Source organism: Caretta caretta, chromosome 24 (assembly GCF_965140235.1).
Source record: "Caretta caretta isolate rCarCar2 chromosome 24, rCarCar1.hap1, whole genome shotgun sequence".
Classification (NCBI taxonomy): Eukaryota; Metazoa; Chordata; order Testudines; family Cheloniidae; genus Caretta; species Caretta caretta.
In genome coordinates this window covers 10826127-10965825 of record NC_134229.1, presented here as the reverse complement: position 1 = coordinate 10965825, position 139699 = coordinate 10826127, and the positions used below count along the sequence as shown (strand labels likewise).

The following is a 139699-nucleotide window of genomic DNA, read 5'->3' as shown; positions in this document are numbered from 1 at the left end:
AGGTGTGGGGGTGGGAATGGAGATGAAGCAGCTGAGCCTGGCCATGCTGGACTCTGATTCTGTGCCTGGCAGGGCTCTGGGCTCTCACTGCCTCGTGATGCCCTGCCCCCGTGGCTGGCAGCACTTACCAAGTTCATGGGCTGCGGTGAAGGCCGACTGCAGCCCGTCATCCTCCACGATGGAGCAGCTGCGGGTGGGGTCGCAGACGGTGCCCACGTCCGCCATGCCCAGTGTGTCGCACGTGGAGAGGCCACACAGGTTCTGCGGGAGAGAGAAGACGCTGGGGCATGCGGGGCGCTGGGACGGGGGGCCTGCCATGCCGTCCCAGCCCCTGGGCCTGAGGCACGCTGTGGGGCCAGCCCCATCTCCCCCAGCTGTGAGCTAATTCAGGGTACCCAGGGCTAGTGCTGGATTGGCCAGGCAGCCCCTCCATGGGTTCCCTGCCCCAACAGGGGCCTGTCCCCCATCTGAGCTTCTCACCCCCTGATGGCCACTGGCCATTGCTGATGTGGCGAGGAGAGTCTCGGAGAGGTGCTGCATTGTGGGGGGCTGCCCTGGAGAGAGGCGTCCCGGGGGGGCTGCACTGGGAGGCTGAACTGGGGGGGGGTTGTACCGAGGGGCAGCGTACCTGCCGGGTAAAGAAGATGGCCGTGTCGAAATGCTCCGAATCCGTGTCATCCGGCTTGTTGAGCCCTTTCTGCCACTGGCAGAAGTTGCGCAGCATCTGGGCGGCGTTGGCCGTGACCTGCAGCCCGTCCTCGCCGGCCCCCAGCACCACCAGCCGCGTCACCACCAGCGTCACCGGGTTCCGCAGGCTCGGGTGGCGGAAGAACTTGGCGGCGGCGGCCATGACGGTCAGCAGGTAGCGCTTGAGCCCGCTGCCATGGAACTGGGCCATGCGCTCGTCCGCCACCACCAGCGTCTCCACGTAGCGCGGCACCGAGGCGAACCGCTGTGGGGAGGGAGATGGTCAGAGATGGGGTGGGGGCACCTAGGCAGCCTGCCTCGTGGCGGGTTTTTCATATGCAGGGCCCGGCCTTTGCCCAAGGGCTGTTCCCAGGATCCAGGCTCTGCCCGAGGGCTGGACCTGGTTCATTCTATGGCAGCTGCAGTCAGAGGTGGGGTTTGGGGGGCTAGGACCAGTCACTGTCTCAGCCTAGGGGGCAGGGTGGGCTCAGACAGACTCTGAGGTGTGAGTGTGCTCAGCCCCATTTTATAAAGGGAGAAACCGAGGCACGGAACAGAAAAGGGACTTGCCTGGGGTCATAATGTCTGTGCAGAGCTGGGAATAGCACCCAATCCCCCCACCTTCCCCCTGCTCTGACTACTAGACCCCACTTCTCTCCCAGAGATGGGAACAGAGCCCAGGCATCCTGACTCCAGCCCCTGCTCTACCCAGGCTCCTCTACCAGAGACTAAAGGTGAACTCTGAGCTCTGGCCCAGGGGGCCTCTGCAGGGACAGGAAAAGCTGGAGTTTTCAGCTCTTCTAGCACCAAGTGATGGGCCAGGGGCAGCTGGGAGCCTGTGCCAACCTTCCTGCCCGCGGGGGCAGCTCCAGCGGTGGGCGGGGGGAGGAGGGGAGCAGCTGTTTCCATGGCAGTGAGCCACCCCCCCAGCTGGGTTCGGAGGCAAATGGCCAAGGTAGAAATAAACAAGTGACCCAAAGAGCATTGGAGGGGAGGTAGCTGGCTTAGGGAGGGGACAGGGCTTCCCACAACAGCCTGGCCCTGCTACAGGGGTGGCAAATAGCCAGAATCCCCCCACCGCCTCAGGACAGGAAACTAACCAGGATCACCCCACGCCCTGCGGAGACAGGAAACTAGCCAGGAATCTTATCGTTGCCAACCCTCCAGAATTGTCCTGGAATCTCCAGGAATTAAAGATTAATCATTAATTAGAGATTGTGCCATGTGATGAAAGCTCCAGGAATATGTCCAACCAAAGCTGGCAACCCTAGCCAGGATCCCCCCCCAGGCAAGGACGAGAAGCTCGCCGGGATCCCTCCCCCCCCCAGGCCAGGACGAGAAGCTCGCCGGGATCTCCCCCCCCCCCAGGCCAGGACGAGAAGCTCGCCGGGATCCCCCCCCCCAGGCCAGGACGAGAAGCTCGCCGGGATCCCCCCCCCCCCCAGGCCAGGACGAGAAGCTCGCCGGGATCCCCCCCCCCCAGGCCAGGACGAGAAGCTCGCCGGGATCCCCCCCCCCCCAGGCCAGGACGAGAAGCTCGCCGGGATCCCCCCCCCCCCCAGGCCAGGACGAGAAGCTCGCCGGGATCCCCCCCCCCCAGGCCAGGACGAGAAGCTCGCCGGGATCCCCCCCCCCCAGGCCAGGACGAGAAGCTCGCCGGGATCCCCCCCCAGGCCAGGACGAGAAGCTCGCCGGGACTGCCACATTCCAGGATTCCCCCAGCAGCAGGAGCGGGGCTAGGTCACCAGGCCAAAAGGACCAGGCACGGGGGGAACCCCCGCCCGGGGCGCACGGCCGGGGAGGCGGCCCGCTCTGCCCGCCGGTGAGGACCCCGCCCCGCCCCTTGCGGATGGTGCCCGCAGCCGCCCCTACCTTTGCTCTCCTGGAGGACGCTGCGGCGGCGCGGGGCTCCCCTCCGCCGGCGGCAGCTGCGCCCGGAGCCTGGGCGCCCACGGTGCACATGGTGCCATTGGCTTTCTCGGGTATCTTCTTCCTGAGCACGTGGGCACCGGCTCCAGCCACGGCGTTGGGCCCCCCGCCATCCAGGGGCTGCACGTGGTACTCCGTGCCGTGGCACTGCAGCACCCCCAGCAGCGACACCCCGTCGTAGTTCACTGCCGCGACCGAGTCCGGGTCCGAGTTCACCGTGCCGGTGTAGTAGCTCCCCGGCTCGGTCGACCCGTCGACTGCGGCTGGCTGCCCGCTCCTGCCCAGGTACTGCACGGTCAGCCCCTCCGCCAGGAAGCTGGGGTCCCTCTCCAGGTCCAGGACCAGGTCTTCCTCCAAGGTGCGGATGCGGTAGAGAAGCCGCCGGCTGGGACTGCCGCCCAGCCCCTCCCCAGACACGCCCGCCAGGCGCTCCGGAAACACGATTTCCTCCCTGTAGTCACCAGCACCGGCTTGCTCCCCCGATGCCAGCACGAGGTGGCAGCAGGCAGCGACGAGAAGGGGCAGCGTCGCACAGAGCGGGCTTCCCATGGGGGCACAAGGGTAGACGGGGGAGAAAATACGATCACAAAAGCTCTGTGATGTTACACTGCCCTGGGGAGGCCCTGGGCTTTCCCCTTAACTAGCAAGAGCAGCTGTAATTAACGACAAGGACCCAGGGCTCGTGCTCTGCAGAGCCACTCGGTCAACTGCTCTCAGCAGCACCTGGCACAGGGCGGCTCCTAACAGCAGCTCCGAGGCGAGCCCGTCATTGGGAGCGGGCTCTGCGCTCGGCGAGGTTGGCGGCAGATGCTGACCCAGAGCCAGAGGAGGCGCAGGCTGGCTGGCGCTTCAATCGTTTATAAAGCGTCTTCTCAGCTCTTTTGTTTCAAGTCCCAGCCCTTCCACGGACTATTCCTTCGGCAAACTGCAGGGCGGGTCGGATCCTGGTTGGCTTTGCAGAGTGCCGGCAGGATGGGGCTGGCTCTAGTTTTCAAACCTTGGTTTTTCTTCTCCTTTTTGCAAGAAACAGAAGGAAAAGTGCCCACCGGGAAGATGTCAAGTTATTCCCTCTAGAAGCTGTCTCCCAGTTCGCAGCCCTGTTTGCAAACCCCTGCAAGCTTGAGATGAGACTTTTCTTTCTTTCTTTCTTTCTTTCTTTCTTTCTTTCTTTCTTTCTTTCTTTCTTTCTTTCTTTCTTTCTTTCTCGCTCTCTCGCTCTCTCGCTCTCTGCTGAGTTTCTCTGGTTGCTCATCCCCGCGCTAGCCCCTTTTAACAGCTGTCTCCCCAGAGCGGCTCAGCCCCCATTGGCTGAGGACACGTTTTTGCAATCTCTTCTGTTGCTTGACGCAATTGCCCCTGTCAGAGCTAGTCCTTGTATTGTTGTTGTTGTTTTTTTTTTTTTAAATTAAAACTAAAGGCTATTGGGAGGGGGGTTGGAGGTGGGAACAGAAACGGCTGGCGCCGGGCCCGGCCTTCCGGCATGAAGTTGGCACTTTGCCCCGTTTGCCGAGCTTTTTCTACAATTTGTAGCTTCGTTTGAGGAGTATTTCTCCTCTCTCTCGCCCCCTCCATAGAAGAGTGGCTGGATACTGCGGTGATGGGTGCCCTGCCCAGGACACGCAGCCAGTTGGCTCCAGATTCTGAGGGTTCGGATCCTCCTAGAGACAAATCCAGGTGGTCCCGCCAGCTCCAGACGTTCAGAAATCATGAGTCAGGCTGCAGAAAGTCATGACACCGCAAAAAATAATATCCTAACCGTTGGGTCCTTTCTTCTGCCTCCTGCTTCATGCCCGTGGGCCTCTCTGCAGTCAGAAGAGCTGGAAAGTGACTCTTACGTTAATCCCAAACCACGTGACTCCTGGAGCTGGGGCTTTAAGAAAAACACCAAGTATTGCTAGAGTTGAGGTTGGCGGCCCTGATTTCTTGCACTCCCAGCACTCCTGTTGACTCCACTGCGTCAGGACAGGGAGGAGCCTCTGGGAGAGCCAAACTCCCTGTCTGACCAGGGGCAGTCCCTGCCCCGTTCTGCCACAGCTTCTTCCTCTGTACAGGCCAGCACCTGGCACGGAGCAGGGCTTTTCATCCACAGACCTCAAAGCTCTTCCTGAAGGTGGGGCAGTGTCACTACCCTCATTGGAGTGGTGGGGAAACTGAGGCCTGGAGAGGGGCTGTGACCTACACAAGAGCACAGATGAACTCAGTGCCAGGGTTTGGAATATAACCCAGGAGCCCTGGCTCCCAGGCTGAGCCTCCATCCCAGCAGCTGGGGGCTGAGTTCAGCAGCGTGTGCAGAGTAAGTGGGAGTCTGGCTGTGCTAGGAATACAGGAAGGGGCCAGCAGAGCTGGCTTGGGCAGGGGCAGACCCGGTGCCTGGGACTGTGCTGTAGGCCCCCTTGCCACCTGCTTTTTGCCATCGCTGCCTACATGAATAGAGGGCATTTGGGGCAAAGCCCCATGGAATCGGGCTGGGTGAGGACAGGCCCTCCGAGGGCAGTGAGAATAGGGATGGCAAGGGGGCCAGCTCCACAGCACCCTGCCAGGACCCTGAGGGAGATGGCCTGGCAGCCTGGGCTCCCCCAAGAGCAGGGGCTCCCCCTGTTCCATCCCCCCAGGCCTGTTCCAGACACTCCACATGTGCTCGGGTCCTTGGGACTGAAGCTGGCATGTCTGTCACCTCCTCTGTCCTAGGGGGCTGCAGTGTGGCCGGACACCCCTCTGCCAAAGCCTGGCAGGTCAAAGAGGGGCCGTCCCCTGGGGCACTGTGCCTAGGGGAGTCTGGGCCAGGCGAGCTCAGCCTGGGCTGGGGGCGAATCCCCTCAGTGACAGAGATTTGGGCTGGTGCAGGCCTGGCAGCTGGATCCTGCAATTACAGCCCAGCAGCCTCTCCCTGCTGGCCTCCCTTCCCTGCCCCCTCTCTCGCCCCCTTTATCCCCGTCCCGCGCCGAGGCTCTGGGACCGTGCGGTTGTGGCCAAGGGCGGGGGCTGCTGGCACCGAGCTGCAAACACAGGCCGAGCCATGCGGTGTCTTGCTTGGCCTTTCGCAGCCTTTACTTTCCCATTGAAACCCCCCCCCCGCCCCGCCCCACAACTTCTCCCTCCTTCCTCCCTCCTGCTCTTGGCTTTCAATTTCCCCTTTGATCTTCCCCTGCAGCCCCACCATCGAGGGCCTTCGTTCTCCCTTCGTTCCCTTGCCCCCCTTCCCCTCCCCCTCACATCTGCTTTCCCTGCACCGCGGCGCGACACAGTCTGAAGCTCGCCTCCTGCAGCCCTCTCCTCCCCCAGCCCGGCGGCGCACTCAGCCCAGAAGACGAAAGGCAGACACAGCTCCAGCCCGTGTCCCTCCCAGCTGCTCTGGCTAGCGCATTAGCCGCATGCCCTACCCTTGCATTTCTAGGAAAGGCGGGTCATGCCCTCTGGGATCCTCTGCCCCACCATGCCTGCCCCTCCCTGCCCTTCGTGAGGTGCCTCAGTTTCCCACTGCAGGTTGAAATTCCAGTGGACAAATGTCCCTTTAACTCACCTCTCCCTTCCACTGCACCCCCCAGTTTGTTGTCTGAGCTCAGAGGCACCCCAGCGTCCAGGGGTGCATTCAGGTGGGTTGAACACCTCCAATGACTGCTCTGCAACCACCGCTGCTTTTCCCCACTCCCTCCCCCACTGCCACGTCTCTCGTCTGGGTCTCCCAGTCTCATGGCCACCGCCACCTCACCCAGCTATCAGCAGCCACAGCTCTTGGGTTGGCTGGGTGGAGGCCGCCCCTCGCGCTGCCCTGGGCCAGGCTGCCCTGTCCTGAGGCTCCACTGCCTGCCTGGTGCTTAGTGATTGCTCTGGGTCATGCCGGGGAACCTCACTGCCGGCCGGTGTCTTCTCTGCTTCGTCTTCTCTGTCTCCACACAGCTTCCCCATACCCAGGCTCCGTCTACACTGAAACCACTGGTTTCAGAGTAGCAGCCGTGTTAGTCTGTATCCGCAAAAAGAACAGGAGGACTTGTGGCACCTTAGAGACTAACCAATTTATTAGAGCATAAGCTTTCGTGAGCTACAGCTCACTCCATCGGATGCATTCAGTGGAAAATACAGTGGGGAGATTTATATACACAGAGAACATGAAACAATGGGTGTTACCATACACACTGTAACGAGAGCGATCAGGTAAGGTGAGCTATTACCAGCAGGAGAGTGGAGGGGGCCACACCATCGACCTAGCTTCCCTTGACCAAGCTACTGCCTCTCAGAACCCCTCCCAAGTGTTTTAGGTGTAGACATGCCCTGCGACTCAGCCCCCCAGACCAGTTTATCAGAGCATGTCTACACCTAAAACACTACAGTGCTGCAGTGTGGATGCTACCTATGCCAATGGGAAGGGCTCTCCCAGTGGTGTGGGTAACCCACCTTTCTGAGAGACAGTAGCTAGGTTGATGGAAGAATTCTTCCGTGGACCTACGCTGTCTACCCGGGGCCTAGGTCAGTACAGTTATGGGAGTGTGGATTTTTCACAACCCTAGATATACTGACGTAAATTTCTAGCATAGACCAGACCTCGGTGATTTTGTTTTTAGGGGGCACAGACTACTCAGCTTTGCTTTTAAACACATAACCCCCCCACCCAACCCCACATCCAGTTCTTAGACATAAGCCACCCCGTCACAGACTACTCAGCTTTGCTTTTAAACACATAACCCCCCCACCCAACCCCACATCCAGTTCTTAGACATAAGCCACCCCGTCACAGACTACTCAGCTTTGCTTTTAAACACATAACCCCCCCCCCCCGCCCAACCCCTAATCCAGTTCTTAGACACAAAACAGCCTGTCTCCCTCACTTGGCTCACTAGCCCACACTTAGCAGGAAGGCACGGTCATGGTGACCCCTCAGTCAGGGCATAGTAAGAACCATTCTGCTACCCTTTAGTTGTATGATAGGGAAAACAACATTTCATTACCCCGTATCCACCGCTTAAGTGAATTTGAACCCAAAACAGCCATCACTGAGCACCTACCATGAAAAAGGAGATGTGTCTATGCAAATAAGGTCAGTTCATGAAGCCTTTTCATAGAATATCAGGGTTGGAAGGGACCTCAGGAGGTCATCTAGTCCAACCCCCTGCTCAAAGCAGGACCGATCCCCAATTAAATCATCTCAGCCAGGACTTTGTCAAGCCTGACCTTAAAAACTTCGAAGGAAGGAGATTCCACCACCTCCCTAGGTAACACATTCCAGTGTTTCACCACCCTCCTAGTGAAAAAGTTTTTCCTAATATCCAACCTAAATCTCCCCCACTGCAACTTGAGACCATTACTCCTTGTTCTGTCATCTGCTACCACTGAGAACAGTCTAGAGCCATCCTCTTTGGAACCCGCTTTCAGGTAGTTGAAAGCAGCTATCAAATCCCCCCTCATTCTTCTCTTCTGTAGACTAAAACATCCCCAGTTCCCTCAGCCTCTCCTCATAACTCATGTGTTCCAGTCCCCTAATAATTTTTGTTGCCCTCCGCTGGACTCTTTCCAATTTTTCCACATCCTTCTTGTAGTGTGGGGCCCAAAACTGGACTCAGTACTCCAGATGAGGCCTCACCAGTGTCGAATAGAGGGGAACGATCACGTCCCTTGATCTGCTGGCAATGCCCCGACTTATACAGCCCAAAATGCCATTGGCCTTCTTGGCAACAAGGGCACACTGCTGACTCATATCCAGCTTCTCGTCCACTGTAACCCTTAGGTCCTTTTCTGCAGAACTGCTGCCGAGCCATTCGGTCCCTAGTCTGTAGCGGTGCATTGGATTCTTCCGTCCTAAGTGCAGGACTCTGCACTTGTCCTTGTTGAACCTCATCAGATTTCTTTTGGCCCAATCCTCTAATATGTCTAGGTCCCTCTGTATCCTATCCCTACCCTCCAGCATATCTACTGCTCCTCCCAGTTTAGTGTTATCTGCAAACTTGCAGAGGGTGCAATCCACACCATCCTCCAGATCATTTATGAAGATATTGAACAAAACCTACCCCAGGACCGACCCTTGGGGCACTCCACTTGATACTGGCTGCCAACTAGACATGGAGCCATTGATCACTACCCGTTGAGCCTGACAATCTAGCCAGCTTTCCATCCACCTTATAGTCCATTCATCCAGCCCATACTTCTTTAACTTGCTGGCAAGAATACTGTGGGAGACAGTGTCAAAAGCTTTGCTAAAGTCAAGGAACAACACGTCCACTGCTTTCCCTTCATCCACAGAGCCAGTTATCTCGTCATAGAAGGCAATTAGATTAGTCTGGCATGACTTGCCCTTGCTGAATCCATGCTGACTGTTCCTGATCACTTTCCTCTCCTCTAAGTGCTTCAGAATTGATTCCTTGAGGACCTGCTCCATGATTTTTCCAGCGACTGAGGTGAGGCTGACTGGCCTGTAGTTCCCAGGATCCCCCATCTTCCCTTTTTGAAAGATGGGCACTACATTAGCCTTTTTCTAGTCATCCGGGACTTCCCCTGATCGCTATGAGGTTTCAAAGATAATGGCCAATGGCTCTGCAATCACGTCCGCCAACTCCTTTGGCACTCTCGGATGCAGCGCATCCGGCCCCATGGACTTGTGCACGTCCAGCTTTTCTAAATAGTCCCGAACCACTTCTTTCTTCACAGAGGGCTGGTCACCTCCTCCCCATGCTGTGCTGCCCAGTGCAGCAGTCTGGGAGCTGACCTTGTTCGTGAAGACAGAGGCAAAAAAAGCATTGAGTACATTAGCTTTTCCTCCAGTTCATCAATAGATGGCATGAGAGAGCTCATTCAGGCCACTGGCTTACAGGTGTCCGAAGCATGGTGCTCTGTGGGTTTGTCTACAGTGCAATGGAAAACCCAAGGCTGGCCGGTGCCAGCTGACTTGGGCTCAGGGGGCTTGGGCTAAGGGATTATTTCATTGCAGATATTTGTAGTGTCCCAGAGCCTGCGCTTCACACTGAGCCAGAACATCTACACTGCAATTAAACAGCCCCTGGCACGGGCCAGTTGCAGGTGTCTAACTGCAGCGTAGACATACCTTGAGAGCTCCCCCTCTGGATCAGCTCACACCTTCACTTGGCAGGGGTGGGATCCTTGATTCACCTACTCTCAGCCCTGGCCCTGTGTTCCATTCCCCCATGGTTACCCAGCAGGCCTGATGGGGTCCGGCCCCTGTCAGGAACTCTGCCCAGAGTAACCCCACCCAGACTTGTTGCCTCAAAGTAGTGCAGGATCTGAACCATGGGAACCTGTCCTAGTATGAGAGACAGGATTGAAACAACGGTCCGTCTGCATATACCTCACCTAAAGGCTCAGGCTTACCACCAGCTGAGCCGCTCCCCAACACCTCTGCCTCAGTGTCCCCGGTAACTGTCCAACTGGTCGAGAGAGCGTCTGTGTCTTCAGACCCCTCTGAAGTGTCTGACTCCCCAGCCCCGAGGAAACGTGTCTGGCAGATCCAGGAGGGGCGAGTGGGGAATCAAATGAACGTCTTTCTCTCCAGTTTCCCCACGTGTTGGCCAGGAGATGTGCCAGCCCCTGCCCAGGTACTCACGGAACATGCAGCAAGGAGCCCAGTGAACCAGCGATGGCAGAGCATTACAGGCAGCTCCAAAGCCGTCACAGCTGCCCAGGGAGTGAACTGTGTGTGGTGTCGCTGTTTGTATGGAGTTGTGTGTGTGTGGGGGGGGAGGTTGTGTATATAGGGAAGGGTTGTGTGTGTGAGTGCAGGGGGTAGCCATTGTGTGCGGGGAAGGGTTTGTGTGTCTGTGACAGCTGGAGTTGTGAGTGGTGCTTGTGTGTGGAGGGAAGTGTATGTGTGGGCGGAGTATGAGTCATGGGGGGTTTTGTGTGTGTGCGCTTGCAGGGAAGGTTTTTGTGTGTGCGTGGGGCGTAGGAGTTGTGTGTGAGGAAGGGTTTGTGTGTCTGTGTGGGGGTTGGAATTGTGTGTGGTGATTGTGGGTGGAGGGAAGTGTGTGTGCGCATGGGTGGGTAGGAGTCATGGGGGTTGTGTGTGTGTGTGCAGGGAAGGATTTTTTGTGTGTGCACAGGGGGTAGGAGGTGTGTGCGGGGAAGGGTTTGTGTGTGTGTGTGTGTGGGGAAGGGTTTGTGTGTCGGGGGTGTGTGATGCCCCTTGGGGTTCCTCACAGAGAGGATCCTGGCCCTTCTCCTAGTTCTCGCCCTGAGCAGGTCTCCTCTCTGCAAGTGGCCGAAGGTTGGTCCCTGAAGTTCGGGGTTCTAGTCCCAGGGGCTGGGGGGTGTTTTGTGACAATAGCTGCCTGTCCCCTGGCCCCATGGCAGGGCTGGCAGCACGGACCGTAGCTCTGCTCTGGTGCTGGGGGGACCCCTTTGAGTATGTCTACATGGCAATCAGACACCTGCATCGGCCCATGCCAGCTGACTCGGGCTCAGGGGCTGTTTAATTCTGGTGTAGCCATTTGGGCTGGGTTCTAGGACCCCACGAGGGGGGGCGGGTCCCAAACGTCTGCACTTGTAATTAAACAGCCCTGTAGCCCGAGTCAGCTGGCACGGGCTGGCGTGGGTGTCTGACAGCGGGGCAGACGGACCCTAGAGGCCAGAGTCAGGTGGTGTGGCAGGAAGGCCCGGTTCCGCTCCCAGCTAGGCTGGCTGATTGCTGATGGCCTGCTGCCAGGCTTCGCTTCCGTCCCTCCCCACATTGTTGCCTCTTGCTCCATGGAAGGGAGGACGGGAAAGCGTGACTCAGTCGTGGGAGTGGACGAGTCCAGCACCTGAGCCCCGACCCACACCAATGAGTCCAGCCCTGTGGGAGGGGGTCAGGACCAGCAGCTCCATTTAGTCATGGGAAAAATACCCCGCCCAGCTGTCATCAAATCCTTGGCTAGATCGCCCATGTCCCAGGGAGCAGGTCAGTCCTTCCCACACTGGTAGTGGTGCAGAGGGACAGTCCAGTCACACACCAAGCGCATCAAATACTCCAGCCAGTTCCCCTATTCACCACACTGCAAGGCCATGGGACTAGAACCCAGGAGTACTGACACCCAGCCCCCCCTGCTCTAACCATTAGATCACACTACCCTCCCAGAGCCCAGAATAGGACCCTGGATCCTGCCTCCAAGCACTAACAGCTGTCCAGCTTCCCCTCTCTTGGCAGCAGGAGGTGTGAGCTGGACAGACCCGCTGACCTCGTCCCTCCATGTGTAGAAGGAAGCGTTTTTCCTTCCAGTAGTTCCAGAGAACTCAGCATAAGAGCTGCCTGTGGGCCAGGCTGTGTCCTCGGTGCTGACCGCCCAGCACTGCCACGCTACAGACTAGACACAGCCCTAAGCCCACTGCTGCCTTGCAGGAGCTGGGCCTGCCGATGGGCCTATCTATCTATCTATCTATCTATCTATCTATCTATCTATCTATCTATCTATCTATCTATCTATCCCCATAACCCGTATCTAGCCATGCATCCCTGGCACCACACCCCCTTTACTGTAGAGTCAGGCATGACACCCCTGCCCCGCCCAGCACCTACCGCAGTGGATCTGGAGGCTTTGCAATCTGGGCCTGCCCTGGGAACTGCATTTTGCTGATGGCCCCTGTCTCTCTAGGGCAGGTTGAACAGAGTCCTTGCTCTGACCTCAGGACAGGCTGGTGAGGTGCCATCGATAGGCTGAACGGTGGGAGGGAAACGTGTGTGGCCAGTTCCAGGCCCTGTCAGCATGCTGGAGTCCCAGCGAGGCAGAGCAGAGCAGGCTGCATGGGTCCAGGGCAGGCCAGCTCCAGGCCCAGCTGCTGGTCATCCAGCCCATGGTGCATTGGGCCTGGCTGGTGCAGAGACCCCTCCACAGACCATGGGCCATGAGGATGCTGCTGTGATGGCGCCCAGAGCCTGCTGGGCCGGGGCACTGGTGTCAGGTGCTTTCAGTGACCAGGCCCCTGGCTGGGGATCAAGCCTAACCCTAAGTCTAGACAAATTAGAGGATTGGGCCAAAAGAAATCTGATGAGCTTCAACAAGGACAAGTGCAGAGTCCTGCACTTAGAACAGAAGAATCCCATGCATCGCTACAGACTAGGGACCGAATGGCTCGGCAGCAGTTCTGCAGAAAAGGACTGAGGGATTACAGTGGACGAGAAGCTGGATATGAGTCAACAGTGTGCCCTTGTTGCCAAGAAGGCCAATGGCATTTTGGGGTGTATAAGTAGGGGCATTGCCAGCAGATCGAGGGATGTGATCGTTCCCCTCTATTCGACATTGGTGAGGCCTCATCTGGAGTACTGTGTCCAGTTTTGGGCTCCACACTACAAGAAGGATGTGGAAAAATTGGAAAGCGTCCAGCGGAGGGCAACAAAAATTATTAGGGGCCTGGAGCACATGACTTATGAGGAGAGGCTGAGGGAACTGGGATTGTTTAGTCTGCGGAAGAGAAGAATGAGGGGGGATTTGATAGCTGCTTTCAACTACCTGAAAGGGGGTTCCAAAGAGGATGGCTCTAGACTGTTCTCAGTGGTAGCAGATGACAGAACAAGGAGTAATGGTCTCAAGTTGCAGTGGGGGAGGTCTAGGTTGGATATTAGGAAACACAATTTCACGAGGAGGGTGGTGAAACACTGGAATGTGTTACCTAGGGAGGTGGTGGAATCTCCATCTTTAGAGGTTTTTGAGGTCAGGCTTGACAAAGCCCTGGCTGGGATGATATAGTTGGGGATTGGTCCTGCTTTGAGCAGGGGGTTGGACTAGATGACCTCCTGTGGTCCCTTCCAACCCTGGTATTCTATGGTTCTATGCGCCGGTTGGGCTCTCCCCTCTCCCAGGGCTCAGTGCACGAGGCATCACATTGGGCAGGCTCCCAAATGGCTACCAGGGAAGATCGAGGGCAGCACAGGTGAGGGGGAGATGGTCAGGAGATGAAGGTGGGGCTGATGTCACCCTGGTCAGCACTAATTCGATCTGCTTCCAGGGTGTGTGATCGGCCCCCCGAAGGTGAACCCAAACTGGCTCCCTCCTGATCTAGCTGGGACCGGAATTCAGCTTCAGGCATTTCAACCTCCATCTCAGTTTGCCAGCTGGCTCCTCTGCCTGCCTGCTTCTGGCCTGGCCTGGCCTGCAGGGCGGCACCTCCCTGCAGGGGCAGCTGGAGGGAAGGGCTCCTTGCTGTGGGAGGTGCTGGGTACAGGGCGGCTGCGTGTCCACAGGCCTCGCTCCATCCAGCTACCACATGCTTATTTAATTACCGCCAGCAATGCCTCGTGCTGGCCAAGAACAATAGAGCCGGCCTCAGCGGCGCTGCAGCCCGTCATATATTAGCCAGGGCAGCCAAGCATGCACCGGGCCACGGAAATCCCGGCACGGGGGCCGTAAATCCTTCTTCCGTCCCGGGGAGGGGACAGTGCAGAATGAAGACTGATGCTGCTGGGGGTCCTGGGTGCTGTTGGCATGGGACGGCGCCCAAGGGAAACACAGACCACTGCAGGCTGCGGGGGAGGGGACTTACCTTTCTACTGCTGGGGAATGCTCCTTGTTCCAGAGTCCTGGCTGGGACCCGCCTGGGACAAAGGGAAGTTCATCTCCCAGACCCAGATTTGGGCCCCTGAAGAGCCAGCTGGTTCCCAGGGCTCTGAGCGCCCACAGCTCCCCTTGGGTGCCTGGAAACTGAGGTTCCAGCACCCCTGGAAACCAGCCGTTTACTGAGGTGTTTAAATGCAAGTGGAGGAGCCACCGAGGCCCCCACCCTGACGCTGTGTGCTCCGCCCAGAATCGTAGTGCCAGGACTAACGATCAGCGCTGACGGGTTAGAACAGGGGCTGGGTTTAACACCACATCCCAGTGCGTCTGTCCTGACTAGAAGGGCCTGGGAAGAGCCAACAGGTGCAACATTGTTGCTACTAATGTTCTAGTCTGCAGCTGATTGATGACTGTATTTCAGTTCAGCGCTTGCCTTGCCAGGAGATCTAGGCTCTATTCCTGGCTCTGCCCTGAGATGCTGAGTGACTGAGGGCAGGTCCCTTCCCCTCTCTGCCTCCATTTCCCCTCCGGCCCTGGGTCTATTAGACTGAGAGCTCTTTGGGGCAGGGACGTCTCTCACTTTGTGTCTGGATATCACCTGGCACCCCAGAGCTGGGTCGGCGCCTGCGCAGTGCCCGGCACGGTGGGGCTCTGATCTCGGTTGGGGTCTGCACAGCAATGGGGCCCTGAGCTGAGTACAGTCCCCCATCTTGTAAACGTGACTCATGTGCTTGAGTCCCAGATGCGTGACCTTGCCTTTGGCTGAGTTAATAAGCACGTTGTTCTGGTGTTCACCCAGCTTGCCAAGCGCTCCAGATCCCCAGGTCTAGTGCCCGGCGTTCTTCACCACTCCACCAATCTGGGTCATCTGCACAAGCTACCAGCAACGCTTTTAATTCCTTCCAGATCAGCGCTCAGGCTACTGAGTAGCATTGGGCTGGAACGAAGCCCTGTGGAACCCAACTGGAAACCGCCCTCCACAGGGCCAGGATCCCCTGTTCACAGTTACCGTTTGAGAAGATCTAGCACTTAGCCAGTTTTCAGTGCATTTAACAGGGGCTAAGCTGATTTTGTACAGTGTTAACTTTTTAATGATAATGTTACATGGAACTGTGTCAAACACCTTACAGAGCTTGGTGACTTTCTGCCAGCCCAGTTACCTGTCACCCAAACTTGTCATCCCAGCAAACAAAGCTCTCCCTTTTATTTGAAGAGACCTATCTCCCATAAACCCAAGCTGTGGAGCTCAGAGCCCTGCCCTGTTTCACGGGTGCTGTAAGGAGAAATGACACCAACGACTGTGAAACACTTCAAGCATTACCGATGACAAGAGCCATATCATAGCTGGGGACCCTATTATCCAAACTGCGGGTACATGGCAGCACCAGCCACTGACAGTCTCCCAGGGTTGTACCGAAATGGGCAACCACATTATACCACTATACCATTATACCACTTGTGAAGCAATCTCACAGCGGAACTTGCTGGCTACACTGGGACTAGAACCAGCCCGGCTCTAACCTTTGGCCCACACACCTTGCTGAAGCCAGGGCTAGAACCTGGCTGGCCTGACTCCCACTCTCCTAGTCACTAGCTACGCAGCTGGACTGGGCAGGACACTGGACACCAGATCTAGGGAATTGTTACAAGGCAACTGGATTATTATTATTGCCCTAAAATGTGACCTACAAGCCAGGCTGGGGACCCCATGCAGCACAGCTGATGCCCCTCAATGCCCACTCGCAGCCCCCCACCCTGCTGGTCCAGACAGGGGCCATGCACAGCTCTGGTCCTAGCACATAGCGGAGGTCTCTCTGGAGCAGAGCAGCATTGGGCAATTGGGACCGGGCTGGGCGCTGGGCTCCAGGTCGCCGAGTGGCCAGGCGGGACTTTGCAGAGTCACTCCCAACTCATTGCACCGGTGAGCAGAGCTGGGCTTGAAGGCTGGTCCGCAGGGGACACCCAGTCCTGTGCTCCCTCCTCAGGATGCATGAGCAGGTTCCGTTCCTCCTGCTCCCTTCCCGTCACTCACTGTGTCACAGCCCAGGCGAATCACTGCCAGTCCCAGGCTGGGGGGCATCCTCTCCCAGCCCTGCCCCAGGGGCCATGAGCAGCTCCCCTTCCTGGCCCCGGCCCCACCCCACCGGCCCAGTGACAAGCTGAGCACTGGAGGGAGGAAGCCCCAGAGTGGAGCTGGAAGCTGGGAATTTCCTGCTGGTGAGTTGGTTTCCTCATCCTCTCCCGTAACCGGGCCTGAGCCGCCTCTGACCCCGGGGAGTTGTCAGCAGGGCGGAAGCCCGGTGGAAACTGATGGATAACACCCCCATCCCCTCCTTGCCTCCCTCCCCCAGCTCTCCTGCTCCCCCCTCCCTGCTTCCCACCCTTCCTGGCCCCACCCCTCCACCCCTCCTACTCCCCACCACTCTGCTCCCCACCCCACCCCTTCCCTGCCCCCCGCTCCCTGCTCTCCCTCTCTCCTGCTCCCCACCACTAGCCCTCCTGCTCCTCACTCTCCTCCACCCCTCCCTGCCCCTACTCCTCAGCTCTCCTACTTCACACCCTTCTGCCCCCCACCCCTCCTGGCTGCCCCACCTCCTCCACCCACTGCCCCACCCCTCCTGCTCTCTTGCCCTCTTGCTCCTTCACCCCCTCCATCTCACCCCCCGCTGTAAGTGCAGAGCATGGCTGAGGACTCCAGGTCCAGCACCCCAAACTGTGATTACCCCACGCCCAGGGTCTCCAGGACAGCCCAGCCCTCCCCTCCAGACTCTCCAGGGTCAGAGCCATGCTGGGCACGGGTCCCTCTGGCTGTCCCCCTCCCCCGCGCAGCGTGGGGGGCTCAGAGGGCATTGATAGTATTGCTGGGGGAGGGGGGCCCCTACAGGCCCAGGCAGTACCAGGGCCGTGGCCACCCCGGCAGCAAGGAGAGGCAGCAGAGGGCTTGGCTGTGTCTGGCCCGTGGGCCTGGTTGCACCGTAGGGGGGCAGTGGTTGGGGGCTCTCACAGGTTGGCAGTCCCAAGGAGCAGGCTCTCAGCAGCGCGCGGGGGGAGGGGGAATGAGGCCGTGTTGGGAGGAGATGTCTCTGCACCCAGGGCCAGGAAAGGACAAACAAACCCGTGTCACAGAATGAGAACAAAGGAGGGTGACGAGCACCCACAACAAAGGGCCTCAGTGCCCCTGACACCGTGGGGTCACTGAGCCAATGGTGCCACCCCCTGGGCAGGGCCAGCATATACCAGCCCGCTGCCAGCTGGCTTGCCAAAGACGCTGGGACTCTGACTACCACTGTGCCCCCCCAGCTGCAACAGACCAGAGCAAGGCCCCTCACCCCATATCTCCTCGCTGTCCCAGAGCAGTGCCCCCCACCCCATATCTCCCTGCTGCACCAAACCAGAGCAATATGCCCACCCATATCCCCCCGCTGCCCCAGAGCAGAGCCCCCCACCCCATATCCCCCTGCTGCACCAGACCAGAGCAATACCCCACCCATATCCCCCTGCTGCACCAGACCAGACCCTGGTGGGCCCCCATTGTGTCCCAGCTGTCTCTCCCCTCAGGGTCCTGCCTGAGTCTGTGTCTCAGGCTTCTCCTCTGCCCAGGGCTGTTTGGGCCTCTCCTTATCAGGGGGCTGCAGGACTCTCGCCCTGGGACCCCAACCCGGCCCCCTACTCCTGACGCTCAGCTCAGGAGCCAGGGGCTGGCACCTGGTCAGGCTGGTCTCTGGCTGCCAGGGCTGGGAGGAGCTACCAGGGGACAGGCCTTATGAGTCTGTGCCCAGTGCCACTACCCCTTCACCTCACTGCCTAGCGCCCCATCCTGACAGCTCCTGGGGCCCAGCCCCACGGAATCCAGGCCTCTCGCCAGGGGGCTCTGTGTCTTACCACCCATGGGAGTGGAGTCAGAGGGTCCCTGGTCCCTGTTGTTGCTAGGGCACTGGGTGACCAGGGACTGCAGGGAGCGCTCAGCACCTCACAGGGCTCAGCAAAGTCCCACTAATGCCCCGTGGTGTGGCAGGTTCTCCCGGTGTGACGCCCCCCACCCAGCCTCCTGTCAGCAGGGTTATTGTCCAAACATCAGCAAATCACCAAACAAAGCCCAGTCCCTCAGCCCCTGCTTTGTCCTAGGGGTTCACGGCCTCCCTGCCAGGGGTCTCTGGTCATCCTGCTTCGGGCAGCTTCCCAGGCCTGGCCTCTCCCTTCTTGGCCAGTCCTCGCTCAGCAGCTGCGTTGCTCTTCTGGAACAGCAGCTCCAGGGCAACCTTCCTGGGCACCTGGCCTATTGCTCCATTGCCCACCTTAGAGTAGCTCCATCGAGGTTGTATTTCCCTAGTTTGTTTATGAGCAGGTCACGTGAGACAGTATCAAAAGCCTCACTAAAATCACGATATACCACCTCTACCGCTTCCCCCCTATCCACAAGGCTTGTTACCCTGTCAAAGAAAGCTATTAGGTTGGTTTGACACAATTTGTTCTTGACAAATCCATGCTGTTACTTATCACCTTATTATCTTCTAGGTGTTTGCAGATTAATTATTTGCTCCATTATCTTGTCGGGTACAGAAGTTAAGCTGACCGGTCTGTAATTCCCCAGGTTGTCTTCATTCCCCTTTTTATAGATTGGCACTATATTTGCCCTTTTCCAGTCCTCTGGAATCTCTCCCGTCTTCCATGACTTTTCGAAGATAATGGCTCCGATATCTCCTCAGTCAGCTCCTTGAGTATTCTAGGGTGGTTTTCATCATCATAAATGGTCCCATCCCAATGGGGGATGTGGGGAAACAACAGCACGAGGAACATTAAAGACTCACTCACTGATGCATCTGAAGAAGTGGGTTTTTTACCCACGAAAGCTTATGCCCAAATAAATCTGTTAGTCTTTAAGGTGCCACTGGACTCCTCTTTGTTTTTGTGGATACAGACTAACACGTCTACCCCTCTGATACTTCACTGATGGGGAACATCACACATGGAATTGCACAAAACTTTACTTCCCCCCAAAAGTCAATGAATGCTCCATACCTTTTGTGGCCCTAGTATTGCCTCATATCCTGCTGCTCTCCTGCAGAAAGCCCTCTCTCAGGGCTGGGGGATGCAAAGGGAGATGATGGGATCTGAACTCTGCTTTGCTCCTGGTTGGAAGCAGCAGCACAGGAAGGAAAACCCTGGGGAAATGAGAAGGAGGTGCCGGTGGAAGCTGAGTGACCTGGCCAGCACAGCTCCAAGCAGCTGCCGAGGGAGGCAATGTACAGCCACGGCAGAAGGGGGTGTATTGAAGTGGCTTCCCAAAACAAGGTGCACCCCAGGGTGGCAGGAAGAGGTGGGGGATGGAGGGCTGAGCCAGGGCAGTGGGGTGAGGTGGGAAGGGGTAGAGAAGCTTACCTGTCAGGGGAGACCCTACTGCCCGGGGTGGGCTGACATCTGGACCCTCACCCGCCATGGCTGACAGCCATTTCTAAGGGCTTGTCTACACTGGCAATTAACAATGCTGCAACTTTCTTGCTTGGGGGTGTGAAAAAACACCCCCCTGAGTTGCAGCACTGTAAAGTGCCGGTGTAAACAGTGCCCCGAGCTCCCGAGCCAGGCTTCATTTTACTTCATTTTGCTTAATGAATTCGCCAGAGTTGGCATGTCTGAACTAGTGAGCCAGGAAACTGCCTGCCGCAGTTGGTTCCTGCTGTGTTCAGGGAAGCAGGACTTTGTACATTCTTTGTAAATAAACAGGACTTTGCACCCAAGCAATACCTGACTCGTCGCATCAATGTCTACCAGAAAAGGCTTGGCAAGGGCCTGGAGACTGGCTAACACTTGGCCTAAAGGACACCGCATTGTTCTGCTTCTCCCATACAGCTCCTCATTCAGCATGAGCACAAAGGGACTCTGTGATTTGCTTGCATGGCCACAGGCCAGCACCAGCCAGGTGCCTGGGGAAAGTCTCCCAAGGCTTGGTAGGGTCAAGCCCTGTCTGCACTAGCGAGTGCTGGTGAATCCAGCCCCAAAGAGCTGCCAGTAGCCACAAGAATTCCCAGCACTGTTCCGATGGCCCCAGCTCCGAGCGAATAGCCCAGCCCCTTGTCCCACAGTTCTGTCCAAACCACCACAGCACGAGAGAGGGCGGGACCCACATGCTTCACAGCTGCACTGGGGTAGTTGGTCCTTCCAGTGCAGCCCACAATGCACCTGCTTGCTGGCTGTTTGGCCTGTGGGACAGACATAAGTTTGTAGTCAGAGTCCCAGATTTCCATTCTGCCCCTGCCGGCTGACCTGCTGCACCACCCAGGCTGGAGACCCGGCCCCAGGGATTCCAGCATCTTGCCCAGCTCTGATGGCTGGGCTAGGATGCACGTGATGGCACTGCACAGCTGCCTCCTGCTGGGCCATTGGTACATGACATTGCATCACCCCTCGTCGCACGTGTCCCTCAATTGGGGGCATCTCTTGTTTTCAACCCAAAGCTCCCTGCGGTTCCCACCGATCTCACCTTCACCCCCTTTAATGACTGAGAGTTGTTTGCATTGGAAAGGCCAAATCGCGGAGCCGAGGCCCGAGCCCCATTTGCTACAGTGGTCTCAGCTTCCTGCTTGAGCAGCGCTTGTTCCTCATTTAGCAGATGCTGTGTCCCACGCCTGGTCCGGGTGTCCAGGATGTGCCTGTGTCCTTGAGTAACATCCCATTGCAGGGCCATGCCTCTGCACAGCGTCCGGCATTGCCACATGCCACTGTGCTGCTGTGCGACCGCATTGCCTCACCAGGTGATGTCACTGCACTGCAGGGTGATGCCAGCATGTGCCGTGTGTCCCCTGCGGAGCCCACATCGCACAGGAATGACTGGTACAATTCACAGGTGACTCTTTAGCTCAAGCTGAAAAGACGTCTGCTTTTAGCTCTCAAGGTGGCCGGTTCAGACCCTGCTGGGTCAGCCAAGGGGGTGGCCAGTGCAACAGCATGGCTGGGTGATGTCGCTGCAGCTTTGAGTGATGTCGTTGTGCTGCTGAGTGATCTCATTACATGGCTTGGTGAGGTCACAGCAGCATTGAGTGATGTCATTGCATGGCTTGGTGGGGGCATTGCAGCACTGAGCGATGTCATTACATGGCTTGGTGGGGGCATTGCAGCACTGAGTGATGTCATTACATGGCTTGGTGGGGGCACTGCAGCACTGAGTGATGTCATTGCATGGCTTGGTGAGGTCATAACAGCACTGAGTGATGTCATTTCATGGCTTGGTGGGGGCATTGCAGCACTGAGTGATGTCATTGCATGGCTTGGTGGGGGCATTGCAGGACTGAGTGATGTCATTGCAAGGCTTGGTGGGGTCACTGCAGCACTGAGTGATGTCATTGCATGGCTTGGTGAGGTCATAACAGCACTGAGTGATGTCATTTCATGGCTTGGTGAGGTCACAGCAGCACTGAGTGATGTCATTACATGGCTTGGGGGCACTGCGGCACTGAGTGATGTCATTGCATGGCTTGGTGGGGGCACTGAATGGTGTCATGCCCTGCTGAGTGAGTCATTGTGTGATGTTGTCACTCCATAAAGACCCATTTTTCTCCAGGAAGTACCTGTGGAAGGTGAGCCCTGCCCTTCCCCCTGGCTGCTGCCCAGCAAGGTGTCGCTCTGGGGTTTCTCAAAGGTCCCCGTCACTGTCTGATAGGTTGATGTCATGGTTCTTTGGCTTTCTCTCTACTTCTGAGTGTCTTTACATCAATGTGAGATCATCAGAGAGCAACCCCCAGCATAGCTCACCAAACCCCTACCAGCCCTGCCTGGGGGCTCTCAGCTGGGACCGGCTCAGCCCCTACCAGCCCTGCCAGGGAGCTCTCAACTGGGACCGGCTCAGCGTGACCTCCACTAGCCCTGCTGGGGGGCTCTCAGCTGAGACCAGCTCAGCCCCTACCAGCCCTGCCGGGGGGCTCTCAGCTGGGTCTGACTCAATGTGGCCCCTACCAGTCTGGCCAGGAGGCAGCTCCCATCCCAGACTGGCTCAGCTTGTTTTCTTTCCCTCTGTCCCGCTCTCCAGCTTTCCCAGTGGCTCTGTTATGAAGCTGGGTGAAACCTGGTTTTGGGGTGAGATTAACTCCTCATTGAGCCTCGTGGGTGTGAATGCACCTGTCACTTGGATCACTGTAAAGAGGAGTTAATCCCCAAACCCCCTAATCCCAAAAGGAGGGTGTAAACCACCCTGGAGGTTTGGACTGGGTGGGTGGAGAGGGCTTTGGCTGAGGCTTGTTTTGTGTGCGTGTGTGTGCGGGGAGGCAGACCATAGGCACTGACTTCTGTTTTTGCTGGTGGGTGCTTTTGAAGAGGTGTGTGTGTTTAGGGGGGGTGCTCTGCCAGTTTCTTTGCAGGGAAGCTATTTTCAGCATATTTTCACACTTCTTTCATATTCTTGTTACTGAATATTCTCGTTACTGAAAGTGTAGTTCTCTGATACGGTCTTGATGCACGTTAAGGACAGGTACATTATTCAGTTGCATCTGTCCCATTGATGACTGGAGATAGTTTTTAAGTCTTAAGCTGGAGAATGAGTTCAGGATGATACAGGCACAGTAAGAAGGATTCTTACACATTTGCAGTACTTTGGAAACATAGTGATTCCAAAAAGAAAAGGAGTACTTGTGGCACCTTAGAGACTAACAAATTTATTCCAGAGTACTGAAAATGCATCCAAGATCTCTTTCTTGATGGGTAACAGCTAATTTAGGCACCATCATTTTGTATGTGTAGTTGGGAATGGATTATATTTTGCCATGTGCATTTCTTTGCATTTAACATTGAATTTCATCTGCCATTTTGTTGCCTAGTCACCCAGTTTTGTGAGATCCCTTTGTAACGCTTCCCAGTCTGTTTTGGACTTAACTATCTTGAGTAATTTTGTATCATCTGCCACCTCCCTGTTTACCCCTTTTTGCAGATCATTTATGAATATGTTGAACAGCCCTGATCCCAGACCAGCACAGACCCTAGGGGACACCTCTATTTACTTCTCTCCATGCTGAAAATGGGCCATTTATTCCTACGCTTTGTTTCCTCTTTTCACTAGAGTGCCTGGCAATGCTTTCAGGATCATCTAATGATCCTTAATTTAATTTAACTGAAAAGCCTTTTGTTAGCTTAATCACCCTGCCTCTGTTTGTCCTCACCCACAACTAGTTCACATTTGGGGACAATGTCAAGTCAGCGGCACTGCTATGGGTACCCACATGGCCCCACAGTATGCCAACATTTTTATGGCTGACTTAGAACAACTCTTCCTCAGCTCTCGTCCCCTAATGCCCCTACTCTTCTTGCGCTACATTGATGACATCTTCATCATCTGGACCCATGGAAAAGAAGCCCTTGAGGAATTCCACCATGATTTCAACAATTTCCATCCCACCATCAACCTCAGCCTAGACCAATCCACACAAGCGGTCCATTTCTTGGACACTACTGTGCTAATAAGCGATGGTCACATAAACACCACCCTATACCAGAAACCTACTGACCGCTATACTTACCTACATGCCTCCAGCTTTCATCCAGACCACACCACACGATCCATTGTCTACAGCCAAGCACAACCGCATTTGCTCCAATCCCTCAGACAGAGACAAACACCTACAAGATCTCTGTCAAGCATTCTTAAAACTACAATATCCACCTGCTGAAGTGAAGAAACAGATTGACAGAGCCAGAAGAGTACCCAGAAGTCACCTACTACAGGACAGGCCCAACAAAGAAAATAACAGAATGCCACTAGCTGTCATCTTCAGCCCCCAACTAAAACCTCGCCAGCGCATCATCAAAGATTTACAACCTATCCTGAAGGACGATCCCTCACTCTCACAGATCTTGGGAGACAGACCAGTCCTCGCTTACAGACAGCCCCCCAACCTGAAGCAAATACTCTCCAGCAACCACACACCACACAACAAAAACACTAACCCAGGAACCTATCCTTTCAACAAAGCCCGATGCCAACTCTGTCCACATATTTATTCAAGTGACACCATCATAGGGCCTAATCACATCAGCTACTCCATCACAGCCATCCACTCCGTCTACCAATGTGATATATGCCATCATGTGCCAGCAATGCCCCTCTAACATGTACATTGGCCAAACCGGACTGTCTCTATGTAAAAGAATAAATGGACACAAATCAGACATCAGGAATCATAACATTCAAAAACCGGTAGGAGAACACTTCAACCTCTCTGGCCACTCCATAAAAGATCTAAGGGTGGCAGTTTTGCAACAGAAAAGCTTCAAAAACAGAATCCAATGAGAAACTGCTGATCTTGAATTAATATGCAAACTAGATACTGTTAACTTGGGTTTGAATAGAGCCTGGGAGTGGCTGGGTCATTCCACATATTTAATCTATTTCCCCATGTTAAGTATCCTCACACCTTCTTGTCAACTGTCTAAGTGGGCCATCTTGATTATCACTACAAATGTTTTTTTCTCCGGCTGATAATAGCTTATCTTAACTAATTAGCCTCTCACAGTTTGTAAGACAACTTCCACCTTCAATGTATGTATATATCTATCTTCTTACTATATGTTCCATTCTATGCATCCGATGAAGTGAGCTGTAGCCCACAAAAGCTTATGCTCTAATACATTTGTTAGTCTCTAAGGTGCCACAAGTCCTCCTGTTCTTTTTGTTTATAAACAAATTCCCTGCCCCAAGAGCGGAAGTTGTGAGCAGCCCAGAACTCATCACATTCCACACTCAAGCTCTGCCTCCTGGGTGCTGAGCATCCCTATTTTTTTTCTGTGGGTGCTTAAGCCTCCCCGGGGCACCCACAGAGTCAGCGCCTATGAGGTGGCCCATAGAACCAGACAGGAGTAGAGGCAGAGGCAGGGACCAGGCCGAGCAGTGGCCTGGAAGCAGGGCGTGACGCTGGGAGAAGCGCAGAGGAAGGTTCGGGGCTGGGGAATGGCTGGCTGAGAGAAGCCTGAGCTGTGAGCCAAGAAGCTCTCCCTGGGCTGGGGTCTGCCTGCTTCCTCAAGGACTTTGCACGTTCCCTGCTGTGCATCAGCCAGGCTGCACCAAAGACTCTATCGTCAGTTTCTGCTCCCAGCTGGAACATTCCCAGCATGGCCCCGCTCCGGTCCGAATGGGACCACAGCGCTCTCCTGCCCCCTGCCCCCTCTCCTGCCTTTCTCTGGTGCTGCCTGCTGCTGGGACATCCCGTTCCACTCTGGGGACTTCCTCGTGGAACATTGCTGGGACACAGCAATGAACCCCATCTGTGCCAGTATCTTTGTGTTTCCAGAGCAGAATCCCATAAGGGAACAATGCAGGACTCTGGCCAGTGTGTGTGTGTGGCATGGTGAGTCCTGTCACTGGGGAACTGGTATCGCCCTGGGCTCTGGGCCAGGATCCTGACTGTTGGTTACATCAGAACATGCTGTAACTCAGTTTTTCAAATTGAGATGTTCTTCCCCTTTGTAAAGGAAACTGAAGGACATGATGAATCTCCTGTCGTTGGTGGGGGGACGCCAGCACTGGTGCAGTGAGCTCACTGCAGTGCCCAGCACAGAATGCCCCTTGCTGACTGACGGATTCCTGGTGCTGACTGTGCTGAGGATCACGGAGCCCAGGCAGGTCTTCCCAGTGCCGGCCTGAATGGAGTCCATGCCTCTCCCCAGCCAGGGCACCCGATCATGTCCTTTAAAATGAAAGGCGAGAGTCTTCCATACCCCTCGCCTGCCGGAGCTATGGGGAAACACCCAACCCTGCAAGAGCAGCAATAACCTTGTGGGAGCTGGTGACACCACAACGGTGACACACATGTGGTCACCCCAAGGAGATACTCACACCTCCTTTCTCTCTCTCTCTCTCTCTCACACGCACACCAGTGATAGGCGCACACTCACATGGAAATGCCAGAAAGAGAGACATACAGCATGCATATATGCCTGGACACATCAGATTCACACACACACACACGCCTGAAGATTTTGTCCACACACAAACTGGAACTAAAGCAGTTGATTTGTTCCTGATTTAAGCTAAACTGAAATCGGAGGCTCTTAACCAGCTGTATAAGAATCAACACCCAGACCAGTGTAGCAGTGTAGCAGTGTAGCAACATGCCTGGAACTTGGAGGGAGAAACACAGGTTTCAGGAGGGAAGAGTTTGGAGGAGTCAGTCTGTGTGCACATGTCTGGAATGTCAGCTGCAGTTGCAGCATCTCTGTAAATAGTTTTCTTCATAAAGAGTCTGTTTAGTTTTACAAGCACTGTTATTACCCAACACAAGGTACAGGAAACATGGTGGCAGCACCCAGTCTAGTGAGACACACAGTAAGGAAGAGAGTACGATTAACAGGCAAATATAGCAGCATCTAGAACCACAACAAACAGGCAGCACAGAGAGACTCAGCGCACCAGGAATGCTGGATTTTGAGACAAAAACCTCGCCCAAGTCTGGGAGCAAGAACTGAATCTGTGCACAGAGCTGCTTATGGGGGAGAAAGAGGAGAAAATTAAGGGGAAAACTTTTGTACTGTATCACTGGGGAAAAGGAGGAGAAGTGAGTGAGACGTGTCAGGAATACTGCCCCAGGTGTCTGATCCCAGACAGACTGGAGAGAGAGCATAGACGACTAGTGCCTCCCCATACTGGGTGGCACCAGATAAAGGGGAGGACATGTGACCTCCCCACGTGACCTCCCCATGCGACTCCTCCCTGCCCCATCCCCAGCCTGGGGCCCCTGCATTCTCCCCTTTCCTTCCCCATCCCATGTTACCTGGGGAGCTCTCCATAGCAGCCAGGCCCCAGAGCCACTCTGGATTTTGCCCAGTGCAGCACATTAGCTGCCTGGGAGAGTGCCTGGCGGTGGCAGTAGCGGGCTGCCCCCTGCCTAGGCTTGGCTTCCCGGACAGTGGCTGAGTGAGTGGGAGCTGCCCCCCGCCCTGGCATGCTCAGAGTCAGCTCCTGTCCCCAGAAGCTGAACCTGAGAGGCTGCTTTTTTACACAAACCCAAGAAACAGACGGGGGAACAGATCCTGACGTTACAGAGTTGAGAACTCTGGCATGCACTTGTAACTGGAGACATAAGAGATTCCCTAACTAGAGACAGGATGGTTTGTGGGGTGCAGGAGTCCTGCTTATGGGAGAACTTGTTGAGAGAAGCAGATCTAACCCCAGAGAAATGCCTCCAAAAAGCAACAGCAGCTGAACTGTCCAAGGAAAGGATCAAACACAGCCAGCCATTAGTGCAGACTCAAGCTCAAGGAACCCAGAAAGCAGGAGCGAGAGCTGGGCTAAGAATGCAGGCAGCATAAGGCCAGTGCTGTGGAAAGCAGCCCGAAAGGCTGAAAGACAAATGCCTGCCCTAAGGGGAGCAGCCCAAGGGATGTGGGAAACAGAACCCCGGCCTGCAGCTGCCCCAGGCTGAAAAGAGCAGCAGTCCAGGTGGTGATCGAGAGGGAGATCTCTGCAGTGCGACTTTAGCAGATCCAAAGACTCTCCGTGCACCTGACATGAAGGAGAAGGCAGCCAGCCACGCAACTGCCATGTCCACAGCTATGCTATTACATCAGCCAGTCCAAGTCCAGCTGGATTGTGGAACCGACTGCAGTGGAGTCCCAGCAACACCGAAAAGCAGCAGTAGTGGACTGTAGAAATGTGACCGGGTGCTGGGGTTGTGCCGTCAATCAATGCTGAGGCCGGGGGGCAAATGCAGGCTGTTGACAAGAAACCCACAAACCAAGAGTTGTTGCTGCTTGGGGTTTCCAGCAGTTGACACACAGGAGAACCACCAGCTGCTGGGCAGCAGGGCAGGACAAGCCCTGGATTCGCTGTCAGTACAGCTCCACGAAACCCTCAGTGTGCGAGAGGAGAGAGAACAGGGACCGTGGGCCCTGCCCAGCGTTCTAGGAGACTAGAACGTGCTGCCAGGGCATGGACACCCACATGCGAGCTGAAGTTCAAAACCGACGCTCGCATGCAGGCTGTGAGTCTGCCACAAGCTCGGATGGAGCCACGGGAGAAGGACCTGGCAAACCTGCAAAGAGGCGTCATTCCACCTGTTGAAATTAGCACTCGGTTGCTGATTACTGTAGAGACCAATTTGTGGTCCCCGGAAAAATCTCCCCCCACGACGGCCCTGGGGCACAGAGCTTCTCCAGTCTTGGGGCCACAGAGGGGGAGGTGGGACAGAAAGGAGCAAGCGGGGGGCAGGGCCATGGGCAGAATGGGGCGGGGCCATGGGGGCAAGGGACAGGGTGGGCCTGGAACAGGGGCAGGGCTGTGGGGTGAAGGTGTGGAATGGGCTGGGGCTGTGGGTGGGGTCGCAGGTGGAAGGGACAGAAATGGCCACTTGCTCTGGCCCAGGGCCCCAGGAGACCCTAATCCGCTTCTGCTAGGACCCAGTGGATCAGCAGCTGGTAGTGGTGAGAAAACCGGCAGGTCAGTGGCAGATCTGCATTGACCCCAAACCAGGGCATTGGACAGAAGTGACTCCTCATTACCCACACGGTGAAGACATGCTTCCCGATTTATCAGGAACGGGTCCCAGCACACGACGTGAGATGAGCCATCCAGCCAGCTGACCACCTTCGCCATGGAGTGGCAGAGTGACAGAGGCCTGGCCGAGTCACCGGAGCCAGCCTTGCCCCCGTGGCCTCGCCTAGGTCCTCATGGCTGGGCTGAGCTGGGAGGCTCCATGGGAATTTGAGGTTTGCGGGTTAGAGTTCGTGTCTGCTTCCCCCACCCGTGCTGTGTCCCTCAGCCCCACAGGCTGACCAGAGCCTTGACCACCAAGGAGCTCCAGTCCCTGAGGGGTCCCTTCCCCCAACCCACCTTGGGCAAATGCTGACTCTGCGCTGGTGCCCTGCTCCCCGCTCTGACGCATCCGGGGCCTCGCTGAGAGGGACGCTGAGAGCTTGGCTGCAAGTCGCCCGGACTGAGCCCCTCCTTCTGGGGAGAGATTTACTTCTCCTGGGTCACCTCATGGCAGCAGCTTCCTCTGCACCAGGCGAGGCAGCAGACAGGGCTCCTGCTTGGGCATAGGAGCAGCAGCTCCCAGTCTCCTGTGAGCTCCACCACGCAACCCCGTCGGGGTAAGACCCGGGCGCTCTCCCGGGACCCAGGCGTGGTGCTGTCCGGGCTGCAGCAGGAGGCTCCCTGGAGGGCGGTGTGCGGGGTGCACGCTTTGGCCCTGGGACTGTCGTGTGGCGCTAGCCGTGTGTTAGACCAGGGTCAGAACTGCCCGGGCTCCGGGGCACAGACTGCGTTCACTTTCGCCGAAACGCCTGGGGCTGAACCCCGGGAAAGGGGGCGGACAACATGCTGGGCTGGACGGTGCGGGCCTGACGCTCCTCTACCTACCCTGGTGTAAATCAGGAATGACTCCCTGGCTCAGTGGGGCTGAATCCCTGTCACATAAATGGTTTTAGGCCAGTGTAACTCCACGAATGGGCCAGCTCCTCACCTGATGTCAACCTGCCTTGCTCGTTTGAAACCAGTGCCAATTTACACCAGCTGAGAATCTGGCTCAGTGGAGTTACTCTAGATTTCCTCTGGTTTCAGGTCAGAGTCAGGCCCAGCAGCCTCCGTGGGTGCTGCCCTGGTGGGAATGAGAGGAGAACATGGCCCAGTGGTCTCTGTGCCGTTGGCCATGTGTTTGTATTCAGCAGCTACTCCAGGCGTTGGAGACACAGTTCCCAGCTCGGTGGGTGCCGGGCCCTTGGCATGCGATGTCAGCTCTGCGTGGCTGGAGACACCGAACTGTTTCCCCTGAGTTGCTGACTTGTGCAATAACGAATGGAAGTGCCCTGGCCCATTGTGCCCAGGCTGGCACAGAACCGGGCCAGGACCACTCAGCTAGACCTCCTCAAACCCTGAGAGCAGCCCCTGGTGGAGTTGGGGCAGAGTTGGGGCTTAATTTAGAAATCCCCATCTGGTTCTGGTTTAGGCAGAATTCCTGCCATGACTCTGACATGGTTTCTGTGCGAGAAACATCTGCTCTGAAACTGTTGGGCCCGGATTGACAGGGAGCAACAGCACTACAATGACTGGGTGAGGGCATGAGCCAGCCCCATGGGTAACAGAATTGACTCAGACTTTCTTCTGCTCAGACTTGACCCAAAAGCCCAGGTTGCACACACGGAGCTTTGAACTAGGTTGGCTCTGTGGTTGAAACAAATCTTTGGTGCAGGTTCAGTCCGGCAGACTTCTCTCTACAGAGGGGGAACCCAACCCCACCCTTGGGGAAGTTCAGAGGTTAATCTGGGTCTGAACTCTCCACATTCAGGAGAGCTCAGATCGATCTGTTTGTTCCCTCACGGAGCTGAGGTTCTGGGCTGGGTTTGAGTCGGGCTCATGACAGAGATGAGGGTCAGCTCCAGGATGGCCATCATTGCAATATTTCTGCCCCCTCCAATCCAGGGTTCCGGAGAGATTTCGCAATCCAGTTTTGCAAACTCTAGTTGCTGTGCCAGCTTTCTAATGCTGATTCAAAGCAAACCTTGACCCTATTACTCACTGAGAAGAGCAATGAACAGGATTGGGGGGATGGAACAGCTTTCACCAGAGGAGAGATTAAAAAGACTGGGACTGTTGAGCTTGGAAAAGAGATATGATAGAGGCCTATAAGATCATGACTGGTGAGGAGAAAGTGAATAGGGAAATGTTATTTACCCCTTCACATAACACATGAACCAGGGGGTCACCCAATGAAAGGTTTAAAACAAACATAAGGAAGTACTTCTTCACACAACGCACAGTCAACCTGTGGAACTCCTTGCCAGGGGATGTTATGAAGGCCAGGACTATAACTGGTTCGAAAACTAATTGGAGAAGTTCCTGGAGGAGAGGTCCATCAATGGCTATGAGCCAAGATGGTCAGGGATGCAACCCCTTGCTCTGGTGTCCCTAAGCCACTGACTGCCAGAAGCTAGGACTGGATGACAGAGGATGGATCACTTGATAATTGCTTTGTTCTGTTCATTCCTTCTGAAGCACCTGGGATTGGCCACTGTAGCACTAGCTAGGTGGACCATTGTCTGACCCTGTCTGGCCTCCTGATGCTCTTGTGTATTGCTCTGAAATCCTGGTCTGGATGCCCCGCGACAGGGACACATCACAGGGTCCGGCTGCACTGCAGGCCGGGGGGCGACTGCAGCTTGGGCAGGTGTATGCATGCTCGCGTTACCTGTTCCTGCTATTGAAGCTAGCAGTGATGCTGCGGCTGTGCGGGCAGTACAAGCATGCCCAGAACACGGGCCGCCTAGTTGTGTTTCTGAACCCATGTTGCCAAAGCTACCCTGCTATTTTCAGCAATGCTAGCGGGGTAAGTTAGAGTGCGTCTGCCCGACCCGCACTCACAGCTCGGACTGCAGGGCCAACAGCATCCTGCTCCAAGCCGCTGTCCCTCACTCAGGGCTCACTCAGTAGGACAGAAGCCTTCTGCCTGGGGGCCCAAGGCCGGTGCTGCAGTTGGCTGGCTGGTGGCCGCTGCGTGAAATTTTTCATCCAAAACTTTTCCTGTTGAAAAATGCAGCTTAGTTGATTCATGTAAATTCATGTTAAAAAATTCTTTAAAAGTTGAAACATTTTCTAAACAAAACATTTGACTTTTGGGGCCAAAATGTCCTTCAATGTCATTTTAAAAATGTTAAAAGTATTTTAAAAATCCCACTCAAAATCAGCACAAAATGTTTCATTTGGGGTCAAATAAAATGAAGGACATTTTTTCCCCAGCTTTTCGATTCACCAAAAATTTCAATACGTTGCATTTTCAGTTCGACCCAAAATGTCGTGTGTCCCATCCCCCCCAGTTTTTCAGAATTCCCAGTGAACCAAGAACCTGTTTCTTGCCCAGCTCTCCTGGTGGCTTGTGCCCAGTGGCAGTTAATTCAGAGTGCTCCTGCACTGCAGCATCTGGGCACCTTACCTGTAAGAGTGAGTATCCATCAATAGACACAGCAAGGGCTAGGCAAGGCAAGGCAAGGCATGAGCATCCAGAAATGAACTTCATGCCAAGCTCATGAACTTGGGCCCCGAAGGATGGACAGTCAACAGGCCCCTTCCCTCAAGTGCCTGACCTCCCGAGCACCAAGCTGGATGGATGCCCTCTTGTGATTTTAACGCAAGCCTCTCAATCTTGGGGTTTTACTGTGGGGCTTGGAGTGAGGAGGTTCCTAGAAAATCGTAGTTTTCAGTAAAAAGAGAAGTAGGTTTCTAGCCTCCTGGGGACTGAGACCATCCTAAAAATGTGGCCTCTCTTGGCTGCCAGGCCAGGAGGAGAATGATAGGCTTCATGTCTAATAGTGGTCAAAGCTCATGATGTTTAAGCCAATATCTTGGTCTTGGGGGACCTGATCTGCTGTTTTTATATTATAGGGTTGGCCACGCAGCGAGAGAGTTAACGATAGTGGGGGCCCTGTGGGAGAGGGCCCGTTGTGCTGATCCATGCCAGGGCTTGGGGAACCCTGGGTTCTCAACTCTCTGCACCTTGTGTTGTCGTTACATGAGTGTGAAGTGCCGGGGACTCTCCCCACTCTTCCCTGTACCCCCGATTCAGGCTGGGGGCCTCTACTTGCCACACTGTCTTTGGGGAGAAGGGGAACCCCCAGGGGGGCAGAATGGGGGTAGTTAGGTGGCTCCTTGCTGCATTTGACTCCAGGAAGGGGAAAATGGCTGCAAACATCTCTGAGGACTCAGGTCCTGGGGCTGGCTGCTTGCAGAGCTGTTATCTCCCAGCTGTGGGACGGGGGTGCTGATGCTGCCCAGATGGCGTATTCCCCCCATTAGCAGATGTTTTCTCAATTTACAGCTAATTTTTCTGCTTTTCCCACATCCTCTGGCTGGCTGGAAGGCCCTGGGCTCAGGCCAGCTGAAGGCTGCTGCTAGGAGCAGTCCTGACGTCACACCTCACTGAGAACACTGTGAATTCTCGGAAGATTTCAAAAGGGGGTTCTCTGCTTGGCCCAGCCATAGGGAAAGGGTGAGAAAACCCTGCAATTCCCCCAGGGCTGTGTGCACACTTGCTCTGACACACACTTGCTCACGGGCTCCCAGAGACTGTCACACGCTGACACAATCACACACATTCATGGCTCCCAGAGACTGCCACATTGGGACACAATCACACACTCAGCTTTCAGAGACAGTCACACTCTGACACAGTCACACACATTCACCAGCTTCCAGAGACAGTCACACTGTGACACAGTCACACACATTCACCAGCTTCCAGAGACAGTCACACTGTGACACAATCACACACATTCACCAGCTTCCAGAGACAGTTACACTCTGACACAATCACACACACTCAGTCACGGGGCCGGGGGGGGAGGGCTGCAGCATTCCTGAGGCAGGGATGGATCCCGCCTGGTCCAATCAAGTTGCCTCCCAGCTGGTGACACAGCGCAGAACACTCAGCCTGGCACTGGGAGTCCAGTGGTCACAGCCCTGCCCCAGCTGCAGCTCCGCAGAGGCCTCCTCTGAACATGCACCTCGTCTTGCTGTAACTCTCCGTGTCAGATTACGGTGGGACACCCCGTGGTGTGGAGGCAGCTGTGTACACTGCTCCCCAGCTATGCGTGAGGGTACAACATCCTACAGACGAGGCGCTGGCTGCTCCTCACTGACCAGGCCTCAGCTCCCAGCGCCTTCCCCCAGGAGTCAGAAAGTCCAATTTGGAGTGAGCCTCCCTCCCTAAAATCCCTCTGCACTCTCCATGGGATATCGGCGTCTCCTTCACTTCCTGTCCCAAATTATTCTGTGTGGTTGTTAAACAGCTGCTATGCCCACCCCAGAAGTGGCTTCATTTCCGCAATGGGTGATGTGATCCCTCTACGTAGTTTATGAGATGCTGTGGGATTCTTCGGGGTGGGGGGAAGGTGCTGTGTGAAATCTAGGGGTCTGGACCATAGAGATATGTATCTCTGTCCCCCTCCCCCTGCTATATCTGTCTCCTGAGGGCTGTGAATCAGATGGCTGATGCTTACAGCTGCCCCCTGGCTTCCCTCCTGGTCTCGCTTTGACTAGCAAGACGGGGCTATCTGCTCAGGGGTGACAGAGCTTCGTGGAGCTGGGTGAGCTGAGGACCAGGATTTAGACACACTCTGCTCTCGCGCTCTGGGACAGGCAGGGTCCCCCCCCCCATGCTCTCCTGGATGACCTGGTCTCCCGTAAACCCAGGGGCTCCCCGAGGTCCAACCTCTTGGCTCATGCTCAGGACCCTGGGAGGGTGATTCAGCGTCACCTTGCCCTGCGCCTGCTGGGAGCTGCTGGGTGCGGAGAGAGACACTGAGAGCCAGCCTCTGCCTGGCGGGATTTCCATTGGGTGCACTGACATAAGGTGCTGTTGCCATTACCCCGTTTGCAGCAAGGTGGTGGGTTCATCTCCCAGCCTGCTGTCGATGCCTGGCACGCCCTGCGGGACACGCACCCCCCTGAGCCAATGGAGCTGGGACCAGCATGCCAGGGCCAGCTTAGCCCATGCAGTGATTAGCCCTGAGCTGCGGCTAACATGTCTCTCAAACATGGCTTTGCCCACTCCCAGGAAACCCTTCACCCATGCACAGAGCAGCAGGTCGTCCCCCGCCCCGAGCCCCCAGGGAGCCTCCCTGCTACCATCTTTGGCTAGGGCACCAGTAGGGCAGTGTCTCCCCAGCCCCGTTATGTATCAAACCTCATTGGATTCCCAAACCGCCCCCCGATCTGCAAAGGGCCAGGATACCCAGGTGATCCCCTGCAGGCGGCGCGGGGGGTGGATCAGACTTGTGCTGGTAACGGCCTTGCACCCAAGCCAGGAGTGGGGAGCCAGGCCTGTGGCCTTGTCATCAGCCGGGGGAGGCACCAAGGCAGATGCTCACAGGGGCCCAGGCCTCTTGCTAGCTCAGCAAGTGGGCTCGGCGGGGGGGGGGAGAGGGGCAGGCAGAGCCATGGGGAAGGGACAGGGAGAAAGGAACTGACAGGCTCCCCCTGCCTGGCAGCCCCCCACCCTGAATGCTGACAGCCCCCCTGTCATCTCCCTCACCCCCCAGCTGACAGCATTACCCCTGCCCTCCCCCAGCTGGCAGCCCCACCCAGTCCCCTGGCTGGCAGCCCTGCACCAGATGCTCAGCTTCCCCATCAGTGTCACCTTCTTGTGCAAACCCAGGTTTATCTGCGTCTCATTAGCAGCTTTTGCAATCCGGGTTTGCGAGTTTCCCCAGCTTTTCCGGCAGGGGTGGACTGGGGCAGGGCAGCTCTTGCCCTCCCCCACACCCGTCCAACCCTGCCAGCTGCCCCTTGCGGAGAGCTATTGAGCCATGTTACAGATGGGGATACTGAGGCACAGACACGGCCTGTTACCTGTGCCAGTGATGCTGGGACAGGGCTGGGAATGGAACCCAGGAGTCCTGTTTCCTGGGCCCAATGTCCTGGGTGGCCCATATGACCTGCGCAGCCTCCTGCTCCTGGTGTGTCTCCCCGGAGCCCTTGCTGGCCGCTCCTCCCTGGCCGGGCACCTGGGCAACGGAACCAAACTTCCCGTCTGGGCTGGGGGGCACAGAGAGGAGATGCTACTGGGGAGCGAGAGGACGATACCCCTACCCTGGGAGGGGAGTGTAGGGGGGGTGCCCTAGGGCCTGGGGCCAGCCAGCTGTGATACTAAGGGGTCGCCTGGGCGGGGTCAGGTGATTGCCCTGTGACGATCAGAAGGGAGCGAGGAGGGGGGAGATTGCTAGGAGGGGGCCGCAGGCTCCAGCCGAGTTCGGGAGGTGGGGCTGAGATACCCCTCCAGCCCAGGGGGGCCTGGGAGGAGGAAGAGGAGGTCTAGGGGGACTTTGTTCTGGGATTTAGGGGGTGGGGGGTTGGCGTTTCCCATATAGTGACAGACCCAGGGCTGAGCCCGGCTCTGACAGCTCCTTTCCTACCCTCCCCTCAGCCTGGCCTGCTGGGGTCTGGGCCAGTCTGGGACTTTTGCTCTGTCTGGGTCTGTCAGCCAGACATTTCCCCCCCACCCCCCGCCCCCAGCATCTCCTCTCACAAAGGCTGCAGGCACCTTTCCAACAAGTGGATTGTCCTTCCCCGGGGGCTCTGAGCTGGGAATTGCTGGGGGGAGGGAACCTTCCCTATGCCCAGGCTGGGGCAGCGGCGCCAGCAGGGCCTTTCCTGTATGAGCTGTCTGATCCTGAGTCATCTCAGCAGCGGGGTCGCTGCTCCCAGCTCCCAGCCTGGGGCAGGATTCCCAGAGCGTAAGCCCAGAAGAGACCGATGTGGTCACCCAATCTGTCTCCCTGCCGAGCACAGGCCAGTCACCTCCCCAGTTACCCCCGCGTGGAGCCCAGGAACTGCTGTTGGACTAATGCTATTTCCAGAAACCCCCCAGGCGGGATCCGAAGCTGTCAGGAACCGGAGAATCCTGCACTTCCCTTGGCAGCTTGTTCCCGAGGTTAACCACCCACGCTGCTCTACTGCTAGAGCTGAGCCGAGCTGGAATTTCCATCCGGCGGGAGGGGCTGAGGGTTCGACCCATTTTCGCTCTGAAGCAGGACAAGCCGTTGAAATATCTAAATTCTTCATGGAACATAAATGTCCACGGAACGTGACTGTGGGGGTGATGGCCCGGAGCCGTCCGTTCCGGCCTTTTCGCTCCAGCTGAAACGTGCCGAGGGGCCCAAAGCAAAACGCTTTGTTTGGAGTCTGTTCAGCACCAGGCTGTATTTCCATGTGGTGCATCCTGGGGGTTGTAGTTCAGGGGCCTGATTCCCCTTTTCCCCACTGGGCCAGGCTCCCTGGCCAGGTGTTCCAAGGGAAAACACCCCAGCAGTGCAGCTCGCTCTGTATGCCCACCCTGCCCTCCTCTTTACCCCACCAAGCCTTCTGTCAGCAGTGAGTTTGCATCTGCTCCCAGCTCGTTGGTGAAAATACGGACCAGAACTGGGTCTAGGACCAGTAAGAGTTGTCTCTGACCAGCACACATCCTGGGAGCGCTGAGCCTGTTAAACACACACGGACACAGCCACGCCGTCCTAAGGGGGGATCAGACCTGGACTGCAGATACTATAGCAAGTGCAAGGCACACAGAGAATCTGTGGCATGGAGTGGGGCAATGCCTTGCCGTCGGTCATACACAGAGCTAGTGGCAGGGTCAGGAACAGAGCCCAGGAGTCCTGTCCCTTTCCCCCCACCTCGGTTTGCACTCAACATGGAGGGCACGTCACCAGGGCCACGGCAGCCTGCCACGTGAGGGATGAGAGGGGCAGGGACGGTGCCTGTGGCTGGAGGGATGGTTGCCGGGTGGGGATGTCTGCCCAGGCTGGGCCCTGCATTAAGATGTGATATCGGCATAGGCGTGGGAGTCACAAGGCAATGTGGGAGTCAAGGCGTGGGAGTCACAAGGCGTGGGAGTCACAAGGCAAAGTCACAAGTCCTGCAGGTGGGGATGGCTCTTCGGGCCCTGGCGAATGGCTCTGAAGTGACACTTGCAGGCAGCTCCTCAGCGGGGAAGGGGGCATTCTCCAGCCTCGTTTCCCATCTAGTGCAGGCGAACGTGAGTCATGCAATGGGATCTGGGTGTGGGTGCCCTGCGGCTGGCTGCGGAGCAGCTGCTGCGGAGGCCACCGGGCCTGGATTCACTGTGGCTGGCACCCCTGCAGCTGGACGGAGCAGCTGCCTCTGACCGCGGGTGCTGGGAGTGATCCCATGAAGCCTCTCCCTGCCCCATCACCCCAGCCAGCACTCTGACGCCCACTGCCATTGGCTTGTGAGGCCTGCCCAGGGCCTGGCACCAGTGCCCGGCACTGCCCCAGGGGCCTCACAGGCGCAGGCTGCTCTGGGGTTGCTGAGCCTAGAAGCAGGTCAGTCAGGTCTGCCTGAACCAGGGGCTGCTCTCTGGGGCAGCTGGGAAGCCACAGGCCTTGTGGCTGCCTTGGGTCTTCCCAGCTCCATCCCCAAATGCCAGGCTTCCCGCTGTCCAGCAGCAGCGTGAGGCGCAATGAGACCGGTGCTGCCAGGGCCTCAGAACACACCAGGGCAGCTGTAGCTGGAAGGTGGCTCCAGCAGAGCGTCCTCCCGGCCTGGTCCCAGCCCCGCTGCCGGGGGCAGCTTGTGGGGCAGGGCAGGGGAGAGCAGTGCCAGGGCTGTCCGTGGAAGGGCTGTGGGGAGACACCCCAGCCCAGGGGAGTTTCAGGGGGAGGGCGATGGTCAGAGAGGTGGGGCCAGGCAGGATCAATCCTGGAGGGGCTGCTCCGCAGCCTGTTTGGGTCTGTGGGTGAGCCCCGGGCTCTGGCTGGTCTGTCAAACAGCTGCCCCTTTGCAGGAGCCCTGAGACCTTGCTGGGTCCTGCCCCAGACAAGGACACTGGCGGGAAGGTGGTGAGAATGAGTCCCCAGTGACTCATGCTCTCCAGCCAGGGGGACAAGAAAGGCTGCTGGCTGCCAGGAAATTCCTGCAGCTGCTCCTCAGACCTCCCAGGCTCCTACTACTAGGTGACCTCGCTGACAGATGGGCCCTTGTGGGGTGTGGCTGGGCTGGGTCAAAACTGCCTTCTGGTCAGTGCAGGCACCAGTTGCTGACACAGCAGGGCCAGGGGGCAGGCATGAGTCAGGGCCAAAGGCTCTGAGTTTCCAGGGCCTGGGAAGGTGCTGTGGATCCACCGGCCTGGAGCTTTGCCTTGGCTTTGGAAGAGCCCGGGGAGGAACCTTCAGTGTGCCTGTGGTGAACCATCAACCATCCAAACTCCTGGTCTGCCAGTCCCAGGTGGGCTCTGCTGTGTCTCGGGGACCTGGCACAGCTCGGTCCATTATCCTCCTCCTGCCGAGGCCACCCGCTGGAGCTTCCCCATGTTGGTGTCAACTATCCAGTGCTCGGGGGTCCTGCCGGCTCCTCCATTGTTGGGGGCAGGACTAACCAGTCCGCAGTGAGCCTCTTCTGCCCAAAGGTGCCCTTTAACCTTTTGGCACTCTCTGGGTACCAATGCCAAGCCCAGTAGGTCACGCCATGCATGAGAATGTTACAGGCCATTCACCGAGGGCGAGTGGCCCCTCTGCACCCTTGTGCCATGGAAGGGGTGGAGTCTGAGTTAACCCCCCCACACAATGGGAGGTGATAGACAGATCCCTCCTACCCGGGGGCACCGGCTGCCTTAAATGAGGGAAACCTGAGAGCTGCCAGGAGAGGGGCCAGCTGAGAGCCTGCCGGACAGCCCCTCGGCCCCACCATCATCACCTGAGTCTCCCCTGGCCTGGCCTTCTCTGCACCCTGCTCACCAGGCCAGTCTTAGGAGCCTGCCCTCTCTGCTCGCCAGGCCGTGTCCTGCTTCTCTGCCCTCGCCACCCTCCAGCAAATGCCCGCCCTGGGTCAGTTCAGCACCCCCGTCTTGCTCTTTGCCAGCGTTGGCTGGGGATGCCCAATGTCAAGAATTATAACATTCATAAACCAGTCGGAGAACACTTCAATCTCTCTGGTCACGCAATCACAGACATGAAGGTCGCTATCTTAAAACAAAAAAACTTCAAATCCAGACTCCAGCGAGAAACTGCTGAATTGGAATTCATTTGCAAATTGGATACTATTAATTTAGGCTTAAATAGAGACTGGGAGTGGCTAAGTCATTATGCAAGGTAGCCTGTTTCCTCTTGTTTTTTCCTACCCACCCCCCCCAGATGTTCTGGTTTAACTTGGATTTAAACTTGGAGAGCGGTCAGTTTAGATGAGCTATTACCAGCAGGAGAGTGAGTTTGTGTGTGTATGGGGGTGGGGGGGATGTGAGAAAACCTGGATCTATGCAGGAAATAGCCCGACTTGATTATGTAAAGAGTTGTCACTTTGGATGGGCTAGCACCAGCAGGAGAGTGAATTTGTGTGGGGGGGGTGGAGGGTGAGAAAACCTGGATTTGTGCTGGAAATGGCCCACCTGTTGATCACTTTAGATAAGCTATTACCAGCAGGACAGTGGGGTGGGAGGAGGTATTGTTTCATATTCTCTGTGTGTATATAAAGTCTGCTGCAGTTTCCACGGTATACATCTGATGAAGTGAGCTGTAGCTCACGAAAGCTCATGCTCAAATAAATTGGTTAGTCTCTAAGGTGCCACAAGTACTCCTTTTCTTTTTGCGAATACAGACTAACACGGCTGTTCCTCTGAAACTTTGTGGATGGAGCTTTGAAGAGCTCCTCCCCCTTTTCATACACCCAGGGTCTCCACGAGCTTGGAGGCTCTGACAAGGGTGCCGGAGGCTGGGAACATCCCACATCTGTCTGCACTACTGGGGTGGCTCTTTTGGGGTGCGCACCCTGGAGGATTGGTCCCTCCCCTGCCCCAGTTCTGCTTTCCTCGGAGCACAGAAGTGGCTCCCTGGGGGTGGATCCCAGCCCAGCTTCCTATGGCAGTCCAGCATCTGTCTGCTGTGCAGTGCACCCATCACTGATGTCTGAGCGCCAGTGAAGGGCCCTGGGTGCTGGGATCTCCCCCCCTCGCCAGCTCCCTTGGTAAGGGAGGGGTTCTGGATTCCCCAACATGGCCATGAGTGCAGGGAGTTGTCAGGCTTGGCAGGACTGTCTCTTGGCTCCCGGGGCCCCAGCTGCAGAGTACGGGGGAGAGTGGCAGGAAGGGCAGGAGGAGAGGCAGGAAAGACAGACACATTTTCTTTACTAATTACCTACAGTGCTTGCTTGGGAGACAAAGCACAGAGAGGGAGGGGACCTGGGGCTAGTGCTTTGTTCCCTGGGCACTGCCCGTGCAGGCCTGTCCCCAGCCTAGAGGCTGCAGCCCATCGCCTGAGCTGCCCAGCCCCACAAGGCCCGGCTGAGCGGGGCTGTGGGGTGAATTTATGAGTCTAAACGTTTGCGAGTCCCACTGGGCCTTTCAGCAGCAGATTCCCAGGCTTGGAGCCGGTGACAGCAAGAGATGGAGCAGGAGGGAGGGAAATGCTGTGTCAGGAGAATTACTGGCCCGCGTGTGCTCTGCTTGGCTGGAGGGGTTTGGCAGCAGGAGCGGGGAGGTCAGACTGTGGGGTGCCTGGGGCCCAGTGGGCTGATTTCTCTCTCCCAGAGCAAAGAGGCGACCAGCAGCACCCCCTGCTGGCCACTGCAGGAGCCATGGCTCATCATGGAAAGTTTGCAAAGCACTGAGGAAATGTGCAATATAACAACGATTTTTCCTTATGCCTGGGCATTTCATTACTGTCAGTACTGGTGCTTTGCAGGGGAATCATAGAATATCAGGGTTGGAAGGGGCCTCAGGAGGTTCTAGTCCAACTCCCTGCTCAAAGCAGGACCAATCCCCAACTAAATCATCCCAGCCAGGGCTTTGTCAGGGAGGGGCATCACCCCAGCTTACAGGTGGGGAAAGTGAGGCACAGAGCAGGGAAGTGACTTGCCTGCGTTCACACTCACGGGCAGACCCAGGAACAGAACCTCAAAGTCCTGACGCCCAGTCCCCTGCTTTACCTCTCCTAGAGTGACAGAGGTAAAGGCCGGAAGGGACTACCACTTAATCCGGTATAGCGTATGCTGCCAACCCCGCCCAGCACCTCTCAGTGCTGAGTAGCATTGGCTGGAGAAGCCCCTGCTGCCCCGTGCTGGCAGGGGAGCAGGCTGGGGACGATTTTTGGCAGCCCCTCCAGCGTCTTTGAGGGACGATATGTGTTGAATTGGGGAGGGCCTGGGAACAGATTCCCCTGGGAGGTGACAGTTTCCGGGGACACGGGATCCTGAGCAGGGCTCTGATCCTGGCTCACAGGGGGCTCCTCATGCCAGTTTTATTGAGCCGCTTGGCTCCATGCCGAGAGGGAGCCATGATGCTGTGGTGAGGGGCAGGCGCCTGGGTCTCTCCGAGCGGTTGCACACCACAGAGCCGGCCACCCCTGGAGGCACAGTGTGGTGTGTGTGGTGGTGGTGGGGAAGCTTGCCCTGTGCTCTCTGTGCCCTCCCGGCCCCTGCCCAGTGTTAATGGGACAAGCCAGACCTGAGTTTTCTATTTAACCCCCCTGCACAGCCTGAGCCTCCTAAACTGGGAGTCGGGCCCCATCACTGGGGCTGGTTAAATCTCCAGCTGGCCTGAGACCCCCATTGTAGAACATGACGGGCCAGAGCCCCGAGCATGCGGAGACTCTGTGATCCCAGACCAGGCTCCGGGACCTCTAGTTTCTATAGGAGAGTGAGGGGCCAGGGCCTGGCATGGGGATTTCCCTCGTGTCACCTTTCCAGGCTGCAACCAAGGCAGCAATGCCTGCCAGAGGCTGCAGGGCAGATCCCCAGAGCTGGCAGAGCATTTCTCCCTGGGGGTGTTCGCTGTCATAGCCTGGCTGGGGCACTGCAAAGCCACCCGGCCACAGTCCCCGAGTCCCCACTCGGGTCTGGTGCTGGCTGGAGCCTTCACAGTCGCTCCCTGTTTAGTCCAGTCCAAATCTCTTTTTGCATTTACCCGGGGCAGCTGCTGCATTGCGCGCCTGTTGCCTGCAGCCATGGACGGTTGAGGGTGGAGGTTGCTGGGGGACCCCTGGCCCTGCTGTCACCAGCAGGTGGGATGCTCCTGAACAGGTGGGGTCTGTATGTCCTGCAGCCGGGCGCACGGGCTGTCCTGCAATGCACAGCGAGCGAGCTCCCATGCAGACAGGGTCTGCACATCCCACAGCCGGGCGCACAGGCGGTCCTGCAATGCACAGCGAGCGAGCTCCCTCGCCGACAGGGCCTGTACATCCTGCAGCTGGGCGCATGGGGGGTTCTGCTGATGGAATGTAATGGCAGGTAATGTGGCCTGAAATAAAATGAGAGTGAGAGATTTGGAAGAGATCAATCTCAGAGCAAGAATACAGAGCGCATAGAATCATAGCAGATGAGGGTTGGAAGAGACCTCAGGAGGCCATCTAGTCCAACCCCCTCCTCAAAGCAGGACGAACACCAACTAAATCATCCAGCCAGGGCTTTGTCAAGCCAGGCCTTAAAAACCTCTAAGGATGGAGATTCCACCACCTCCCTAGGTAACCCATTCCAGTGCTTCCCCACCCTCCTAGTGAAATAGTGTTTCCTAATATCCAACCTAGACCTCCCCCACTGCAACTTGAGACCATTGCTCCTTGTTCTGTCATCTGCCACCTCTGAGAACAGCTGAGCTCCGTCCTCTTTCGAATCTGCCCTTCAGGTAGTTGAAGGCTGCTATCAAATCCCCCCTCATTCTTCTCTTCTGCAGACTAAACAAGCCCAGTTCCCTCAGCCTCTCCTCGTAAGTCATGTGCCCCAGCCCCCTAATCATTTTCGTTGCCCTCTGTTGGACTCTCTCCAATTTGTCCACATCCCTTTCTGTAGTGTGGGGACCAAAACTGGACACAGTACTCCAGGTGCAGCCTCACCAGTGCTGAATAGAGGGGAATAATCACTTCCCTCAATCTGCTGGCAATGCTCCTGCTAAGACAGCTCAATATGCCGTTGGCCTTCTTGGCAATGAGGGCCCACTGCTGACTGATATCCAGCTTCTCATCCACTGTAATCTCCAGGTCCTTTTCTGCAGAACTGCTGCTTAGCCCCACCCAGCGCTGCGAGCGGCTGGAGAAACCTCTCAACATGGACACACCTGTGGGCCCAGCAGTGTCCAGGACCTGCAGGGCCCAGCACCTCTCCAGGTGGGTTAAACCCTCTACCCCCCCCCCCTTACCCTCCAGGCCTGGAGAGCTTGTTGCATGTTCCAGTAATAACTGTGCAACCTCCAGGTGTAGTGCCTCCAGCCTGGGTATCAGTGACTCTGCTTAACAACAACCCTGGGAAGCAGGGCAGGAGTGTCTTGGGCCAAGCATAGGACAAAGCACCAGGACACCTGGGTTCTATCCCTGTCTCTGCGACCGGCTCCCTCTGTAACGTTGGCCAAATCCCTATTCCTCCATCTCCCCAGTGGGAGCCACCCCCTTGTAGTGTGAGGCTTCTGAATTCACTGGGGTTTGTAAAGTGCTTTGAGATCTGGATGTGGTCAGAGAAGGGCCATGAAAAACAAAAATACGGATGGGGAAACTGAGGCGGGGAGTGAGGCAGGTGCCATCCACACGACAGAGACAGCTGCATTTTCCTAGCAGCAGAGGTGGATTATGGTTTTTTGGGGCCCTGGGCCAGAGCAACTGGGGGCTCCTCCCCACCTCTTCCTGCTGGGGAAATGGGGTTGGGGTGCTGGGGCTTGTCACATCCCACCTCCCTGCCTTGTGCTCCTGCTGGGGAGCGGGGTCAGGGTGCGGGGGCTTCCCCTGCTCCTCAGCAGGAGCTCCAGGTGGGCAGAGCAACTTGGGGCGCCCATTTTTCCAGGGCCCCCAGACACGGCCCTGTTGGCTCGGTGACTACTTCACCACTGCTAGCAGGCCCTGAGACGCCTGGCTCACCCAGCTCCGACAAACAGCTGTGCTGTGTCACCGTATTTGTACATCTCCATGAGCCCTGCTTCTAAGGTCCCCCAACGGGGCTCCAACCCAGCCCCCTGGTCCTGCACTTTCCTTTCCTTGCTGTGAGCCCCCATCCCCACAGCCCAGTGCTGCGCTCTGTGCAGGGCAGGGGGGCGCCGAGCATCCTCGCTCAGTTCCTTTGTTGCTCTCTGGAGCTGGTGTGCTCTGCCTCCCCCTCCATTGTTATTTCCCTCTCTCTAGCCTGAGTCGCTTTGGCCTTTTTTCTTTTGCTGACACAGGTTTGAGTCACATCTGGAAACCATCAGTGTTGTAAATAGATCTAATTCCTGCCTCTCCACAAGGACTCCAGGGGAGGGGGGAGGGGAAGGCATCTGGCAATTGTGAGCTCTTTTTTGGGGGGTTTCTGTGGATACCAGTGAGGAGTAAGAAACATCCTGAACTCTTCCCATGTTCACCTAGGAAAGGGACAGAGTGGACTGTTCCCGGGTGAATCATGGCCCAGCTGTGCGCTGCAGTGACACAGCTGCACTGCGTCACCGGCAGGGAGCTGGGGAGGGGGGTAGCGAGGGGGAAGGCCCGGCTTGTCTCTGTGCGTCTGTGATCCCAGGCAGACCTATTCCCATTCAATGCCAGGGCTTCAAGATGCTGGACACTGAGCCCTGACGCAAGCTGCCTGGGGAGAGAGAGAGAGAAAGAGAGAAGAATAAACAAGAAATAAGAAGCGGGTTGTGTATAATAGATAGATGGGTGTGTCTGGAGAGAGAGAGAGGTACATCTGGGGATGGATAGATAGATGGGGTGTATGGGGATAGATAGATGGATAGATGGAGTGTATAGGGATAGAGATGGATAGATGGGATGTATGGGGATAGACAGATTGATGGATCAATAGGATAGATCAATAAGTGGGGTGTACAGGGATAGACAGATGGGGTGTATGGGGATAGATAGATAGAGGGGAGTGTCTGAGGATAGATAGAGGGGGCTGTCTGGGATGGACTGATAGCTAGGAGAAGAAGGCGGCGAGTTAGCCAGGAGCAACCAGTGCTGGCCGAGGCGGTCGTGCTCACAGCAGCTCTGCGGGTCAGTGGCTGCTCCTCCCTGGGCTGTCTGGCAGCGCTGCCTGGGAAGAACTGCTTTCCCCTCCGGGTGATGTTCCCTTTGATTGCAGCGCCATGAAGCGCGTCATTGCTTGGCCCTGGCTGGCTGCGGGGAGGTGTCACAGGCAGGGCAGTGTGTCAGTAGGAGCAGGCCGATGTGCTCCGGGGCTGAAAGATGCCAATTCTAAGGCCAGAAAGGACCATGCCGATTACCCCATCTGAGCTCCCGCGGGGCCTGCACTGAGCCTAACGGCTGGTGGTGGAATCAGGGCGGGGCTCCTAGGAAAATGGCCATTCTTGATTTAATGGCTCCAAGCACGGGAAAAGGTGCTGGTCGGGTGGCCGCAGAGCTGGTAGCCCAGCCAGCGCTGCTCCGCCTCCCTGCATAGCCAGCCCTTCACCCCAGCTGATCCACGGGCTGCGAGATCACATGACAGCACAATCCCCCAAGAACCTTTAAAGTGTCCCCTCCCCAAGCCAACAGAGTCTTGCTTTGCTGTCGGTTGCCCTGCATTAAAGGGCTTCCCCAGCAGCCTCCTCTCAGCCCAGACCCTGGCCCCCCAGCAGAGCCCCGGCTTCGTAGGAGACGGTCTCCAAGGGCCCCCCCCAGCACTGTGCTAAGGGGGGTGTTCTAAATGCGCAGCAACACGGTCACACAGACGGACTGCACTGGAGAGAGGCTTTCCACACAGTGAGATGCACGGGAACAGGTCCCACAGTGCAGAGATCCCTGCATCCTCCCCTTCCCAAATCCAGTCCCCCAGCTGGCAGACTGCTGGCCTAACCCACCCAAGTGCTCATGGCTTCATCCCCATCACCTGTAAGGCAAGCTATAGACCGCCGGACCAGGGGGATGAGGTAGATGAGGCTTTCTTCCGGCAGCTCACGGAAGCTACTAGATCGCATGCCCTGATTCTCATGGGTGACTTTAATTTTCCTGATATCTGCTGGGAGAGCAATACAGCGGTGCATAGACAATCCAGGAAGTTTTTGGAAAGCGTAGGGGACAATTTCCTGGCGCAAGTGCTAGAGGAGCCAACTAGGGGGGGCGCTTTTCTTGACCTGCTGCTCACAAACCGGGTAGAATTAGTGGGGGAAGCAAAAGTGGATGGGAATCTGGGAGGCAGTGACCATGAGTTGGTTGAGTTCAGGATCCTGACGCAGGGAAGAAAGGTAAGCAGCAGGATACGAACCCTGGACTTCAGGAAAGCAGACTTCGACTCCCTCAGGGAACGGATGGCCAGGATCCCCTGGAGGACTAACTTGAAGGGGAAAGGAGTCCAGGAGAGCTGGCTGTATTTCAAGGAATCCCTGTTGAGGTTACAGGGACAAACCATCCCGATGAGTCGAAAGAATAGTAAATATGGCAGGCGACCAGCTTGGCTTAATGGTGAAATCCTAGCGGATCTTAAACATAAAAAAGAGGCTTACAAGAAGTGGAAGATTGGACATATGACCAGGGAAGAGTATAAAAATATTGCTCGGGCATGTAGGAATGATATCAGGAGGGCCAAATCGCACCTGGAGCTGCAGCTAGCCAGAGATGTCAAGAGTAACAAGAAGGGTTTCTTCAGATATGTTGGCAACAAGAAAGCCAAGGAAAGTGTGGGCCCCTTACTGAATGAGGGAGGCAACCTAGTGACAGAGGATGTGGAAAAAGCTAATGTGCTCAATGCTTTTTTTGCCTCTGTTTTCACTAACAAGGTCAGCTCCCAGACTGCTGCGCTGGGCATCGCAAAATGGGGAAGAGATGGCCATCCCTCTGTGGAGAAAGAAGTGGTTAGGGACTATTTAGAAAAGCTGGACGTGCACAAGTCCATGGGGCCGGACGAGTTGCATCCGAGAGTGCTGAAGGAATTGGCGGCTGTGATTGCAGAGCCATTGGCCATTATCTTTGAAAACTCGTGGCAAACGGGGGAAGTCCCGGATGACTGGAAAAAGGCTAATGTAGTGCCAAACTTTAAAAAAGGGAAGAAGGAGGATCCTGGGAACTACAGGCCAGTCAGCCTCACCTCAGTCCCTGGAAAAATCATGGAGCAGGTCCTCAAAGAATCAATCCTGAAGCACTTGCATGAGAGGAAAGTGATCAGAAACAGCCAGCATGGATTCACCAAGGGAAGGTCATGCCTGACTAATCTAATCGCCTTTTATGATGAGATTACTGGTTCTGTGGATGAAGGGAAAGCAGTGGATGTATTGTTTCTTGACTTTAGCAAAGCTTTTGACACGGTCTCCCACAGTATTCTTGTCAGCAAGTTAAGGAAGTATGGGCTGGATGAATGCACTATAAGGTGGGTAGAAAGCTGGCTAGATTGTCGGGCTCAACGGGTAGTTATCAATGGTTCCATGTCTAGTTGGCAGCCGGTATCAAGTGGAGTGCCCCAAGGGTCGGTCCTGGGGCCGGTTTTGTTCAATATCTTCATAAATGATCTGGAGGATGGTGTGGATTGCACTCTCAGCAAATTTGCGGATGATACTAAACTGGGAGGAGTGGTAGATACGCTGGAGGGGAGGGATAGGATACAGAAGGACCTAGACAAATTGGAGGATTGGGCCAAAAGAAATCTGATGAGGTTCAATAAGGATAAGTGCAGGGTCCTGCACTTAGGACGGAAGAACCCAATGCACAGCTACAGACTAGGGACCGAATGGCTAGGCAGCAGTTCTGCGGAAAAGGACCTAGGGGTGACAGTGGACGAGAAGCTGGATATGAGTCAGCAGTGTGCCCTTGTTGCCAAGAAGGCCAATGGCATTTTGGGATGTATAAGTAGGGGCATAGCGAGCAGATCGAGGGACGTGATCGTTCCCCTCTATTCGACATTGGTGAGGCCTCATCTGGAGTACTGTGTCCAGTTTTGGGCCCCACACTTCAAGAAGGATGTGGATAAATTGGAGAGAGTTCAGCGAAGGTCAACAAAAATGATTAGGGGTCTGGAACACATGAGTTATGAGGAGAGGCTGAGGGAGCTGGGATTGTTTAGCCTGCAGAAGAGAAGAATGAGGGGGGATTTGATAGCTGCTTTCAACTACCTGAAAGGGGGTTCCAAAGAGGATGGCTCTAGACTGTTCTCAATGGTATCAGATGACAGAACGAGGAGTAATGGTCTCAAGTTGCAGTGGGGGAGGTTTAGATTGGATATTAGGAAAAACTTTTTCACTAAGAGGGTGGTGAAACACTGGAATGCGTTGCCTAGGGAGGTGGTAGAATCTCCTTCCTTAGAGGTTTTTAAGGTCAGGCTTGACAAAGCCCTGGCTGGGATGATTTAACTGGGATTTGGTCCTGCTTCGAGCAGGGGGTTGGACTAGATGACCTTCTGGGGTCCCTTCCAACCCTTATATTCTATGATTCTATGATTCTAAGCGAGAAAACCTAATCAGGGTTGGGTGTTAATTAACTGGTTGCCCTGGGCAGGAGGAGCCAGGGCTAGTGGGGACAAGGAGTTGAGAGAGAGCTCTGTGCTGGAGGAGAGGCGCTAGGGGGAGTTCTCTCGCACTAGGGAAAGGCCTGGCAGTTTAAGACTGGCCTGACTGGGACAGAGCTCTGGGTAGGGTTCATTCCTTGGGGCGGAGCTCCTAGCGGGTGGGGGAACCCCGAGCGAGGGTTTGTGGACGCCCATGAGGGGTGGAAAGTCAGGTTAGAGGGTAGGCTCCCTGCAGGGGATAGCCTGCCTGGCCAGCCCCCTGACAAAGGGGGAAGGATCAGAGGCAAGCCCAGGAGGGGCCAGGGACCTTTTGGCTTAGGACTAACCCCCGGAAGGGGACTGCACTGTGTGTGACGTGGCTGGAGGCCTGAGCCCAGCCAGGGAGTCCAGAGAAGAGATTGGCTGGGACTATCCTGAGTCCAAGCAAGTAGCCACCACAGGGACCATGAGAGGCCAAGTCCACTGCAATTCTGCATCTGGACAGCAGGGGGCGCCCCAAACATAAGGGCAGGAGTTTGCAGCCCAATTGTCGTCACCTAGGGAGCACAGGGCCCCCCGGCTGGGGGCTGGCACATACCACATGTGCTGGGGCGTGCTCGATCCCTGACTCTGCCCCAGGCCTTGCCCCTACTCCACCCCTTTCCCCAAGGCCCCACCTGCCTCTTCCCACCCCTGCCCTGTCCCCGGCCCCGCTCCACCCCTGCCCTGCCTCGTTCTGACCCTCCCCCAAGCACCACGTCCTCACTCCTCCACTCCCGAGCCTCCTGATGCCGCAAAACAGTTGATTGCTGTGGGCGGGAGGCACAGGGAGGGAGGGAGGGCGGGAGGGGGAGGTGCTGATGGGGGGGCTGACGGTAGGTGCTCAGCATCCACCATTTTTTCCCTTTGGGTGCTCCAGCCCCGGAGCACCCACAGAGTCAGCGCCTATGCCCTGCAGGTCTCAGGGTCCAAATTCCTTCATTTTGCGGTGTGGACTCATCTCGGGCTTGGGACTGGGCCCCCCCAGACTGGGGTCCTAATGGCCTTCCAATGCCATCCCACAATCCCCTGGGATTGCGCCCTTTGTTCTTTCTATCCTAAGACTGGCCAGTTGACTCCCAGAAAATGGAAGCAGGCCCCTGGTTTAACCCATTGTATTTAGCCCTTCCATTTTATTGTGGTCGCTGAGTGGCAAGCCGAAAGAGCCTCCTCCTGTGTTTGCAACGGCCACCGACTGACACGAAGAAGCCCTTTACCAGGCGTGCTGCTCCCTGGTAGCGGAAGCACGGCCAGATTTCAGTGAATCTCTGGTGCCAGGCCAGCGAAATGTTTGACTTCAGCATGGGTTCCTGGAATGACCACGCATAGCGGGAACTAGCCAAGAGGCCGGCAGCAGTAAGCGGATTAAGCAGCTCAAGAAAAAGGGCTGGAAAGCCAGGGAGGAGAACCACACCTCTGGGAGCTCCCAGTCATCCTGCCTGTTTCATGAGGTGTATTACTAGCGGCATCAGCTTTTCCACATCCCACGGTGACTGCAAGAGAGAGCCGCTCCTCGGGGATTGCTGTGTGCAGTCAAGGGCAGGTGGGCATCAGCGTCGGATCCCGTCCGGAGGGTTCCAGGCTTTGCAGCTGGTCTCCTCCACTCCTCTGGCAAAGGCGCTGGGTCAGCAATACGCCCCGTTGTCACCCGTGTCTGGCGGACAGCAAGGCAGTTGGCCTGGGCAGGAAGCCAACAGCCCTTAGGCCCTCGAATGTCTGCAGAAAACCGCAGCACAACCCCTCAGCAGCACAGGCTACCATGAGCACAGTCGACCATCCTCCATGCCCTGCACTGGCTTCCCTTAGAACAGAGTCAAGTTGAAGGTCTCGGTCCCTGTTTTCAAGGTGGTCTAGGACCTGGGCCCAGGGATCTCAAAGAGCCTGAAGCTCTGGGCTGGCGACTGCATTTGACAGCTCTGCCCCGTCATTCAGGCCTCCATGTCCCCGGTTTCTCAGACCCAGCTGCCCTTTCCTGTGTGCAACATCTTCCTCTGCAGAGGCACAATCCTCCCTGCTGTGCCAGTGGCTATCAGGCTCTGCAGGTCTTGAACCTGGGTCCATGGCTGGATTCGTGGGCCTGGCGCCAAGCATATTTCTGGGCCCCCATGAGGGCAATGGAGCATGGCGCCGGGGGGGTCGGTCCCCGGAGCGAGGGGTTGGCTGGGGACATGCTATGGCAGTGGCGGCCCTGCTCCACCCAGACCAGTGCGAGGGCGCTATTTACAAACCGGCAGTTGCCCCCGGCCCTGTGCTGCCAGCATGCCCCTTCCCCTCAGGGGCAGGCCATGCGGCACCACTCATCCCCCCTGCCTAACAGCAGGACCCCCCGACCTAGCGATTCCCTAAGACCAGAGGCCCCCAGACCTGCTATGCCCATCACTCCCCCCAGATCCTGCCACAAATGCACAGCACCCTGGCCAACACCACCCCTGCCCAGCGACCCCCTGCCCACAGCCCCACCACAACTGCCCAGCAACCCACACAGAACCCCCACTCTCTAGTGCCCCAACACACGCAGATCTTCCCCACCCCCCAACCCTCCAGAGATCCACTCCCCCATGCCCTGCCTCCCGGCCGCACTCACCAGCCCCCTGGGAGGCAACTGCACCTGCCGGGCTGAGCTGCCAGCTGCAGCCAGGGCTGGTCCCAGGCTGGGGAATCGCTCCAGCCCCTCGGGAGTGGTGCGATCAGCCAGGCCAGGGCCTGTCCCGGACGGGCTCCCTCAGGACTCACTTGCCTGGAGGGGCCCAGCCAAGGCCCCCACGCTGTCCCCCCCACAACTGGCCGAGACTGGTCAAGCTTCTGCCCCAGTCCCAGGCGGCTCGGCTCCAGGGAGACAGGCAGGCCCCACAGGTGGAGGGAAGCAGAGAGTGCCCAGAGCCGGAGGTACACTGGGGTCTGCCCAGGGGGCAGAGAGGAGCCGGCGGGTGGGGCCAGGGGGTGAAGAGGAGCCCTCTGCCAAGGGGTCCAGGGGGAGCCTGCGGGCTGGTGGGGTCTCAGGGCGCAATGCAAGCAGAGCAGGCCGGGGCCCCTTCTGAGCATGGGCCCAGTGCCACTGGCCCCACTGTCAACCCAGCACTGCCTGGGGGTCCTAGGAGTCATCACGTCTCCAGTCGTCCATGCAGCCCCCACAGACAGCAGCTGGGACTGGTGTCCATGAAGCTCAACCATGGCACAAGCCCCACCCCTACAGTCTGATTGGGAGAGATCCAAGGGTCCTGATTGGTCCATAGCTCCTATTTAAGCCAGAAGAGGCAACAGGAAGTTGTCTGTACAAGTGGGCTTCACCTTGCTGCGGACTGCTAGCCTGGTATATACCGTTTCCTGCCTTCTGATCCTGACCTCCCAGTTCCCTGACTCTTGATCCTTGCCCTCCGTTTGTCTCTTGATTCTGATCTCCTGGCATTCCAACCCCGACTGATTCCTGGTAAATGGCTCCTGACCCCTCAGCCGGCGCCTGACACTAACTGCTAGGCCAAGCTGCCCACGCCCTGGCCCTGACAGCTTGTATGGACCACTGTAACTGCAGGAATGGGTCTGCTGTGAGAGGAATGGACCCAGCAGCCCAGCCAGTGCCTCTGGAATCATCGGACTCACCTGAACGGGCCGCCCACCGTCAGGCAGCAGGACTGGGGTGCACAGCTGACCATAGTGAACCAGCTACTCCAGGAACAAGTCGACCAGCTGCATGCAGACAGCATTGCACTCCAGGAATGCTTTGAAGTGGCCTGCCCTGAACAGGGTCCTATGTTCCCCTGCCAGAACGTTTTGATGGGTCCTGCCAGCGGTTCTGGGCTTTATGTTCCTTTTCCTGACGTGCCCCCAGACTTGTGCCTCTGATCTGTCCAAGGTGAGTTTGGGCGTCAGCCTACTGATGGGAGAAGCACTAGACAGGTCCTCCCCCATGCTGGACAGCCTGGTGCTGTTGAACTGGAGTCCTTTCCTCCAGTCCGTGTCTGTAACATCCAACGATCCGCACCGGGCTCCAAAAGCCAAGGCTGCTCTGCAGAAACTCCGGTAGGGCAGGGTACCTATGCGGTGCACTTCTGCAGTCTCACAGCAAGTATCGAATGGAATGGGGCAATGCAACTGCCTCACTTTCTGTGGGGTTGGCTGGCAGAAATAAAAGGTGGCCTGTGTGGAGATACCCGGAAGTTGAAATGCCTGTTCTTTGTATAGCTAACTAGTTGTGTGAAAGAAGGGGAAAAAAAAGGGGATCCCTGTTCCCTTGATGCCCATAGTTCCTGCCTAACTGATGCAGTGGACGTAGCCCCAAGGAAAGGGAATGCTGCTGTCAGTACTGCCTGTGGTTCTATTGTGGGGAATCGGGCTGCTCTATTTCTGTCGGTCCCACGTGAGCCCCAAAGGGTCCAGGAAACAAGGTGGCCTAGGCCTGCTAAGGGGAAAGGGCCTAGGCTCTGAAGAAAAGAAAGTCCCCCCAAAAGTCCCCCCACTTCAGTCCTGAGTGGGATTCGTCCTGCACTCCATCAGGACATCCTTCCCTTGCAGGTACCTGATCAGATGCACATTCCCCAGACAAATGGATTCTGCTCCAATGGGCTCTTGTCAGCAGTTCCCTGAATCGACAACTTCATGGACGTGGCAACAGCCCTGGCGCCGCAAATCCTTTGGCAACGCAAGGTCGTTCCAGAGAGACTACTGCTGGGTCTCCTCTGTCTTCAGCCCTTCTGGAAGCAGCGATCTAAGGGCTCCGCAAGACAATAAAGTTCAGCACATTTCAGTCCCTGAACTTCCCCCGATTCTTGGAATTCCCTGGCTGACCCATCATCCCCTCATCCACTTGCAAAAACAAGAAATCTGCTTTCCAGCTGCATTCTGTGTACAGAGGCTGGTAAATGCTGTTCCAGCACTTGGATCTTGTGAGGTGCAGGCAGGGGTGATGGCCCATGCAGGGGAGGCCTCAAAGCTACATCAGATCTTCCCCCAAAATACCAGGAGGTATGTAAGGTCCAGGCCATTCGTGACTGCACTACCCCCCACATGACTTTTGACTAACACGCTTCTTAGGGTTCATCAGTTTTTATCAGCAGTTTATCCCACACTTCTCAAAACAAGGTGGGCTCCTCACTGCTCTGCTCCAGAAGAATGCCCAGTTCTCGTGGTCCCCCAAAACCCAGTGTGCATTTGATCAGCTGAAAGTCGCCTTTACCACTGCACTCCTACTGGCCCACCCAGGTGCCACATGAGCCTTTCTGGTAAAAGCCAATGCCTTTAATACGGGAATTGGGATCCAGCGACACGGACCCGAACAAAAACTACACCCATGTGTCTATTTGCAGAAGCTTACCCCAGTGAACATAACTATGGGATCCTGGATAAGGAGTGCCTAGCCAATAAGGTGGGATTGGAGGAGTGGCAATGTTATTTGGAAGGGGCTTGCCATCCAGTCCAAATATACACTGACCACTGAAACTGGAGTATTTGTTCAGGGCAAAGGCGTTAAACCAATGGCAGTTCTGGTGGCTCTATTCTTTATGCAGTTCGACTTCATCATTATGTACCACCTGCAATGGCAAGGCTGAAGCCCTGTCCTGGAGCTTTGATACTGAAGCACATGGACCTAGCCAGGAACCAGCCCACATCCTCAAGCCCCACAAATTCCTGAATGTTGCTCTTCCCCAGAACCTAGTCACACTGATTCGTTCTCCCTTGGCCTTGGCAATTAGAATAATAGAATATTAGCATTAGAAGAGCCCTCAGGAGGTCATCTAGTCCAACCCCCTGCTCAAAGCAGGACCAACACCAACTAAATCATCCCAGCCAAGACTTTGTCAAGCCGGGCCTTAAAAACCTCTAAAGATGGAGATTCCACCACCTCCCTAGGTAACCCATTCCAGTGCTTCACCAACCTCCTAGTGAAATTCTGTTTCCTAATATCCAACCTAGACCTCCCCCACTGCAACTTGAGACCATTACTCCCCGTTCTGTCATCTGCCACCGCTGGGAACAGCCAAGCTCCATCCTCTTTGGAACCCTCCTTCAGGTAGTTGAAGGCTGCTGTCAAATCCCCCCTCACTCTTCTCTTCTGTAGACTAAATAAGCCCAGTTCCCTCAGCCTTTCCGCGTAAGCCATGTGCCCCAGCCCCCTAATCATTTTCGTTGCCCTCTGCTGGACTCTCTCCAATTTGTCCACATCCCTTCTGTAGTGTGGGAACCAAAACTGGACGCAGTACTCCAGGTGTGGCCTCACCAGTGCTGAATAGAGGGGAATAATCACTTCCCTTGATCTGCTGGCAATGCTCCTACTAATGCAGCCCAATATGCCATTGGCCTTCTTGGCAACAAGGGCACACTTCTGATTCATATCCAGCTTCTCATCCACTGTAATCCCCAGGTCCTTTTCTACAGAACCGCTGCTTAGCCACTCGGTCCCCAGCTTGTAGCGATGCATGGGATTCTGCCTTCCTTAGTGCAGGACTCTGCACTTGTCCTTGTTGAACCTGCCTGACGAACTAGCTGCCATCGACAGGGAACCACAAGACACTTGGGAGGGGGTCTGTGACATACCAGGGTACAGTCCAGACCAATGAATAGCTGTGTCACAACTTCCCTGTAACCTCAGGTGCCCTTTACACTGCTTTGCTGCTCTAGCTTGGGCAACTCACAGCCTCCAGCGTGCAAGTCACTCCCAGCTATGTCTATGTGTGTGCTGCAACCAGCCAGTCACACCTTGGCTCTTACCAACCTTGGTTATACTGCAGGGTGACACCTAATCCTAGATTTCCCCCCGAAATGTCCTGTGCTGCCCAGCCCTCTCCTGGACAGTGCAAATATATTAAGTCCATTATTCCTTTAAGGGAATAGTATGGAAACAACTCGTTGCCCCAAATGGAGTTACCCAGACACTTCATCTTGAACACACTGGATTAGATAAAACAGTAAAACAAGTTTATTAACTACAGAGAGAGAGATTTTAAGTGAATACAAGTAATGAGGCATACAAGTCAGAAATGGTTACAAGAAAAATGAAGATAAAACGCGCACTGGTGCTTAACTTTTAAACTAGGTTAGATTCAAAACAAAGTTTTTTTCACCACATTCTTTCAGCAGTCTTTAGGTCAGGATCCCTCCCTCAGAGTCCAAAGTCTGCTTCCTTTGTCTCTTCGGGTGCAGTGAATGCAATGGACAGGGAGAAAGAGAGAGGGGTGCCTTGGGATGTTTGTCTCTCCTCTGGAAAAACATTTCTTGCTGAGACCCAGGAGACAAAGAGTCGATGTGGAAGGATGTTCCCTGCTGTTTTTTCCCACCTGTTTGAACTTCCTTTGTTTTCTCTCCCTGCTTGATGACTGTTTACTGCTTAAATGCAAATTAAGACAAGCACACATTCCTTCTTTTGTTTAGGACAAACCTGACTTCTGCCTGGGCAGGGCTGTGGGGTTTGGAACATGTGGTTCCCTGTCAATGGGAGCTGCGGGGGCTGGTACTTGGGGCGGTGACAGCGTGTGGAGCCCCCTGACTGCCCCATGCATAGGAGCTGGAGGGGGGATATGCCACTGCTTCCATGAGCCACATGGAGCAGGGCGAGCCCTGGACCTGGCTCTCCGGCGGGAGCTTGAGGGCCAGATTAAAACGTCTGGAGAGCCGGATGCAGCCCCCGGGCTGTAGTTTGCCCACCCCGATCTAGACACTCCACCCAACCCGGGCCCCTATTGGATTTTATCATGGAGCTTCCAGAATCCAGTGGGTTCCTGACAATCTTGACAGTGGTAGACCATCTCACCAAAATGGCCCACTATGTGCCCTGCACGGGGCTACCTTCTGTTAAAGAGATAGCCAAGCCGTGGATTAGCCATGTGGCTCTTCTCCATGGTCTACTGGATCGCATCACCTCTGACTGATGGTTACACTCTACATCCCAATTCTGGCGTAAGGCCCTATGTCTCCTGGGGGTCCAGCTGCTCCTCTCCACCACTTACCGCCCACAGTCCAACAGCCAGACGGAAAGAGATAATCAGATTTTAGAGCAATACCTACGATGTTGCATTAACCACATCTGCATGATTCGTCCTTACTATTACCCTATGTGGAGTATGCATACAATAACTCAGATCACGGTTCTTTGCCAACTCTCCCTTTCCACCCACAATTACCTATGTCCTCTCCTAACCTGACTCTCTTGGACTTGGTGCAGAGGATTCATCAAATCCAGAAGAAGTAAGGGCTACAACCACAAGCGACATACAGACCTTTGTCAACCAGGCCCCATCTACTCAGTGGGACAAAAATTGTAGTTCTCGGCAGAGCATGTCCGTATTAACGTAACCTTGTATAAATTGTACTTCCAGTTCCTTGGCCCTTAACAAATCCTTTGCCAAGTTAACCTGGTCGCTGCTGAATTACGCCTACTCCGATCTCTCAAGATCTATCTGGAATTCACATATCTCTCCTGAAACCCCATACCGAGTATTCGCCTCTCCCACCAATACACGTACAAGACCACAAGGAATATGTCGTGCGGGAGGTCTTGGATTCTAAACACCAACAGGGTAAAGGTTTATACTTGACTGACTGAGAAGGCTATGGCTCTAAGGAGCGTACATGGGAGCCTGTGGAAAACATTCATGCACCCACCCTAATGCAAGCCATCCATGAGAACCACCCCGAGAAGCCTGGACCCACAGTGCCCAGAGGACACCTTTGGGGAGGGGCTGATGTCAGGCCTGTGGGTGTCAAACCTGCATCTATGGGGGTCCTGGGAATCACCACACTCCAATCCTCCACCCCGCAGCTCACAGACAGTAGCTGAGACCAGGGTCCATGAAGGCCAACTAGATCACAAGCCCCAGCCCTGTGCTCTGATGCGGAGAGAACCAAGGATCCTGACTGGTCTGCAGCCCCTATTTAAGCCAGAGGAGGAAACAGGAAGTTTTCTATACCACTGGGCTTCACCCTGCCACGGAACCCCTGGTCTGGTTACTTGTTTCTGGTGCCCGGTTCCTGACCACCTGGTATCCTGACTCTTGGTAACTGACTCTTGACCCCTGCCCTCTGGTTTCCCTCTCGATTCTGATTCTGATCTACTGGCATTCCAACCCGGTCTGATCCCTGGTAATTGGCTCCTGACCTCTGGACCTTTGACTCGCGCCAGATGTGAACTGCTAGTCCAGGGCCCCCATGCCCTGGCCCTGCCAGTGGCCGAAACAGAGCACCCTTCTCCAGGGCTGTCCCTAGAAGGGTGTGGGGCCCGGGACACAGGTGCTGAGTTTCTATCTGCCATGGGGTGCTCCCCCCTCGGCTCCGCCCAGGCCCCCCACCACTCCACCCCTTCCCCAAGGTCCCATCCGTGCCCTGCCTCTTCCCACCTGCCCCGCCTCTTCCCCACCCAGTTCTGCCCCCTCCCCCAAGTGCGCTGCACCCTCGCTCCTCCCCCCAGTGCCTCCAGGTGCTGCAAAACAGCTGATTGGCGGTAGGCGCTGGGAGGGAGGGGGAGGTGCTGATTGGCAGGGTCCTCAGGTGGGCAGGAGGCGCTGGGGGGAGGAGGAGGTTGGCTTGACTCCCCCCACCCATCTCCTGCCTCACCTCCCTGCCCGCCTCCTCACGAAGCACAGGGCCCCCCAAAGCGCGAGGCCCAGGACGGTCGCCCCGATTTGCCATGTCCTAGGGATGGCTCTGCCCTTCTTGCAGGCTGGGCCCAGACCCAAACTCCGTCTTGACACACACTCCAGCCCTGTGGCTCACCCTGCCCAGCATAGTGGGTTCAGACAAGGAAGGCCAGTGCAGCAGCGGTTCCAAGCCCCAGCACTGTCTGTGCGAGTAACATTAGCCTGGAGCTGGGACCGCTGCCGAGAGGATTCTGAGCCAAACATGAGGAACATCTTTGCTGGGAAAAAAACCAAACCCACATTGAAGAGCTCAGCTTCTTTGGCCTGAGCTTTCCAGCCGCCTCCCCCTCGTGAAACCTGAGAGATTCTGTCTTCAGCTCAACCAAGGGGTTAGCCACCCTCCAGCTCTGCAACATGAAGAAACGTGACAGCAAGAGATAAGCCCTGGAACACCTTCAGTGCAAGCCCAGGTGCAAATCGGCCTTCAGCTGTATTGGAGACAGGACGTTATTTATCCAGTGTACACGGTCCAGGCATGTGAAAAAGCAGGGATGAGATGGAAATCTGAGCTGGGCCTGGGAGCTCCAGCTTCAGCTGGGTGGGATGGAAAACAGGAGCTTTGTTGAGCAGGGAGATTGGCACCATGCTGACTAAAGCCTTGACCTGGGATGGACTTGGGACAGAGCAAACGCTGGGCGGATACGAGCACTGTCTACACTGGGGGTTTGGTCGGCTTAAATACATTTGTCAGGGGGGTGGATTTTTCACAACAGAGTGTCGTAGCTGGGTCGACCTAAGTTCTTAGTAAAAAGAAAAGGAGGACTTGTGGCACCTTAGAGACTAACCAATTTATTTGAGCATAAGCTTTCGTGAGCTACAGCTCACTTCATTGGATGCATCCGATGAAGTGAGCTGTAGCTCACGAAAGCTTATGCTCAAATAAATTGGTTAGTCTCTAAGGTGCCACAAGTACTCCTTTTCTTTTTGCAAATACAGACTAACACGGCTGTTACTCTAAGTTCTTAGTGTCGACCAGGCAGCAGCGACTGTCAGTAAGAGCTGATCTCTCCTGCCCTGGGATGAAACAAAGAGAGGGGTGTGGCTCGGATGCTGCCTGGTTATAGTTAGGGGTTATGGCCAGGCTGAGTCCTGCTCCCCCTCCTGCTTAGCAGGCGTGATAAGAGCCCCCCCCTCGTTTCACCACTGCAAAGGGGGCCTGCAAGCCCTTTGCAAACACTCGGTGAGCTCCCAGCCCCTGGAGCAGGAGGGCGGTCACTAAACTGAAATCCCAGGCCACGTGGAATGCCATGAATTCTAGGTTCAGTGATGGGGCCCCTCAGCTCCTCTGGGGGAGTCTCCAACTCCAGAGCAATGGGGATTGTCCGGGTGGGATTTTGCAGGTCTCAGCTGGATGGAGATGCCCGTGCCAACCACCCCTGGGAGGAGCTATGTGCTAGGAAGGAGCTGGGAGAAGCACACTACTTAACCAAACCCCCAGTCTCACTGTGACTGAACCCTCACTACACTGCCCTTCACTGAACCCAAACCTACAGCCAAGTCCAAGCTGGGTCAAACTGACCAAACCCACATGACCACGGGCTGGAAGCGGGGTGGTTTGGGCTTCTGCCCTGATTTCACAGGTGGGCAAACTGAGGCACAGAACATGGAAGTGGCTGGGCCAAGACCATACAGCAAGTCAATGACAGAGCCAGTATAGTGCCCAGGAGGCCTGACTGTCAGTCCTCCTCTCAATACACTGGAGAACACTTGTTCCCAGCCCCAGGAATTCTGTAGCCAGTAGCTAACACAGCTTCCAGCTAGAGAGTAGGGCTGGACCCAATGGTTGCTTCCTCTTGGAGCTTTCCAGATTATTTCTAAAACACCATTACCAGGAGTCCGTGCCTCCTCCTGCATCAGCCTCTTTTGAGGGCATCAATCCTCTGGGGCCACCAATCATGGTGTGAGCTCAGATGCGGCCCAGTGGCATGGTTAAAGGGTGAGCAGGCCCCTCAGGTGTTCTGCAGAACACTCCCTCTAAGGCACAGCAATCAGACAGGGACCTGATGGCACCTTTCCGTGCTGGGGCTGTAGCCCCAGTGCTGCCCAGCCCAGCGGTGACAGGGCTGCACTATTCTCAGATGCTGCGAAACACAGGGGCCAGCCTCAGTCCTGGCCAAGCAGCGGCCCCCTTGCTTGCGGTCTCAGCAAGGGTCCATGGCAACTCACGTCCCCTTCTGCCCCGGTTGCAGGTCGCTTGCCATCAGGACCAGAGCACAGTGGGCTTGACTTGGGTGCAAGGCTCCCAGCGTGAGTGGGGAATCCCCAGCTGGCGGCATTTGCCTCTTACTTTGCCCAGGTGTAAAGGCTGCCCCAGATCATGGGCATTGGGCCCAGTGGCAGCCGGCCACCCTATCGTATTTGTGGGTAAACAGAGGCTCCCTACAGGGCCCTGTCACTGGTGCTAAATTGAGCGGCAGCCACAGAGGATGTGCAAGGAAGGAAAAGGCAGAGGCAGCAGCTTCCTCTCCTGGCTGGGTCACTTGAGGCTGCCTGTGGGATTGGCTGACCAGGGCCCCCGTGCGCCAGCCCTTCCCGCATCCTACAGGAAAGCCAGGCAGCAAAGACCAGCCTGTCCCCTGGCTATCTCTGCTCCTCCCGAACGAACGGGGAGCCAGCCCCTGTCAGTGAGACCCCAGCTGGAGAGCCAGCGCTGTGGCCAGGAGGGCAGCGGGCTGAGGATGCTGGCCGGTGCGGTGTCTGTCCCAGCTGCACATGGGATGTCAGCACTTGAAGAGTGAACAGAGTCCCACAAACCACAGCCCAGGCCCCATCCCCTCCCCCCAGCCTCGTTAGGAATGTCTGCAAGGGATGAAACTGCAGCCCAGAGGGGGAGGGCAGAGGGCCTGTCTGGCACCGGTGGCTAAGGATGGGAGTAAAGATTTCCACTGACTCACCGCAGCCTCCCCAGCAACACAAGCAGCATCCCCAGCACCCCACCGCAATACAGCCCAATGACCCCGCTACACGCTACTGCAGAGTCAGACATACGTGCCACAACCTCCCAGCACATACAGCCCCCACCACAAACGGATACACACTGACACAATCTATACACAGCCTTGTGCCTGCAGATGTGCACGCCGCGCACAACCCCCATCGCGCACACTGACACAATCTACACACAGCCCCGTGCACCACCCGCCATCACACAGCTCTTCACAAAGCAGTTCCCCAAGCACCTCCTCCAAGCCATGCGCCCAGGATAAAAGGCTGCCAGGCAGGCGTTGGGTGCCCAGGGTTAAAAGCTGCAGGGCAGGAGCCAGGCGCCCGATATAGAAGGCTGCAGGACAGGCGCTGGGCGCACGTAGCTGGGTAAAGACAAAGGTTAGGTGCTGGAGTCATGTCAGACTCAGCCTGAAGACCTGCTCCAGGAGCCCCCTTGTGGCCATTGGTTCCTGCAGCAGTGAGTTCCCAGTGGCTGATTGAAGAACCCAACTGAAGGAACTTTTTCCTTTCCGAAGGCCTTGAGCTCACTCCACACTCAGCCCCTCTCTCCATGCTCAGCCCATCTCCTCACCCTGCGGCTGCCTCCCTACCTGCCAGGAGAACGGCTGGGATGGCTGCTCCGTGTGCCCTCTCCAGGGCTGATTCAGTGCTTTTCCTCCAGGACAATCCCCCAGCAGCTCTGGCTCCCGGGCATCCTCGCTGACCCTCAGAAGAGCACAAGCTCGGGGTCCTGGCTGTTGCCCCGTGTGGTGTCTCAGAGGCTGCCTGCGCTGCTCCCACTGTTGAAAGCAGGGTCAGAGCAGAGCCCTTCTCCAATAAGGTCTGAGTGGTGCGGGGGCCTCATCTTGTTGCCAGTCTCCCGAACATCTGCAGTTGGTGTCACAGCTGGTTCCAGCCCTTTGACGTCCCATTCAGGGCTCTCCAGGCAGCTGACTAAATCTCCTCCTCCCAGATGCTTAGTGTGGTGGGTTTCACCCCAAGGGCAGCATCTTGACCCTGTGTCCCCCTGCACTGCCAGCTCTCCGCAGCCCCATCCCAGTGCCCAAGGGCAGCAGCAGCGCAGTTGCTGTAATTGCTGTAGATAATCTACACAAGGACAGACAAAGGGGGTTGAGCCATGAGCTGAACTGGCACTTCCCAGCTTAGCAGAAGGCTCAGTAAAGTCTGGGATCCTTTGCTGGTCTCTGTCGGTGCTGCCAGCTGGAGTCAGCAGGAACCAGCTGACAAGGATCCCTGGGAATCCCACTAGGCAGGAGCCCCTGGTCCTGCTCCTCCCGCTCCGCGGGCCCAGCGCTGCACTGAGCTCCAAGCCCAGCTCCATGGCGCTCTGGTTCTGCATAGCCATGTGCCATTGGGCCTTTGAACGGACGTGTCCCAGAATCCCTGGCACCAGCTGCCCCGTGACTCAGGGCTGCAGGCAGCTTGGACGGGAGGGGGCAGGGCTGAGAGGAGGATGCGGGGCTGGGGGCTCTGCAGAAGGAGGGGCAGGGAGCTATGGGGGGCAATGGGAGGGGACCCAAAATCCACCTCCCACTGAGCACCCAGCTCTGGGGGAGCCACACTCGGGGGCTGGGCCCAGCCTGTGGCTGCCCAGGCCCTGCCCTGGGGGCCAGCCCCAGGAAAGGCCCCCATGGTGCACTGATCATAGAGCCAGGCCAGGTCCCCCATCACTCCCAGGATGCCCATATCCAGCATGGCTCCTGCGGCTCTTCAGGCCGCTCCACTGGGAGGGAGACCCAGCTGGGAGGCTGCCAGTGCCCAAAGTAAAGATGGTGTCCCACCCTCACTCCGCATGGCGGGTTCTATGGGCAGTGAAGCCAGGCCAGTCTCCCGGATATTACCCATAGGAAAGATGGAGGCACCCACAACGGAGAAAGACTCGAGCTGGTGTCCCGGATGTTGCCCGTAATAAACATGGCGCCCAGCTGCGCTGTAGGGGGTGGCGGCGTCGGCCCGGTTTTCTGGCTATTTCGAAGACGCCTTCTTTGCCCTCACTAAATATGGCGGCTCACCGCCAGCCTTTCCTACCGGGTTGAAGCTGCAGAGGGCGGCCGTGTACTTCTGTCCCGGCTCGCCGCGGCGCCGCTGGGAAGATGGCGGCGCTCAGGGCTCTGCGGAGGCTGCGGGCACCTTCAGGGTCATGGCTCCCGGGGCTCCGGCTGGGGGCAGCGCCGAGCAGGTGAGACCCAGCCCGGAGCCTGCCCGCACCCTCGATCCCCCCTCTCCGGATCCCCCGCGACCCTCCCCCCGGGGGACTTCGCCTGCACCCCCGCCTCCCCCCCGGGGGACTTCGCCTGCCCCCCCCGTCCCCCCCGGGGGACTTCGTCTGCCCCCCCGCGACCGTCCCCCCAGGACTTCGCCTGCCTTCCCCCCGCCGACTTCTCCTCCCTCTCCTGGGATCTCCCCTTCTGCCCCCTTCGTGATCCTTTCCCTCTCCCCAGGGACCCTGCCCCCTTCCCCACCGGGAACCCCTCCCCTGCCTTCTCCCCCACGCCGGACCTTTCTGGGCATTTCCAAACACCCCCCCCCACGGCAGCCCCCCTTCCCTCGGGACCCCTTCCCTGCCTCCTGCACCCCACCCTCCAGATCTCTCCCCTGGGACTTCCCCTTGCCTGCCCCCATGACCCATTCCTCGGGGATCCCTCCTCTGCCTCCTGCCTCTCCCTTGGAACCCCTCCCCCATGTTCTGCACCCCCAGGATCCTCTGGACATTGTCATCTCCCCTGGTGGGGACCCCACCTTCCCTGGGATCTCCCGCTGCCCTCCCCAGGGAATCCTCCTCTGCCTCTTTGGCACCTCTCCCCTGCCTCCTGTTCTCTTGAGATCTTCCTCTTCCTCCAGGGACCCTTCCCTTGCCCCCTCCCCGGACCCTCCTGGGCATTGCCATTCCCTCCCTGGAGACCCTGCTCTCCCTGGGGACCCATCCCCTCCCCCTGGGCTTTGCTAGCTCCTAACATGGGGACCCGTTCTCCAGCCCCCTAGTAAGGACATTGTACTTGGATCTTGGTTCTTACCATAGGTCTCTGCGCATGCCGTGGGGCTGTCCACTTTGGTACTCCTGCTGCTGCAAACTTGCCTCCTGCAGGAAACAAACTACCATGCTCCTGACTGGTTCCTGTCACTGTGTGGCTACTGGGTGGCTGTCATACAAACCCCCTAGCTTGTGGGGCAGTTGTATGCGATGCCCTTGTGACAGAGTGGGTATACTGCGCATTGAGGCATGTTTGAGGTTTTCCTCAGACTTCCTTGCTGATGACACTTGATCTGGGAGACTAGCTAGCTCAGGCACTTGGGAATGAGCCATGAAGCTTTTCTCTGCATGGTTACCTCTTTGAATCTCGCCAGTGTAAGTCTGGACTTTGATGGTTTATGAAATGAGTGGAGAGGCTGTCTTCCTTCCACTGCAGGACTATCCATGGCACAAAAGTCACCACCCCGTGGATGCTAACTGACCCCTTGGCAGAGAAGCAAAACCAAGGATTGAATGGGCCATGGAGACTGAACTCCCCTCATCCTTAGACAGACCCCCTTGATCAGACTTGAGAGCGGTTGGTGGGGAGCAATGTGTGGGCAGCTTGTACTGCAGCTCCCCAAACTATGGCGAAATAGGCTCCCGGGCTGCCAAACCGCTGCATTCCCAAGGATGAAGCTCACTCAGCCAAGACAGAGTCTCACTTTCAATCCCCATCTTCTCCCTTCCTCCCCCATCTGCCTGGCAACAACTCCTTTAAAACCCACAGAATCTGAGACTAGAGTCAGGCAGGTTGAATGAACTTGCCGTGTTTGATACCCTTTCCTTATCTCTGTGTTCAGAGGCTCAAAGCAGTGGCAGCCGGATGTCGAGTGGGCCCAGCAGTTTGCAGGTGCGGTCATGTACCCCACCAAGGAGACTGAGAAGTGGGTGCCTCCTCCCTGGAACGGTGAGTTCTGTCGAAGGTGCCTGCCCCCTTAAATGCACTGTCATCATGCGGATGCTCTTGTATTGGTGGTTGTCATGTTTTAAGTTTGGAGCCAAACCTGCCCCTGGGGTGTGCAGTCCCGCCTCCGTGGACATCGCTGGACTTGCAGCTGAGTGGCCTTCTTGGGCCCAATCCTGTAGTGAGCTCTGTGTAGATGGACCCCTGCATCTTCATGGAGCGTATTGCCTTACATTGTCCAACCTGAGATAGTGGGAAAACAAATGTGGTCAGCATGGAGGGAGCTTCCTTAGTTTAAGGTGATCTGGTTAAAGAAATAGATCTGGGTCTGGTTTTTTTAAAGATTTTTTTTTTTTTAAATTAGCGTCTCCCTTTTTATAGGAATGATCCCATGGCTTTTATTTTAATGTTAGTGGAAACAAGATTTTGGATTTGAGACGTCATTTTGTTGCATCTGAAACCCAAACACAAATGCTCTGTGCATGAAGTGATGATGGGGACAGGTCACTTATACAGAGTGCTAGAGATCGCCATGTAAGATGGGCTGATTTAAACCTATGTTTTAACACAGCCAAGCACAAGCAAAGACTGCAGGTCACGCTGACAGGATGGGGGGCAGTATCCTGGAGTGCAGTGACTCTGAATAGGATGTAGGAATAGAGCTGCTTGGATAACTGATGTGTGGGTTTGCTGGCCATGCTGGGGGAAAAAAATTGATTTGAGTCACAAATTGTTTCAGTTGACCTGAAGCTGCATTCTCTCCCCCCCCCCCAAAGAAAAAAACCCCAAAACCAAAAAGAAAACTTAGTTTAAAAAAATTGTGCTCAGCTCTAGTTGGGCTGGGCATTGCGTGTATGCGTATCCTGGTAGATAACCAATTGGATAGGAGTTGTGTGATGCAGTAGCTAAGAGGACTTATGTGATCCTCTAGCTGTATAAGCAGAGGAACAACCATTACTGGATACTGTGTGTAATACTGGTGCCTGTGCTTCAGACTGTTGACAAATTGGAAGAGTTTCAGAAAAGAGCCACAGGAATGATCCACTGTCTGGCAAACCTGCCTGAGAGACTTAAAAAAGGTCAGTCTGATTAAGTTTAGTTTATCCACAGAAGGTTAAGGGGTCACTTGCTCAGTTACAGGCAGCTACCTGGGGAAGAGGTTTCTGATAAAAGATGGCTCTTCAGTCTGCCAGAAAAAGGCATAATTTGATCCAGTGGCTGGAAACTGAAGCTAGACTAAAGGGCTCGTCTACACTTACATTTTATAGCACTCTAACTTGCTGGCTCAGGGGGGTGATTTTTCAGCAGCAAGTCTGAACGCTTTAAAGCGCTAGTGTGGACAGGCTCCAAGTGCTGGGAGCCACACTCGGAGCTATTCCCCTTGTGGAGGTGGATTACCAGGAGCGCTGGGAGAGCTGTCTCCCAGCGCTCGCACGTGACCATGCTCACGCTTCAGAGCGCTGCTGTGGGAACGCTTTGAAGTTTCTAGTGTAGAGGTAGCCTAATTCAGACTACAAATAAGGCACAAATCTTTATTGGTGAGGGCAGGTAGCCACTGGAACAATGTACTGAGGGGTGTGGTGGATTCTCTGTCAGAAGAAGTCTTTAAGGTATTTTCTTTCAGAGATTCGTAGCTCCATCCCAAGATATGGGCTGGACACAGGAATCATGGAATGAAATCCTCTGGCTTGTGCCATGAGGGTTAGGCTAGAAGTTCAGAATAGTCGTTTCTGGTCTTAAAGTCCATAAAACTTTAAGCTACAGACTAGGGACCGAATGGCTAGGCAGCAGTTCTGCGGAAAAGGACCTAGGGGTGACAGTGGACGAGAAGCTGGATATGAGTCAGCAGTGTGCCCTTGTTGCCAAGAAGGCCAATGGCATTTTGGGATGTATAAGTAGGGGCATAGCGAGCAGATCGAGGGACGTGATCGTTCCCCTCTATTCGACATTGGTGAGGCCTCATCTGGAGTACTGTGTCCAGTTTTGGGCCCCACACTTCAAGAAGGATGTGGATAAATTGGAGAGAGTCCAGCGAAGGGCAACAAAAATGATTAGGGGTCTGGAACACATGAGTTATGAGGAGAGGCTGAGGGAGCTGGGATTGTTTAGCCTGCAGAAGAGAAGAATGAGGGGGGATTTGATAGCTGCTTTCAACTACCTGAAAGGGGGTTCCAAAGAGGATGGCTCTAGACTATTCTCAATGGTAGCAGATGACGGAACGAGGAGTAATGGTCTCAAGTTGCAGTGGGGGAGGTTTAGATTGGATATTAGGAAAAACTTTTTCACTAAGAGGGTGGTGAAACACTGGAATGCGTTACCTAGGGAGGTGGTAGAATCTCCTTCCTTAGAGGTTTTTAAGGTCAGGCTTGACAAAGCCCTGGCTGGGATGATTTAACTGGGAATTGGTCCTGCTTCAAGCAGGGGGTTGGACTAGATGACCTTCTGGGGTCCCTTCCAACCCTGATATTCTATGATTCTATGAAAACATCCGATGAAGTGAGCTGTAGCTCATGGAAGGGTATGCTCAAACAAATTGGTTAGTCTCTAAGGTGCCACAAGTACTCCTTTTCTTTTTGCGAATAGAGACTAACACGGCTGCTACTCTGAAACCTCAGCTGCACTGGAAATCTCGACCCTTGTGCATTGCGTGTGAGATAAGACCCCAAACGCAGGAAGTGGGCGGGAGAGCGTCAGTGGGAAGAAGTCAGGATAGAAGCTTTCCCATTGCTGTAATTCAGTGGTTCCCAAACTTTAACATCCTGTGAACCCCTTTCACTAAAATGTCAAGTCTCACGAACCCCCTCCTAAAAAAGGAATATTTCCACAGTTTTTCTCCTTTATCTGAATATAAATGATAAAAGCAGTGATCTTGGAAATATAAAATTTGTTTTTGACATGCTTATTACACACTATTTATTATTAATTATGATCATTACAGTATTTTTATTACATTATGAAAACAGCAACACTCTTCCAAGATCTCACTTCCATAGCTTGTATCACTTTGAATAAGCCTGTTATAAGACAAGGCTCCTAGGTTTCATCCAGGAGTATCAGATATGAAAGTGCGTGAAGATATTTAAGAAGCCAACACAAAGAGTTCCCCCTACATAAGCATTCAGGTCTTGAGCAGTCCAGGCAAACAACGCACGTTACAACAAAGCTTAAACTTGTTCTTCATAATAATTTTCAAAACAATACGAGCTGCCTATTTAATTTTAAAAACAGCAAAAAATATCTACCTTCCTTTCCATTTCTTATAAGGAGTCTTGAAGTTTAAATCTCCTCAGTGTGATAGATATGTTTGCTTTGATCTGCTTAGCTATTGGAAGTGCAGGGTCTCTGGGCTGCTGGACCCGTGCTGCCCAGGACCCTAGCGACAACTCTGTCCGCCATTAGGAAATTTTTTCCCGAGAACCCTCTGTAATATTTCGCAAACCCCCAGGGGTTTACGAGCCCCAGTTTGGGAACCACTGCTGTAATTTATGCTGCTGCTAGTTACACGGAAAACGCGTTTTGTGTGAAGTACTGACTGGGATTTTTAGCTGGCCTGTCCCTTTAAGCCAAGTGTCCCAGTAGCAGGCAGACGGACCTGTGAATGCATTTGCTGTCTTTCCAGTCACTGAGACATGCTGCCAATGGATTGAAAATCAATCATAGGCAGCCTAATGTATGACCTATAATATTTGTCTAAGGACAGCTGACTAGTGTGTCATGGTGTAAGCTGACTGCTACAGGGGTCAGGAAGGGATTTCTCTCCCCATGCAGAATGCATTAAGGGACATACTCCCCTCCTGTGAATGCTCGGGTCTTGGCAGCCGAAGGAAGAAAGAGGCAAATGCTCGTTCTGAGTGAGACGTTGCAGGAGGGTATTCGGGGAGGAGCTGGGTGAGCTGCGTGGCTGTGGAGTTGTCCTTAGCAGTTTGCTGCTCTTCAGGTGTGTTTGGGGGGTGGGGGGGAGTTACAGTGGTTTAGTGCTGTGTGTCCAGGTGAGCAGCTCTAGGCCTGCCGTTGTGGGAACCCCGTACATGAGGTTCCCTGTGCTGAGTCACTGTGGGGCTGCCCGGGGCCTTTAACCCATCGTCAGGGCTCTGCCAGCGAGCTGGTGAAATTCCACGATGTGTGAATGCTACAGCGACTCCAACTGGCCTCATTGAGCTCCGTTACTTTGACTGTTGTGATTGTCCCCGGAGTTTATCCTCCGTCTCCAAGGGGCGGTACTTTCGGGTCACGAGTGTCCAAGAGAAACCTGAGCTAAAGAGACTCTTCTCGAGCTATCTGCAAAGGGGAAATGACTCAAGCTGGAAGGGGAAAGCCCCCAAGGGCCACGTTGGGAATTCTCCCACTTCAGCAGCCCCGTACAGAGAGGGGAAATGTTGTCAGTTTTTTTCATGAGACGCCTGCAAGATTTTCCTCCCACTCCCCTGCTGGACAGAGACCAAGTTTGGGACAGTTTGGCCCAGACGAGGCTTCCTCCTGGGTGACCCCTCCAAGGCAAGTGCTGAGCTTCTGTGCCAAGAGCCAGCTTGCGCCCTTCGCTCCTGCTCTCCCTCCTCACCACAGCCGGGCACTCCCAGCCTCTGGACTCATGGGGTGCTCACTGCTCTTTAGCTTGCGCTGGGCACAGCGAATGGTGGGGTGCACTCACTTGGGTCGCCTAGAGAGCAAACGAACCCCCTGCATAATGTGAGAGAAGCAGGGAGGCCGGAGAGCAACAGGCGTGGGGCGGCAACTCCCACAGACAAGCCCAGTGCTCTGCAAGGCTGAACTGCTGGACACGTCTGCTCCTCGGCCTGTGGCTCCACTCTTCAGTTTTGCAAGGGAAGTGGTGGGAATCGCACTGGCTGGGAGGGGTGGAATAGGGCTGCCCAGCCGTGGGGCATGCGCCTTGGGGCCTGAATTCCCTTCCATCCCTGAGGTCTTGTCCTGCTCAGCCTTTCCAGTGCAGTGGGGCAGGAGGGCCGTGCATCTCCCTGGAGTGCTCTGCCATCTCACGGCCTCTCTTGCTCTCCCCATGCCCGAGCAGACAAGGACCCTCCGGCGGAGAAGAAAGTCTCCAACCTGACGCTGAACTTCGGGCCCCAGCACCCAGCCGCCCATGGGGTCCTGCGGCTGGTCATGGAGCTGAGCGGAGAGACCGTGAAGAAATGTGACCCCCACATCGGCTTACTGCACCGTGGCACAGAGAAACTCATCGAGTACAAGACCTATCTCCAGGTAACCACGAGGGTGGGGGGCTGTGATCCCTGGGTCCCTGCCTGGACACCCCAATCCCCGGGCAGCACTGTGTTCGGCTCCATCGGCCTGTTGCCCTCAGCCTAGTGCACTCCCGCAGTGCTCCAAGGGCTTTTGCACCCAGGCCTGCTGCTCCTCGAGGGCCCAATCCTGCAAGCCCAGCTCCCACTTTAGTCCCTGGGAATTCCCCGAAGTGGCTACATGACGGGACCCCAGGGGTTCAGCTACTTCCTGTGCTTGCTCCCTGTCTGCCCCATCCTCTGTGCCAGCCCGGATTGCGATTCTGGAAACAACTGATGTCCCAAAGGGAGGGTTGTCTCAGGCCTTTAACCTCTTGCATGTGAGTGTCAAGTTCTCTCTGCCCCAGGAAGAGGCGGGGGCCAAATCAGGGCTTTGAGGTTTCCTGCTCTTCTGCCCCACAGCCCTACCCTGCAGTTAGCAATGCTGTCCCAGCTGCCCTAGTGCATTCCAACCTAGCCCCACCTGGCAGGCCTGTGGGGGCCCCTGGAGGCAGTCTGCCTTGCCATACTGCAGAGTGACCTGACCCTTTCAGCAGCAGGGCTGGACTCCCATGGCTGTCTAGTCTGTATTTGGGGGATGTCTTGGGGGGCAGGGGGAAGCAGCAGGGAGCAGAGCGTCTCTCTTTAAAGAGACACCGTGTTGTCCAGTGGTTTGGGTCGGTGAGCGGCAGCCAGGAATCCTGGGTTCCAGTCCCAGTTTGCTCACTGTGGGGCAAGTCCGTTGCCCTCTCTGTAAGGGGAAGTACTGCCTTATCTGACCTGGGGTCATAGACTCTGATTCCCATTTGTAAAACACTTTGGGACCCTCAGGCGCTGTGGGTGGGGCGGTGGTAGGGAACGACAAGGTCCTGCCCCTTGGAGTAAAGAACAAGGGGTGACACAAGCAGAATGAAAAGCGCGCACGTGTGTGTGCCTTGTTTAACAAGAGACGTCAGCAGCCTCTGAGGAAGCTGGGAAGATGGAGCGGCCTGCCAGATTTTGCATTAGGGCCTCGTAAATGGAGCTCCCTTGATTTACTGTCCAGATCAGATGTAACCTTTTTAGCTCCCGGGGAATCAGCACTTGAAGTAATCCAGCCCAGTAAACATGGGGCGGGAGCCAGGCAGAGTTATGGGTGCCAGAGCACTCTGGACGCACTCGGGGCACGCAGCCAAGGCAGAGGCAGCTTAGTGATGTGCTCCCTTGGCGGCCTAAGCTGGCTGTAGCAGCGCAGAGTGTAATGCCTGGCTGGCCTTCGGAGACAGGCGATTCCCAGTGAGCGAGTCCCTATTCGTGCCCCGTAAATTGCGGGGGAGGCAGGCGGGCACATGCTGCCAGTTTGCCCACAGAGCGGGGGCAGGACCAGGGTGAGCACTGAGCAACGGGGAAGCAGCGCTCCCCTCCGTGGGAGCAGGGAGGGAGCCCGCTGGGGGTGGACAGCAAAAGTTGTGAATGGTGAAGGCCTGTTGGGCTGGCGACTTGCTCTGGGGGCGCTGTTCAGCTCATCAGCGTTAGCCAGTGTTTGTGCCAGGCTCTGGGCGGGAGAGGGGTGCCTACGGTCCATGGAGAGACATGCCAAGTTTCGCTTCCCTGTTCAGTTTGCTGTGGGCTGGTGCTTCCCTCATGCCAGCCTGTTCTGTTTCGCTTTCAGGTCCTCATATGCTGACTCAGTGCTGTATGGAGGGGGTGTTTGAGGGCTAGAGGAAGATATGAGGGTCAGGATCCTGGTTCTGTCACTGACTCCTTGGGCAGGTCACTGCATACCTCTGTGTCTCAGTTTCCCTGCTTGTACATGAGGGACAATCACCATTCAGCCCTGTGGTAAAGGAGATCCCCTAAGGCAGGCTCTGCTCTGTTCTTTGCGGAGACCAGGAGGGTGACGTGTGCCAAGGACGAGCTGCTTCTGCTCTGGAAGAGCAGGTGGAGGGGACTGAGCACAGCTGGCATCCCGGGGACTGCCCAGAGGCTGAGCTGGGCAGAACGCTGGGGGTGTAGATGATCTGATAGTTCTCTTCCTCTGCATGCTACTGTTCTAGAAGCACAGGGAGCGTGTTCGGTACAGCTCTGTCCAGGGGCTAGGCCAGCAGCTGGGGGCTGGAGGGATGGATTCAGATCTCACTGGTGCATCGACGTTAGCAGAGCTCCTCCTGCTTTACACCACAGAGCCCTGGTCAGTCGTCGGCAGCACTGAATCTGCGTGGCTTCCACAGCACCAATTCCCCCGCTTTACCTGCAGCGGTCGCCTGGTCCAGAGGAGAGGGTCAGCCACCAGCTGTACTGTGCCAGGGATGCCGACGGCCTGCCCGAGTGACAGCAATCCGAGTGCCGCTGCCTAGGTGTACGAGCAGTGTCCGTGCACGCCCTGCGGAGACTCAGCTCTGTGATCTGACCCCCTAGCTCCAGGCACCAGCCTTGGAAGGCTGTTCATATGGGCCTTGCAGGCAGTTCAGGGTTCGGTGGCGGGGCAGGAACTTTCCTCTGCTCCAAGCTCGGCAGGTCGCTGTAGGTATTGACTTGTAGGTGAACAGGAGGAAGCTGAAGAATGTGGAGAGCAAAGCCTTCTGGGAGTTGTAGTCATTTGTTGGACTGTAACTTCCTTTGGACTGTGAAATGTTTGGCTTCTGCGGGGAGCAGGCGTTTCTCACTGCAGTGCTGCTTTGGCCTTGGAGATTAAGGCTGAGGGAGACCTGCACCGGGGCTCTCCAACCCCTCATGCTGATCTCGGTACAAAACCACGTACTTTGGTTCTCATCTCAGCAAAGGAATTACATGTTCATGTAGAGGGGTACATGTGCCATGAGAATTTCCAACCGTCTAGGCCAGCGGTTCTCAAACTGTGGGTCGCGCTCCCGTAGGGGGACATGGAACAATGTCCAGGGGTGTACACGGTGGGGCCCACGCCAGCCCCCACAAGGGGGCAGGAAGGAAGTGCCACCAAGCCCCACTCTTCCCCTAGCTCTGCTCCAGCCCTGACTGCAGCTATGGCCCTGGCTCTGCGGCCCAGCTCCTGGGCCCCGTTGTTGGCCGCCAGGTCTGCTCCTGGTTTGGGGCAATGCGGGGTGCGAATACATTCTATTACTCGTAAGGGGGTATGTGAGAGGAAAAGTTTGGGGACCAGTGATGTAGGCTTTAGGCTGGGCTCCTCCCTGTGCACAGTGGGGCTGCTCTCAGGCTCCCAGGGTGGCAGGCCTGCATGTATGTTACTTTGATTGTGCCAGGCCTTGTGGCTAAGCGGAGTTGGGTCTTGTCAGTCCTTGGGTGGACGACTCCCTGCTAGCCCTGATGATGGTGAGTCCACAGGGGGTGCTCTCCCCTCTCAGCGCTGAAGCAGTGCCCAAGGCACCGGGCTGCCTTTCGTCGAGCTGTGAAATTGAGTCCTGTCTGCTGGTGGCGCTCTGCGTATTTTGCGAGGCCGGGGTGCTGACTCAAGTGCTGTTGTCCGATCTCATCTCAGGGAGGCCAGAATGGCCCCAGTGTCCCTGCAATTCTAGCTGGCTGCTAGGCTCCTCCTCTCCTCTGGGCAGTGGCACTGCGTGTGGTTCCTCTGCTCAGGGGTGGGTGAAGGGATCCCCGCTTTGTAACTGGCCCCACGAGGGTTGGCGTGCTCCCAGTGCCAGGCTGTGTCTGCAGGCGGTGGTCCTGCCGAGGGCAGGGTTAGCGAGTGCTGGTCAGGCATTTGCAGGCTGTTCTCTGCCGCAGGCTTTGCCGTATTTTGATCGTCTCGACTACGTGTCCATGATGTGCAATGAACAGGCCTACTCCCTGGCAGTGGAGAAGCTGCTAAACATCACTCCGCCCCTGAGGGCTCAGTGGATCCGAGGTGAGTGATCCCCTCCTCTTGACCTGCGTCCCCTTCCTGAGCTTACGTTGGTTGCCTTGGCTCTGTGGAGGCGGGTCCCAAAGACAGTCAGCTCCTCCCCAATCCTCCTCCGTATGCCCCTCCCTACCATACCTGTCCTGTGCTTTCTAGCTGGCACCCTTGAAGGGCGTCTCCAAGGCCAATGCCCATTTGTTTGTCCAGGTAGCCGGCTGGGCACTTTCTAGGAGCATAGGAGTTGCCAGGCCCCTTTCAGTCAGTAGCTGGCTTATGCCCTGGTGCTTCTGGCCAGAGCTCATCACCCATAATGCACTGAGGGAGCAAGACGCTCGAGGCTATTTTAACAACTGGGGGTCCCATGCCCAACACTGCCCTGGGGTTCCCTGGCATTCTCTCTCCCTCTGGTGGGCGTCGGGAGTGCAGGTTCGGGGGGGAGAAGCCTCTGGGCTCCCCTCTGAGCTGGGGCGAAATTCTTCCCTTCATACTGCACCCCTGCTCCCACATCACCCGGTGCCCAGCCCCTCAGAGCCCATTGGTGCTGTTCTGAATTAGGCCAGAAGAGGGCACGAGGGAGGGAAAAAAAAAGGCAGGCTTCCTGCTGCAATGGATTGGGCACCTACCTCCTGCTGCTGTCTTTCCTAAAGACAGATCTGCCCTGGGCCCGCGAAGGGTTTAGGCCACGGCTGGCACTGCCCCTTCCCCGTGTGCATGGGTGTGTCGGATGCACGCTGCCCGGTCTCCCCCTCCCCTCTGTGTGTGTGTGTGTGTGTGTGTGAGAGAGAGAGAGAGGTGCACACTGCTCTGCCCGTCTGTGTGTTGTTGGGCACATGCTGCTCCGCCTGCCCCTTCCCCCTGCGTCTGTCAGGTGTATGCTGCTCTGCCTGCCTGTCTCTCTCTGACTGGGGCTCTCTCTTCTCCCCCTCTCCTCCCCCACAGTTCTCTTTGGGGAGATTACGCGGCTTCTGAATCACATCATGGCTCTCACTACCCACGCTCTGGACATCGGGGCCATGACCCCCTTCTTCTGGATGTTCGAGGAAAGAGAGAAGGTAAACCCCACAGCTGGCTCTAACTGGAGCCAGCAGCTCCGTCATGGGAGAAGGACAGGGCAGCCAGAAGCCAACAAGTTGGTGGCCCCTCTGCTCCAGCATCCTGTCTCTGCGAACGGGCCACGGCACATGCCTCCTCAGCCAGTGCCTAGCCCCAAAATGCAGCTAATGGGCCAGTGCTGTCTAAGGAGATTTCCCTGGCCCAGCCAGGGAAGGTAGTGCCCAGTGTCACCGGGGATCCCTGGAGCTCAGTTCCAGGCAGAGCCAAAGGCCCCAGATCTGGAGTGGGGTGACTGGCCCAGGGAGGAATTCCCCCTTGGCCCAAGGCATGTGCTGACAGCAACCTGAGTCAGACGGCGCTGCCCATGAATCAGCTGCTAGCTCAGCCATTGCTGAGGATTCTGCAGCCTAGCCCAGTGCTAAGCAGCTGTGTGCCAAAGGCCAGGGGTAAATTGCACAGGCCCCATGTATCCTGCTTTGTCTTTCTCCACTACGGTGCTTCCCCGGGCGGCTCTGCTGCCTGGCTGCCTGGCCCTACTTGGCGCTGTCTGGGGCTCAGTTGACAGCCTTGGAGAGACGGACTCCTTTCCCCCTTCTGTGGAACACGCTGGTGCTTCCTAGTTCCTGAAGAGGCCCTGGAATGGGGTCCTTCCAGGGTGTGACCAGTCCATGCCAGGGCGTTGGCAGGGAGAGCCGTTGGCTGTTCCCCATGCCCCCGGGAACAGTATCTCTGGGGTGCTCCGTGGGATGCATCCTGCGGGGCTGGGATCACCCCAGGGCTGGGGTGGGGGGCACACTTTATGTCTGGCCTGCCAACCTGGTTTGCTTATGCTCTGTGCCCTGTGGGCTCGGGGTGCTGGGCATGTGGGTGAGCAGTGCTCTTTCTGTCCCCTGCAGATGTTTGAGTTCTACGAGCGGGTCTCCGGGGCCCGGATGCATGCGGCCTACGTCCGGCCAGGCGGGGTGCACCAGGTACAGCCAGTGGCGTGCAGCTCTCCTCTAGCGCTTCGCTGGCCCCGTCAATACAGAGCTGCGTCCGCCTCCCTCTGACCCCATGCGCTCAGCGTGGGGAAGCCTGATTGGCCGCTACAGCATGAGGTCCGGGTATGGCCCCCGGCCCTTGTCTGTGGACCATGGTGCCCTCTCCCAGCCTCCTGCCTGCAGCTGCTCGGGGGAGCTGGGATGGGCGGAGCCGCAGAAGGAGCTTGTGCTGGATTGGGCATGGGCACCCAAGCGCCTCCCCCTTTCTTCAGTAGTGGCACTTCCTGCAGTCGCACCCCAAAGCCTGGGGCTCGAGGGAAGCCCTGTCTCTGCTGAGTCCCGGTCCAGTCCCTGCTGCTAAGAGCCCTGCAACACTGGCCTCTCACGAGGGCTTCTTGCCAGCCCTTTCCACTGCCAGGAGCTCCACTCAGGGAGGGGCTGCATCCCCCTTCTGCCCCCTGGGAGAGAGGCCCCCGAGGGAGGATCACCTCACCCCACCATGGAGGGACTGTGAGGCAGCCAGCTGGAGATGCTCAGTGCTCAGGCAAGATGGCAAAATGAGACTCTTGCAGCTGAGTGTTTCACACCCATGGCCCCGGGCTGGGGGAGTCGGGTCCTTCAGCTCTCCCCATAAACTAGTGTCATAGGATCTGTGGCTGGTCAGGCCAAGGCAGGATCCCACCCCGGGTTCCCCTGTCCCTCCTCCAGGTTGGCTTGATACCCAGAGCCAGGCAGCGGCTGCGCCTGGCTGGGCACGTGGCCTCTTATGAAGGCCAGTTTTGGTTTTGAATAGAAGTGGGGCTCTGGGCTGGGGTGGTAGGAAGGTAGGGAGTGACTGGGACCTTGTCAGCACCTCTCGGCTGTGGCAGCAGCCCCAGGGCCCCCGCTCCTTAGGTGCTGAGAGATCCCCTGAGTTCTCCAGACTTGTGTGTGTCACTCGGATTCTGCCTGTGCTAACCCCCTACAGGACCTGCCCTTGGGGCTGATGGATGATATTTACGAGTTCACCAAGAACTTCTCCATCCGGATCGACGAGTTGGAAGAGGTGTGGCTCCCAGGATGAGTTGCCTTGTGAATTGGGGATGGAATTATTCTCTGCAGTCAGCCCCTGCTGTTCCCCAGGGAGGGGACCCCTGCTTGGGACCTGGGAACGTTGGAATCCTCTGTGTCTCTTCTCCCCCTCCCCCCCCCAATTCCCCTCCAGCCCCAGGAGTCCGCATGTCTTAAGGTTTGAGAAGGGTTTCGTGCATTCCATCCCCTCTCCCACCCTGGGTCAGGCCAATATAGGATTGGCCCCTGCAACCTCTGCCAGATCTGTGTTGACTGATCCAGCCCCCAGTGCGCTGCTCAGTCAGTCCAGACAAGGTTTCCTTGTAGCGAGCAGCTAATACAGCTACAAAGGGAGCACGGGGTGGGGTGTGCTTTTACAGGGGGGAGGAAATCTGTATGTGTCTGGGGGCAGGGAGGCTGATGGCAGAGCTAAATACTTAGCAGGCCCCGCTGTGTGTGGAGGTGCTATAACCTGGCGGCTGGGCTGTTCCGCTTGATCATCTCTTAGGTAATTTGTGGTCATTGACGACCTTATGGCACTCTTCCTCAGTCAAGGTGTTGATTCTGGTGTCCTAGGCGAGGTCAAACCTCCTGTGATTACATCACTATCAAGAGTGGGAAAAGCAGAATCCCATCTCCAACTGCAGGGGAAATTGAGGGAGGTGCAGAGTGTGAAGTGAACATGGTCTGTTAACACTTGCTGTGTTCCACTTCAGAGCTGGCCGCATTCCAGCGATGGGGAGGGTATATATGTGGGGTGAAATGCCTCCAGGTGCTTGGGTGCTGTATCGTACATGTGCCTGCGAGTAGCCGGGCTGAATGTTCGGAACGAGTGCCGGGTGGCGTTTCCCTGTGCTCACTCCCTGTCCCCTGGCAGATGCTCACTAACAATCGGATCTGGAAGAATCGCACGGTTGACATTGGAGTCATAACCGCAGAGGAGGCTCTCAATTACGGTTTTAGGTACGGTCCTTGCCCAGGGCAACGTGTTGTAATGCAGGCTGGAGTGGGGGTGGGAGCATCCCGGGACGATGAGGTCCGTACGCTCTCTGTCCCTTCCCCTATGGTCCGGCCTTGCTGGTTTGTCAGTGGACGGTTGATGGTGTCGAAAGCAGCGAGAGACCCCAGCGCATGCGCTTGAGGAGATGCCTGTGGTCTGGGAGGGCAGCGGTCGTTGGGGCTGCTTCGGGCTTCCCCCCGGGTGCCCTGGAGTAGGTACAGCATGAGGAGTGTCAGAGGTGCCCCTAGAGGTGATAGGGGGCTGCGTCTGTGCTGAGGCTGCGAGGCGGAGCTCCGCTGGGCCACTTGGGTGCTAGCTCCTGTCGTGGAGAGTCCCCTGGAGAGGAGGCCTGGCCCCAGTGTGTTGGAGCCCCCCCACACCCCTCTCCCCCAATGTGCAGAGAGCCAGGCAGCTGGCTGGGGACAAAGGAGGTGGATGCCTCACTCCTGCTGCAGTATACCTTGCTGGTGGTTTTCCCTCCGGCAGCGCCACCTAGTGACTAGACCCAGGCGAGCAGAGTCCTGAGATCTGTACCTGACTCTGCCCCTGACCCCTCGCTGTTCCTCGGTTTCCCTAGCAATGATGGGCTAATAGCGGCCTGGCAGGGTGGGGCTTAATCAGCGTCGGAAGCTCTTGCCAGGCTGATGCCAAGTGCCCAGGCTAAAGTAGAAACTTCCTCTGGGTGGCGGATTTGGGAATGGCCCCCTGGAAGGGTTACGCTTTCGTCCACCGTGTCTGGGGCTGGCCACTGCCAGGCAAGGATCCCGGATGGGGTGGAGACACAGCCTGGGTCCCGCTGCTCGGCTAACCCTTCCCTCTCTGCCCTTCCCAGTGGGGTGATGCTCCGTGGCTCTGGAATCCAGTGGGATCTTCGCAAAACCCAGCCCTACGACGTGTATGACCAGGTGGAGTTTGACGTTCCAATTGGATCACGGGGTGACTGCTATGACAGGTGCCTTCCACGTGTGGGGTGGTGGTTTGCTCTGGGGAGGGCCGTGTCCCATGGTGAGCCCTCCAGGGAGGGGAGACTGACCCCAGGGAGGGCCGTGTGCTGTGGTGACCTGTCTGGGGATGAGGGGCTGACCATGGGTAGAGCCGTGTCCCATGCTGAGTTCTCCGGGTGGGGGCTAAACCTGGGAGGGCCATGTCCCGTGGGAGGTGCTCATTGCTCAGGGACATGCCCAGAGGCTGCCCTTGCAGCACAGGGACCTCACTCCTTTCCCCCTGAGGCGTCTATCCATTCTGCTGTCTCTCTGTGGCCTGAGCCACGTGACAGCAGCTCCCTTTGCAGGCCGATGGGGCCCAGAGCGTCCGTTCCATCGAGAGTCCAGCAGGGCTGGGCGTCGCCTGCCAGGCTGTGTGTGGCTCAAACCAAGCACCCTCCTCCGTGCGGTGCCCAGGGTTCCAGTCAGTCCTGCTGCCTGGACCCCGGCAGGCTGGAATTGCCCGGGCTAAGCCTGATTTCCATAGGTACCTATGCCGGGTGGAGGAGATGCGCCAGTCACTCCGCATCATCCTGCAGTCTCTCAACAAGATGCCCGAGGGGGAGATCAAAGTGGATGATGCCAAAATCTCTCCTCCCAAGAGATCCGAGATGAAGGTAAAGGAACGCAGGGCCTCCCGCTCCTGGGGCCTCGACTCTCGGGGAGGGAACACACGTCTGTGACAGCCTCGGGGAGGAGGGGCTCGTGTCAGAGCAGGGGACTGCGGGGCAGGGCTCCTGCCTTTGGGGTGGGTGGATGCCCTGAGGAGTCAGGACGCCTGGCTTCTAGGCTCAGCTGTGACACTTCCTTCCTGTGGGCACAGCGCTGGCCTCATGGGAGGGGGCACAGGGCTGCAGCCCAGCTGGAGAACACTGGTGCTGCTCTCTCGTGCCTTTCTCTGAGGGGGGTTCCTTTGGAAGGGGAGTGGGCCAGCAGCCCTACGGCATGACAGCTTCCTGGGTCTCTGGCTAGGTGAGTGAAGATGGCTGCAAGCCACCGGCAGCAGCTGGCCATGGGCGGTTCCGGTTTCCCTTTGTTCCTGTAGTGTGACCCCGCTTCGCTATGGAGCACTGAGCCCTGTGGGTGCTGGGAGAGCAGGCAAATGAAAGGGCTGTTTGGTTAGCAGATTCGAAGTTGTCCAGCACCTGGCACATCAGGGGCTGGGCTTGGCTCTCAGGTGCTGCCACAATATGAGTCACTGATGAGGATGAGAAGGACGATGGGCTTGTGACCAGCACTCAACCTGGGAGACCTGGGTTCAGCTCCAAGGTCTGCCCTGTGTGATCTGGGCTGTCGCTAGCCCTCAGACTGCCTCAGTTTCCCGATCTGCGAAAGGGGGAGAATGGCCCTTCCTTTTTTCACCCTGAGTCTGCTGTGTGTGTTCAGCATGGGGCCTCTCGCTCTGTGCAGCGACGGGGCTGTTCTCGTCCTACCGCAATACTCACAATCCAGATGGAAACTGCCTTCAGTTGGGGGCCCCTGGTAACACTGTTGCCATCTCTGGGATGGGGGCAGGTCAGGGGAGCTGTCGCCCACAGGGGAAGAAATGTCTTTGCCCGGATGGGACCCAAGATGGGGGCCCTGACCCCTTGTCACTAAAGACTGGGCTCCTGGGGATGGAGAAGGAGCGGTGCTTGTCCCGCACCCAGGCCTGGGAACTGCATTCCTGGTCACTTCCTGCCCAGAGCTGCTGGGTAGTGAGTAGTGATACGCACGGCAGCATCCGTGCCCCTCGCAGGGCTGGGGAATCTCGGCAGCCGTGTTTCTGGAGGAGAGGAAGCGAGTCGCAGAGAAGCAAAGTGACTGGGCTAGTGTTGTGCCATGAGTCAGTGTCAGAGCCCTGGCTCCAGTCCCAGGCCTGTCCAGTGCTGCCTGCCCACCTGCTGTGGCATCCCAGGGCGGCTGTCCTTCCTGCTGGGGGCTGTGTGTCCATGCTGGGGCGAGGACCCGTGGAAATGTTTTCTCCGTGTATTGCTGTGTCTGTAGCCGAGGGCTGGGGCGGTCCAGGCCACCTGTCTGACGCTCTGAATTCCCTTCTGCACAGACCTCCATGGAGTCGCTGATCCACCACTTCAAGCTGTACACAGAGGGCTACCAGGTGCCACCCGGAGCCACGTACACAGCCATCGAAGCCCCCAAGGTACTCTGTCGGCGGGGTGTACAGCCCTTTGCCCTGGGCTCTCTCCTCCCTCACAGGGCAGCGGAGTCATGGCCCCCTGGGCTGTGCCCTCATGTAGCCCTGGCTATGGGGACAGGGGCATCACAAACCATGGGAAATGTCTGAGCTCCTGCGGCCATGTCCAGACGGCTGGGGGTGCCTTAGAGCTGCTGCCCCCGCCAGTCAGCGGGAGCCTGGCTGGCCACTGCTGGCACTGCCCGTGGGAATGGGCTGGCACTAGAGGACAGCAGGAGTGTGGTGTTACTGGCTGGCAATTGCACTGGTGACGTTTCATCGGTGCCCTCTGCCCCGGGGAGGGTCGGGTCGGATTCCCAGGAACGTCTCTGGGGCAGCCGTGGGTATAGGCTGCAGATGGGGTCCTGGGGCTGTGCCGGTAGCTCACTGACACTCCCCTCTGGCATGGGGCTCCTGCCCCTTTGCCCCGCATGACTCGCTGGTTCTGCTTCGTTATGTGATGAGCTGCTGGGTTTAGATGTGTCCCAGAATCCTTTGTGCCAGCTGCCTTGTGCCCATGTGGGCTCCCCTGCCCCCCTCTCATGCTGTAGCTGTGACAGGCTTGCCTCGCCCGACCCAGCAGGTGCAGAGGGAGGCCCTGTGGGAGGAGGGCACCAAATGCCACCCCACCTTGGGCACCTCTGCCTGGCGCGGCCATCTGGCTGTGAGGGCTGCAGAGCCTCTGCCTGTGTTGCCAACTCCCTACTCCGTCCTGCAGGGCGAGTTCGGCGTCTACCTGGTCTCCGACGGCAGCAGCCGCCCCTACCGCTGCAAGATCAAGGCGCCCGGCTTCACTCACCTGGTAAGAGATTCCCTGGGGATGGGGGCTGCCGGGGCAGTCTGGAAAGGGGGGCGTTCTCGCTTTAGGGGTGCTTTGGGGACAGTCTGGTGGATGGGATGGGGTTCTCGCTCTAGGGGTGCTGCGGGGACAGTCTCGGGGGGAAGGGGATCGGGTGCCTCACTTAAGGGCACCACAAGGACAGTCCTGGGCGTGTCTCACTTTAGAATCATAGAATATCAGGGTTGGAAGGGACCTCAGGAGGTCATCTAGTCCAACCCCCTGCTCAAAGCAGGACCAATCCCCAATTTTTGCCCCAGATCCCTAAAGGGTCCCCTCAAGGATTGAACTTACAACCCTGGGTTTAGCAGGCCAATGCTCAAACCACTGGGCTATCCTGCCCCCTAGGCGTGCTGTGGGGGCAGTCTGGGGGAGGGGTGGGTGTCTCACTTTAGGGGTGCCGCGGAGGCAGTCCTGGGCATGTCGCTTTATGGATCTGCCGGGACTCTACAGCTCCCCGTGTTGCATGGGGAGCCCCTGTGAGCAGTGACTCGGCGCTAGGTGCCCAGCACTATCCGAGCTCTGCCCATCCTTGTGGATGGCTTCCCCTGCACTGAGCTGTGGGGTTATTCTGGGCCCCGAGCTGCTGCTAAGGCACGTGGCACAGAAAAGGGAAGTGCGGGCAGCCAAGCTCAGCCCGCCAAGGGGCTGCATTGGGCACGGGGCCAGCCCTGGGCTAGTGGTGCTGCTGGCAAGGTTCAACCCACAGATCTGGGTCTGTTGCTGAGCAGCTCCAGCCTGGCTCTGGGGGGCAGTGCTCACTGGGCCCCGTTGCTGTGCAGGGTGGCTGGGCCCACATAGGGGTGAGGCCAGTACAGGCTGCGACCTAGGGCTCCTGGGCTGAGGGGTGCTGATCACCGGAGTCCTGCAGAGCCTGATCTGCTCCTGGCCGAGGAGCAAGAAACGCCGGGTCCCAGCCTGGGGTCGAGATTCAGGCCCTACCTGTGCAGCCCCAGTCCCACCTGCCACGAGAGGTGGTGGCTGTCGGTGGGGCTGGGGAGGCCGTAGGGACACGCCCCAGGCAGCCGCTGTAGGGGAGGCCGGAGCACCCATCCTGGGCGCCAGCTGGAGGCGAGGGTGCTGTTGACACACATGGCTCAAGCTCAGGACACACTTTCCTGGTGAATTTTCATATACTGCGGTCTTGGCCCAAAAACTCTGCTCTGGGGAAGGTGCTTCCGTTCAGGGACTCAGCCCGGCAGCTGGCGTTCCTGCTGGGCCGGGTCACAGGGTGGTGCTGCCCTGCAGCTTCTAAAGCAGGATGCTTGAGAAAGGGGCAAACTGTAACTGCTGTTTTTGTAGGACCTACACAAAAACAGTGTGCTTGAGATGTCACGTTTATTATAATAACACAATTGGATTTAAGACCAGTAACCAATATCTAATACCTGTGTGTACAGACGTACACACCAAATGTTCTGCAGCTGTTAGATAGTTACCAGTCCTGAATGTAGCTTGAGTTCGTGGCTTGGGTTCATAGCTTGTGGCGGTTAACTAGCCAGGAAAGCTGAGCACAAGGAAGGGCTGGGTCTCTGTTGGGCATGCACCCATGCCCTTCCATGTTGGCAGCAGAATGTTACCCTCCAAAGTCTTCCATCTCATCCATCCTTTTTGTAGGCTTTAGTTTGAATCCAGAGTCTATAGGTCTTGCTGTGTCATGCTGCCTCTGGGTCTAGTGTGATCACCCGTCAATTGCAGACATGACTTTCAGCCTGAGACCTGGCTTTGATGTTCCTTCAATTGTACTTTTGTTCTTTTGAGGGTGGACTCCTCTTACTTTGCCAGGGCTGTTGTCTGCATCTTCAGCTGCTGGGTGTTTACACTTTATTTCATCAGGAGGGGCTGGGGCTGGAGCTTGATTCCATCATTCACACATCTAAACTACACGAATCAGATTACAGCAGGGTTTTGCAAAAATGGAGTGAGCATTTTAAAATGGAGTTTGGGACAAGTTAAAATGGAGTTTGGGTTACAACATGGACAAGTGGAAGGAATGGCAGACAGTGAACAGAAGTTACAATGTTGAAGCAGTTCAAGTTTCAGTGATTTAAGCAGCAGTTGGATTGAAAGTGAAACTCAATTAGCCAGCTATTGGGGTACCTGGTTTTATGAATAAATGTAGTTTCATTCATAAAACTTTACTTATGAAGTTATATTAATAAAGAGAAGAATTAAAAACCATTTACCATCTACATTGTTCCCCTTTTGACCCTTCAATCCAGGGGTATTGAATGGGTCACACTTTATAGAATCATAGAATATCAGGGTTGGAAGGGACCTCAGGAGGTCATCTAGTCCAACCCCCGCTCAAAGCAGGACCAATCCCCAATTAAATCATGCCGGCCAGGGCTTTGTCAAGCCTGACCTTAAAAACTTCTAAGGAAGGAGATTCCACCACCTCCCTAGGTAACGCATTCCAGTGTTTCTCCACCCTCCTAGTGAAAAAGTTTTTCCTAATATGCAACCTAAACCTCCCCCACTGCAACTTGAGACCATTACTCCTTGTTCTGTCCTCTTCTACCACTGAGAACAGTCTAGAGCCATCCTCTTTGGAACCCCCTTTCAGGTAGTTGAAAGCAGCTATCAAATCCCCCCCTCATTCTTCTCTTCCGCAGACTAAACAATCCCAGTTCCCTCAGCCTCTCCTCATAACTCATGTGTTCCAATCCCCTAATCATTTTTGTTGCCCCCCGCTGTACTCTTTCCAATTTTTCTACATGCTTCTTGTAGCGTGGGGCCCAAAACTGGACACAGTACTCCAGATGAGGCCTCACCAGTGTTGAATAGAGGGGAACGATCACGTCCCTCGATCTACTGGCAGTGCCCCTACATATACATCCCAAAATGCCATTGGCCTTCTTGGCAACAAGGGCACACTGTTGACTCATATCCAGCTTCTCATCCACTGTAACCCCTAGGTCCTTTTCTGCAGAACTGCTGCCTAGCCATTTGGTCCCTAGTCTGCAGCGGTGCATGGGATTCTTCCGTCCTAAGTACAGGACTCTGCACTTGTCCTTGTTGAACCTCATCAGATTTCTTTTGGCCCCATCCTCCAATTTGTCTAGGTCCCTCTGTATCCTATCCCTACGCTCCAGTGTATCTACCTCTCCTCCCAGTTTAGTGTCATCTGCAAACTTGCTGAGGATGCAATCCACGCCATCCTCCAGATCATTAATGAAGATATTGAACAAAACCAGCCCCAGGACCGACCCTTGGGGCACTCCACTTGATACCGGCTGCCAACTCGACATGGAGCCATTGATCACTACCCGTTGAGCCCGACAATCTAGCCAGCTTTCTATCCACCTTATCGTCCATTCATCCAGCCCATACTTCTTTAACTTGCTGGCAAGAATACTGTGGGAAACAGTGTCAAAAGCTTTGTTAAAGTCAAGGAACAACATGTCCACAGCTTTCCCCTCATCCACAGAGCCAGTTATCTCATCCTAGAAGGCAATTAGATTAGTCAGGCATGACTTGCCCTTGGTGAATCCATGCTGACTGTTCCTGATCACTTTCCTCTCCTCTAAGTGCTTCAGAATTGATTCCTTGAGGACCTGCTCCATGATTTTTCCGGGGACTGAGGTGAGGCTGACTGGCCTGTAGTTCCCAGAATCCTCCTTTTCCCCTTTCTTAAAGATGGGCACTACATTAACCTTTTTCCAGTAGTCCAGGACTTCCCCCGATCGCCATGAGGTTTCAAAGATAATGGCCAATGGCTCTGCAATCACATCCGCCAACTCTTTAGCACTCTCGGCTGCAGCGCATCCGGCCCCATGGACTTGTGCTCGTCCAGCTTTTCTAAATAGTCCCAAACCACTTCTTTCTCCACAGAGGGCTGGTCACCTCCTCCCCATGCTGTGCTGCCCAGTGCAGTAGTCTGGGAGCTGACCTTGTTCGTGAAGACAGAGGCAAAAAAAGCATTGAGTACATTAGCTTTTTCCACATCCTCTGTCACTAGGTTGCCTCCCTCATTCAATAAGGGGCCCACACTTTCCTTGACTTTCTTCTTGTTGCTAACATACCTGAAGAAACCCTTCTTGTTACTCTTAACATCTCTTGCTAGCTGTAACTCCAAGTGTGATTTGGCCTTCCTGATTTCACTCCTGCATGCCCAAGCAATATTTTTATACTCTTCCCTGGTCATTTGTCCAATCTTCCACTTCTTGTAAGCTTCTTTTTTGTGTTTAAGCTCAGCAAGGATTTCACTGTTAAGCCAAGCTGGTCGCCTGCCATATTTACTATTCTTTCTACACATCGGGATGGTTTGTCCCTGTAACCTCAACAAGGATTCTTTAAAATACAGCCAGCTCTCCTGGACTCCTTTCCCCCTCATATTATTTTCCAGGGGATCCTGCCTATCAGTTCCCTGAGGGAGTCAAAATCTGCTTTTCTGAAGTCCAGGGTCCATATTCTGCTGCTCTCATTTCTTCCCTGTGTCAGGATCCTGAACTCGACCATCTCATGGTCACTGCCTCCCAGGTTCCCATCCACTTTAGCTTCCCCTACTAATTCTTCCCAGTTTGTGAGCAGCAGGTCAAGAAGAGCTCTGCCCCTAGTTGGTTCCTCCAGCACTTGCACCAGGAAATTGTCCCCTACACTTTCCAAAAACTTCCTGGATTGTCTGTGCACCGCCGTATTGCTCTCCCAGCAGATATCAGGGTGATTGAAGTCTCCCATGAGAACCAGGGCCTGCGATCTAGTAACTTCCATGAGTTGCCGGAAGAAAGCCTTGTCCACCTCATCCCCCTGTCCGGTGGTCTATAGCAGACTCCCACCACGACATCACCCTTGTTGCTCACACTTCTAAACTTAATCCAGAGACTCTCAGGTTTTTCTGCAGTTTCGTTCTTGAGCTCTGAGCAGTTATACTGCTCTCTTACATAGAATGCAACTCCCCCACCTTTTCTGCCCTTCCTGTCCTTCCTGAACAGTTTATATCCATCCATGACAGTACTCCAGTCATGTGAGTTATCCCACCAAGCCTCTGTTATTCCAGTCACATCATAATTCCTTGACTATGCCAGGACTTCCAGTTCTCCCTGCTTGCTTCCCAGGCTTCTTGCATTTGTGTATAGGCACTTGAGATAACTCGCTGATCGTCCCTCTTTCTCAATATGAGGCAGGAGCCCTCCTCTCTCACGCTCTCCTGCTCATGCTTCCTCCCGGTATCCCAATTCCCCACTTACCTCAGGGCTTTGATCTCCTTCCCCTGGTGAACCTAGTTTAAAGCCCTCCTCACTAGGTTAGCCAGCCTGCTTACGAAGAGAGGGAAGAGCATCTTCGCAAGGTGGAGCCCGTCTCTTCCCAGCACTCCTCCTTCTTGGAACACCATCCCATGGTCAAAGAATCCAAAGCCTTCTCTCCGACACCACCTGTGTAGCCAGTCGTTGACTTCTACGATTCGACGGTCTCTACCCGGGCCTTTTCCTTCCACGGGGAGGATGGACGAGAACACCACTTGCGCCTCAAACTCCTTTATCCTTCTTCCCAGAGCCGCGTAGTCCGCAGTGATCCGCTCAAGGTCATTCTTGGCAGTATCATTGGTGCGCAAGTGGCAAATCAGGAAGGGGTAGCGATCCGAGGGCTTGATGAGTCTCGGCAGTGTCTCCGTCACATCGTGAATCCTTGTTTTATGTAATTGTTTTAAGGCTATAAATGTGAGCCTGTGGTTTTAGCTTAAAATACATCTGTTTTATCCAGGAGCACATGCAGAGCATTAGAACCACCCTAACAGTCAGGATTACTAATAGAACGGTGATGGGCTGAAGAATTCTATCTAGAACTGCTGACCAGGTGGGCTGCTCCTACAACACTCTGCCCCTTGATCTAGGATCATTACAGTAGTTGTCATTGTAGGGCACAGGTGATCTGTTGCAAACAAATGAAACTAAAACCATTACAACTGACTAAACACCAGATATAATATAAACTTATATGCACACAATTATAACTATAATAATTGGGAATACAATAAAACCATCATCATTACAATAATTGGGTACAGTGACAAACAAAATGAGGCCCAAGTTTGATGCTGCAATTAGCCATCAAACAATAGAAGTGAACCGTAACCCTTCAGTACGCACAACAAATAGCTTTTGTAGGTGTACCACAGTTGTCATGCAAGGTAAAACTGATTTGGACTTAAACTAACGTTTAGTTGCTAAAATGTTGCAGAATCCCCTATTCCTAACAGTTGTTCTCAAGAGGTCTCTGGGGACCTGAAAGATGGGGCCCTACAATCACAGGCCAAGGTCTTACAGGTTATGGGGCCCATGAACTACCCTTCAGGGCTTGGGGAAGTAGAACCAGAGTGCATAGAGGAAAGTCTGGAATTAACAATACAAGCAAATGTAACTGACAATACACATGTATCAATAATAAAAATAAACAACAAAATGATTATTAGAGAACCTAACAAAAATAAACCTGATGCATTGGGGATCAAAGTCTCTTGGGCAGAGGTGTAAGTGATAATTTGGTTGGGGATGGGGGAAGTAGAGAGAGGAAAAGGCATTTACCCTTTACCTAGTATAGTATCCCCTCTCTCTCTCTCTGGACTCAATGCTAGCACAGGACACCCACCAAAGACAGACACAGAACATGCAACACTGAACACAGACTTTGTGATGACACTATAACCATGGTGTTTTATAACTCTTCAGCTGGTACCAGCTCTCCTGATGTTCTGGTTCAGAGGCTGAAAGATAGAAGCTTAGAAACAAATTAGCACAGCGCTCCCACCATGGCAGACCCTGCTCGGTCTCTGCCACCGTGTGTCCGGTACTTGGGGCTGCACCAATGCTCATTAAGCGGTGCATTTCTTGTGAGTTTAAATCCTCCCTTTCTCCCAGTAAAAGGGCATTAATACTCCATCTAGAAAAATGTTCTTGTTTTAAAATCCCCAGCCACTTTGCCATGGCCTGGAGATCTGAGGCAGAAACAGGCACTGTTGTTACTGTTTCACTTTCACCACCCTCTCTCATGGTTGTGGTGGATTTCTTTGTTACTGTTGCAATGTCATTTTGGCCCTGGGAGGAGGAATCTACCCAAATAGCCCCTTCCCAATCTCCAGAGGGGTCCCAAAAGTCTGCCCCTTCTGGGGTCTCGAATGTCCCTTCTCCTGAAGTTACTGCTGCAATTTGTCTATTTGCAAATCCCAATTTTTGTTCCAGTTGTTTTAATGAGTGATTTACGGTGGGTATGGTCAGCAGGGGCTCTCCCCTGTTCTAAAGTTAACTTTTTGACCATTCCCTGTAATTCCTGATTTATTTTTTTTCCTCTTCTTTTCTTTTGTGTGATCCTGTAAGATCTGAGAGTGCTGTTTTAACTCTCTGTACCCATCCTTAAGGGCATCTAACTGGGTTTGGGTATTAATGGACATACATTTCCATTTCTCTGCTTCTGCAGCAGAGACTTGTAAATCTTGGTGCAGTTTCTTGTTTTCATTTTTACATTCAGCCAGTTGAAGGAATAGCTCATTACAGGTTTTCCATAGAAGCCGAACTGCGGCTGCTTCCTTTTTCATTGGAGTTGAGGGTTTATATATCCATAAGTACCCAGCCAATTTGTCTTCTAGGTCTGAAATTGTATGGACATCAGCTAACACTTGACCAGATCAAGGGTTGTGTCCGAATTTTTGCAATATTAGTTCAAAAGTTGTGGCGGCTTGTACAAAAGGCAATATTTTCTGTTTTTCTTTAAGGATATCTTTAGATTGTATTTTCTTAAACATTTTCCCCAACAATTGTGAACAACAACAAACCACAATGCAAAACCAAATTGATACACTATAACCTCCTCACTCCTGAGAGAGCAATTTCCCCTTTTTAACTCCTGGTAGAGCAACTTACAACTTAACCCTCTCTGGGCCAGAGGGAGAGACGCTAAGCCTCCCTCTGTATCACTCTGCCTACTACCACCGGGGGTTCATACACTAAATATAAAAATCCTTCCAAGGATCAGAGAGAGAAACACTAAGTTCTCCTCTTAAGCTCAGTTTTGCTACAGCTGAGAGTGTATGTACCTAGGATTTTTCGGTTTGGAGCGAGGATCTCTAAGTCCTCCTCCTGTTGCCCGACCATACTACGACCGGGGGTATACCCACCTCCGGTTATTTCCCCCCAGCAGTCCGGGGTGGAGAGAAGGATGCTAAACCTCTCCCCTTTTTCTCAGCCCTGCTATGACCGAGGGTGTGTATACCTTTTAATTATAATTCTCAATGCACAGCAATTTTACTATTCAACTAAGATTCAAACCAAAATTCCTATTTCCTTCAGAGTTTCTGGTTAATTAATTGAAAGTTTCCAATCTTTTTCCTATAGTGCCAGGCTTACTAAAGCTGGTGGGGTGCACACCACTTTTTATAATAATCGTGGATTTTGTGCTTGCTCCCCCACTGCATTCTCCACCATTAATGTTACACAGACAAAACTACACAGGATCGTTTCGGGGACAAGACAAGATGTCACGTTTATTCATGCACACGTACATGCACACGTACACGTTCTGCAGCTGCTAGATAGTTACCAGTCCTGAATGTAGCTTGAGTTCGTGGCTTGGGTTCATAGCTTGTGGTGGCTAACTGGCCAGGAAAGCCAGGCACAAGGAAGGGCTGGGTCTCTGTGGGGCATGCACCGATGCCCTTCCATGTTGGCAGCAGAATGTTACCTCCAAAGTCTTCCATCTCATCCATCCTTTTTGTAGGGTTGAGTTTGAATCCAGAGTCTATAGGTCTTGCTGTGTCACGCTGCCTCTGGGTCCGGTGTGATTGATTACCCGTCAATTGCAGACATGACTTTCAGCCTGGGACCTGGCTTTGATGTTCCTTCAATTGTACTTTTGTTCTCTTCTTTTGAGGGTGGACTCCTCTTACTTTGTCAGGACTGTTGTCTGCATCTTCAGCTGCTGGGTGTTTACACATTATTTCATCAGGACGGGCTGGGGCTGGAGCTTGATTCCATCATTCACACATCTAAACTACACGAATCAGATTACAGCAGGGTTTTGCAAAAATGAAGTGAGCATTTTAAAATGGAGTTTGGGACAAGTTAAAATGGAGTTTAGGTTACACCATGGACAAGTGGAAGGAATGGCAGACAGTGAACAGAAGTTACAATGTTGAAGCAGTGCAAGTTTCAGTGATTTACGCAGCAGTTAGATTGAAATTGAAACTCAATTAGCCAGTTATTGGGGTACCTGGCTTTATGAATGAATGTAGTTTCATTCATAAATCTTTATTTATGAAGTTATGTTAATAAAGTGAACAATTAAAAACAATTTAATCAGTTCTACATGCCCACAGCTCATAGCTCCACAAGCTGAGTGGGCTGGGGATGGGAGACTTCCCAGGAGCCACCCGGGTGGCTCAGTGGAGGTCTCTTCTCTCTAAGCCAGCACAGGCCCCAGCACTGTGCTGGGGAGCTCATTAGGGGGTGCTGTTCCGTGGGAGTCAGCGCTGACCCCAGTTGCCCACCATGGCACTGGGGGAGTAGGTGAGGGGGCTAAGTGAGAAAGGAAGAGGAGCCTCCCCGCCCCAGCCCAACTCATGAGATGAGACCGGTTGGCCTGGGCAGCCTGGCCAGTGATTGTCCTGACCACAGCAGCTTGGGCTGTGTAGCTCTGCACTTCCAGACAGTTGCCTGGTTGCCTGTCTGCCAGGGGGAGGCGCCCCCCACCTCCAGCACAGGATTGTTCCCTGCAGGGTAATTCCAGGGCCAGGCTGTTCCATCCCAAGTGCTGGCACAAGGGTGTGTCTTCCTTGGGGGAAGGGCTGTTCCGGAGCTGGGCTGGCCTGTCTCCGGAGCCCTTGCCCCGGCTGCTTTGCGGGGCCCCGAGGGAAACCAGAACGGAAAGCAGCCATTTCAGCTGGGAGGCAGCAGCTCGCAGGGCCAGCGGGCTCCAGGCTCCTGCCCCGCTCTGCAGGCAGACTGCTCTGGGTCCAGCTGGCAGCACTTGTGTAGCTCTGCATTGGCTGGGGGGCTCTGGGGTAATGGAGCCAGGCCTGGGTCTGGCTGCTCCTCACTTGCTCGCTCTCTCCCCCCTAGGCTGGCCTGGATAAGATGTCGAGGGGCCACATGTTGGCAGACGTGGTGGCCATCATCGGTATGTTGGGTGCTGGGGCTCCAGGGCAACGGGCACAGTGTGGGGGAGGGAGAGGGAGGTGGTGCAGGCAGCGAGCAGCAGAGAGGAGAGGGGGCCGGTGATCCAGAGTGTCTGGCATTGCTGGGCAGGCGTGTGGGTGCCAGCTGATTGGGAGGAGCCTTCCTGAGATGCCAGGGCTAAGCAGGGAGCCAGATCTAGGGTGCTCTGGGCCCGGCACAGCCCTGCTGACTCCAAGCACCATGCCTCCTGGCACCCCTGGCTCCTCTTGAGCCAGTAGGGCAGTGTCTGCTGGTGTGCTGGGTGCCCCAGCTCCCCTGCAGGGGGCTTGAGGGAGTTTGGCTGCTGCAGGGGTGCTGTTGGCTCCCTGGCTGCTGGTGGGGGGGGCCCACGAGAGCTCCTCCGGCCAAAGCAAGGCTGGCAGAACTGCGTGACGGGCCTTAAACCCCCAGCAATGCCCTGGCACTGCTCCCATGCCCATCCTGCGTGACCCCCGAAGAAGGGGCTTGGCGTGAGGCAAGGGGCCTTGTGCCTGGGGCCAGGAGGGCTGGTTTTGCCTTGCTGGGTGCCAAGAGGAGTCTCTGCCCTGCACCATCTAACAGCCCCTCTCCTCGGCAGGCACGCAGGACATCGTCTTCGGGGAGGTGGACAGATGAGCTGCTGGGCCTGCGGGCGGCTGTCAGCAAGCCCTGGTGCATCGACCTCTGCTCCCTGCCCATGTGCATGGTGCCTGTCTGAGCCGGACGTCGTGCCGTGTGTGTGTGTGTATGCACATCTGTGTGCACTGGCTGCTCTCCGTGCATGGGGCTGCACGAATAAAGCTCTCTCTGCAGCCTGCTGCGGTTTGGTTCTTAAACTGAAACTGAATGAGGAATCGCCTTCTTCCCCTATGTCTGGAGCTGCAGGCAGCTTGCTGGTGCGGCGTGGGGAGGGGGGGTGGCTGCTTTGACGTGGAGTGGGCAGCCTCCTTTCATCCGGGTCACAGCTCCAGTGCGGCTGTCCCCCTGGTGTCCCTCCTCACCCCCTGCACCTTGCCCCCTGCTCTAGCCCTCAAGTTTCCTCTTAAACCTCTCACCTCCTGTGCTTCCTACCCCCACTATCTGAACGCTGGGGAGCCGGGGGATGTGGTGAGTGTGTATGTATGTCGGGGGGATCCCTGTCATAATGCAATTTGCTCTGGGCCGGGTGAAACGGGCTCTTCCCCCACCAGCTTCCTGTTGCTGTGGAGGGGGAGCAGCCGTTCCCCCTGTGGGCTGAGACTGCAGCCTCGGTTCTGGCTCTTCTATGGACGTTCTCCCCACCCCCACCTTGTTCTGAATCCCCTGTCGCAGCCTCTGGCCCCTGCGTCCCCTTGCCCAGGGCCCTCCCCTCCTGATGGAGGCAAGCTGCCCTGCAGCCCCAGCTGGAGCAAGGGGTGTTGGCGGGTCTTGAGGGAACGCTCGTTTTCCCCCCCCCGCCCCTCCAATGCTCTTCCTCCAGCCTATCCCGGCCTGTAACGTCTGGCACGTTAGTGGCAGCCCAAGCAGCTCTTGCCTCTGGCCAGTGCACAGCCCGGCTCCTCGCCAACAGTCCTGCCCGCAGCGCTGCTGCGTTCTGACATCAAAGCCCTTGCCTAAGAGGAGGAGGTTGTAATGGACTTTGACGTAGTCCCTCTTGGCATCCTGGTTCAAATGTGAATGCTGCACAGTCACGCTAGCCATGGGCTGGTCCCTGAGAGATGTTACGTGCAGGTGAGGGTGCATCACACCAGGGGTTAGCTCTGGCAGGGTCCTGTAGGGCTCTGTTCTCGGCCCCCTGCGGTTTGGTGTATCAGGTGATGGGCTGTAGGAAAATAAAACACGCAGTCAGTGCTGGTACGACCGGCAGCTGCCCTGCAGTGGTGGAGCAGTAACCCGTGCCAGGTGCCGTACGCAGCACCAGCTGGATCCCTTACTTGGGTTGGAGCGATCCGTGTCCAAGGCCGTGCAGGTAGGAACACAGTGTGGGCCACGCAGAGGCAAAGGGAAGCTGGGTTGGAATGGGGGATAGTGGAAAGGAGGTGGGGAACCAGCTGAAGATGAGCTCCCAGGGTGCTGCGAGAGCTGCTGCACTCCTCGCAGGTAGAGACGGGAGTAGGGAGGTGGTATCACTTCTGGATACGGCAGAAGTCGCTACTTGCTTCATCCTGTGTGCAGGGCTGAGGCCCATGCTGCAACAGGCTGGTGCCAGCTTAGAAAGGGCTCAGGAGAGAGCTGCAGGAATGATTTAGGGGCTGGGAAACCTGCCTGAGGGAGAGGGGAAGGACACTCAACCTTCCTGGGGTAAGATCAGCACTTACGAGGTGACCTGATCAGGTGGCCAGCTGTGCGTGGGCAGAGGGATGGCCTGTGTTGTGGCTCATTGCCAGCTGTCGGGTGTGGTCCTGGCTGGAGAGCTGGTGCCAGGCAGCTGGTGAATGCAAGGGGCAGGATTGTGGTGGGATGATAACGAAGACACCTGCACTTGGTGCACTGCAGTGAGACACAGGTGAGAAAGATGAACCCTTTGTTATAGGTTCAACACCTTAGCCAGGGCCTTGTGGGAGAGCCCCCAAGCCACCCTACACCACTCCCCCCAGGAGCTCTCAAGCCATTCCTCTGCCTGGTATCTGGAAGGTAAAATCCTCATCCCAGGGTCATCTGAGGGCCCCTGGCTGGCATGCCACTGCCCGGTGCTGGGGGCAGTAGAAGGATCTGAGCCTGCAGCTCCCTGTCCTGGTAGCACTGGGAACTGGCTGTGCTGATGGTGACTCATGGTCGGGGCCCTTCCTTCCCCTTCCCAGGCTGGCATTTCATTATTATGCCATGTATCAGAGAAGGCATGTGAGGGGGCGGGGGGCTAACAATTCAATTTTCCCCTGGGGGCTGCAATCCTCTAGGGCTGAAGGGTGGAATCCTGCTTTACTCCCTTTGATCAGCTCCTGGCCCCCTCGGCTGGGCCACGCACTGTGGAGATGCATCCGTGGCACAGTTGGGGGCAGTGGAGCCGTAGGGAGGGGGCTGGGCACTGGGCAGGAGCTCCCGGGGCCACTCCAGCACTGGGCTAGATTCAGGCTGGATTAAATCCCCTGGGATGCCAGTGTGGGGTGCCTGCGGCGCCCAACCAGCAACTGCCAGCTGCAGGCCTTGGCTGACTCGCTGCTCTGGTTCGAGCTGGCTCCTGTGAAACTCCTGGGGCTGGTCTCAGTCCCAGTGTGGGTACCCGGCTCTTGGGGGTAGGGGGTGGGAGACATGAGGTTCAGTTACTGCCCTGACTCTGTTCATAAACTGGGGTGGGAGAGGGTGACCCTGGGGTAGCGCTCCCCTCAGATATGGCTGCGCCGGTTATGTTCACGGCACGTTTGCAGTCCTGAGGGCTGGTTCCCCTTTCTAGAAGCCGAGATGCTGGTGCCTGCGGCTACGGATGGATTCTGTGACCATTCCAGGGCCGTGCGGGCGAGCGCCCTGCGCACCTAGAGGACTCGGAGGGCTGCAAACTCGTGCAAATGCCTCTGGCTGCAGATGGGCATTTCCCCTGAGCTCTGGAAACTGATGCTGAGATAAAGCCGCTCCAGGGCGTCACATGCAGAGATAATATTGTGTTTGCTGCAGCTGTGTCAGACCTGTTGTAACCAGCTGCTTCCCCAGCCTGCCCTGTGCTGGGGGGCAGCAAGGAGTGCCTGTACCCTTCTTTCTCCAATCCTCCTCTTCTCACCAGCCCCTGCATTTCTGCCCCCACCAGTCTCCCCAGGGGGCGCCGGCCCTTCAGGGTGTGGCACGATTTTAACAAACTTGAAAAAAAAAAAACTTGTTTTTTCCTTGAAAGTTGGATTTGCTGCTCAGCCCCACAGCCCCTGCTTGTCCTGCAGCCTGCTGGGCGGGAATGCCTTTAGCCTCCTCCTAGGATCCCAGGGGGAGGGTCTGCATCAAGTCAGAACCCGACAGAGTTAAGGAGAGTCCAGCTTGGCTGGAGCTAGGGCCCCCATGCCCAGCCCAGAGTGGCCAGGCCCAGCTGTAGAGGAGAGGGCACAGGCTGGCAATGGGGCTTGGCAAAGGGTGCTCGAGGCAGCTGCAGGGAGGGAGGCAGACTGTTCCTGCCCCAGCCTGGTCCCGATTAGCAGAGAACTACCCCCTGCCAGGTTGGTACCTGCTAGGCAGGGCACCAGGGCAGGGGCACATCACTCGGGCCCTGAAGCCTAGAGGTTAGGAAGGACTTGGCCTGTGCGCTGGGTCTGGAGCCAGGGGGCAGCTGGTGCGGAGCTGGGGGCCCCGTGGGAAGGGCAGAGCACCTCAGCAAGGTGCTGAACTGGATCCGTTGCGACTCCATGGCGTGAGGTGTGAACGACTCCACCCGGGCTAGCTCAAACCCAGCCGTGGCACTCGGCTCTGGGCACCGCCTCGCCAGGAACCTGGTGTGAAACCCAGCAGAGCGAAAGAGCAGCAGCCCCCGGCTGGGCCAGAGCGCAGTGCTTGGAGAGCGTTCTCTAGGGGGACTACACAGGCGCGATGGGATGGAGCTGGGCAAGAGCGGTGCCGGGATGGATTCAAACCAGCCTGAGTCACCAGCCCCCCACCCGAGCCCTAGCCAGCCCCCAAGGGCCCCTCAGTGGCCTGGGTCAATGACATCACCCAGCCCTTGGATACACAGCTCCGCCAGCGCTTGAGCAATTACCAGTGGGCTTCCACCCTGCCCCTTCCGGGAAGGGACCTGGGCCCACGTGAACCCAGGCCAGTTCCCTAATGCAACCGCAGCCTGGAGAAAAGGGAACTGCCCAGGCTCGGGCTGTGTGAAGAGTTAAGGAGCGAGTGGGGAGTGCAGGAAGGAGTTGCTCTGTGGTTGTGGGGCGTCTTGCTGAGTCAATTGCAGCGCCCAGCCCCAGCTCACACCGGACAGTGTGTCTCCGCCGAGCAGCCGGAGTGGAGCAGTCGCTGCTGCCTTTGCCATCCCAGCCCCGGCGAGGGAGCGATCGGACTCGTGCGGTGGCTCCTTGGCTTGACCCCGCCGGCCAGGATGAAGATGTGGCTCGTGGCCGGCCTGCTGCTGCTCCTCAGGGCCGAAGGCGCAGGTAGGGGTGGGGGGCCATTGCGGGCGGCCCCAGGGCTCTGGCCCTTCTCGCGGGGGCAGGCCTCGTGTGCAGGGCAAGCTGAGCGCACCCTCGGGGAGGCTGGGGAGCCGGCTGCTGGGGGTCCCGAGTCTTTTGAAAGCCCGAGAGCCGGAGGAGGCGGCGCCTGGCTGGGAGCAGGTCTGAGCCTGTGATTGGGCCTTGCTGGGTCCTGCCCGACCCTGCGCCTGGCGCCTTTCGAGGGCTGGTTCTGAACGGTCCCTGGAAGCCGCTCCATCCCCAGGGGCTCACGGCCTCGGGGGTGCGGGCTCTGCGGTGGGGCTGGGGGCTGGTTCTGAATGGTCCCTGGAAACCACTCCGTCCCAAGGGGCTCATGGCCTCAGGGGTGCGGGCTCTGCGGTGGGGATGGGGGCTGCTTTCCCCTCTGGCTCTGGAGGAGCCAGCGCTGGGCTGGGCACCTCTAAAGGGGCAGTGATGGTTCTTCAGACCTGGGCTGGGCACCTCTAAAGGGGCAGTGATGGTTCTTCAGACCTGGAGGAGTTGGTGACTAAGCACCTTGGAGGCTTTTAGGGGCCTGGAAAGGGGGCAGAGTGCGGGTTTGACTGGCAGGGCTGGCGTCTCAGGGGTCGCGCAGTGCTGGGGGTGGTCCTGAGGTGAAGGGGCCTGTGCTAAACCGGCCCCTCCAGGGCCGTCACGCCAGGGGCACAGGGCAGCAACCTGCTTTGGCTTGAGCTTTAACTAGGGGCAGTTCTGGGGGCAGCTTCTTGCTTTGTTTTGCACCCGCCTCCCGCTGCAAGGCTGGACACCCTGTGCCGAAAGTGAAACCCCACCGAGCACCACCCAGGGCAGCCAAGAGCTGGGGCTGGAGCTAGGCAGGCTGCCTGGGGCCAGGGGCAAGCGGAAGCCAGTCACACCCAAACAAGTGATCCCCTGCCCAACAGCCCCTAATGACACCCAGATGGTTTCACTTGGCTTGTTAATGGGAGCTCCATGTGCAGCTGTGGCCCTGGAGCGGGGCAAAGGCCCAGTGTTGTTCCCCCCCTGGCTTGGCATGGACCCCTGCCCAGGCCCTGCCGGCAGCTGCTGTTCTGAGTTACCGTTCCAGGGGAAGCCGGGCTGGGGTGGGGCCAGTTCCCTTGGCCCTCGTTTGCACGGACCCCTGCCCAGGCCCTGCCGGCAGCTGCTGTTCTGAGTTACGTTCCAGGGGAAGCCGGGCTGGGGTGGGGCCAGTTCCCTTGGCCCTCGTTTGCACGGACCCCTGCCCAGGCCCTGCCGGCAGCTGCTGTTCTGAGTTACGTTCCAGGGGAAGCCGGGCTGGGGTGGGGCCAGTTCCCTTGGCCCTCGTTTGCACGCCATCTGCATTTGCAGGCCACAGGCTCTCCACATACAGTCCCACTAACCATCCCGCAGACCGGCTGCTCCCGGAGGGCTCCCGTCACTCATGCACAGACGCACCCAGAGCCAGTGTGGCTCCAGCTCTAGGACTGAGGGAATCACATCCCAGCTCCCTGCCATCCTTGCTCAGCCCCATGCCACTCACCTTGACCCCCCTCTGTCCCACATGGCCCCTCTGCCAACCCCATCGTGTGGGTTCTCCACTCTCAGTGGAGAAGTCTTTTCTCTAGAGTGTTCCCTTTGGGCTGAGACTCTCTCCCCAGCCCTGTCCCTTCAGCCTGGACCCTACAGACCCTGGGCCACTATCCGAAAAGTCAGGGTTTGCACAGAAATCCTCCGTCCCGCATTTTCCCTCCTCCCTATCACTGCCTGCAATGGGATTGTCGCCTGGCTGCCCCACCCCTGCAGGGCTGCTGGGACCCAGTGTGGGAAGTACTTTGGGATCTCTGAGGTCGAAGGCAGGTCATAAACACCAGATCTTCCCCCTCCTGAGCTCCCCCCCGGGTGCCCAGTGTGTCTGGAATATGGAAGCATTCCAAGGATGCCATCCGAAGGCAACACCATGGGTCCTGGAACACTCCCCTTCGCTACCAGCCGATTGACTGAATCGCTCCACTGTCTCCCCTTGAGATCTGGGGAATGGGTAGATGGGCCCTGGTTGGGGAATGGGAGCAGGGTGCATGGGGGGAGGGACTGGTTAAATAAGAATGGGAAGCCAGCCTGGCCAGGGGATGGGTGTAACCCCTTGTCTTGGATGTGTGTGTTCTGCCTCTGGTTTTTGAGGCTGGAAGGGTTGATAAGGGATCCTCATATGCCCCCGTTAGCCTAACTCGGGATCCAAACAAACAAACCTGGGGATGGGATTCCAGACTCAGACTTGGGAGATCGGCTGTATGGAAAGTAGATCCTGTCAAAGGAATGGGATATCTGTTTTTGATGAGATTACACGTTTGGTTGATAAAAGTAACAGTGTTGATGTAATGGACGTAATCTTCTGTGAGGCGTTTGGCGTGATACTGCATGACAGTTTGATTAAAAATCTGATAGGTCTCCAATTGTCATTGTAAATGGGGAATTGTCATCCTCCGGTGTGTCAAGGTTCCTTCCCCACTCTGAACTATAGGGTACAGATGTGGGGACCTGCATGAAAACCTCCTAAGCTTACTTTTACCAGCTTAGGTTAAAACTTCCCCATGGTACAAACTATTTTACCTTTTGCCCTTGGACTTTATCGCTGCCACCACCAAACGTCTAACAGGTACATATATTTCCTGTTTGGAAACCTCTTTCCCCCCAAAATCCTCCCAAACCTTACACCCCCTTTCCTGGGGAAGGTTTGATAAAAATCCTCACCAATTTGCATAGGTGACCACAGACCCAAACCCTTGGATCTTAAGAACAATGAAAAAGCAATCAGGTTCTTATAAGAAGAATTTTAATAGAAGAAAACGTAAGAAGAATCACCTCTGTAAAATCAGGATGGTAAATACCGTACAGGGTAATCAGATTCAAAACATAGAGAATCCCTCTAGGCAAAACCTTAAGTTACAAAAAGACACAAAAACAGGAAACTACAGTCCATTCAGCACAGCTTATTTTCTCAGCCGTTTAAAGAAATCAGAATCTAACGCATATCTAGCTAGATGACTTACTAAGTTCTAAGACTCCATTCCTCTTCTGTCCCCGGCAAAAGCAACACACAGACAGAGAGAGGGACTTTGTTCCTCCCTCCCCCCAGCTTTTGAAAGTATCTTGTCTCCTCATTGGTCATGTTGGTCAGGTGCCAGTGAGGTTATTTTAGCTTCTTAACCCTTTACAGGTGAAAGGGTTTTTCCTCTGGCTAGGAGGGATCTTAAAGGTGTTTACCCTTCCCTTTATATTTATGACAGGGTGTGTTTCTAGTGAGGTACCACAGGGATCAGTTCTTGGCCCTATGTTATTTAACATTTGTATCAATGACCTGGAAGAAAACATAAAATCATTCCTGGTAAAGTTTGCAGATAACACAAAAATTGGGGCAGTGGTAAATGAAGAGGACGGGTCACTGACAGAGAGTGATCTGGATCACTTGGTACTTGGGCACAAGCAAACAATATGTTTTAACACGGCTAGGAACAAAGAGTGTAGCCGTACTCAGTGGTGAGCTGGAGCCGGTTTGCACCGGTTCGCCAGAACCGGTTGTTAAATTTAGAAGCCCTTTTAGAACCGGTAGTTCCGCGAGGGACAACCGGTTCTAAAAGGGCTTCTAAATTTAACCGGCCAAAAGTGGCACCTTAGGCACCGACTCCACAGTGCTCCAGCCCTGGAGCACCCACGGGGAAAAGAGCACCCACCGGCAGCTCCCCGCCCCACCCCCGGCCCCAGCTCACCTCCGCTCCGCCTCCGCCCCTGAATGCACCGCCCCGCTCTGCTTCTCCTCCCCGCCCCCCGGTGTGCAGGAACTCCTAGCTCTGTAGCAGGGGAGAACAGTCATGTCTTGGCCTCTTCCTTTGGGACCTTCCGGTGCATGCCTGTTCCTATGGTAACTCGTCCGTCCTGGGCTTGACAGCTTCCCTGGGGACTTACGCCAACACTTACTTCAGTGATTGCAAGAGGTTAAGGGATCCGTAGCACAAGTGAGCAGGGGTATATAAAACGGTGAGGCCAATTTAAGCAATATAACTTCCATTATATCACAATTATGTGCTTACTACACACCGATATACGTATGGTGCGGAAAATACCTATTGGTAATGTGATATATATAGATAGATCTGCCGGCCCAGTGTATATTAGTCAATGATACGTACCTGTGTGCACACACTCACTCAGAGACGCACAACCCCACTCACATGCACATGTGCACACACATAAGCAGTGTGTCAGGACCCTGCCTGGGGAAGATGCAAAGACATGGGGTTACATTTTTGAAGGTGCCTGTGTCCCTTAGCTGGTCCATTGACTCTCCCTGGGACTGTCAATGAGACTTGGGCCCTTCTGCAATGGTGACCACGCTGGGCGAAGGTGCTTCCTACACCCACCTCTGTAGAGGTCCCCTTGTGCAGGACCCCAAAGCTGTTCGTGGCCCAGGGTCTGGGGGAGAGCCGGCAGATTTCATTACTGTTTCCCAGCAATGCGCTGTAAGGTGGCCTCTGACGGCAACACCCCGACAGCTCCCTGCAGCAGCAGATGACGCAGGCTCTGTGCGCCCCAAACCCCTCCCACCACTGCTGGAAAGCAGCTGTTCCTGGCTTATTGTTGCAAAGCAGACGGGTTCCCTCCTGGTAACCTGAAGTAACCAGCCGAAGGCAGTCAGTGCCCCAGAGCTGGCTGCACGGGAGGGAGCAGAGGAGTGCCTCACCCCACAGCAACCGCAGGCCAGCCCAGCGCCTGTGTTTCCCTCGGGGCCTGCCTCTCCCCACTCGCTCCTGTGGCTGCTCCTGCTCCAGGGTGGGGCCTGCCTCACCTCTCCCAGAGCTGCTCCTTCCCACTTGCTGGCTCTGGCCCCGCTTCTTCATGGGCTCCTGAGGCCACCCCGTGTCAGTTGACACCAGCCCTGAGTGGCCAAGTGGCCAGAGGTGCCCAGGTGCTCGTGGTGGTGGCACTGTGCCTAGGTGCTCCCTGGGGGCTGGCACTGAGTGTTTGTGCTGCATTTCCCGGGAATTCGCGGAGACCTCTGGGCAGCCCCATGTAGCTGAAGTGCAGGCCGTGGTGTAACCTGCTGGCATTGACACTGCTGCTCCTCTGTGCAATGATGCCTCCCTCCCCCCATTCGGTCCCTCCCGAGCACCCCCAGCACCCCAAGGCGGTTGCCCACGCAGCTTCACAGGGTTCCTGCCCTGGCACATGGGTGGGAACAAAAGTTCACCTGCTTGAATGTTGGCAGAGAGACCAAACAGAAAAGGCCGCGGGCCCCGGGGATCCAGTTCTGGTTACATTTCAGAGCCAGCAGAGAACGCTCTGAGCATCCTCCAAGCCAAGTCAGTGCCCCACCAGGAAAGGCTGCAGAGGTGGGGTGAGCGATGCAGCTGGGGCTGGGACCTGAAACCAGAAGTGTGACTTTCCTCAGAGTACAATCTGGATAGGTGAATAGCGGTGTCCCCTCAATTCTCCAACCGTGAGTGCCTTTTACACTGTTTTGCTGTGAGAGCACCCACTCCTGGCCTTGCTCACACACAGCCTCTAGCATGTACATTACCCCCAACAACTTCCCAGTCCCAGACCTATCGCTGGAAATGTGCATCTTGCACTGCTCAGCTCTTTCCTTCTGGACAATACAAGTTCCTAGAAAGTCCATCGTTTCATCAATAGAAAATTATATGCACAGGCCCTGTTATCTCAAATGAAGTTTCCCAAACACTTCGATCCAAACCCACACTGGTTTAGATCAAACAATAGAACAAGTTTATTAACTACAGAAAGATGGATTTTATGTGATTACAAGTAATGAGCCATAAAAGTCAGAATTGGTTATAAAGAAATAAAAGGTAAAACACAAACTAATACCTAACTTAAGAAGCTAAGTGAATTCAAAGCAAAGATTTCTTTCACCACATGCTCACAGCAGTGTGGCTGGATTCCTCCCCAGCCAGGACCCTTCCCCCCCATTCAATGATGCTTTCTTTGTCTTTCAAATGTTGTTGATGCTGTGAGTAGAGATGAAGGGAGAGATCATTTGGGGTGTCTGTTCCTCATTTTTATATCTTTTCTTCTTCTTTTCTGGGCCTCCTTTCAGCTGCTAATCTGCTCTTCAGCTGGGGTTCAGGTGACAACCAGTCTATCTACACAGTATCTCCCCCGCCAGCTGTTTGATTGCCAAGATGTAAATTTCTCACTCACACCCTTCTTCCTGTCAAAGAATGGCCACTTAGGTAATAGTCCATCTGATTTTGTTGACAACTGGCTGAGGAATCTGATTGCCTTTTGTCTCTGAGATGGCTATGTCTACACTACAGACCTTACACTCACACAGCTGTACTGGTACAGCTGTGCAACTGTCAGGTCTCCCGTGTAGCCGCTCTATGCTGGCGGGAGAGAACTCTCCCGCCAGCATAATTAAACCACCCCCAATGAACGGCGTTAGCTATGTCGGCAGGAGAGCCGTCATAGTTCTGTCCACACTGACACTTTTGTCAGTGAAACTTATGTTGGTCAGGGGGATGTTTTTTTCAAATCCTGGCTGGCAAAAGTTTTGCTGAGAAAAGTGCTAATGCAGACAAAGCCTCAGGAAGTGGTTTGGGCTGCTTCCCCAGATTTGAAATATGCCTTAGCAACATCATACAGGAGAATCTTATAACTTTACATACAATGTTGCCATACATATTTTACCAGGACAATAATGATCAGTGAATTATGAGTTTTCTAGGGACATGTCACAAGGCATACTCTGTAAACAATTTATCATAGTTTTGTAAAAAGGATTGTCATAAATATAAAGGGAAGAGTAACCACCTTTCTGTATACAGTGTTATAAAATCCCTCCTGGCCAGAGGCAAAACCCTTTCACCTGTAAAGGGTTAAGAAGCTAAGGTAACCTCGCTGGCACCTGACCCAAAATGACCAATGAGAGAACAAGATACTTTTAAATCTGGAGTGGGGGGAATAAAGAGTCTGTCTTTCTGGGTGATGCTTTTGCCGGGAACAGATCAGGAATGCAGCCTCACAACCCCTGTTAGTTAGTAAGTAATCTAGCTAGAAATGCGTTAGATTTCCTTTTGTTTATGGCTGGTAAAATAAGCTGTGCTGAATGGAATGTAGATTCCTGCTTTTGTGTCTTTTGTAACTTAAGGTTTTGCCTAGAGGGATTCTCTATGTTTTGAATCTGATTACCCTGTAAGGTATTTACCCTCCTAATTTTACAGAGGTGATTCTTTTACCTTTTCTTTAATTAAAATTCTTCTTATAAGAAGCTGATTGCTTTTTCATTGTTCTTAAGATCCAAGGGTTTGGGTCTGTGTTCACCTGTACAAATTGGTGAGGATTCTTATCAAGCCTTCCCCAGGAAAGGGGGTATAGGGCTTGGGGGGATATTTTGGGGGAAGACGTCTCCAAGTGGGCTCTTCCCCTGGTCTTTGTGTAAGACGCTTGGTGGTGGCAGCATACGGTTCAAGGACAAGGCAAAGTTTGTACCTTGGGGAAGTTTTTAACCTAAGCTGGTAAGAATAAGCTTAGGGGGTCTTTCATGCTGGTCCCCACATCTGTACCCTAGTGTTCAGAGTGGGGAAGGAACCTTGACAAGGATGAACTCAAGAAAGTTGTGGTGCATAGAGGCCATGAGCCGGTGGGGGTGCGGGGCACAGCCATGCCATCTGATACATTGAAAACAAGCATCTCCTCTGCCAGCATGTCACAGGATGACCTGGGGCTGCTGGGGATGCAGCGCTCTCCTCGTGGGGCAAGCAGAGAAACCCCTCCAGATGTGTCTAGTGAACAGAGCTGTCATGAGCAAGGCCCCAGCTCAGGGCCTGCAACCACTGAAAAAACTCCCCAAACCAACTGAATGGTACTGTGACCTCGTGCACCAGGTTGCAATGCCACTCGCTCAAATGTGGCCCGGCCCCCCCCTTGTCCTGGCAGCGGGGCAGCCGGGCCAAACCTGAGCGGTGTGAGTGCCGGGCGGGTGATGGGAGTGAGCAGAGGCCAGTGCTGGGGAAAGCCGCTGCAGTCCTGTACCAGCCCCTGGGACGCACAGCCCTGGCAATGGCACTGTGTGCTCGCCTCTCCGGGGAAGGGCAGAGGATTCAGACATTGTTTGTCAGCGAGGCCTGTTACCGCTCAGTGCCTCAGGTGCGATCACAGAGACAACACCCCGGCTGCAGAAACAACGCCTCGGCCGCTGCTGCTGCTTGTGGTTTCATGACGCTCTAGCGGTTGGCTAAAGAGCTCGAAACAAGTTTCTGCCACGGACGTGGTTTCCATTTCTGGCTTTGAGCTGCGAGAGGACTCTCCTGGGTGGCTTCGGGGGGTTGGAGGGGAGTAGGGGGCCCAGGGGGGAGGGGCTTCTCATCTCAGTATTGGAGCCTCTCGTGAGACCAAGGTGGCAGGACCCTTCCTTTCCGTGCAGCTGGTTTCACAGTGGCGGGGCCGGGGGGCCTGTGTCTGTCGGGCACCTCACATAACGCTTGTCTGAACCGCCGGGTGCTGCTATGTCCTGGGGAGAGGGTGAGGGTTGGGCTACGCTGCAGCCATATTAGGCCCTCCCCCACAACGCCCCCTCCCCAAAGCTGGGTCCCGGCTCCGTGAGCCCGAATGCCCCTGCTGGAAGGACGAGCGTGCTGGGGAGTGCACGGGCCCAGAGTGACCAGACTCCAGCCCCATTCCAAGACTTGAAACGAACCTGTGATCTGAGCGGCAGGCAGCACAGGGAGCTAAGCGCTGGTACAGCGTGGCCCCCCTCCACCACTGCAGCCAGAGCCATTGGGATTCGGAGTGTTGTGTCCAGATACGAGGTGTTCCTGGAGCCCCCATCTCCCAGCATGCAGTGATGGAGGCTAGGGAGTCTCTCTGCCCTGGCCGTACGGTGCCTGCCGTACCCCAGTAAGCTCTGACCTCCCCCACTCCCTCTCTTCTCCGACTGTCTGTTCTCCGGGAAGGCCAGGCTGATTTCACCAAGGAGGCCTGCATGACCAGCATTGTGCCCTAAGTCCCTGCCCACCCCAACATGGAAAAATAGCAGCCGACTGCCGCCAGGATCTCTCTGTGGACTATACATCAGTGCACTAGGAATCAGGACGCCTGGGTTCTGGTCTGCTCTCAGCAGACTGGCTAAGGACCTTGGGGATGTCACTTCCCCCTCTGAGCCTCAGCACAAGGATAATGATTCTGACTTGCCTAGTGGGTGCCGGGAGGTTTCGCAGATATGTTTGCTAGGCACATGCAAAGGGCTGATAGTGCATTCAGCTCATAGATCTCTGAGCAACTGCTATAGGTGGGTGACTCAGTTTCCTGATTCCCAGTCACTCTCTAACCACTAGGCTGTGCTGCGTCCTGTAGCGTATGAAGTAGTGCTCTGAAGTGCATGTGCACCTGAACATGCTGATGAACCTCACCCCCCCCCCCCATGGACACATTTCAAGCTGTCAGCATTTTAATTCTGCAGCAAACCACACTGAGTTCCATTAATCAAAGAGTTTCAGAATAGCAGCTGCGATAGTCTGTATTTGCAAAAAGAAAAAAAGAAAAGGAGGACTTGTGGCACCTTAGAGACTAACCAATTTATTTGAGCATGAGCTTTCGTGATGCATCAGATGAAGTGAGCTGTAGCTCACGAAAGCGTATGCTCAAATAAATTGGTTAGTCTCTAAGGTGCCACAAGTCCTCCTTTTCTTTTTATTAATCAAAGAGTTAATCTACAGAATGCTTTTCCTCCCTGCCCTTCCGTCCACCAAAATAAACCCTGATATTTACCCAGAAATATTATTAATAGCTTTTTGCACCCATTTTCAGCTGTTTCTGTTGTTGTAGTAATAAACACTGATAAATTCCTGGGAAAAATTAAATAAAATAAAAACCGAAAACAAAGGGCCCTAACTAGGTCTCATGGGCCCTTCCTCTGTGGTTTATTTGTAGAGTAACTTCTCTGAAGGCTCCCAGATGTCTTAAGGCCTGAGGGGCCAATGCATTCAAATTGGTTGTTATTGCCTTGAGCTCTGCCAGCTTCCAGCATGCTGCGTTCCCCACTGTGCCCTGGACTCATGTCTGTTCTATGAAAGGAAACAGGACAAAATTCCAAGCTCCTTGTGGTGTTAATGGGAAGGTTTGAGGTTCCCACATCTCCCAGCTCCTTGTGTCAGGTGCACTTCACATCCAGAGCACAGGAGATCCAGCGTCCTGGGCAGAGGGTGAGACAACTGGAGATCTCACAGCACTAGAGGGTTTGTCGCTAGGCAGGCAGAGGGTAATAATATCATTGCAGTTAGGAACAGAGGGCTGGAAACAGTGCATCAAGCACCTGTCCATCCAACCCATGATCCTGCCTCCAGCAGAGGACAGAACCTGATCTTTCCGAGGAAGGAGAAAGGCCACTTCCTTCCTGACCCATGAGGCACAATGCCCTGAAGCATGAGATCTGATTGTCCTTATTTTAGCTAGTATAACTAGAATGTCCCTGCTGGCTAAAACATCATCCCATCTCTATTCAAACCCAGTGATACTCTTTGAGTCTGCTAGGAGGATACTGTGCAAGTAAACATGTATTTTTAGAGGACATGGAGGGCCAGATTTGGAGACTGTTCCCTTCACAGTGTCACTTTAAAATAACTCCAAACTTGTTAGTCTGGAGCCAAGCTCTTTAGCCATTTCTAGTAACAAAGCCAGAGCGCCAGGTTCCTCCCAGCAACATGATAGACCCACAAAGAGCTTTGAGTCACTCTCTGGTTGGTTGAGCCATGAACATCTGAGGTGTAATCCTGGCTCCGCTGAAGTTAATGGCCAAACTCTCACTGACTTCACTGGGGCCAGGACTTCAGCCCTGGTATTGGAAGGGCCTAACGTGGTCCGGAAGGGGTGCCAGGTCTGTCACTGGCCAATGGGGAATTTCATTAGTTAGCACCAAACTAATGCAGGGATATGGTTTTGTCTGCGCCAGCTGTTTGGTCTAATGGCTGTAAGTCATTACATTAGATTGTCCAGTCCTTCCCCAAGGGGCCAGTGTGCGATGGTTCCCCATGGGCCACTTTGTCCAGCCTGGTTTAAGTGAGGGGCTCAGGGCAGCCTGGTAACGAGAACCAGCAGTGATGGGTGTGGGGTTGCAAGGATGCGCACAAGGGTATACCGAGCTGCATCAGCAAAGGCACTGCATCACAAAGCAGGGCTATCTGTCTGACTGTGTCTGTCTATCAATCTCTCCCCATACACCCCCATCTAATCTATCTATCTATCTATCTATCTATCTATCCCCATATACCCCCTCTATCTGTCTATCTATCCCCATACACCCCACCCCTCTCTCTCTCTCTCTCTTTCTCTCTCCCTATACACCCCCTCTATATCTGTCTATCTATCTATCCAGTTCCGGTGTGATCACATGTAAAGTGTGGTGTGGGCACCTCAGGGCCAGGAAGATGCAGCCAAACTGGAGGGAATTCAGAGAAAAGTGAGTTATTCAGGGGCTGGGGGGAGAGTGAAGGAGATGACAATGTCTAGCTTCACTCAGGGGGGCCCTGGGGTGGGGCTGGGTGGGTGGGACGGATACTCGTCTGCAGGTGTTTGAGGAGGGGAGGAGCTCCAAAGGGTGACTGAGGGGGAAGCATGAGGAAATTCAGCCCTGAGCGAAGGGTGTATCAGCCAGGGGAGAGGAGCCTCCCCAGGGAAGTGGTGGAAGCCCCATCACTTGGGACATTTAAAACTGGGCTGGCCAAATGAGGAGCGGGCTGCAGTGGCTGGGTGGGCGGCAGAAGCGGCTAGCTGCTGGGAGAGGCCTTTCCCACCTCGAGGGTCTGCGTTTCTGGTGGGGCTGGGGTACACCAAAATCCGGCTTGGATGTGACGGGGCTCAGTCCCTGACCCAGCAGGAAACCTCAGCAGAGGTCCCATGTTTCCTGCCTTGAAGGCAAGCTGCCCACTCACTCTGACATGGGCGGCGCAAGAGCCTGGTCCTGCACCGATGCTCCAGCCTGCAAATCCTGGCGTTGGGCAGCTGCTCCACTCTCCAGCAAATGCCAGGATTGCGGTGACTCGTTCTGTGCCCTGGAATGCCCGTTCCTGCTGGGCTTGGCGGGACAATGGCGGTGCAGCCCCCCCATGCAGCATTCCCTCTCCCCCTCACCAGAAAGCTAACGACACCTCTCCTCCCCGCAGAGGCGCTGGCCGAACCCGAGCTGTGTTACGTCCTGGACGCCATCCTGTTCATCTATGGCATCATCCTCACAGTGCTCTACTGCCGCCTGAAGGTGAGTCCCGGGGCCTGGCCATTCTCGCCTCCCTTTAGGTGACCCCCGACGGGCCTGCTGCTCGGGGGGCGGAGGGTTACTGGTCCGGCCCTTCTGCTCCAGAAACACCATGGGGTTGGGAGGCTCCATCTCCTCAGTGGCTCGTGGTTGCTCGGGGGACAAGGGCCTCTGCCGGGCAAAGCTTGGGGAGCCTCAGCAGAGCAGTGCTGCAGGGGGAGCGGCAGCTCCAGACCGAGGTGCACTGGCAGAGCCGTGGGGGAAGCTGGCCCAGTCTGTCTCACACCAGCCAGCACTGCTGGCTCTCACGTTTAGGAGCAGCAAATTTACCTTTTGGAAAAAATGGAATGGTAGTAAAAAGAGATGAGAAAGGCCAGTTCTCAGCACTGCTCTGCTCCCCTTGCAACGCGCTGGCCCTTGGCCTCTCTGCTGGGGTTATTCTAGAGGAGCTCCCAGCCGGCACAGCTGACTCCTACGCCTCCCTTTTGTCGGCTACCAGCACAGGGGGTGGAGAAGAGGTGGGAGGGGAGACATGAGGGGTGAGTGGCGTATGAGACACTCCAGCAAAACCCAGCTGGCACGGGGGAGCATCACCCCTCCCTTTCAGAAAGAAGGGTGGCCCAATTGTTCAGGCTCTCGGGGGGAGACCTGGAGCCAATTCCAGGCTCTGCCATAGGTGCATCTACGCCAATAGGGTCGACAGGCGTGGAAAAGGCCGTGTAGCCAGGGGGACCACGGCAGCAGCTCAGGCCTGTGCCTGCCTGAGTACAAACCCACCCGGAGCCTCTGGGTTCGTCCTTGGGTGGCGAGGCCCAGCTGCTGGGGCTGCACTAGCTGGGGTGGAGCTAGTGCATGTCTGGCGGCCTGAGCTGGGAAGCACGCTCCCTGCTGCAGTGTGGACGTACCCAGTGTGCCCTGAGGCAAGCCACAGAGCCCCTGTGCCTCATCTCCCCATCTGTACGCTGAACTGCCTCCCAGGGCTGTGTGAGGGAAACACCGCCAGGCGTGGGAGGTGCTTAGCTATGGCAGTGATGGGGACCATACCGGTCCCAGTGCTGAGGGATATAATAGCATGTGGTCCAGACTTAGCTGGTGCAGTTTAGTGCAGCCCCAGGGCTGCTCTATATTGCTGGATATTGGAAGTCCCCGCGTCCCTCCCTTCAGCTGAGAATCTGCCCCCAAACTGTTTCAGGGGCTATTTGTTCTTTAATTCATGCTTTTCGTTTCCTTTTTCAGCTCCAGGTTCGAAATGCCTCAAAAGCTGTCCCCAGCACAGCCTATAGTGTAAGTCCTCTCTGCTTCCTGTCGGTCACTCCTTTGCCAGGGCCTTGTGGGCGTAGTAGACAGTTCAAATCATCGACTGCATCTCTTGCTTTCGTCGGTGTCTCACTGACCCTGGTCCAACAGAGCCCAGATCTGCGGGGTCTTTGGTTGCGCTGCACAGCACAGCTCTCCTCTTGGGGTCCACTGGGAGGAGTGGGGCCAAGGGGCTAAGGGCTTTGCTGGGGTGGGGAGTAATTTTGCATGGGCATATTGAGGATGAGTTTGTTCTGTGCTGATGTTTGGGGCCTTACACTGCAGAGCAGGAAGGCCATGTGGGGCAGTGGGAAACACTCAAGGGACCCTGAACCTAATCCCACCACTGCCACTAATTTGCAGTTTGACTGCAGGCAAGTCAGTTTCCCTGTCTCTGAATGTGAATGATGGCGCTGACCCACCTTTGCAAAGTCCTCTGAGATCTGTGTGTGATGTACCGGTGCTGTGTCACAATGTGTCCCGGGGGAGAGTCCCGGCTCTGTTCTAGTCCTGCTGAGGTTTAGCCTGTTCCCTTCTTTTTCACCTTTGCCCTTCACGTCCATTCTTGTTTTTTTCATTTGTTGTTCCACTTGGCTTCTGCACTTTGTAGCCACTCCCTCATTTGAAGGGATGGGGCTATTTGTCCTCAGTGGGCTTTGTGACGAAGTGGGACTGTTCTTAATGTTCCCTCTGAATAGTGTGGGGGTGCCTCAGTTTCCCCTAGGCAGTTCTTAAATATCTAGATGATGGGATAAGGATGTATGATCATTGCAGAGCCCTAGAAGGCAGGTGTGTGCAGGGGTCTGGACATAGACAGTGGCCGACACCCTGTTTCCTGGCAACTGATGGCCTGGCCCTTCCCCCCTGCGAGGTGAGAGCTAAAGGGTTGGAGAACAAAGGAATCAGGTGACCTCCTGGCCCGGGAAAGGGACAAAGCCCAGAGGAGGAGGGGCTGGAGAGAGTTTCAGTCTGAGGCTGGCTGGGGACATGGAGTGAAGTACAGATGTGGTTGTCTGGCTCACTGCCCCCCAAAATGGACCTGGCTGAGGGGTCCTGTTCTCTGCACCTACAAGCTCTGTGTTAGACCATTTTCCTGTCGTCTAATAAACCTCTGTTTTACTGGCTGGCTGAGAGTCACGTCTGACTGCGGAGTTTGGGTGCAGGACCCTCTGGCTTCCCCAGGAGCCTGCCTGGGTGGACTTGCTGGGGGAAGCGCAGGGAGGGGCAGAGGATGCTGAATGCTCCGAGGTCAGACCCAGGAAGGTGGAAGCTGTGTGAGCTGTGTGTCCTGAGGACAGTCTGCTCACAGAAAGGAGACTTCCCCAGAGTCCTGCCTGGCTTCGTAGGGAGCAGTTCCAGAGCATCGCCCAGGGACTCCATGACAGGCTTATGCCCCTCCCGCCCCGTGGCACCTTTCATCAGCGTTAAACGCACACACATATAAAAAGACAGGAGCAAAGCTGGAGCGGGCAAAGCCCTGGAGGAGTTGCTGTAGTGTGTCCCGTGATGCCTGGGTGCATGGGCTAGGTGGGATATGCCTCTCCTCCTCCTTTCACCTGAGCAAGTTGAAATAGAGCCTGCAAACCCTCATTTCTATCCCCTTGGGCTGGGGAACAAGGCTCACGGTGCCTGATGCCCGTCTGCCTAGGCATTCCCCATTCTCAGGCTGGAAGTGGTTTGTAAATGTTCAGTTAACTTGGTTGTGCCCCTGGTTTGAACCAGCCGCCCCGATGTGTCTGGAGGCAGGTTGTGCTCAGGGTGTCTCCCTCTCTTTGGAAGCATGGGAAGTTTCCTGAGAAATCTGGCTGGAGATTTGGGACTCTGATCCCCCCGGAGAAGAATCTAAGCTTTTGGAGAATCCACCAAGTGATTCCAAACATCCTGAGGCTTGTGTGCCCCTGGCTGCAAAATGAGCCCCAGCCTGATTGGGGAAGCCAGAGAGACTGGCTGAGAAGAACTCAGCTGCTGGCTGTTTGAGCTAGGAAGACAGCACAGGCCACTGCCAGGCAGCTCTGGTACAGAGCACGCACAGCAGTAGCCACCTTGTTAGCTATGTGAGAATAAACCACTGAGTACCATGAGCACCCCATACCAAAGGAAATGGAGAGGCCTCCAGGATTGGGCAGCGCAGAGGGTTTATAGCAAACACTTCATGCCAGACAAAGCTGATTGCCTTTTGCATGCAGTTATGAATTTCCTGGGTCAAGAGAATGCAGCAGAGGCTGGATTTCAGTGCAGCGTTTGACATATCCTCTGTCAAAATCTTCCTTGAAAAGGCCAGGTAAACTGGCATGGAGGCACATGGAGTGAAAACTGGCTAAAGGGGTTAAAAAAGGCACATGATTAAAGCAATGGCCTGGGGGAGGTGGCAGGGATCAGCGCTGGGCATTGCCTCATTTAATACGTTCCTTAATGGCCCAGAGGAAGACGGCATAGGGCCCAGTACTGATGCATATTGAAACTAAGTGGGGACCGGCTGTGAGGCCATGGGAAGACAGAGGAAAATCACCCAATGCTCAGACAGAGTGAGCGAGAGAACGCAGGAGAGCTGCCCTGCTGTGGGGCGCCAGCCAGAGGAGCGCAGTGCCGTAGGGACACTGGTGTGATTTTGAGCTGTGTGCACAGACACATCGTATCTTGGGAGTCCTTTACGCTCTTTTACAGCCAGTGGCGAGACCAACCCCACAATATACGACATGGCAGCATCGTAAGCACCTCGGTATCGTGGAGATACTGGCAGAGGGTAATTCAAAGAGGAGTGGGACCTGAAAGCATTAATGGCTGAGTAAGGCTGACGGAGCTCCCTCTGTCCGGTGTGGCTAGTGGGGGGCAGGGGAACAAACAATAGGTGAAAAACACAAGACAGGAGGGGAATTCTGTGGGGGGTGGGGGTGGAAAGGGGGAGGAATGGGATGAAATAAAAAAACTGTAGGCCCAGGATAGTTCAGAATATCCACTTCTGCATCCAGCCAAAACCACACGTGCAGAGGCAGCTGCATAGAAAGAAAGAAAAAGAAAGGAAGTTAACTTATTTTTCAAGCTTCCAAGAATTCCAGCTTTGGGCTGAGTGTCGGAGCTGGGCGAAAGCTGGGGGTTGGTTGGTGCGGACAGGCCCCGTCTCCCCCCCAGTCTGTGTCATAACACAGTGTGGGGGAGGAAGTGGCTGTTTCTGTTATTTTGCTTCTTGTTCCTTCTGACTTATCTCTCTTTCTCTTTCTCTTTCTCTTTCTCTTTGTGCAGCAGAAAGAAGAAGGGATCTATACTGTAAGTACCCAAACTTCCCCACCCTGTTTGCTGCCACATGCAATCACTTGCATAGGACTTGGTCCCTTTCACCAGCCCCCAAGGTGCCAAGAGGATGCAAGTGATATGGCACAGCTGTATTTTGAATTAATTAATCAATATTATTCCATAATAACGCTGAAAGTCATCTTCATCTGATGACTGTGGTAACAGCCACTGCAAGGGCTGTTTTCAGTCCATTGTGTATTAGGCAGGTATCCACATCACCAAACCACCGTCGGCACTAATTGGACACCTCGCTGGTAGTCAGCACAAAGACTGAGCTTCCTGATAGTGCCCCTGTAGGGCAGGGCCATTGCCAGAGGGAGATGCTGCTGCTGCCTTGTGGGTGACTAGAGGGCACGAGTCTCGGGGGTGCCAATTTGGTCCCTCTCACCAGCATGAAAACACTGTGTTTTGGGTATTTTTGGACGGGTCCCGCAATGCAAACATCGGCTGTGCCGCTCAGACTCTGCTGCTTTGTTATATCCGGGAGCCCTTTTCTAGGTTCTTCTAGGGTATTGAGTAAGGAGCAGGAGGTTTTTCTGGGCAGCGTCACAAACCGGCCCTTGCTCTGTGCACCTGATTCAGACGTGTCTTAACATCTCGTGAGACCTGCAGGGAATGGCCGAGACAGCTGCTGATGTTCTACCTAGAGTGAAGGGCTGTCAGAGGAGGCTGAGCCCTGGGCACATAAAGCAGGGAACACTCCTGCACTGCGGGGCGGGGCGGGGAGGGGGGGCCTGGACAGGCGTTTCCAGCTCTAGTCTGACCTGGAGAGAAAACCCACCCTGCTTCTGGAGTCGGATTTGGAGCTCAGCCACCGGTTCCATCTCTCCCAAAGATTTCACTCCCCTAGCCCCAGGCTTAGTTAATTTGAATTATTTCATGAGTCCCATTTGGAACCAAAATCCTAATCCCCACCACCACTTCTGTCTCCTCTTCTTCCTTACAGGGGCTCAGCACTCAGAACCAGGAGACCTATGAAACCCTCCAGACCAAGCCCAATTAGGAGCCCAGCTGTAGCCCCGGGTACAGCCTCTGCAGAATGAGGTTGAAGGGGGAGCAGGTGTCCCAAGAGTGATTTATATGAGTTCCTCCCCAGTCTCAGCAAAGAAACAACTTTGTTGAAACCAGTGGTTCCCAGTTGCCCCCACATGCTGAAATGCTGGGGGTGGGGGTGTTGTGCCCCTGCTCGTTTACATGTAAGACATCCTTCCCCTAGCTGTACATTGCTCCGAGACTCTGCAGGATCAGCCTTTCCTATCCCACCTCTCTTGTGTTTCCGGTGCTGAAGACCTGTAGATATTCTTTCCCTTGTGCCTGTCACCAATGCCACACAGCGAGTCTCCAGTGAGACGAAGGTACGGTTCCATGCACGGTTCCCTTCAGCAGCAAAGCACCTTGTCTACCCTGTACAGTCAAGAACTATAATGCAAACACCTAAACCCTCCTGAGCATCTCTTGGAAACCTCTGGACCAATGGAGAATCATAGAATTGCAGGACTGGAAGGTGACCTTGAGAAGTCATCTAGTCCAGTCCCCTGGACTTATGGCAGGACTAAGTATTATCTAGACCACCCTTGACAGGTGTTTGTCTAAACAGCTCTTAAAAATCTCCAATGATGGAGATTCCACAACCTCCCTAGGCAATTTATTCCAGTATTTAACTACCCTGACAGGAAATTTTTCCTAATGTCCAACCTAAACCACCCTTGCTGCAATTTAAGCCCATTGCTTCTTGTCCTCTCCTCAAAGGTTAAAGGAGAACAATTTAACCTCCCTCCTCCTTGTAACAACCTTTTCTGTGCTTGAAAACTGTTACGTCCCCCCTCAGTCTTCTCTTCTCCAGACTAAACAAACCCAGTTTTTTCAATCTTCCCTCATAGCTCATGTTTTCATCTTTGTCACTCTTCTCTGGACTTTCTCCAATTTGTCCACATCCTTCCTGAAATATGGTGCCCAGAACTGAACACAATACTCCAGCCGAGGCCTAATCAGCGCGGAGTAGAGTGGAAGAATTACTTCTCGCTTGCTCCCTGGTAATGATAGTGTCTGTCCTGGGGAGCAGGGAATATTCCCTTCTCTGTGCTTGTAAGTCACTGGCTTTGGTCATGTGTTTTGGCTGCCTTGATGGCTTTGCCTTGGTGCACAGAGGCGGCCCCACACCACAGCATCTGTGCTTCCACAGACAGAGACTTAATACTATGCCGGCTCCCTGCTCCATGTCTGCCACATGGCCGCTATTTCCCTGGCCTGACCTCAGTGGTGGCTGCTGGTTTATCAGTGATGGAGATGTGGGTATAACATTTCCCTTAGATGGCCTGATGGCGTGGGGCTAAAGGGCGGCTCAGTTCAGACTCAGAGGAAAGGCATTTGCTAGGTTCTGCTGTCACCCTTTGGCTGGTCTTCCTTTGCACATGGGTAGGCGTAGTAACACAGGTTGATAAAGGGAGTGATGAGGCTGAGGATAGCACCTCCCCCTTTCACTGGAGTTGTAAAGAGCTGAAAAGCTCTTGAAGCCAGTGTTTGAGATCAGAAACTGGGCCAGGCTGAGATGCTACGATTAGCTTTCACCTCTAGGTTCCCAGTTCAAATCCCATCCAGGCTGCAGGTGCACAGATCATTGCCCTCTGATGGTGAATAAATACACCCTGGGAAAAGGGTTGGTAGGTTTCCATCCAGGTCCCAGTGGAGCAGGAGGTAATGTACTTCTCCTGCTGGTACCCGCGCTGCCTCTGGCCCATCACTAGACAGAGGGCCCCCACCTCTAAGGTGGTCCTTCAGCAACCCATAGCAGTGAATTTACAGCACAACTTTTATAAATTATTGACAGGCCCAGATTTTCAGAACTGCCTGTGAATATTCGGATGCCTGATTTGCACCTGCATTTACCGTAGCTGTGCCTGCAGTCCCTGTCGGCGCCCACACACCCATTCCCTGCTCCCTGTGTGATGGGCCATTTGTGTCCATGGAATTCTGAACCTCAGGGCTTTACATTTTAAAACTTCACCTTCCCCTGCTGAGTCCCAAGTTCAAGGCCTGGTATTTTCCATGAAAGAACTGGTGCCATCGCTGATGGATAGGGCCGGTGGTAGGCACAGGAAAGCTCTGTGTTAGATATAAGTCATCCCATAAACTCCTGCAAAAGAAAGACAGGCCCCTGACCTCAGAGCTTTGCAGGTAAGTTGAAGAGGACCCCTTTTCAAATATTAGGTTTCCAAGTGCAATCTCATTTTGGGATCTGCCTAGCCCTGGCAGACGGGCACACAGCAATCCTACCAAAAGGTGCAATTGCAGCTGAGCATCAGTTGGAATCTTTTCATAAGAGCAACATACCTGGGTATCGCAACTAGAGTAAGCGCAGGGAATTTTTGACCATGCTGTTAGGGCTTATCAGAGCACATGATGGCAGGAGCAAATCATCCCTCTGCGTTCCTGAGCCATCAGATCAAGGCTTTCGTGTGTATAGTTGAATGCTGCTCCCTTCCCATTGCTTCTTATCGTACATGGTTTGTTTTGGGTATTGCCTCTGGATCACTTTTCTCCACTGGTCCAGCAACAGGCTCCAGAAACACCAGGAGAAAGTGTACATCAGTTTCTACCAATGCTAGGACAAAATGTTGAAGTGTGCAGAGCTGTTTATTCTTCTAGGAGCACCTGGATCTCTTTCTGCCAATGTAACCCTTGAAGAATAGACACCCCCTTTTTTTTTTATTGAGCTGAATGCTTAAAAATTTTATTTTAAAATAAAGCTTTAAGCAGCGGTATTATACCCCATGACATTGCAAAGCCAATCGGGTGCTTGCACTTGGAGAAGGTGGGATAAAAGCCATCCTTTATGGCAAATACCGCCATGCACTGGGGACAAAGTGCCACGTCTATAGGAATTAATAAAGCAGAATAGGTCATTGCCAGAGCTGGCTGGAGAAAGGCAATTCCCTCTCAAGACAACTTTTGAGGGTTTGAAACTTGGTTTTGTTCCACGTTGGAATGAAAACAAAACCTTTCCAACAGAATTGTGTCCAAATGTCTTTCTTCTGCTCGGAAAGGTCAGGTTTTCAATTCTGCTGTCTTGCTCTCTGACTGGATAGTCCACCCTGGACCTCAGAAACCTTCCACTCAAACTGATTTCTTCAGAATCAGTACAACTATGTGAAATGTTTCAGCTTTGACTAAACAGCATATTTGGATGAAAAAAAGTTTATTTTAAAATGTTCCAGTCAGCTCTAGGCATGTCTGAATATAATAGTGCTACAGAAATTAAGATTTTTTCCTTAATGTCTTGAATGTATTGTACTATACTGGCTCATGTAATTTTTCTCTCATTAAAATGTGTATACAGGATACGGGGAGTATGCCCATCATTATTTAACCTACTTGCTATGAATTTCTTGTGCTCTCTGCCGTCTGTCTGTCTCAGTAGCCAGCTGACCTTGTGCTGACATCCTGCTAGGCTTTGGGTGGGTTTGTATGTGAGTGATAGGGATTGAGGGGGCACAGTTCAGCATGCTGTTGTGTAGAACTGTGCTGTTGGGGGGTGTGTGTGTGTTGATTTGAGGTAGCCGTCTCATCTCTGCGTCAATATCCCAGCATGTTAAGGTGGGTAAGGGTAAGGTGCAGACTTTTAGCTGAGACATACAGCAAGTGTCCTGGCCAGATGTGGTTGGCAGTGTTCCCCCTACTGATACTCACACCTTCTTGCAACTGTTTGAAATGGGCCACCTTGATTACATTGGCCTCATTACCACTACAAAAGTGATTTTTCCGTCCTTGGTGTTCCCCCCTTCTTGTCAACTGTTGAGAATAGCCCACTTCCACCTTAATTTAATTGGCTCGTTAGCACTGACCCCCCACTCGGTAAGGCAACTCCCATCTTTTCATGTTCTGTATACTTATACCTGCCGGTGTATTTTCCACTCCATGCATCTGATGAAGTGGGTTTTAGCCCACGAAAGCTTATGCCCAAATAAATTTGTTCGTCTCTAAGGTGCCACAAGGACTCCTCGTTGTTTTTGCTGATACAGACTAACATGGCTACCACTCTGAAACTGTTAACACTGGTGCTCAGTGCTGGCATTCAGCAAACCTTCACTTTTTGGTGCCCTTTCAGTGTCAAGGCCCACCTCAGTTATAATATTTCAAGAAAGAGTCCATTTCCAGCCCTTCTCAGTGGGAAGAAAACTTTCCTGAAGCTGATTATGAGGGAAATTTTTTTTGCAGATCATGAGTTATGCATGGTCTCAGCTACAGTCAGATTAAGGGCAGCATTTGGGGTCTGCAAAATCTGTAGGTTTCCCCATAATTTAATGCCTCAGCTTCCAAGCAGTGTCTGAATCACATTCTACTACAGAGGTGGGCAAACTATGGCCCGCGGGTCACATCCGGCCCGCAGGAGCCTCCTGCCCGGCCTCTCCCCCACTTTCTCCCTTCCCCGCAGCCTCAGTGCGTCATGCCACCGGCGCAACACTCTGGGTGGCTGGGCAGCGCAGTTGCAGAGCCATGGCCTGACCTGGTGCTCTGGGCAGCGCAGTAAGGGGGCAGGGGAGGTTGAATAGAGGACAGGGGAGTTTGGGGGTGTGGTTGGGGGTGTGGATAGGGGTCGGGGCAGTCAGGAATAAGAGTGGGGGTTGGATGGGGCAGCAGGGGGCAGTCAGGGTTGGGGATTCCAGAGGTGGTCAGGGGACAGGGAGCAGGGGGTGGTGGATGGAGCAGGAGTCCCAGGGAAGCCGTCAGGGGGCAAGAAGTGGGGGGGTTGGATAGGAGGCATGGGCCAGGCCACGCCTGGCTGTTTGGGGAGGCACAGCCTCCCCTAACTGGCCCTCCATACAGTTTTGGAAACCTGATGTGGCCCTCAGGCCAAAAAGTTTGCCCGCCCCTGCTCTACTACATGGCTTTCCATGAAAATGTTGAACTAGTCTCTGTAGACACGGGAATTACATATCTGATTCCCCACAGGGAATTCCCCTCTTAACTTCATTATGTTTGCCCCTCCCTCAGTGTGGAGTGGACACGCACTCGTCTTTGTAAACTGAGCCGAGATTTTCCAAGCACTTCAACCAAAACCCACTGTTTTAAGTCAAATATAAAACAGGATTATTAACTACAGAAAGATCGATTTTAAGTGATTATAAGTCACAAGTGTCGAGATCAAAGTTGGTTACTTAAGAAATAAAAATAAATTCACAATCTGAGGTCTACAAACTAAGCAGTATTTGAATCAAGCAGTGTCTCACCCAGACAGATGTTACAAACAGGTCATGGATCCACAGTACACTGGCTGGGACTCTTTCCCGACTCAGAACCACCCTCCTCCAGTTCAAAGTCTTTGTCCTCCAGATGTGTTTCCAGGTGTTGAATTGTGGGGAGAGTGACTCCAAGTGATGATGTCACTTCCCCTCTTCTATAGTTTCTTCGCTGTGAGGTGGGTTAGTCCACCCCCAGGGCCTACACGACTCCTCCGAGAAGTCTCAAGGATAGTGGATTCTTTTCTTGATGGGTACTGATGAGTCATTAATCTACCCCATTGTTGTACCTAAAAGGCTGGTTGTGGGTTTTCCCAATCTCACAACTGTGATGGGGCAAGGCCAGATGGCTATAGAAAAGTACTGGGAGATAGATATATTAGCTCCAGGCTAAACACATCCCTGGTACCAGGATAAGTGAAATGGAAGCTGTTCCAGGTGAATTAAGACACCTGGGGCCAATTAAGAACTTTCCAGAAGGCAGGGAGAAGGCTAGGTTGATTGGGACACCTGAAGCCAATCCGGGGCTGGCTGAAACTAGTTAAAAGCCTGCCAGGCAGTCAAGTGGGTGTGCATGTCAGGAGCTGTGGGAGGAAGTTGCGCTGTTGGAGAGGCTGAGTAGTACACACCATATCAGGCACAAGGAAGGAGAACCTGAAGTAAGGGTGAAGTGGAGCTTGAGGAAGTGAAGGCTGCTGTGGGGGAAGTAGCCCAGGGAATTGTACATGTCATGTTTCTAAAAGGTCAGCTACCATAGCTGATACTATTAGAGTCCCTGGGCTGGAGCCCGGAGTAGAGGGTGGGCCTGGGCTCCCCCCCCCCCCACCTTTGCCCCCTGATTAATTACTGAGACTGGGAGACAACAGAGACTGTGCAAGGAAGGATAACTTCTCCTTACCTCCCTTGCTGGCTTATGTTAGGATATAGATATTCAGGCCTGCCTGTAAAGGCCTGTACTTTAAGAATTTAGGTGTATTCTTATCACTTGGCTAGTTAGAGGTATAAAAGAAAGAATCAAAATCACTGTCTGCCAATGTAAGGTCCTTCTCTTACTGTGACAGTCTGGGGCCCTGTTCTTAGGCTAAGGCCTTTGGCTAAGCGACAGAGGCAGCCATAAGCTGGGAAGCGACCGGTCACATCCTCACATTCCAAAGTAGTCACATGGAAAGAAGGTGCTATTGGGCTGTTAGGATACAATCCTGTCCTGATAGTGCCTATCAGCTCCAGAGAAAGGGAAGTGCCTAGAAAATGTAAAAGAAAACTTAGTTTGATAGCATCCTGTCTGGCAAGAACTCATTTATCAATACTGGGATGTGAAATCCTCACTTCTGTATTGTCTTGCCATTATAGTTCCCACTTTGCTATTGTTTGTCTGTATAATCTCTGTCTGGTTCTGTGATTGTTCCTGTCTGCTGTATAATTAATTTTGCTGGGTGTAAACTAATTAAGGTGGTGGGATATAATTGGTTACATAATCATGTTACAATATGTTAGGATTGGTTAGTTAAATTTTAGTAGAATGATTGGTTAAGGTATAGCTAAGAATATTACTATATAAATTAGGGGCAAACAGGAAGTAAGTTGGGATTCGGAAATAAGGAAAAGGAACTTGTATTTAAGCTTGCTGGAAGTTCACCCCAATAAACATCGAATTGTTTGCACCTTCGGACTTCGGGTATTGTTGCTCTCTGTTCATGTGAGAAGGACCAGGGAAGTGGGAGAGTGAAGGAATAAGCTCTCTAACAGCTTATGATAAAAATGGCTCAGTAGACTGTGACCCTTGTCTCTAGAGAAAGAAGGGTTACGTGGAGGGTCATGGTGAGCATCTGAGGCAAGCGAAATCCACCAGGAAATGTGGGACCCACGGAGGCAAGGACAGAGCTTTGTCACAACTGGTGTTAGCAGTGGGATTTCGTTCCCAGCGTGGTGGAAGAAAGAGGTTTAAAAAAAACAACAACAGTGCACTGGGGTTTTGGATTTTTTTTTTTTTGGTTTTTTTTTGTTTGCTTTGTACCACAAAGGAGGAGGTGGTCAGAGCTCTGGTACAAGCTACAGGAGCCCAGCAGGAGGCCACCCGGGTTCAGGCAATGGCACAACAGGAGTCTATGCGGCTACAGCAGGAAACCAATCAATTATTGATGAGCCAGGTGACCCAAGATCGTGCCCTCTTGAGAGTGGTGGTGGACCAGCTGAAGATCCTCACCATCCAGGCCCGGGGGTCCGACGGGACATGAACTCTGAGGGCCACTGGTTGTCTGCCAAAGATGACGTCAGGAGATGACGTAGAGGCATATCTCCTCTCATGTGAAAGGACAGCTCAGTGTGAGGTGTGGCCCCAGGAGCAGTGGGCCAGCATTCTCGCCCCTTTTTTGTGTGGAGAGGCCCAGAAGGCCTACTTTGACTTGCCTGCCACGGATGCCACTGACTATACCCGGCTGAAGGCAGAGATCCTAGCATGATCAGGGGTAACGGCAGCAGTAAGGGCCCAGAGGTTCCATGAGTGGAAATACCAGGAGAACAAACCCCCAAGGTCCCAGCTATTCGACCTCATACACCTCACGCGGAAGTGGTTACAGCCTGAGGTGTGCAGGCCAAAGGAGATTTTGGAGACCCTGGTCATAGACCATTACATGCGGGGACTGCCGCCAGATCTCGGCAAATGGGTAGGCCAGAACAGTCTGTCCACGGACGACGAGATGATCACACTGGTAGAAAGACGGATGACAGCCAGGGAACTGACCCGACTACCCAAGGAAGGCCCCTTTCGAAGCAAGCACCCAACCCCAACCCTGGAAGGTTGGGCAGCCAAACCCCTGGGGAGTTCTAGGTGGAAGAAGGGGGGGGCGAAAACCAGCAGGGACCCCAGAAGGAAGGGATTGGTCTGAGTGGGGGGAACCCCGGGACTAAACCCCCTAACCCCTGGGATAGGGGAGTGATTAAAAACAATTATAGATGTTATGCATGTGGGGAGTGGGGACATATAGCAGCACAGTGTCCCAGCACTGAGGAGCTTATGCAATGTAACTTGGGATTTGGGAGGACCCATGCTCCCTTAGCCACCTTGCGGGGGTCGCATTAGCCCCGCATAATTACACCAGGCCAGTGAGGATAAATGGGGCAGAGACTACAGCGCTTGTGGACTCTGGGAGCGCTATCACCCTCATATCGGGTAAGCTGGTAAAAAGTAGTCAGCTGCTACAAGCCAAACACGTAGCAGTGATGTGCATGCATGGGGCTGTGAGCCGTTACCCCACCATCCCAGTGGAGACAGAGGTTCAGGGAAACCCCATTGAGTTGACTGTGGGTGTAGTTACCTAAACTCCCATATCCTATAGTCATTGGGAGGGACTATCCAGGGTTTGATAATTTACTCCCCACGGAGAGGCTGGAGGGAGGTGGGGACCCTGAGGACAGTGACTCGTCACCAGGGGAATGTCAACCCCCAATGTTCGCTGAGATTTCTCAGGATCTGTTCTCAGCCCCCTGAAAGACCCGGAAGACAAAAAAAGAGAGGAAGGCTGCAAAGGCCTTGGGAACCCGGATCCTGACCCAGGGCCAGAAGACCTCCCTAGCAGGCAGATGGACGCGAGCAGCCAACAGAGAAACTTCCACCGCAAAAGGTGAGCCAGAGGCTACCCCCAGTCATGATGGCGGCGAGCTGTTGGAAGAAGCAAAAGCCGGCCCCTGGGAGCTTGGGCAGGTTAGTCCTGGGAGAGAGGCTTTTGGGCGGGACCAGGCAGATGAACCCCGATATGATAATGCCAGGAAAGAGGTGGCCGAGATCGATGGGATACCCGTGGATGGGACGGTCGGGGGTCCCAGACCTTACTTTATAGTGAAGAAAGATCTCCTGTACCGCGTGGTGCAAATGCAGGAGCAAGAGATACAACAACTTCTGGTGCCACGAAAACATCACAAAGCCATATTGAGTCTCGCCCACAGTCACCTGTTTGGAGGACACCTAGGGGTAGAGAAAACCCAGGCACGGATCCTGCGGAGGTTCTTCTGGCCAGGAGTACATGAAGATGTCCGGCGATACTGCACCTCTTGTCCAGAATGTCAGTTGCATAGCCCTCATCCACATTTGCGTGCTCCTTTGATACCTCTTCCAATAATAGAGGTTCCTTTCGAACGGATAGCCATGGATCTGGTAGGGCCCCTAGAGAAGACAGCTCGGGGCCACCAACATGTGCTTGTTGTACTGGACTATGCAACCCAGTACCCGGAAGCTGTCCCCCTACGCAACACAGCTTCCAAGGCAATAGCTAAGGAGCTAGTACAGATCTTTGCCCGGGTTGGGCTACCCAAGGAGATATTGACTGATCAAGGGACACCTTTCATATCCAAGTTGATGAAAGATCTCTGTTCATTGCTCCATGTACAAGCCCTATGGACCTCTGCATACCACCCGCAAACAGACGGCCTTGTGGAAAGGTTCAATAGGACCCTCAAGGCCATGATCAGGAAAGTGGTGAGCCGGGATGGGAAAGATTGGGTTACCCTATTGCCTTATCTCAAGTTCGCCATCTGGGAGGTTCCGCAAGCCTCCACAGGTTTCTCTCCATTCGAACTACTATATGGGCGCCACCCTCGGGGCATATTGGATATAGCCAGAGAAGCCTGGGAAGAGGAGCCAAATCCCAGAAGGAACATAGTTGAGCATGTACTGCAGATGAGAGATCAGATCAGCCTGAGTTACGCCCATTGTATGGGAACACTTGGAGAGAGCAAAGGAGACCCAACGAACCCATTATAAACACCAAGCGAAGCTTCGACGGTTCCATCCAGGGTGATGGTACTGGTGCCCACAGCAGAAAATAAACTGTTGGCCCAGTGGCAGGGACCCTACGAAGTAATCGAAGCCATGGGAGAGGTGAACTATAAGGTGCGGCAGCCAGGCCACCGGAAATCAGAGCAAATTTACCACATCAATCTTCTAAAACCTTGGCATGATCAAGAGGCATGCTTAGTCATGCAGGAGACCCTTCCCCAGGAGGATAACTTACACGACCAAGTGAGGATATCATCCGACTTGACGCCGATCCAAAAGATCGAGGCAGCCGACATGATTAATTGCAACCAAGATGTGTTCTCTACAAAACCAGGGTGGATGACTGAGACCTATCACCATATCCGCACGATCCCTGGAGCCAAGGTAACATTGAGACCCTATTGAATCCCAGCAGCCAAAAGAGAAGAAATCAAGGCCGAAGTAAAGAAAATGTTAGAATTAGGGTTTATTGAAGAATCTTACAGTCAGTGGTCCAGGTTCTAGTGCCTAAACCTGATGGTACCATGAGATTCTGTAATGACTTTCGCCGACTGAATGAAACATCCCAGTTTGACGCATACCCCATACCACGCATCGACGAACTGGTTGACCGACTGGGTAGTGCCCGATTCTTGACTACACTGGATCTGACAAAAGGGTACTGGCAGATTCCTCTGACTAAAGAAGCTAAAGAAAAGAAAGCATTCTCCACCCCAGATGGGCTATTCCAGTACACTGTGCTCCCTTTTGGGCTACATGGGGCCCCAGCCACATTCCAGTGCCTCATGGATAAGCTGCTGCGCCCCCATACTAGTTATGCAGCTGCATTCCTAGATGATGTCATCATCCATACGCCAGACTGGGGAACCCACTTGGAGAAAGTTGAGGCAGTACTGCGCACCTTAAGGCAGGTTGGCCTCACTGCTAATCCCGCTAAATGCGCCATAGGGCTAGCAGAGGCAAGGTACCTGGAATATATTGTGGGAAGGGGCATAGTGAAGCCCCAAACGAATAAGCTAGAGGCAATTCAAAACTGGCCTCAGCTGACCCGAAAGAAGCAGGTCTGTGCGTTCCTAGGCATGGTAGGCTACTACCAACATTTTATTCCCCACTTCGCCACTAGGGCAAGTCCCCTAATGGACCTGGTGAAGGCCCAAGGTCCAGACATGGTAAAGTGGACCAATGCAGCGGAGGGGGCATTCACAGACCTTCGGATGACCCTCTGTAATGACCCCGTACTCATAGCTCCAGAGTTTAACAGGGAATTTATTTTACAAACAGACGCTTCTGAGATGGGGTTGGGGGCAGTTCTGTTGCAAATGGTGGGAGAAGAGGAACACACGATCCTCTACCTAAGCAGAAAGCTGCTCCCAAGAGAACAGAAATACCCAGTAGTCGAGAGAGAATGCCTTGCTGTCAAATGGGCTATGGAGACACTGCGTTATTACCTCTTAGGCCGGCGATTTACTCTTGTGACGGACCGTGCACCCCTGCAGATTTCGCTAGCGTCAGACGCTCACTGTGACCCTGCATGTAACCCTTCTCTCTCTAGAGACAAGGGTCACAGTCTACTGAGCCATTTTCATCATAAGCCAGTGAGGGAGGTGAGGAGAAGTTATCCTTCCTTGCACAGTCTCTGTTGTCTCCCAGTCTCAGTAATTAATCAGGGGGCAAAGGTGGGGGGAGGAGCCCGGGCCCACCCTCTACTCCGGGTTCCAGCCCAGGAACCCTAATAGTATCAGCTATGGTAGCTGACCTTTTAGAAACATGACATGTACAATTCCCTGGGCTACATCCCCCACAGCAGCCCTCACTTCCTCAAGCTCCACTTCACCCTTAATTCAGGTTCTCCTTCCTTGTGCCTGATATGGTGTGTACTGCTCAGTCTCTCCAACAGCACAACTTCCTCCCACAGCTCCTGACATGCACACCCACCTGAGTGCCTGGGAGGCTTTTAACTAGTTTCAGCCAGCCCCGGATTGGCTTCAGGTGTCCCAATCAACCTAGCCTTCTCCCTGCCTTCTGGAAAGTTCTTAATTGGCCCCAGGTGTCTTAATTGACCTGGAGCAGCTTCCATTTCACTTATCCTGGTACCAGGGATTTGTTTAGCCTGGAGCTAATATATCTATCTCCCACTACTTTTCTATAGCCATCTGGCCTTGCCCCATCACACTTAGGACTTTACACTGGTATAGCTACATATTTTAGGGGTGTGAAAAATCCACACCCCTGAGAGACGGCGCTACAGCGACCTAACCCCTGGAGAGAAAAGTGCTAGGTCGACAGAAGAATTCCTCCATCAACCTAGCTATCACCTTTGGGGAGCTGGATTACCTTCGCCGACAGGAGAACCCCTCCCATCTACATAGGTAGTGTTTACACTGAAGCAGAGCAGTGGTTCTGTAGCATTGTAAGTGTAGACATACCCCAAGAAAGGCAAGGGTGGTGATAGGAGGCTGCTAACCTGCCTCTGGGGTGCTGCGGGGGGTGTTCATTAATATCAGGAAGTTGAGCTATGATCACTCATTGACAGAGTCAGCGTCCAGGGAGAGGTGAGGAAAAAGCAGCATATTTTAGAGAATGGAGGAGGCTTGCAAAGGATTTATATGGCAGCCCCAGCCCTCTACACCCAGTTCACCCAAACTCCAGCCTGGTCCTATCCACCAGGGCTGTGCTGAGTATGACTCGGTGGCTGAGCCCCGCAGGTCTTTGGGGTACAGGACTGTGGAGGTCCTCAGCCCCCTTCAGGATGGAGTGGGAAGGTTCCCTACCTGCCTGGCCTTGGTGGGGGATGGGTGGTTAATGCTGGCTGCTGCGGTTTGGCGCATCGGCGCCCCCTACGTGAGACACCGAGAAGTGAAGTGACTGAACCCGCTGCCAGGCCGTGAGCCAATGGCAGAGCCAGGCACTGACCCCAGGAGTCCTGGCTCCCCGCTGTCTGTTCTTACCAATACCTATCGCCCAACACAGACCCTGCCACCACCTCTGGTCCTCTGCATCCGCCCCTCCCACCTCCTGCTCCTTCCAACAACATGGCCCCTGACTCTTCCCCCTCCCCTGCCACCTGTCACCCCCCCCCCCCCCCACCCCATCCTCCCTCCTCTCTAACATTGACTTCTGGCTCTCTTGGCCTCAGCCCCTCCCAGCTATTAGCCTTTCTCTGCCCCTCTCCTTTCATCGGCTGCTGCCTTTTGGCCTGTTTCCCTCACAACAAGAGTGTGCCTTGTTCTCCCCACCTTAACAGCCCCCGCACGCCACCCCTGCAGTTACCGGTCCGTCCACCTTTGCTTCACTGTTAAACACTGAACACCACAGTTACAACCGCTGCCTGGAGCTCCTCTCCTGCACCTCCACCTCCTGCCCCCTCAGCTGCCTTCCACCCCCTCTGCTCCACTGGACCTGCTCTCCCCACGGCCTCCAACAGCCACTCCTGGCCAAACCTCAGGGCCTGGGCACACCCTGCTGGGCATACCAGGCTCTGCTGCTTTGGACGAGGACACCCTCTTGCTGGAATTCTTACTCTTCCTGGGCTTCCCTGCCTCTTTCTTCCCTGCCGCTCTGACTGGAGCATCATCGTCTCATTTGGTGCATGGCTGTGCCTCCTTCTTACCCGTCTCTGGGAGACTGGCACAGGGCTCCAAGCCAGCTCCCATCTCTTCTTCCCCCTCACCCTTTCTCTGGGTGTTCTGATCTTCTCACACGATTCCATCTAGCTCCTATGTGCTGATGAACCCCTGCTCTGACTTTCCACGACTCCCTCCATCGCAGGCTGACTCTGACCTTGCTCCCAGGAGATCTTGCTATCAGCTTCACCGTAACATGGCCTCAACTGAACTTCTGCTCTTTCCTCTCCAATCTCCTGGATCTCTTCCAACTTGTCCTAGCTGAGAACATCACTCTCCTCCTTGTCTCCCGTTAGCCCCTTCCTCTCTCTTGTCCCATCCATCTCAGTGTGTCTGAAGCTTGGTGCTTCTCCCTCCAGAACATTTCTAAGATTTCTCCTTTTCTTTCAGACAGCCAAACCCATCATCCACTCCTGCGCCAGAGCCTGGTTGGTTTGTTATAAGAACATAGGAATGTCCATACTGGGTCAGACCAATGGTCCACCTAGCTCAGTATCCTGTCTTCCAACAGCAGCCAACGCCAGGTGCTTCAGAGGGAATGAAGAAACCAGGGAATCATCTGTCTATAACCACCTCCTCTCCCTAAGTCCCACATTGCCCCATTTCAACCAATTCAAAACACAGCTGCTGTGATCACCTGCCTGCTTTCTGCTCTGACCCCCTCTTTGAATATATCAACACCACATTTCATTGCAGTCAAAATCCAGATGTCATGTGCTCGTCTTCAAGGCCCTTTGCAGACCTATGTGTTCGCTCTTGTCTCTTCTCGCAGTACCTCTGGCCTCCTCTGCTTTGCCTATGGGGCCGGGTCCATCCATCTTGTTCCCAGCTCTTTGCACAAATGTCTCCATACCTTCTTTTCTGCAGGAAAGTCACTAATGTCTCCTTTAAATCCCTCCCACAGGCACCCCTCCCACTATACCTACAAAAAATCAGGGAGGCTGAGTAGAGTGACACATGAGGGGAGGTAGCACTTAGTTAATACAGTAATAATAATGATAATTAGTGGTATCATTGCGGAATGTGGCAGCGGAGAGAAGCTCTAGTCATGGAGCAGGACTGTATTGTACAAACACAGAACAGAAAGACAGTCCCTGCCCCAAAGACCTTGCAATCTAACAGCTTGTCTACATGGGGTGGGGTGGGGTTATGAGACAAGAGGGCAATACAAATTATGAGAGACAGAGGAGCACAAATGAGCATGACCTGTTCGCATGACAGGCCGCAGTCTCATTCATGAGATGATGCTGGAATTAAAAGTAATATTGTCAAATGAAAGTTGATATACAGCTGCAATGGATGTGCGTTACTGTGTCACTCAACCTTTGCTACCCTCGCTGCCTTAGACTGTAAACTCTTTGGGACAGGGATGTGTCTTCATATGTGTTTGTACAGTATCTAGCTGAAGGAGGAATGTTCCGGATGGGGCCTCTGGGAGCTACTGCACTATACAAATAACACACTCCTCCTCCCTGGTATCCTTCCAGGACCAGGTACTCCTAATAATGATGCACTAGTACATTTCTCGAATGCCTTTTATTCCAAAGATCTTGACATACCACATTCTTATAGGCCCCTGGACATGCAGTCACCTCTGGGGTGGAGGGTGTCAACTGAGAGCAGCACAGCATGCTGCAAATCAGGGGGGAAGAGAAACTTTCCCCAAGGACAGAAGGGCTAGCACAGCTCCTCTTACACAAAAGAGCCAGGGGAGCTGTCATGTCCATGCAGAGCAGCGAGGGCTGGGACAGACTAAGATGAGTTGGTGGCCAGAGTATGAACCTGCAATTCCAGAGGATCTCGGAGTTTAGATCACTAAACCATCCTCTCCCATTTCAGCAAAGAGCATCAGATGGAAGGAAACCTTGCTCTGTCTCTTAATAAATGCATCTGAAAGCTTGGACCAGTAAATAGCAGAGGTTGGAGTTCATTTTAAAGAGGGAGGGGTGATTCACCTCGAGAAAAATCACCCATCCAAAATATCCTTCTTGAGGGCACTGAAGAGTTGCTTTTAATTGACAGTCAGGAGGAATTTACTGGCCCGCTTCATGTGTCTATACTCAGCTGCAGAGCAACAAAATTGACCAACATGCCAGGGCCAGAATGAGACAGGAAATCGTGGTCACTTTGCCTGCTCAAAGCTCTCTTCCGGCTTTTTCACTGAAGCCTATTTCAGGCCCTGCATTACTTTTGTTTCCCCTTCATTTCTGATAACGTTACAGGAACAGGATGTTTGGCTTGGAGCTGTCAAACCAAATGCAAACCAGTGGTAATCACGAAAGACTCAGCCAGCCTGGGAAAGGCTTGGCATCCTAGGTCCATTCATCTTCTCCCCGCTGCCTTTCTCCAGCCTTGCAGAGCTGCTGAGTCAGAGTAGTAGCTCCCACAGGCAGCAGGTCTGTAAGCCAGACTCCAGAGAACTTGCTTAACATGTTGTGCCAGGACTGAGCGCCCATGCTCAGGGACCATTTGGCTGGTCAAGGACTAAGGGTCCAATCCTGTTGCCATTAAAGTCCATGGGAACTTTGGCACTGACTTCAAGATGAGCCAAATCAGTCCCTTAAAGAGGTCCTGCCCCTGTTTGTGCTCACAGCAGTACAGCCTTGGGCTGCAGTCTCATCAGATTTCACCAGCAAAACAAAGTTAATGTGGTGGTGAGACCCGCCCAGGGAAAACTCAGCTGGTACTGGAAACGGAAGGAGTGACTCAGGCTCCTTTCTCTGAGTCAACACTGGAGAAAAGCCCAGCATGGTGTCAGGGTTTGGTGTCATGAACCTAATGGATGAAATCAAGGTCTGGATCACTTGCAATTCCCATTAAAGAGCTAACAGGATTTTTCTCAAGAGGAGGGGATATGAAGTCAGTGTCCTGGCCGTATTCCACCTTGGGCAATTTGCAATCAGCTTCCTGAAATAGTTTAAATTGGATACAGGATCCATCATCCCTTTCTGTCCTAAGCCATTGTGCAGTGTTGCTTTGTGCTATTAACAGCTGCTGTGTCCTACCCCAGAGTTTATGCGTGCAATCTGCAAAGTCCTTTCATACCTTTTAGGATGCAAGGTGGCGTATAAATGCAGGATATTGCTGTTAGGGACAAGTTTCAAAAGGATGCACCCCCCACCCCCAACACCCACACCCCTCTGAGTGATTGCCTTTTAGAGGGAACCTTATTAACCCTGGACAGAGCATCCTGCAGGTCCCCAGCCAGATTCATCCTATTCCCCACTGGTACATGAAGTGTGAGCAGAGTGAGGGGAAATGGGAAGTCGGCCCCCTCCCCCTTCTCCTCTCATATGCTCCCCTCTCTAATCTAACCTCCCTCTCTGCGAGTCACTGGGACTCCCCTTGCATTGCGCAGGTCCCTGTCCTGCCAGAGGCTGAGCCCAGTGCTGAGTGCTCCTGGTGGGAGGGAGGGGTTAACGCCCAGGATGCACGTGTGTCCACTGCTCAGCATAAGGTCTCACAGGTAGTTTAATTACCTCTGGCCTGAGGCCAGGTCTGTCCACAGTTCTTGTCCTGGCACAGTAGAACCTCCGAGTTACGAACACCTCGCGAATGGAGGTGGTTCGTAACTCTGAACAAAACATTGTCGTTATTCTTTCAAAAGTTTACAGCTGAACCGTGACTGCTTCGCAACTTTACCATGCGGAAGAAAAATGCTGCTTTCCCTTTTTTTAAAGTAGTTTACTTTTAACACAGGACTGTACTGTACTTGCTGTCCCGGCTGCTGCCTGAGTGCATACTTCCCGTTCCAAATACGGTGTGTGGCTGACCGGTCAGTTCTCAACTCCAGTGTTGGTCACTCTGAGGCTCTGTATAACTCTTGGGGTAGAAGTGGCCCGCTCACCAGAAGAGTTATACAGGGACACGCCTAGTGTATACTAATGTAAAGGGGCCCTCTAGTGGTCTATTTGATTCCCCTTCCCATATGGGAATAGCTATACGTACCTTTATAGAGGCCCACGCTAGTAGGGGTTCATTTGGTCATTCAAAGGATTGAGACGATTGTGCTTTCGGGTATGTCTTGCTGGGTGATGAATGTGAAAAAGAAAGCACTGAAAGGCAGGGCTCTGGTGCCAATGAAAGAAACGCTAATAAAGAAAAGAAAAGAAAAGAAAAGAAAAGAAAAGGCGTTGGAGTGTAGGCCAGACTTGACGTGAGCAATTAACGTGGGGGAGGCGTGTAAAACAAGATTAGGGAGGTAAGTAGATCGCCAGCCTGAACACACAATGTCTGTGCCAACTAAGGGCTTGTGTACACTCATGGGTGGCCAGTGGAGCCCCCCTTAGGGGAGGCTAGCCCCCGGCTCTGCCCCTTCCGCCCGGGCCCCTCCCCCGCAGTCGGAGCCCTGAGCCTCCCCCACACTGCCCAGAGGTGCCCCAAGGACCCCCGCCCACCTGCCTGGAGCTGCCCTGGGCCAGCCACAGCCGTGCCACACCTCCCCTCTCCAGAGCTCAAGCTGCTGCAGGAAAAGCCTCTCACTCTTGTCTGAAGAAGCTTTGAGATGCCCCATACAGGTTCTGGGGCAGCTGAGGAGTTGGTATGTGTTACTCAGCTTCTGGGGCTCAGCAGTAATCTCTCTGGAATCCAGGGAGATGACTGATGAACCCAGGAAACTGAATAGCAGACACTGCCTCCTCAGCCACCCTGGAAGCTGCATGTGGCATAATAAAGCAAAAACTCCCCTAACCTATTATACCCGCCACCCATGTGTACACTTCAAATGCTACAGTCGCACAGCTGCACTGCTGAAGTGCTTCAGTGTAGACACACCCTATGCCAGCAGGAGGAGACTTGGTCAATGGCCAGGGCTCGTGGGTGCTACCGTAATGCACCTAATAACTAACGTACAGCGCCTAGCTCCATGGGGTCCTGTTCCACAGCTGTGGCTCCTGGGCGCTGCCAGGCATCTTCTCACCATCCAGGGCCTGATTCCCCGTTACACCAAGGCCTCTTTGCAATGCTCTGGCAGGGGAAAGGAGCCTTGGAGTGGGTCCCCTTTGCAGGAAACAAGCCCCGTGGGGCACAAACCCTGTTTTGCAGGTCATTTTTAATTTCACTTCTAACTCCCTGGTTAGTTAATTAAGGCTCATTAAGAGCTTGCAGAGGCTCAGGTGAAATGGACGATTTAAGTGCAGCGTTATGGTTTGAAGGAGAAGAGTCACTAACTGTTTTGTTTGTACCTTCCCTGCTCTGTCCTGTCTTATGCACATATTGGGCGGAGGGATACCCATTTTATGTCGAATGGGCGAAGGGTTACCCTTTATGCAAATCAGTGATGAGTCTGGTGGCACCACAGCCAGTGACATCACATAAGAAGGCACAGGCAGCCAATCAGCATGTGGCTATAAGATGTGATCATATTCTGTGGCAGACACCCCCGGGGATAAGACGTTGGGGGACCCTCAGACAGAGCTGGGGACAGAGGCCGGCCCAGTGGGAATGGGAGTAACTTGCCCTGAGGTGCGGGAAGAAGCCTGTTCCCTGCTGGTGTATTAAACAACCCTCGCCAGAACCATCTCTGCACCCAGAGCTCCCTTGGGAGGGCAGGTGGGTGAGGGAACTGAGTGGCTGGGAGTGAGGACACTTGGGTTCGATGTACAGCTCTGGGAGGGGAGTGAGGTCTAGTGGTTAGATCAGGGTGGGACGTTCACCTTTGATAATGTAACTGTCAGAGTAAGGGATCCTCGCTCAGTCCGAGCCTCAGTTTCCATCTTCTCTCAGCCCCACTGGGAGTCACCAACTTCCTCCTTGATGGCTCTGCCCCATTCTGTGGCACTGGCCTTGGTGAAAAGTTCCTCCTTGCTCATTACTTCACATGACAATTTGGTGCAGCAGAAATGGCTTCACTTCTGCTCTTGCTTCAAGCCCACGCCCTTCCCCCAAGCCAGCCCATGCTGGCATCTGATGCTCTTGGAAGCCAGAGGAGATGGAGGCTGGGAGAGGGGATCCCTGCTGAGTGGAGGTCTGGAACAGAGGAAGAGGGAGGAGCTGTGATAGCCCAGGCCGGAGGAGATGGAGGCCTGAGTGGGAATCTCAGCTGAGGGGGAGCTGGATTTCTGGGAGGTCAGAGGGGTGCCATTGGCTGGGCCAGAGAAGATGGAGGCTGGGATGGGGCTGGGTCTCTGGGAGGAGCTGCCTAGAGACAAAGACCTAGACGAGGGTTTCAGCGGTTCAGCATTCCCAGGAACTCACACAAGAACTGGCCTTTCCCTCTTTAAGGCAGGGGCTGCAGCAGCTTGCCGGAGCCGACATGGCCTCCAGTGAGGGCATCATCAAGCTGTCGGGGGAGGAGCTGGAGGCCCTTAAAGCTGCCTTTGAGGAGGGGAACCTCGCCGGAGTGGCCTCCAGGCTGCAGGAGATGCTGGAGTCGCTGGAGAGCATCCAGCTGGACGTGGGCATCACGGGTGAGACCGGCTCCGGAAAGTCGTCCTTCATCAACGCCCTGCGGGGCCTGGGTGATGAGGATGCAGGTGCCGCCTGCACCGGTGTGGTGGAGACCACCAGGGAGCCGACTCCATACCAGCATCCCCGGTACCCCAACTTGACCATCTGGTACCTGCCAGGGATCGGCACACCCAATTTCCATCCCGACGCCTACCTGGAACAGGTCGGCTTCTCACGCTACGACATCTTCTTCATCATTGCCTCGCAGCGCTTCACCGCCAACCACGCTGCTCTGGCCTGCCTCATCCAGGCCATGGACAAGAGCTTCTACTTTGTCCGCTCCAAGGTGGACGTGGACCTGGATTCCTCCCTCAGGCGCCGGCCATCCAGCTACAGTGAGGTGGGGGTGCTGCAGGAGATCCGGCAGAACTGCTTGGAGGGTCTGCAGGCCCAAGGCATCCGCTCACCCCAGGTCTTCCTCCTCTCAGCCTTTGATTTCAGCAAGTACGACTTCCACCTCCTGGGGGAGACTCTGGAGAGGGAGTTGAGCCACCACAAGCAGCATGCCTTCCTGATGGCCCTGCCCAACCCTGCACATCCTGGAGAAGAAGAAGGCTGCCATGCTGAAGCAGATGTGGCTGGTCTCCACTGTGGCATGCGGTGTCCACGCCGCGCCCATCCCAGGGCTCCTGATCTCCTGCGATGTGGACGTCCTCGCCAGGACCCTGCAAGGTTACTAAAACAGTTAGTGACTCTTCTCCTTCAAACCATAACGCTGCACTTAAATCGTCCATTTCACCTGAGCGTCTGCAAGCTCTTAATGAGCCTTAATTAACTAACCACGGAGTTACAAGTGAAATTAAAAGTGACCTGCAAAACAGGGTTTGTGCCAGGTCGGCCTGGACGACGACTCTCTGGAGAAGCTGGCGGCAGAAGTGGGGCAGCCGGTGGGACAGATGAAGGCTGTTATCAGGGCATCACTGTCCAAGGAGATCTCCAGTAGCCTGGTGGTGCAGCTGCTGATTCAGGCAGGTGGCAAGGTGCCAAAGCTATCCAAGGAGGTGCTGCACTCTGTCCCTGTGCTGGATTCCAGGGCATCTGGAGCACTGTCTTTTGCTACCACTTACAAGATGCTGAGGAGTTTCATGGATGAGGTGACTGCCAATGTCCAGAGGGTGCTGATCAAAGCCTTCGAAGTGGATGCTGAGAAATGAGCCAGAGAGGAGGAGAGAGAAAGATCAAGACACCTTCTATGGAGGGAAGTGGAGACAGGACCCCAACATCCCCAGGAAATCCCCTGAGCTTCCTACCAAATGTCAGAATTTCATTCCCTAGCTGGATAGAAAATACAGCAATGAATTTCTAAAGATTCTGTTGCAGTTGTTACTTTGCTTTTTAAACCTCAAATATCAGATCTGGTTCTCCTCTCACTGACACTGGTGCAAACCGTAAATCCATTGTAAATATGTTGTCATAAACTGGGGTATCGCCACTATAAGTAAACACCTAATTGTAAAATGGGCATAACTCTGTTGTAAACACTATTGTAAACGAGGAGGAACTCTGGTGTAAACTGGGAGGAACTCCATTGTACATACATAGTTTAAAGCTGTGCGGAGCGCCATTAGAAGAAAACCAGAGGCAGATTTTAAGTGAGTACATGCAGTGAGGCACAAAAATCAGAAATGGTTACAAGAAAAATAAAGATAAAACACTTACTAGTGTTTAATTTACCAAACTGTATTAGATTCAAGCAAAGTTTCTCTCCACATGCTCCAGCAGATTACTGACCAAACTCTCAGGTCAGGAGCTCTCCTCTGGAGTCCAACGGCTGTTCTCCTTTGTCTTCTTAGATATGATGCCAGAGACAGACAGGGAGAGAGAAGAGGGGTGTCTTGGGGTGCCTGCCCCTTCTTTTTATTGTCCTGCCCCCCTTTGAGAAGCATTTCCAGCTGGGAGCAAGGCGATAGGCAGGCTGGTGGGGAAAGAAACTTTCATACTGTTTCTTCGCTACGCTGTAGATTTTTGTCCCTGCCCACTTCCTCGCCAAAGAATGGCCACTTAGCAGGTATGTCCGTCAGCCTTGTTGACAGATGGCTGAGGCGTCAGTTTGCCCTTTGTCTCTGAGGAATTGTTTAGCCGCTCCCCGGACTAATTTGGGAAACACACTTCACTCATGATTTCAGATTATGTCCATAACTTTACATATAATGCTGCCACGTGCATTTTGCCATGATATTACTGATCAGCAAGTTATCAGGTTTTAAATGATACTTCACAAGGCATACCTTGTACTGACACTCTTACAATAGTCTGTAGGGTGTGAACACTGGCATTTTCTGTCACAATGGGGCACTGACACAACCCACACATTGAGACACATGGGACTAAGGGATGCTGGTGAGTGGACAGTGGGGACTGGAGCAGAAAGGGTCTTGTACGGCAAAGAGGAGGCTGTGTGATCCTGTGGGGAATGGAAGCCAGGGGATCTAGATTCCAATCCCAACTCTATCACTGACCTGCTGGGTGACCATGGGAAGTCCCTTCCAGTCTTTGTGCCTCAGTTTTTCTCTGTAAATTGGAATAATGATGCTGATTCCTTTTGGAAAGCACAGCACTTCTGATCTGGGGATAACACACGCTGTACAAAAGTGAACCATTCTAACTGAAAGATGAAAAATGACAAATTAAATAAATTCTTCTGATTGTTCTTAGTGGCCGGAGTCATTTCTGAATATCAAGTATGTGATGGTGTGGGAATGTTCCATAATATTTTGTATTAATATTGTGTGTGCCTCAGTTTCCCCTATGTGGTGCATTGCTAACTAGGTAGTGGGAAAAGGTTGTTTGCTCTTTGCAGAGACCCAGTGATACAGGCATGACTGATGTCTAGCTGTTTGGAGCCTGGGGCCCCAAGCCCATTGAGAGTCTGAGAAGACAATGGCCACTCCAATTGCCCAGACATTTGGAACCTAGTAATTAAAAACCATAGATGGCCCACCCTCCACAAGAAGCCAGCCAGGTGTGACCAGCTGGAGAACAAAGGGCTAAGGAGGTGAGGTCAGGCGACAATGTTTGCCCAGGAACCAGTGGTGCAAGTAGAAATCATTTCTTACTGGTATTGCACTCATGGGAGGGACACAAGGGAGGGCACGTGACCTCCCCGTGTGACCCTCCATGTGACTCCTTCCCACCCTGCCCCCATGCTCTCCCCGTCCCCTCTGACACCCCCCTTACCTGTCTAAAATTTTACAACTGTATCTCTTAAACAGATACAGTTGTAAAATGATGCTTTGGGCCCCTGGTCCTACCTGTACTTCCAGGAGTCATTGAGGACCCAACAGCAACCCAAATTGAAAACTTCTTAAATGAAAGATGGATAGGAAGAACAGTCACCCCACTTTCCCTTAACACACTATCTGTGCCTCCCTTATGTCCAAACTAAGCTTCTGCCAGCTTGCCTTTATCTAAGTATTGCTCTCCGCCAGGCACTAGGAAAGCAAAGATGTGGCGCCATCTGGGTTTGATGGAAAAGAGGCATAGAACTGTGTGTGCCATGTACATCTTGATAATACTACAGCCCAAATTATTTTATCATTTTCCTCAGCATGACATACAGGAGGGGCAATCAAAATCAGCCTGGCAGAACATGCATGAGAACTGTCTCTGGACAGATAAGCAATTGATCAAAATACATTCTCTGATCTCTTGGGGCCAAATCCTGTTCCCATTGAGATCAAAAGGAGTGTTGCTATTGAGTTCAATGGGAATAGGCTTTGACAGTTGGAGAGGAAAGAACAAAACCACTCAAGCAAGGGCTATGTTGCTTATACCGCCGGTATCAAAGGCTGCTGAGTCATGTGAGAAAGTCAGCAGATATCTGATCTTTGTCCATTGCAAGGGAGAAATCAGCAATCAATGAGGCTAGAACAGTCTCTGTACCATGTCCAACTCATAAATCCTTCTGCAAAGGATCAAGGAGATATGAAGGCTCCAGACTACCTTAAAGTCCTCAGTCCCTTGCTTAGAATGCCCCTATTAGTATATGTTCATAGTCCAGAGGCTGGAGCAGGAAAGAAGCCAGAGCAGGAAAGAGGCAAAATGGATACGTTTCCAG

The 139699-nt window shown here is 54.7% G+C and overlaps 3 protein-coding genes, 1 long non-coding RNA gene and 1 pseudogene across 5 annotated transcripts in view; 3 read left to right on the top strand and 2 right to left on the bottom strand.

Moving 5' to 3' along the window:
- The window catches only part of ADAMTS4 (ADAM metallopeptidase with thrombospondin type 1 motif 4), an 8692-nt gene extending 4498 nt beyond the window's left edge, over nt 1-4194 (bottom strand). Inside the window, exons 1-3 of the mRNA XM_048828655.2 lie at nt 2560-4194; nt 629-952; nt 129-261 (exon numbers count right to left, since the gene is read on the bottom strand). Of these exons, the coding sequence (XP_048684612.2) occupies nt 129-261; nt 629-952; nt 2560-3165 (1063 nt within the window). The 5' untranslated portion in view covers nt 3166-4194. The remainder of the gene's footprint in view (nt 1-128; nt 262-628; nt 953-2559) is intronic.
- A 59343-nt stretch (nt 4195-63537) lies between these two features.
- On the top strand, nt 63538-93492 carry NDUFS2 (NADH:ubiquinone oxidoreductase core subunit S2). The gene is made up of 14 exons (XM_048828321.2): nt 63538-63693; nt 65328-65434; nt 70458-70648; nt 74365-74485; nt 75419-75531; nt 76429-76503; nt 77480-77557; nt 78440-78525; nt 79395-79514; nt 80033-80162; nt 81590-81685; nt 82437-82520; nt 92606-92663; nt 93279-93492. The coding sequence occupies exons 1-14, from the start codon at nt 63608-63610 to the stop codon at nt 93314-93316; spliced, it is 1383 nt and encodes a 460-aa protein (XP_048684278.1). The 5' UTR covers nt 63538-63607; the 3' UTR covers nt 93317-93492.
- A 3949-nt stretch (nt 93493-97441) lies between these two features.
- FCER1G (Fc epsilon receptor Ig) lies at nt 97442-118903 on the top strand. 2 transcript variants are annotated; one of them, XM_048828625.2, is made up of 5 exons: nt 97442-97722; nt 109890-109981; nt 111215-111262; nt 114518-114538; nt 115512-118903. In XM_048828625.2, exons 1-5 carry the CDS (start codon nt 97668-97670, stop codon nt 115566-115568), a joined length of 273 nt encoding a protein of 90 aa, XP_048684582.1. In that variant the 5' UTR covers nt 97442-97667; the 3' UTR covers nt 115569-118903. The 2 variants fall into 2 exon arrangements, with proteins under 2 accessions (XP_048684582.1, XP_048684581.1); XM_048828624.2 differs by having other exon boundaries at nt 97444-97722; nt 114515-114538.
- Nucleotides 118904-130600: 11697 nt separating this feature from the next.
- LOC142070010 (uncharacterized) lies at nt 130601-138240 on the bottom strand. Its single transcript, XR_012665980.1, has 4 exons — nt 137302-138240; nt 136710-136785; nt 133144-133286; nt 130601-131970 (listed from the first exon to the last, which is right to left on the bottom strand). It is a non-coding gene; the product is annotated as an uncharacterized LOC142070010 (long non-coding RNA).
- On the top strand, nt 135362-136796 carry LOC125625811 (interferon-inducible GTPase 5-like; annotated as a pseudogene).
- Nucleotides 138241-139699: the final 1459 nt, after the last annotated feature.

Coding starts and splice junctions, on each gene's coding strand:
- NDUFS2 (XM_048828321.2), top strand. CDS start 63,608: ATGGCGGCGCTCAGGGCTCTGCGGAGGCTGCGGGCACCTTCAGGGTCA. Junction 81,686..82,436: donor CAGCCATCGAAGCCCCCAAG/GTACTCTGTCGG, acceptor TCCGTCCTGCAG/GGCGAGTTCGGCGTCTACCT. Junction 82,521..92,605: donor CGCCCGGCTTCACTCACCTG/GTAAGAGATTCC, acceptor TCTCCCCCCTAG/GCTGGCCTGGATAAGATGTC.
- FCER1G (XM_048828624.2), top strand. CDS start 97,668: ATGAAGATGTGGCTCGTGGCCGGCCTGCTGCTGCTCCTCAGGGCCGAA. Junction 97,723..109,889: donor CCTCAGGGCCGAAGGCGCAG/GTAGGGGTGGGG, acceptor TCCTCCCCGCAG/AGGCGCTGGCCGAACCCGAG. Junction 114,539..115,511: donor AAGAAGAAGGGATCTATACT/GTAAGTACCCAA, acceptor TCTTCCTTACAG/GGGCTCAGCACTCAGAACCA.